The sequence below is a fragment of the Cyprinodon tularosa genome, unplaced genomic scaffold (genome assembly GCF_016077235.1).
Source record: "Cyprinodon tularosa strain WSP-4 unplaced genomic scaffold, ASM1607723v1 ctg45, whole genome shotgun sequence".
NCBI classification, from domain to species: domain Eukaryota; kingdom Metazoa; phylum Chordata; class Actinopteri; order Cyprinodontiformes; family Cyprinodontidae; genus Cyprinodon; species Cyprinodon tularosa.
The window spans coordinates 369,248-512,656 of record NW_024039174.1 but is presented as its reverse complement, the minus strand read 5'-3'; the positions used below and the strand labels follow the sequence as shown (position 1 = coordinate 512,656).

Sequence of the window (143,409 nt, the reverse complement as noted above, 5' to 3'; positions counted from 1 at the left end):
ACTAGATCTCCGTTGTGTTCATTTTCAATCATCTCGTCGTCCATACTACTATGCTAACGCCACCGCCACCAAGATGCAATGATTTGCCGCCAATGAATACCGCCGAATCTGTCAATTCGTCTTGTAGTGGTGCGTCAAATGCAACGTAGATTCCCATCCAATTAGATTGAATTTGGCATTGATGACGTGAAAAATAATAATGGTAACTCCATTGAAATGATTCAAAACTAAAGTAACGAGCCAATTTTTTAAAATGTAAGGAGTAGAAAGTACAGATATTTGTGTAAAAATGTAAGGAGTAGAAGTAAAAAGTCGCCATAAAAATAAGTAGTAAAGTAAAGTAAAAATATCAGAAAAATCTACTTGAGTACAGTAACGAAGTATTTGTACTTCGTTACTTCCCATCTCTGACAATTTGTCTGAGGCATTGTATGAGTTGCTGTACTTCTGAACCTTCTCGATTAACCTTTCGTCGTAGTTGTCCATTGTAGTTGTTCCTCGGTTTCTAAAAATGGTACGCTCCGATACCGAATCGAGAAGGACGACCACACAGACAGCCGGAAAGGCATATCAAGGAGCAATCACGACTGGATTTTTTTTATGTGTGCAGCGGCAGTTGCAGAACCTCTGCATGGGGGGTGTGGTCACACAGAGATAGATTTGACGTTTGCAGAGGCTATGTATCAGAAGAATAAATTGGCCTTTAGGATCAGTTTACAATCTATGCACAAAGAAACAGACTAGCTGAAACTAAGACAATGAGGGTCTGCGTTTTTGGAAAATTAATGCCATACATTACAATGAAGATCTTACGGGGGATCACTAGCAGAAGAACAGATGCTCCTTGTGGTCAAATAGACCAATATATATTAATAACTCTATTCATCAACAACTGCATTACCCCTCTAGATAACATATGTGCTCATATCTGTTAAACTCAATAAAAATAAATGACTTAAGAACTGAATTAAACAAAAAAACATTTTTTTTAGAACCATCTATTGAATCAATTTCAGCAGAATGTCATTTAGTTTCTTCTCTATCAGCTTTCTTCATCTAGCATCTGAAATACTTTCTATCCTCATGCAAATTAGCTCAAACTTAGAATGGATAGGGACTTGTGAACACCAGTTTTCAACTCTTGCCACAGATTTGCGGATGTATTTGGGTACAGACTGACTGGGGTGTTCTAACACATGAAACTGCTTTGACATAAACCATCCAATTGTATCTCTGGTTGTTGCAAAAGAGTAAAAAAAAAAAAAAAAACATCCCAGTCTCAAGACTAACAGGCTTCTTCTGTAAATGAGAACTCACGTTTTAGTGAAACTATCTGTGTAAATATAGGTTTTAATTAAAAAGAACAACAAAAACAAATACTTTGCTGCATCCAAAATGATTAACTTGTGTTTAGACATATTTTCATCAACTATGTCCAAAGAAATCCATCCCTACAATAAAGATCCTGCTACTAGCACATTGCACACTAAAGGAGATGTGTACTACAGTCAGGTCCATAAATAATGGGACATCAACACAATTCTAATCTTTTTGGCTCTATACACCACCATAATGGATTTGAAATAAAACAAACAAGATTTTCTTTATCTGCAGACTTTCAACTTTAATTTGAGGGTATTTACATCCAAATCAGATGAACGGTGTAGGTATTACAACAGTGTGTATATGTGCCTGCCACTTTTTAAGGGACCAAAAGTAATGGGACAGATTAATAATCATAAATTAAACTTTCACTTTTTAATACTTGGTTGCAAATCCTTTGCAGTCAATTGCAGCCTGAGGTCTGGAAGGCATAGACATCACCAGACGCTGGGTTTCATCCCTGGTGATGCTCTGCCAGGCCTCTACTGCAACGGTCTTCAGTTCCTGCTTGTTCTTGGGGCATTTTCCCTTCAGTTTTGTCTTCAGCAAGTGAAATGCATGCTCAATCCGATTCAGGTCAGGTGATTGACTTGGCCATTGCATAACATTCCACTTCTTTCCCTTACAGAACTCTTTGGTTGCTTTCGCAGTATGCTTTGGGTCATTGTCCATATGCACTGTGAAGCGCCGTCCAATGAGTTCTGAAGCATTTGGCTGAATATGAGCGGATAATATTGCCCAAAACACTTCAGAATTCATCCTGCTGCTTTTGTCAGCAGTCACATCATCAATAAATACAATAGAACCAGTTCCACTGGCAGCCATATATGCCCACGCCATGACACTAACATCACAATGCTTCACTGATGAGGTGGTATGCTTTGGATCATGAGCAGTTCCTTTCCTTCGCCACACTCTTCTCTTTCCATCACTCTGGTACAAGTTGATCTTGGTCTCATCCGTCCAAAGGATGTTGTTCCACAACTGTGAAGGCTTTTTTTAATGTTGTTTGGCAAACTCTAACCCGGTTTTTGAGGCTCACCAATGGTTTACATCTTGTGGTGAACCCTCTGTATTCACTCTGGTGAAGTCTTCTCTTGATTGTTGACTTTGACACACATACACCTACCTCCTGGAGAGTGTTCTGGATCTGGCCAATTGTTGTGAAGGGTGTTTTCTTCACCAGGGAAAGAATTCTTCGGTCATCCACCACAGTGGTTTTCTGTGGTCTTCCGGGTCTTTTGGTGTTGCTGAGCTCACCGGTGCGTTCTTTCTTCTTAAGAATGTTCCAAAGACTTTATTTGGCCACACCTAATGTTTTAGCTATCTCTCTGATGGGTTTGTTTTGATTTTTCAGCCTAATGATTGCTTGCTTCACTGATAGCGACAGCTCTTTAGATCTCATATTGAGAGTTGACAGCAACAGATTCCAAATGCAAATAGCAGACTTGAAATGAACTCTGGACCTTTTATCTGCTCCTTGTAAATGGGATAATGAGGGAATAACACACACCTGGCCATGGAACAGCTGAGCAGCAGATTGTCCCATTACTTTTGGTCCCTTAAAAAGTGGCAGGCACATATACACACTGTTGTAATTCCTACACCGTTCATCTGATTTGGATGTAAATACCCTTAAATTAAAGCTGAAAGTCTGCAGATAAAGCACATTTTGTTTGTTTCATTTCAAATCTATTGTGGTGGTGTATAGAGCCAAAAAGATTAGAATTGTGTTGATGTCCCAATATTTATGGACCTGACTGTAGCTTTTTTACTTTTCCTCCATACATATTATTTTCTACAATTTTCTCACCTTTCAGATGTTTCTCCTAACTTTATGTTCACTCTGCTTTTTCTCATCATTGTAGATTCACCTGGTCTCGGCTTGTTTTGCTGTAGCACCGTCTTGGAGGGATGCAGCTAGGCTGCTGCCATCAACATCTTCAATTACAGATGATATAGTTGGGTCTATTTTTTAGTGTTTAGTTCTGTTTTTCTCCTAGACATAGTTATAGGCTCAACTTTTACTGTGACTCACTGTATGTTCTCTCTTTCATCCCTTATGGCATAAAAAATGGCTTAGAGTTTGTCTGCTTATATGTTTCTTTCCCAGACACTTTTTAGGATACTGGGGGACATAGAGGCCACTTTCTGCCTCATTCTATTTTATTCTCCTAAGCTGTAGTATTTGTTAAGTTTCACTCATAATTTTATGTTCTCGGCTGTGACACCATCCTAGATTGAAGTGTCAGCTGTGCTGATGTTGGAGCTTGGCCTGTTTTTCAGTGTAGTCCTGTTTCTTTTGCAGTGACTAACTGTATGTGCACTTTTTGATCCTCTGACAAGAGAATCGGTTTGGAGCTCATCTGCCTGGCTGTGTGTTCCCTGGAAAGGGCCACCTGTGGAGCTAGTTGACAGCAACCTTTTGTGTCTGCTTCTATCTCATTGAACTCCAGTCGACCTTGAAAGAAAGCCGACTGGCACTGAGGCTGTTCTGTTGGATGTTTCTTTCTCTTAAAGGGGAGTTTTCCTCTCCACTTTCTCTACATGCATGCTCTGTGTTGGGGATTGGTGCAGAGTCAACAACCAAATGCAAGTGAAAATCATTGCAGCGAGCTCATCCAGAAGGAGCATGTCCTGCAAATCAGTGACTGGATGCACTCAGCTTGTTTTCCTTTAACCAATCTGACTGTATTGTCTCTTTAAAGTGCCTTAAGAGGACATCTGCTGTGAACTAACGCTATATAAATACACATAAGTAAAACTTAGATGAATTGAGTTTGCTTGACTTCTGGCAGGTTTCTTTCCCTTTTGACATTTTTATTGACAGTCTTGCATAAAATCCAGATTTTGGGAAGTGGTTGTCCTGTCATCAGATTATCTCACCTAAGGTGCAGATCTCTCCTGCTCCTTCACAGCAACCATTGGACACTAAGAAATGCGGTGCTTGCCTGTCATGAATGAATAAATTGTAAAAAGGTGTAATTTAACTTACATTTCCTAGTAATGTATTTTTTGTGTCTATACAGAGAATTCAAAGTTTGAGGGATATAATTAGTTTCCAAGGCTGTGCTTGCTAGTTGGTTTCATATTAAACACACAAATGCATTCTGCTCTTTTTTCTGTAGTGAAACCGATGCCTGCTGTAGAAAAGCAACATGTTTGTGTTTCTGTTTGTGTGCTGACATGCTGGACCTGCAGCAATGATCCTTTTGATTTGTATATTCTCACTCAGTGCAGAAATTCAAGCCAAAATTCTTGGTTCTTGCGGTTACTGTAAACATCTAATAGAGTCCCATGAGTCAGAGGCTAAATGAGGTGGGAGATAGATTCATGTCTCTTATTTACACCTCAGGTGGTGACAGATTTCAGATCAGTTATCTTTATACATTTCTTTAAAGGGCTTAAATGATATAAAATAAAAGTCAGTATGTGTGGCTGATAAACAGAATTTCACCATACTGTGTATTTCACCATTTTCAATGTCGTTTTATATTTATGATGTATGGCAGTTACTCCAGCAGACCACTAGGAGGTGTTGTTTAACCTACAGTGATGTTAAACACCTGTTGCTATGACTCAGTAGCCATGGATGGCTTCTTAAAACTTGAAGAACATTCCAGAGATGCAAAGAGGATACTTTAAACATGTCACCCTCAAAGGTCAGCATGTTTTCAGATTTGGCCCTGAAACACAGACATATAGAATGAATAACGGTTGGACCCTTCTGGCTTTATACTGGAAACAGGTGTCAGAATCCAGAGTCCTGCTCTGCTTGTCCAGCTTATAATGTAAATGATCACTCCTGATGTAGAATTAATTTTTTTCTGTAATCAGCCATAATTTAATTCAGATAAATGAACGTGCTACACTTGCAGAGAAAAACTAAAAGTGTTTTATGATAGACTGCCCCCTCTGTGTTTTTTGTTTTACCACTTATTCAAATATATTAAATATATTAAATACAAATATAATTCAATTCAGTATATTTATATAGTGCCAATTCACAACAAACGCCATCTCAAGGCACTTTGCAATTCACCAGATCATACAGTCAAGTTGATTCAAAGTTTTCTATCAAAGGAAAACCAGTTGATTGCATTGACTTACTCATTGACTTGAAGGCAATCCCTCACACTAAGCATGTAGCGACAGTGGAGAGGAAAAACTCCCTTTTAACAGTAAGAAACCTCCAGCAGAACCAGCCTTGGTGTGAGCGGCCATCTGCCGAGGCCGACTGAGGTTCAAGGAGAAAGAAGCAGAGATACAGGCCGCAATGTTTCCCTTTTATTTGTGTCAAAGTGAACTGAACATGACTGACAGATGTCTCCACACTATCTAAGATATAGAATAAATCTTATTACAGAAAGAAGTTTTACATATGACCAGTTAAGAGAATTTCTTTATCTCCTGCAAGAAACAAATTTGGGTTGGGTCACTGACTTGTGAAAACAACTACTAAATTTATCATGTGATAACTTATCTTTTTTTTCATCTTTATTGATAATAAAAGGGTTTACAAAGCAGAAAGATTAATAACACAAGTAAGTAACAGACAAGACAATAATGCCAGGGCATTATATAGCAAGCACAAACAAATCTAAAAGCAAATAAATAAATAAATAAAGGTATTAAAGTGAGAGCACATATGCATTGTCTTAATGGCTTTCTATTTTTTGAATACTGGATAGATTTAACATACTGTTTGAATTCCTCTTTAAGGGTTGAAAAGCGAGATTGCTGATTTGAGAATTTAGACTGTATATGATATTTGGGGGAAAAAACTAAAAAAAACCTTTGGAATTTTAATTGATGACTCCCTCAACTTGAAACATTTTATTGATAAACTTGTGAAGAAAAATTAAAAGTTAAACTTGGCTTCTTCTTTCTTAATAAGACATGTTTTTCTATTGGAGTAAAAAAAAAAGCGCCTTGTCTCTGCCACGTTTTTATCAGTCTTTGATTATGGTGACCTTTTTTTATAAGAATGCTACAGTACTTCTTCATATCTTCAAATGTTCAACTCCGTTTACCATGCTTCATTAAGGTTCATCACAAACTGTAGAGCCATGACACATCACTGTGACCGGTACTCTCAGGTGGGATCTACCAGAAGACAGTGTCATTGGTGCGCTTTTATTTCCAAGATCCTTCTTGGATTACTGCCCTCTTACATTTGTACCTTACACAAAAAAGCATGGCTTCTTATGCCCTGAGATCCTGAAAAAAATGCAACCATTTTTTTTTGCATTTACTTAATTATATTTGGTTACTTTAACAGAATTGTTTCATGTTAGCAGGGTAGGACATTAAACAATTGTGTTGAAGTAACTACATATGATTAAGTAAATGCCAAAAAAGGTCGCAGAATTTTTTTCAGTGCTGTTGCTCACTGTACCTTTTGCCCACATAGAACTAGGGAAGAAATCCTTTAGCTACACAGCTCCTTGTGGGTGGATTTTTTTTTTTTTTTTTTTTTTTTTTACAAAGAAACTGGAAGTTGACTGAGTTTTATCTTTAAACGCTTTTAACTTGAAAGTGAAAGAATTTGAAGCAGCCTGAATGATCTGTAATTGTTTTACTTGATATGTTATTTTTATGTACCTTTCATTTAATTTAATGTATCTCTGTTTATTATGAAACTTTGGTGCCTCTTGGCCAGGACTCCCTTGAAAAAGAGTTTTTAAATCTCAATGGGATTTTTTTTTTACTGGTTAAATAAAGAAAATAAATAAATAAAAACAATTAGATTGTTTTATATGAAAAATGTTTTGTTCTATTAATGCGATAAGATAATTAAGAGGATTAGGGCAAAAGTTGGGAAAAAAGTCAGAATTCTTCTGACTTTTTTCTCAGAATTCTGACTTTAATCTCAGAATTCTGACTCTAATCTCAGAATTCTGACTCTAATTTCAGAATTCTGTCTTTAATCTCAGAATTCTGACTCTAATCTCAGAATTCAGACCTTAATCTTAGAATTCTGACTCTAATCTCAGAATTCTGACTTTAATCTCAGTATTCTGACTCTAATCTCAGAATTCTGACTTTAATCTCAGAATTTTAACAGCTAACAAACATGTTAGCATCAAGCCATGTCTGTGAAGCTGAGTGCTATCACATCTCTTCCTTCATGGTGCCCATCTACATTACGATCCAAAATTCCAAGATTAAGTCAGAATTCTCAGATTAAGTCAGAATTCTGAGATTAATCTCAGAATCTCAGACTTTTTCCCATATTAAATTGAAATAATATTTAAAAATCAGTTCTTTTTTTTAATTTTCTCTGTGGCCCTAATCCTCTTCCGTAGAGAAGAATCCAAAGAACACGTTTATATAAATAATCGAAAAGTCATCCAGATTTTGCCAGAAAACACATAAGAAATTGCATGACCAGAATAAATGACAGTGATCTTCTTGATAGTGTTGGCAGAAGGAACAGTTCATGTCAATGTCTTTTTTATCCTTGAAGGAAAATCTTGCAGGGATAAAAACGATGGATTATCGATTAAACTTCTTTAATCTTCTTAATAATCAAATATTTAGACGGAAGACATGTGGTTGCTCATCTGCTAAATGGAGCCGGAAATGTGAAGTCACCTTTTAGGAAGTAAATCTAATTCTGCTAAAAAATATTAAATTAGATAAAAAAAATATATATATATATTCTTTTATCATATTTAAAGTAAGAATATAAGTCTGTATGTATGTGCATATACACACATACTAATTTATATGTCAGTTTCTATACTGATTGATAATATGCAGATATGTGTATACCATTGAGGTATGTATAAATAACTTCCCTCTGACCTCATTGATAACCACACTCCTGTCTGCTAGGAAGCATTAAATGCACGTTAAGTTGGTTGCCTTTCGCCAATAAAAAAAAATAAAAAAACATAAGAAGAAGAAGAAGACTTTTAGACTTTTAACAACACTTTATTTACATAATTCAAAATTATAAATAATTGACGTAAAACAAGTGTCAGTTAAAAATCCCTATTAGGGTAAAAACAAATGTCAGTTAAAATTATTAAATGAACAGCTTGTTAAAATGTAGTTCTCCATTGATACAATACATAAAATGTTGTTACAGTTTTTCTCGATTGTTTACACACAAATATTGGTACTTGAAACACAATGACCACAAAATGTAACTCATGCACCAACCCCCTGAACCAATTCTGCTAAACTACAAGCACAATTCCTGCTTTACACTCAAATTGCAGTTCTAAAACACACTTTTTCCAAAACTCTACACACAATTGTCATGAAGAAAATCTTTTGTTTTCACAAGGAACACACTGTTATTCAAAACTCTAAAGTTAATTTCCCTACTATGCACACTGACTCCTCACATGGGCAAACACCTAACACACATGTTTCCACTCAGCAATCAGAGCTTTAGCATAGAAGGGCAACAGGTGAGCTCTTCTGTTTTGGAGCAATGGAGGCCAATGTTGTAAACAGAGGCAGAGCCAGAGCCAGAGGAGTGAGAGTAAGAGTAAGAGGAGGACGATGGGGAGGACGAGGACGAGGAAGGCCAAGGACAATCATTTCTGATGAGATCCGAGCAACTTTGGTTGACCATGTGGTCAACCATGGCCTAACAATGAGGGAGGCTGGGCAAAGAGTACAGCCAAATTTGAGCAGGTACACTGTAGCATCCATCATCCGGACTTTCCGCAATGAGAATAGGTAAGAAATCTACTCTCACTACAAAACTGCAGTACTGCATATCAATACAGTACTCAATGAGTACAGTAGTACAGTATTACCTGTGGACTGTTCTGTAGGACATTGTGTTTCGAGTATTTGGGAAATGTATTCCTACACAGTATTTACAGTATTGCACTCTTTGTATTGCAGAACTGAAAGATTACCAACAAGAGGTGGACGGGGCCGTCTTCTGTCTCCTGAACAGGAAACAGAGATCATGAACATGGTTCTTGAAAATAATGCCATTACCTTACGGCAAATACAAAGAAAAATAATAGAAAACAATGAGATATTTCAAAATATTGATAGGGTAAGTTTATCAACGCTGGACCGTGTCTTGCACAGAAATAAACTGAGGATGAAGCAGGTCTACAGGGTGCCATTTGAGCGCAATTCAGAAAGGGTCAAAGAATTGCGATATAACTATGTGCAAGTACGTCCTATACAGTACATTCCCACCTTTGATGCATACTGTCAACATTGTATAAATCATACATATTTCTTTCTATTATATTGTAATCATAATGATTGTGCTTCACAATAGAGACCGCTCCATGTCTACTTCTGATATTGTCATGTGTGTTTCAGAGAGTCCTTGAGCTGGAGGTGGATGCAGTGGAGCACCAGTTCTTCTTCATTGATGAGGTTGGATTCAACCTCACAAAAAGACGAAGGAGGGGAAGGAATATAATCGGCCAGCGTGCCATTGTTGAAGTCCCTGGCCAGCGCGGAGGGAACATCACAATGTGTGCAGCGATGACCGACCATGGCATCATCCATCACCATGCTACCCTTGGCCCCTACAACACTGCCCATCTGATCACATTCCTGGACACCCTACACAACACACTCATTCCACCAGATCAGATAGACGGCCCAGAGCAGCTCAGGTACGTTGTCATTTGGGACAACGTAAGCTTCCACCGGGCTGCTTTGGTTCATAACTGGTTCACTGACCACCCACGCTTTTCAGTTGTTTATCTCCCTCCATATTCTCCATTCCTCAATCCTATTGAGGAATTTTTTTCTGCCTGGAGATGGAAAGTGTACGACCTAAATTCAGAAACGCGTATACCCCTTTTCCAAGCTATGGAAGACGCATGTGGAGATATAGCAGTTGATGCTTTTCATGGCTGGATTCGCCATGCTAGGCGATATTTCCCCCGCTGCTTGGCCAGGGAAAACATTGCTTGTGATGTAGATGAGGTGCTGTGGCCAGACCGAAACAGAAGAGAGGATGCAGCATAGTTTATTTTGTTTTGTTTTTTTATTATTACTGTAACTGTATACAGTAAAATCTTCTGCACTGTATGTGCAACTTTGTGTCAGTTGGGATGTACACTGTGTACATTGTTTTGTGGGAAAAATAAAACATGTTTGTTACAGTATATTTGTGTGTTCTGAGTATAAAAACAATATTCTAAAATATTTTACAACGCACTTATGTATTTAATGTCTGTAGTAAGTGTAACACTGAACAAAAAGTCATTATGATGAATGGAGAATGGTGTTTTACACTGAGCACATCAGTGTTTAAATGCTTTTTTTAATTGTCTGTTCATATGATAGTTTGTGTGTGTCATCTGAACACAAAATGGCCTTTTGTGAAGAGATAAAACAGTTTTGAATGTAAAGTTTCATTTTGCAGGAGAATTGAAGGGTTTTGCCCATTGTGTGTGTGTTTGTTGGATTTGTGTGTAGAGTTCTGAGAATACGAGGCATGTTTTCAGAAATGTGTGTAAACAATCCAGAAAAACTGTAAAAGACTGAAGAAGTAGAAGAAGAAGGGGCGGGGTTATATGAACTCGTTCCGGTATGGGCGGAGCTAATGGGGTAACTTTCATAACATACTCCAGGACGCTACGAACTAATACACTGAAGAATTGGGACAATCAACGGACGTTTTCACCCTCTAAATAGGAGGCTAAGGTCAGACTTTAAATTCTCAGCCCCTGTTTAAGTATTTGAGTCACATATTTATCTAATTTTAACGGCTCTTCAGTTAAGTCTGAAGGGAATTTTCGCTATTTAATTCTGGTGTTTTGACCCATAACTATCTTTCTGCTTAATATTTATTTTTTATAATGTTGAAACCTCATGATGAACAGATTAACCATTTCTTTCCCGTTAATTCGGTAATACCATCGCATAATAAATGATAAGGAATCCTTCTTTTGACAGATGGCCTCAGCTGTGGCCAACAGAGCCATAGGAGCTATTGTTGGATCAGCTGTTGCAGATGCTGCAGGTAAAAGTTAACCTGCAATATTAAATTGCTTCACCATCCTTCTACATCCTAAGAAATTATTCAGTAGGAGTTTTTTTTTTTTTTTTGATAATATATTTTCTAATTGTAATTGGATTTACATTGACTGCATCTCTATATTATTTGGGATGCTGTGAATTTGACATGCATTTCCATCAGATCCAATTAGAAATTGTATATAATTTATTTTTCTTAGCCCAGCCGCTCCACTGGGTGTATGATCTCCAGAAACTAAAGGGGATCTTGGCTGAGGATCCACACCCGGAGTTCCGCTCTGAGTCTGCCAATCCGTTCTATAGGAGGAAGACGGGCCAGCAGAGCTGCTATGGAGACCAGGCTTATGTCCTGCTTGAGTCCCTTTCAGAATGTGGAGGTCTAATAGATTTTCCTTTTTTATCTTGGAAATAAGTTGCATTAACCACTCATAATAATGATTTGAAACACAATTAAATCCTCTTCATAGAGAGAAGTTAAAGATTAAGACGTATCCCTTTTTAATACACCTATGTGACATTTGTTGTTTTCTGTTTCTTTCAAGGACTAAATGTTGACGATCTGAAGCAGCGCACACTGAAATTCTTCGGGCCAGGTTCGGAGTATGACACTCCCGTCAATGATCCTTACCGAGATCGTGGTGGTAAGAAATCTGTCCAATCAGTATGGATGAAGGGTTTTAACGAATTGTTTTTTTTTCTTTTTTTAGAAAGCTATTTCTGAATGTTCACAAATGTGATGTTGATTAATCTTATCATTTGTTTATTTTTTTTCCAGGCCCAAGACCTCAGCTGCCTATTGAAGGACCATGGAGACATGCAAGCTTGAAGGGCTTCATAAAGAACATTGATGCCGGCAAAGAGGAGACAGGTAAAAAAGGTTATTCATTGGAAATGACCTTAACAAGCAGGATGAGTCTAAGCAGCAGGTTGTGTTTGTTGCAGGCTGTGAGACGGACTGTCAGATTGATGGCATCACCAAGCTGGCTCCTATCGTGGCTTTTTATGCAGGAAAACCTGACATGTTGGAAAAGGTTGAACAGGCAATCAGAGTCACCCAGAACAACGATGAATGCGTTACTGAAACTCTGGCAGCAGCAAGGTGAGTACATCTGGAAGTAACACTTGATTACCTTACAACTGTGCATCTTCCATATTTCATAAAACTACAAACTTCAGTGTATTTTTATTTGATGTGACAAACACAAAGTTGATTATTATGGGGATTGAATAAGGGACATTTTATGACTTTTGAACATATTTTCCAAATATAAACACCTTAATATAATGGAAGAATAAACAGATTAGTGCAACCACCTGCCTCCAGAAGCTACCTAACAGATGTCCATCTGTGTATAATATTTACCTTCTAACAGTATAAGATTTTTTACAGAAGAAGAACTAAGGTGGAAAGAACTACAGTTAAAAGCAGGAATGTAAACAGCTTATCGAGCCTGTTGAGAGCAGTGATGATTATAAGAGAGACAGCAAGCGCGATTTGTGGCACTGGCAGGTCGCTCTTGAACTTCCGGTGGCAGGTCGGACTGCCACGGCGTATTACTGGCAGCTGCCAGTAGTTGTGGCAGCTGCCACTAGGCTGCCACAACTACTGGCAGCTGCCACAACTACGGAGACTGGCTGCCAGACCGGTTTAAACCGTTTCGGGGGCTGCCGGCGCCGTTTTTCGGCAAAAAACTTAGTTAACGTGACTCTATAGGTGGATTTTTTTTTTTTTTTATTACGATCTTAGTTAACGTGACTCTATAGGTGGATTTTTTTTTTTTTTAATTACGATCTTATTGTTTAATAAAATGTGTGAAGCCTTTCATAAAGTCCTAGAGGTAATTCGTCTGAAAATAAGTGGGAATTTACAGCTGTCACATCAGGGTGACAGTCTTCACTGACACCTGCCAGTAGTTGTGGCAGCTGCCACAACTACGGAGACTGGCTTCCAGCTGCCACAACTACGGAGACTGGCTTCCAGACCGGTTTAAACCGTTTCGGGGGCTGCCGGCGCCGTTTTTTCGGCAAAAAACTTAGTTAACGTGACTCTATAGGTGGATTTTTTTTTTTTTTATTACGATCTTAGTTAACGTGACTCTATAGGTGGATTTTTTTTTTTTTTTTTACGATCTTATTGTTTAATAAAATGTGTGAAGCCTTTCATAAAGTCCTAGAGGTAATTCGTCTGAAAATAAGTGGGAATTTACAGCTGTCACATCAGGGTGACAGTCTTCACTGACACCTGCCACCTGTTTTTCGGCAAAAGACTTAGTTAACGTGACTCTATAGGTGGATTTTTTTTTTTTTTAATTACGATCTTATTGTTGAATAAAATGTGTCAAGCCTTTCATAAAGTCCTAGAGGTAATTCGTCTGAAAATAAGTGGAAATTGACAGCTGCCACTGGAACCTGACACTAGGTGTCCCTGGCCACTTGTCTGTGAAATACTCTTTTAAAACCATGATATTGCTTATTAATATGTGTAAAACCTTTAATGGTGTGGCTGCATTTACTTTGGAAGCCATAGCGTAAATAGTGCTATCTATGTATTTAATGTGCTGTAAGGAAAGAGGCATTCCACACACTGCTGATGTGTTACACAGAATAGTTAGTATGACATACATAGCCATACTGAAAGCACCTGGCCATGAGGGTGTCAGAGAACACTGGGAGTTGACATCGTTCCACATAATACTGGAGGATGAAAATGAGGTTAGGTCGTAGTAATTGTAATTCTATGGTGATGATTAGTATGTGTCTCTCCTTAAATCTATCTAAAATCCAGATAGGCTGCAGCAATAAAGATATATGGTTACTTGTAAAAGTCTTTATTTACAGAAGTTATTCAAATCTTGCAAAAACTTTTAGTTTTTTTACATCCACAATGTACAAACAGAACTTTTCATAATCCTCCTTCTTTTCAAAAACAAAAGTAAAATGCTCTGCTGGAGAATATTCATGATAGTCTTCATCCCATGTCTTGAGGGCCTCGAGAGCTTCTGCTTGTTCTAGCTTGTCCATATCCAGAACAACAGGAAGTGTTATTCTTCCACTAAATTTTTGTTCTCTGCACCAGTCAGCTGCAGCCTGACTATCGACAATGAACGGGCTTCCCTGCAGAAAATGATAGGAGATTAGTTACAGATTGGATCTAGATATTTACCTGAGAGAGCACCTGCTAACTAACCAAGAAATTAATGAGAACGTGTGGCAGCATAATTGTCAAAAAAGCAGTTTTTCATATTTAGGCCCGAACATTAAACAGAATCAAGAGTAGATGACGAGACGAACAGCCATGGTAATGTTACAGTACGAACTTTGGTGGATGATGAAGATTTGCAGGCATGCATCACAAGACTAGAGGAAGCCGCAGCCGATTTCTCCACCCTCCCGACCGGGCCAGTTTGGAGGCTGTCTCGAGTCAAGCATGCAGGCCATATAACCTTGCTGTTACGTTCATAAAGCACTCAAAATCTCTCTCTCTCTCTCTCTCTCTCTCTCTCTCTCTCTCTCTCTCTCTCTCTCTTATATACAATATATACATATATATATTATACATATATATACAACGACTGGCAACTACTACCAGGCTGCCAGCATAAACTGGCAGGACAGCCAAACTTTCACCCTGTCGTGGCAGCTGTCAATTTCCACTTATTTTAAGACGAATTACGTCGTTCCATCAAATAAATATGACTTTATGAAAGGCTTGACACAGTTTATTAAACAATAACATCATAATTTCAAAACAAAAATCCACCTTGAGTCATGCTAACTAAGCTTTTTTGCCGAAAACCGGCACTGGCAGCCCCCAAAACGGTTTAAACCGGTCTGGAAGCCAGTCTCCGTAGTTGTGGCAGCTGCCAGTAGTTGTGGCAGCTGCCACAACTACTGGCAGGTGTCAGTGAAGACTGTCACCCTGATGTGACAGCTGTAAATTCCCACTTATTTTCAGACGAATTACCTCTAGGACTTTATGAAAGGCTTGACACATTTTATTAAACAATAAGATCGTAATAAAAAAAAAAAATCCACCTATAGAGTCACGTTAACTAAGTTTTTTGCCGAAAAACGGCGCCGGCAGCCCCCGAAACGGTTTAAACCGGTCTGGCAGCCAGTCTCCGTAGTTGTGGCAGCCTAGTGGCAGCTGCCACAACTACTGGCAGCTGCCAGTAATACGCCGTGGCAGTCCGACCTGCCACCGGAAGTTCCAGAGCGACCTGCCAGTGCCACAAATCGCGCTCGGAGTCTGACAGCTGCTAGGAAGAAGGGTCTGCAGTCATGCTCCTTCGTACACCTACAGTGCAGCAGGCTGATTGATTATTTAGCCAAGAGGCCTCTGATAACTGAAAACTAGTGAGGGGAAAATCTTTTGAGAGGACAACTGTTAGTTTTTACGCTCCACAAATCCGGACTTTGTTAAAGAGTGGTAAGAAGAAAGACCTGAGAAAATCAGTTTACACAAAAACCAGACAGGAAACAGCAATAATATAAACAGGGACTGTTAAAAAAAAGAAAAAAAAAAGAAACTGTTAACCCTAGACTGAAGTCATCATGTTTAATTGAAAACACTGCATATCACCCTGAAAACATCATCCCCTCATTGGAAAAAAACAGGAAGCTGGTCAGAGGAGCTGGGAAGGTTCCATCCCTCATACAGACAAAACTACAAGGAAATGAGGCAGAGTGGTCCAGTCAACATCCAGACCTACTTTTATCTGTTGTATTCCATCCAGGTTGACTGAACTTGAGCTATCTTGTAATGAAAATTAGTTAAAAAGTCTGGTCTAGAAGTGCAACGCTGGTAGAGATGGATCCCATTAGACCTGCTGTTGTAATCAGAATCAGAATCAGGTTTATTGCCATTGTTAGTGAAGGAGTTCACAAACTAGGATTTTTTTTATGGTACAATCGTGCAACATGAAACATATAATATGGAATAGGTAAATAAAATAATAAAAATATCTAAAACACTGTGGGTATAAGGCATGCAATAAAATAGACTAATATATACACTTAAGATAAAAAATATGGATATAAAATATAGAAATGCGTGCAAAAGGTAGTTCTTCATTGTAGACTCCTTCAGGGGGATAAATACACATGCACACAACATTTCTATTCATTTGCTTGATGTAAAATAATATTAAAAAATCTAATCTGACTATTATTTTTGTTATGCCTGAGTCTACTCCCCCTAAAATCCTCTGTTAGTTTATACTAATATGACCATATGAAAATGTCTGAGCATCATGAAATCTTTTGCTAAGATAACAAACCACATTTTTGTCTTAGGATTCTGGAGCATTTCATCCTGACTGGTCCGGATCCTAAAGCTTTAGATGTGGTGCTAAATCAGCTCAATGACCCCAACAGAAAGCAGCCCCAGGACTTGGACAAAGCAGTGATCAGTAAGCCAGATCTGCGGCATTGTTGCTTCCTTCCTCAAGTCATGAGACTGAATCATGGGGTCAAAGCCAAGATGCTTCCTTATACTAAGTAGAGATTATGAAGTATCTGTATCAATGTTAGACCTCCTAATTTAAAGATAAAAAGCTTTTTTTTTAACACTCTTATTGATTAGTAATAATCGAAAAACAAGCTCTTTTTTAAAATTCCTCCCAATCTGCTGCTTTCAGGTCACATTCATCAAGTGAAGGAGACTCTATCAAAGTCTCCACAGGAGCTGATCCCCACTGTTTTCCCCAACACCTGAGGTATATTTAACCAAGTTCCACTAAAGCAAAAGCTAAACTTGATTATCATCCAACCTGAATATGATCCGATGGTTAATAGGGTGTGTTGCTTGTTCCAGGTTTGCCAGGTGCATTCCAGGCAGCTTTGCATGGAGTTCTGACAGCCAAACAGTTTGAGACAGCCATCAGAGACACCATGAGCTGTGGGGGGTGCACCTGCAGCAGAGCCTCCTTTATTGGAGCATGCATTGGAGCCCAGGTGGGACTATCACTTAATTTAACATGCTTTTTCTCACACTCACATTTATGTCTGATCATGTTTTTTATTTATTTAATTCTTTTTTTTTTTTTTCCAGATCGGGCTTGAAGGAATCCCGGTATCTTGGATGAGCAAAACCTCACGATGCAACTCTGTGGTGGCGTACGCCAAGAATATTACCAAACACCTGTAATGCTGTAGTTCACAGTCTGAGGTGGCCGAGAGCATCATGATAAACTGTTTGGCTCTGGCAGAGCTGTTAGTGAAGGCTTCTGTCTAAACTTAGGTGCGGCAGGAGCCTGAAGGTTCTGTCTCTGGTAGAGTTTAACAGGTTGGTTCAGATGTTCTGGAAATATAGGTTCTCTTTTTGTTTTTTTTGTTTTTTTTCATAAGTAATTTGAAAATGAATTGAAGTCTCGATCAGAAGCAGCATGTATTTTCACCAAGGCCAACTTTAATGTAGACTAAAATTCTGTTTCATTAAGCCTTGATTTAGGCACATGGAGCCACATTGATCAAATAAAGCCATCTTTCTTTACTAAACAAATAAAACACTTGAAGGGGCCAATCAATTAACATCCATCAGCTTCCTGTTTTTATCAAATGTGTAATTTTGATATTTTTACCTTCAAAAACATTATTAGTCTAACTGGATCAACAGGAAAAATGTATACTCTGCACTTATACAGTATGAACATATGTACACCTACCTTGATCGATAGAAAGCCCTTTGATGGTCTTAATTGTTGAAGTGGGTTTCAGTCCTCTTTTAAGGGAGTTTCAAAATAAACATTTGATAACCAGGTTCTTTGCTAATAAAGTCAACCATGCTTTTAAAATCTCAAATCTCTCTTTCTCTTTGCCTTCTATTGACAAATGAGAAACTCTAGGGTTTAATTTTCTTGTACCCAAAAGACTGCAAGGTAAACTTTTTTTTTTATAGCTCTATAAGATATAAAACAAAAATAGTAATTAGGTAATTAAGGTCGGTAAAACATTTTGATTAATTAAAGATGCATTTGTTTGACTTAACCATTAAAGCAATTTGCATAAAGCTAGATGCTATAAAGCAGCCTGTTATTCTAACATAAACTTTCTATTTAAATTCAGTATGATGCATTATTTATGGGGTTCTTTAAATAAAATTTTAACGAATGGATAATGCAAAAAATATATATATAGACTGGATAATGATTACATTATTAAAGACACATAAAAAAGTCATGGAAAATGACAGTCTAAAGCATAAATAAATATATCATCCATTAAGGAGAATGAGGAGCAGTGGAATAATTATAGTGTTTATTATCAAAATCTGACAGATGCTGCATTGTCTATTTACCTCTGAAAACACAGTGAACCAACACGAGGAGATGAGCATTCATCACTGACTGATTGAAACTTTGGACACCCGGCTTGGATGCTTTGCTTCTCCATTCCTTCTCCAAACTCCAGGACCGCAATTAACATTATGCAAAGTTTAGTTTAACTTAAAAGGAAAAAGAAATCCAGACCGAGCATCGGTCAACTCCAATTTCTATCTAATTAAATAGTTCTACATAAGATATTTCTGACCTATGAAGCATCGAAGGTTGAATGCCAGGACTGCTATAGACCTTGTCCAGTTTGTGATGTAAAGCCTGTTACAATCAGCATATTCTAAGTTTCTGATAAGTGTCAAAAGAAGGCAGTTGTTTATTCTTCACACATTTTCCTTTTATTGAACTTCATTAACATAGTTTGATCCTGCATATTAAGAACAGTTTATCTTCATTTCAAGAATATTTGGTTAATCCCCCACCAGAATACAGTAGTGACTTTGTGCTGCATATTTGTTAGAACAAATAACGAAAAATAAAACGATTAAATGCTTGAAATGTTTCCCTCTTTGTACACGGAATGTATTCTATAGGCATTTTTTATTGCTCAACTTATTCATTAAGATGCACCTATATGTCCTGAATGCAGACTTGTATTTTTACAGTTAATTCAATCTCTTCCTACTAGTGTTAATTTGTTTAAAACTAATTTCTGCGGAAGAGGATTAGGGCCACTGAAAAAATAATAAAAGTTAACTGATTTTTAAAAATTATTTCAGTTTAATATGGGGGGGGGGGGGGGGGGGGGGGGGATCAGAATTCTGACTGAATTCAGACAGCTAACAAACATGTTATCATCAAGCCGTAGCCATGTCTGTTTTAGAGACCAGCTCTATTGTTTTAATGACCTTCTGCTCCTCTATTAATGAAATAGCATCACCAGGGACCCCTTGGGTACATAAAAAGTTGCCTAATTCCATCATTTTCCACCAATGTGTTACTGGCCCTCCCAAACAACTCACATCTTTGTCAGTGAAGCTGTGTGCTCTCACATCTCTTCCTTCATGGTGCCCATCTACATTAAGATCCAAATTTCTAAGATTAAGTCAGAATTCTTAAATTAAAGTCAGAATTCTAACTTAATCTCACAATTATAAGATTAAAGTCAGAATTCTAAGATTAAGTCCGAATTCTTAAATTAAAGTCAAAATTCTAACTTAATCTCAGAATTCTGAGATTAAAGTCAGAATTTTTAAATTAAAGTCAGAATTCTGAGATTAAGTCAGAATTCTGAATTCTTAGATTAAATTTAGAATTCTAAGATTAAGACCGAATTTTTTAATTAAAGTCAGAATTCTAACTTAATCTCAGAATTCTGAGATTAAAGTCAGAATTCTGAGATTAAGTCAGAATTCTGAATTGTGACATTAAAGTCTGAATTCTAAGATTAAGTCAGAATTCTTAAATTAAAGTCAGAATTCTACCTTAATCTCAGAATTCTGAGATTAAAGTAAGAATTCTAAAATTAAGTCTGAATTCTTAAATTAAAGTTAGAATTCTAATTTAATCTCAGAATTCTGAGATTAAATTCAGAATTCTGAGATTAAACTCAGAATTTTGACTTCTCATATTAGCCTATACTAAAATAATATCTAAAATCTTTTTTTTTTTATTAGCCCTACTCCTCTTCTGTAAATCTAAACACTACTTGACTGATTACTGTATTATTTCGTGGTTACACCTGCGGCAACAAATGCAGAAGTGTCCCTTCTCCGCCACCGTAGTTGTTTCTGATGACATAGCTGTTTTCCTAGGAGTTAAACATGGCAAGTAAAGGGGGGAAACAGAGCCGCTCAAGTTCTGGGTTATCTGGGAGGAAAGGAGCCGGGGAGCAGGAGGAGGAGCAGCAGCCGCTGCAGGCCGTTTTAGTTGCTGACAGCTTTAACCGGAGGTTTTTCCCGGTGACCAAAGACCAGCCGCGGGTAAGTTAGCTAACCATGCTAACCGAGGCTAACTGGAGGATGTCCATGCTGGGAGCAGAGATGCAACTCTCTGCCTCGTGTTTACAACACACACTTTTACTTTATTCGGCTTTTTCTGATATTTCACCAAGTAAAAGTAGTTTTCTTTACAAAACTCATCTGTTCTAACTTCTTACTGTAATTTATTCTGATTCCAGGCTTTGCTGCCCCTCTGTAACGCTGCTATGATAGACTACACCTTGGAGTTCCTCACCTCCACTGGTGTCCAGGAAACATTCGTCTTCTGCTGCTGGATGGCCAGTAAAATCAAAGACCACTTGTTGTGAGTGTTGTTTCTGTGTTGTGTTGTGTGACGTGTGCAAATGAACAGGCTAAAGAGATGAAGCTGTCTCTGTCTGACAGGAAGTCAAAGTGGTGCAGACCCTCCTCTCCAAACACAGTTCACATCATCACCTCAGAGCTGTACAGATCTCTTGGAGATGTGCTCAGGGATGTTGATGCTAAGTCTCTGGTGCGCTCTGACTTTGTGTTGGTTTGTGGAGATGTGGTGTCCAACATTGACATCAGTCAGGCCCTGCAGGAGCACAGGTATGAGGTCTTCATCAGCGCTCACCTGATGATACAAGGAAGCGATTCATCATGGAGAAATTTTAATTTTAGATGTTCTCTAATTATGGTATTGATTTTTCACCTCAGGCACCGGCGAAAGACGGAGAAAAACATCTCAGTCATGACTATGATCTTTAAGGAGTCCTCACCAGGTCACAGGTCCCGCTGTGAAGAGGATGATGTTGTCGTGGCAACGGACAGCAAGAGTCAGCAGATCTTACACTATCAGAAGACACAAGGGCTGAAGAAGCTACATTTTCCAATGGTAAATTATTTTTATTTGATAGAGATGAAAATCGAGAAACTTTTATGCTGTTTGAACAGTTTGATATTTTGTCACCTAAAAGCCTCATACCACACAAATCAAAGAAAAACGTATCACTCAAATATGAAGAACAAAAAAAGGGATTAAATGTAAAATATCTGGAAGTTTTAGCCTTTGTTTGTATTTGAATCACCAAAAAAAAAATCACTATTTGCTCGACACTCTGTCATTGTTTGTATAGCTGCATATATATTAAGTTATGTCTTTAGCATTTTTGAACGTCTGAAATGAACGCTCATTATACTTTGTACGGCAAAGCTCAATCAGACTAAATAGCTGATGTTGACAAAGTTTGTTGTTTTAATGTTGACCTCATATTACCAGGGCTACGGAATCCTGTTGTTTCCTCCACTTTAACAAACAAAGCAAACTTATTTCTCATAAGTATCAGACAGTATCTAATTATTATGACTAAGCTATCTCCTAATTATGACTAAGCTGGCATATAACATTTTTTTCATCAGAGAGTTGCTGATGGAAATAAGTTGTGGTTCTATTATGACAAAATAGCGAAATGTTAAGGGCAACCAACATTTCTGCAGGGTGCCATAGATTTGGACAAACTAACACCAGCTGATATTTTGCAGAATATTTTCCACAGTGGGAGTGATGAGTTTGAAATCAGGCATGACCTCCTGGACTCTCACATCAGCATCTGCTCTCCACAGGTCAGTTTGAATTCAGGTAAACATTTATTCAGCTCTTTGTGATCTGCTGCAGTGAAATGTTTCTTGGTCTCTTCCAGGTCGCCGAGCTCTTTACGGATAACTTTGATTATCAAACCAGGGATGATTTTGTCCGAGGGATACTGGTCAACGAGGAGGTGCTGAGCAGGACTTTGAAAATGTGTTATTCCACATATGCTTTGTGTCATACCGTGGTTCCAACCTTTCGTCTTTGACTAGATTCTCGGCAATCAGATCCACATGCACGTCACCAAGGACGGCTACGGTGTCCGCGTGTCCAACTTGCTCATGTACGATTCCGTGTCGTCAGACTTTGTGCGTCGCTGGTTCTACCCCCTAACACCTGAGTCCAACTTCACGGACCAGGAGGGACGCAGCTGTACTTACTCTCGCCACAATGTCTACCGGGGATCAGGGGTCAGCCTGGGCCACGGCAGCCAGATGGAACAAAATGTTCTCATTGGCTGCGACACCAGCATAGGTGCCAACTGCTTCATCTCTAACAGCGTCATTGGTGACAACTGCATCATAGGTGAGCTTAAAACTATAACTTTTAAATGATATGAGGGAGGGTTTGTACAGGTTTCAGAACATTATTTATTTTCTCTTATTCAGGTGACAATGTAACGCTGGACCACGCCTACATCTGGAATAATGTTCACATCGCCAGTAATGTGGTGATCAGACAGTCTGTGGTTTGCGACAAGGCCGAGGTCAAGGAGAGGGTGACCCTTAATAAGCAGTGTGTCCTGTCATATGATGTAAGCAGAATAACGTTTCTATTTAGGTACCCGGCCCATACAGGCTTTATGACATTATTCACATTTGAGAAGTAGCCATGCATCAACAATATGATAGAATAAAGCGCCATTTATCTAACCATCTATGCTCCCTGCATAATTTCTAGCAATGGAAATATCTCTTTCTCCAGAAAGTCAAATATAACTTTCAGAAAAGCAAGACAAATCAAGATTTTTTACACCAAATCCTTTCAAACATAAACAGTCTCTGTTCTTTTTATAATGGACAATAACATGAGAACTGAAATGATGTCATCAGCAAATTTAAATTAGACATAGACTAATTCATGGCTAATGTTTTTGGTCTATAGCGCTATTTCCCTGTATCGTGTCGGCTGATATTTGCATTCGATTGCTGATTCATTAGTGCATTCAGCAGCCATGCCTGGAGATCCAGAAGCTTCGCACAGTGCCGCCAACTTTAATTGCTATTCAGTGTTAAGATTTTCTTTATTTATACATTTTTCTTTGTGTTCAAGTTGAGACCTAACAAAAATGTATAATTTTTATCATGTAAATAGGGAATGAGTAGGCAACATGGGCCTAAAGAATCGTCCCTCCCAAAAACTCGGAAGCACATATCAGTGATTCATTAGACTGATTTTGGAATATTCTGTATTGGCCTTGAATAACTTTAATAACTCATTAAACAAACGTTGCTTTTCTATCAGCCCTTTTTAAGGCTTCTTATGTAACACTTTGGTAAAAATAAAGGGTTCAGTTGCAATATTGCAATCATATTGGAGATAAAAACAATTGTATCAGGACATCCCTAGTCTTTATATGTCTGTTATAAAGTCTCATTGTACGTTTTGGAATTATTATTAAACTATTTATTAATTTGAAATGTTGCTAGACAAATATTTTCTGGTGAGCCTGTCTTCAGGTAAACACACAATAGATGGCAGCTTTGTGTTGGCTCTAGTTTATCACAAGTGGTTCCTTGAATAAGTTTGAAGAAGACTGATTTGTTTTCGCTCTTGATTTTGTTGGACCAGTTCAAATAACTAGAAAAGTTTTATGTATTTATTTATTTTTTTATCCAAATTTTTAGGCAATCAGAATATTTAATTTATTAAAACCCCAAACTTCTGCTTTTGAATGTGTTTCTCTGCATATACAGGAAACATTTGATCCTAGCCTTACTGTAAAGAGAGACCTAGCCAAAAGTAAATAATTCACGTTTTCTGTACTTTTTTTGAGTTCTTCACCTGTAATTCTGACCTATTAAGAAAACTTTATTTACGCAGCGCTGGTCAAATGTGGTAATGGCTTTAAAGCTTTGATCAGAGCTTCTAAATGAAAACATTTGCGATTTCCAGGTGGTGATTGGACCAGACGTGTCTTTGCCAGAAGGAACTGTTGTTTCCATGCACCATCCGGATGAGGAAGAAGAGGAGGATGCTGATGAGTTCCTCAGTGATGATGCTGAGGTTGGGCAGAGTAAAGACAAAACCAAACAGAAAGGTGTGCATCATCTCCCTGGAATATCCATGCTTTCTAAAAGCGTTTACAGTTTGCAGTACAAACTGTCATCATGCGTTTTGCAGTTTTTAACCCGGCAGAGGTTGGAAGCCAAGGGAAAGGTTACATCTGGAAGGCCAGCAGTCTGGATGAGACGGAGGAAGAGGAGCTGTCTCAGTGTCTCTGGGGTAGGTGAGCCGCTCTCATCACGTCATCCTTGAAGCGGGTGGATGTTGTGGTTTATTTGGTGATGTTTGGGTTGATGTCGACTAGGTTTGGTGTTGAACCCGGATCCTGAGAGCGACAGCGAAGACGGCGAACCAGACGGCCCCGATGACCTCATGATCCCCTCCCCTGAGATGGATGATGTTAAAGGTGAGAGCTCAGCTGTACAGACAGCCGCATGACTGCCCCCTACTGTCCAAACAGAAAATTAACAGCCATAACAACAGTTTATCAACATGTTTTTTTTTTATCAAATCTTCCTTCCTTCCTTCCTTCCTTCCTTCCTTCCTTCCTTCCTTCCTTCCTTCCTTCCTTCCTTCCTTCCTTCCTTCCTTCCTTCCTTCCTTCCTTCCTTCCTTCCTTCCTTCCTTCCTTCCTTCCTTCCTTCCTTCCTTCCTCGGTGTAATTTTTTGGAAATCTGCAGCCATTCAGCGTTGTACTTTTCTTTATAGTTTTCCAGATGGAGGTGCTCGGGACTCTGCAGAGAGGTTTAGAGGAGAACATTGGCTGTGATAACCTGGTGCTGGAGATCAACTCACTAAAGTGAGCTCTTAACCTCTGAGCCTTCCTCTGCTGTTCCCTTCAGGCCTGATCACTGTTCAAGCTCACTGTCTTTTTCCAGGTACGCCTACAACATCAGTCTAAAGGAGGTGATGCAGATTCTAACTAACGTGGTGCTGGAGTACCCCTTCCAGCAGCAGGGACCAAACCTCACCCCTGCACAATACGTAGCCCTGCTTCTGCCGGTAAATATTTTAGTTCAATTTCCATTTGGCATTAATAAAGTCATTTTTAATTTTTAGAAATGTCACATCAGATCCTTTTATCTGCACTAAGCAAATGGTTTTATCTCTTCTTCTTCTTGTTTAGCTGTTGAAGCAATGGGCACCAGTCTTTAAGAACTATGTGAAGAGAGCACAGGACCACCTGGACTGTCTAGCTGCCTTTGAGGAGCATTTTCTAGAGCAGGAGAGTCACTGGGCTGCTATAGGGAAGGTAAGGATCAAACAGCAGTGATGAACATTTAGGAGAGCAATTTTAATGCCATTTATTCTGTATGTGTTCCTGTATCCTGTTTCTACCCTAGGTCCTTATGAACATGTACGAGCTGGAGATCTTGGAGGAGGAGATGATACTGCGCTGGTTCTCTCAGGGAGCCACGACGGATCAAAGCAGACAGCTGCGCAAGAATCCGGGGGTGAGTTACCAAAGTCAGGAATAGGCTGGTTTAAAAAAAAAAAAAACAGATTAAGTTTTTACACTACAGTCGCTATCATCTGTTGTCATAGAGCACTATCATTCAAAGTGTACTTAAAAGTTTCTGAAAATGGCTAAGCTTTAATAGTGTTGGCATGGTGGTTAAAGCAGAGTGCTTGTGTCCAGTTGCAAGGACCCGGTTCAATCCCTGCAGCCAGCATTATGGGTATCTGAGGAAGACCTTTAACCCCACACTGCTCCCCGGATGCTGCACGGTGGCCACCCACTGCTCCCCAAAGGGATGGGATAACCCTTTTATAGGACAAGTTACCATTTTTGATCACTTGCATACCCCTTACAAATGGAGTCCCCCTTCCCTCAGCGAGGTCTAGAAGCACAAGATCTATATCCAGCCATTCAGCAAAGATGCTGCTACATGGCTGTACATCTTATTTTGGTGTTTGACCAATTAGATGAGCCCTTGAATGATATATTAACTACTGTAAATTAAGTTTAGTTAACAAGTCAAGATAAAAAGGTAAAAAGCTAATTGAAAAGTTAAAAAGTTAATAAGGCTAGTTAACAATTACTTTTGAATTTATAAACTAAAAAATGTAAGTATCAGGATCAGCATTAATGCATGTTGTACCAAAAAAAAAAGTGTTTCTTTTACTCTGTGTTTTTCATTAATTGCTTATAGAAGCACTTTTGTTATTTTTCTTAATATATTCGGGCAGTTGGTGTTTCTTGTTATTACATTGACATTTTTGCCATCAAAATATCCATATTTTTTAAATGTAAGGTAGGTAAAGGTAATACAGTCTTGTCCTGGATTCTGATAACACTATTGGCTTACTGAGTGCCCTATAAAGAGTTAAATTCAGGTTCAAATCTGTAGCTTTTAAACATAATCTCTGTTTCAGATGCTTTTCATTAATACGTTAATTGATTTCAGTTTAAATAATGTTTGAGGACATCATCTGAAGCACTTTTGTTTGCCTTACAGCCCGAGTTTTACCTAATAGTCTGTAGTAAATCAAACCATAAATCCTACCATTCATTTGTGGATGATGTGATGTTTAGTGCGGCTGATAGAAAAACATTTACACGTCATTTAATAATGGCAGTATTTTGATTGTTTTATTATGCAAATTGACTTTTTAGCATTCATTTATAATTTTTCTGATTTCATTTTGCAGCTTCAGAAATTCATCCAATGGTTGGAGGAGGCTGAAGAATCTTCAGAAGATGAAGAATAACAACAATCACTTCCTTACAGTTTAATTTATTAACTCTTTAGCATAAGCTGCTGTGTGACTGAAGGGAAATAAGGTTTTTGCCCTCTTCTCCATGCAGCAGGCTTACTAACCAGCAGAAGTGGCTCAGTGCATTTAAAGCAAACATCCATTTTTTGCTCTGAATGTTTCTAAAATAAAGAACAGACTATCATCCTGCCCAGACAGGTCTCAGCTTTCGTCCTTTGCATGAACACACTTGCTGTAGTGAAATAACCTTTAAATAAAAGTGGCCATTTGACTTCAAACACCACAAACTGCGATCTAACTCACCCGCCAGGCCATCATGATGAATGGTTTCAACAAGTAAAAATCTGTAAAAAGGCAGCATGCATTTTAGTGAGTTAACATTAACGTGGAACCTCATTTCGGTGCAAATCTTTAGTACCTGGTCTTCACAATTATAGATTTTTTTATCATTTTAATGTTTGCATTGTTTTATTATAGAGAGAAATATTCAGATTATTCTCATTTTCCCTGTTCTATGTTCATTAGTCCTTATATTACTCGTTTAATAAATCCTTAAATCCATCATAAAACAGAGATGGATACCAAACACAAAGGTGGACTGAGAGCAGTTTGTTTATATAGTGGCATCAGAGTAAAGGGGGCTGAATAGACCTTCCAGGTTTTTCTTTTTATTAAAAAGAAAAATAAAACCGCAAAAGATTCACATTATATGTCTGGGATGCAATAAGGAGAAACTTCAGAAGAAACAACCCTGGAGGTAGATTCATTATTTCATGTTATCACATCTATCCAGTCTCAGCAACATGACTGGAAACATGTTCCACTGATAGAATAAGGTTTCTATAGAAATACTGTAATGATAAGTTTACACTTAAACAGTAAAATCTGCAGAAGGAATGTCCCCAAAACTGATCAGAAGGGAAAAAAAAAAAAAATGTCATTAATTTATTAACATTAGATCACCTGGTGAGTTAAGAAGCATTCTTTACGTTGAGGAATCAGAGATTGGGTTATGAAGCAGGTCCAAAGCTTTTAACTGACACATTAGCGAAGATCTCTAAAAAGAAGAACCTTCAGGAAAGGAGGATTAGTAGGAAATGTGTTCATTGTTTTGTCATTTTGGTTTTTTAATAGGTTTCCCCAGTTCTTCATGTTTACAGTCTCAAGTACGCTTGATGACAAAGTAGTAACTGGATGCAGGGGATCAAACCCATAAAGGCATCGCTTCTAACCCACAGTGTTCAGCCTATCTTGATCTGTCGCTCTGTTTTCCAAAGAATTTATACACAATGCCAGCTAGCAGTGTGGCCCCTGTGAGGCCGGTCACAGCCGTCAACGCCTGCCACATGTTGGCTGAAGCCTCATGTCTGTCCATGAAGCTCCTGTAGTCACTGGGCACCAAGATGTACCCACGTCCGTCCTGCGGGGCCTGTAGCCTGACCGCCTGGCCCCCCTCCAGCACCACCTCTCCAAACCCGGTCAGGTTGCTCCCCACGCGCAGCATCTCTTCGCTCTCCACCATCGCCACCGGTTTTTCACCACTCAGACCCTGCACCACCACGTCCACCAGACCCTCCTGAGCACGTCGCACTTTGGAGTGAACCCTCTCCATGTAGCACCCGGAGGCCTCCAGGGGGCTCTGCACCTTCACATAAACTTCAGAGATGTAAGAACCAGGCCGAACTAAACTGAATGGGACGGAGTTTTTGGTCTCTTTCTTGTTGATTGTCCGGGAGTTCCTGAAACAAGAGATGCATTAAAAGACTTGATATTTTCAGAAGTAGATTAACTAGAAACCTCTATTGCATATTCAGTGTGATGGATGCACGCAAGTAGTGAATAACTAAAGTGAAAGGAAAATGAGATTTTTAGCACATATTAAAATAACAAAATAGTTGAAAACAGATCATACTTGTATCTCTGTCTAAATCCACAGATTCAAATTTAAAGTAAATGCTCCACACACAAAATTTCCTGTTTTTTCTTCCCCAAATATCTGCATGATGTATTCAATAAAACACCAGCCTTGACAATCATGTGTTGTGAATTGGCACTATAGAAATAAACTGAATTTCTGGCATTTACTTGATCATATTTAGTTACTTTAACACAATTGTTTTATGTCCTACCCTGCTAATAGAAACAATTGTGTTAAAGTAACTAAATATGATTAAGTAAATGCCAAAAACGACAGTATTTTTTTTTTCAGTGCAAATAGAGGGAGCAGCAATGTATTTGATTTGCTGGTAAATGCCCCCCAAATTTTTGTGCTGGACCCCCACCAACCCTTTTCCCTGCCCCATCATTCAAACAAAGAAAGTCAAATGAAATGTTGCATAAAAATAAACTACAATCTACTTTAAATGGCTAAAACTACCACCTTTAAAGTACAATTATTTTAAGTTTAGCTGTTTATTCTCATGTGCAAATGACTTTAACAAATTTATCAATAAAGAAATTAATAAAAATAAACAATCAAATTTACCACCTCTCCTTCAATTACCCTGTTCCACTGTTTGGGAGCCACTCCACTAATAATTTGTCTAATGTATGCATATGTCTACCAATACAAGAAGAATATCGGGCAGAAATATGGGCCGATCGGTGTATTAGTTTATCGCTAATTGGAATTACCAAGTCCTGGTGACATAGTTCCAGTATTTCCAGTGCTCCTCCTCAACAACCTTCTGGATCACACCATGACATCGAGAGACAAACTTGCTTGGCAGGGGCTCCCCGTCAGCCTGAACAACACCTTCACACAGACAGAAAGACAGCTGAAAGCCTTCCATCTAACTTTAAATAAGAAAACAGACATCATATAGTAAAGCTTCTACCTTCAACAGCAACATACTGAAGTCGCTTGTACGGGGAAGCTTTCAGCACTTTGATTAAATAATCATCAGGTTGGAAAACTGGGATTTCCTGAGACAAATGGAAAAAACAGCATTAATCAACATAAAGCAAATAACTGATGTGTTTGAGATTCATAACATTGCTTAACTTGCCTTGAGCTTTTTCAACTCCTTCTTTTTTTCCTGATATAGATGATAAAATACACCGGAGCAGGCAAAACTGGAGCCCACACCGAGCCAAACCAGAGGGTTTACAGAGAAATCACCCATAGCTGAAAGCTGAAAAACAGAACAGTTTACAACAAACTGCAAAATAAAGGACAGACAGAACTGCCTGTGTTAAAAGTCTGGTTTCAAATTGTTGTATTAAATAATATAACATAACATACAACAAAAAAGAAATAAAGAAAAACCCTTATCTAATAACAAAGAATAAAGAAGTCACATATACCTGCTTTAAACAGAAAACGAAACAAAGGCGGTCAGGTTCATTTCCGTGTTTGGTTGGTTACGTCACGTAACCAATAGCCAATAGACGTAAAGCTTTACATTTCACCAGCAGGTGGCAGCAAAAATTCGTCAATTAAGTTTCTCCTCTCTATGAAGGTTTGTTTTGGAAGTTTTTCTTTAGCTAAATTCAGATTAAAACACAAAATAAAAAGATAATTAGCAGGATATGAGTGTGTAAAAAAATATCTTAAAATGTACTCGGCTGACGCTTAAGCAGAGCTTTGAAGTGTGTGTTGAGTAAATAAATTAGGCTAAAAAACTGAATCCCACTGATGTATATAGATAGTATTGGCATTGTTTTTACGAAGAAAAACCCTTCTTAGTTTAGTGATGATTGATGTGAATTGTAAAAACTTTGATTTATAAATTAAATAAAGTGAATAATTATATTTAGGACTTGTAATGCACTTTATATTTAAACAAATCCCAAAGTGCTACATAGTAAAAAAGGTAGGTGCTAAATAAAAATACATGCAGAGCATGAGAAATAAAAATGAAAAGAAAAGATAAAATAATCAAAAAATAAGCTTGACCCTAAACCTACAGCAGCTGCATCTACAATATTTTAACAACAGAGTCAGTTGTCCTGCAGCCAGGGGCGCCACCAGGAATTTGGTGGCCCATGAAACACATTGATATTGCACCTCCCTCTCCAAATAAAAATGTATGCAAGATTTAAAACTGCTATAAAATGCACTAATTTCAATTTAACATTTATTTTAAAATTTCTACGAAAAAAAATATTACAACTTGAAAAAGTTAAATTTACCTATTAGGTTTCACTATAACTTTATTAAAGGACAGGTTATTTTTTATGCTAGCCCTGAGAACTGAGAATTGTTTGATGACAAAACATGTATAACTGGTGCGGCTGCTACAGGCTGCTCATGACAATTATCAAGATTTATAGATGTCTTTTAATGGTATAGAATTTTATAATATCACATATAATATAATGTATTTATGGTATAATATATATCTTAACAGTATAAAAAGGTATTCTAGATTCAATATATTCATGCTTTGTTTCACTCTTTACAGCTAAAAATGATGGAGAACATGAAGATTATTTATTTTACTGCTGGATTTTCTTTCTATATTTTAAAAATATACCAGTGCTAATCTTTTTTTTTCTTTTGGGGCTCCCCTCAGTCAAGGGCCCTTAGAATCTGCCTAACCTTTCCCCCCATACGGCGCCCCTGAATGCAGCAGCACCAGCAGAGACTGTCTCCAGAGTGACCAGGACCTCTGAGGGAACAACTGTGTTTAGAAGACTGAACAATCATATATACAGAACTGCAGAAAAAGTATTTTGCCTTGGATGCAGACACTTCCTGTGTTCAGAGAGGTCTATCTGGGCAGAGTGAGAACAAAAAACAGAAAAAATCAGAACATTGAAGGTTCCTATCTGTGTTATATATTCAATGTAAATTCGACCAGAATCTCAAAGCCTTTCATACCCATTAGATTCAGTATCTTGTATCCAATATTGATCGGAGAGTGTTGAGGTTAATCAGGGCTATCAAGTTTATACTGTACGACTAAATCCATTACATTAAAATATAAAGGAAAACTTCAGATGGCTTGGGAAGAAATCAAGGAGGGGGAAAGATGTCTGTGGTCTTATTGAGTAGTACCTTGCTGATGTGTGAAATATGGGGCTGACGTTGCTGGCAGGTTGGAGGATGGACAGGCTTTGGCTGGTAGCTTAGACGGTTCTGTTGAGCTTGGCTTCTTGAGGGTTGGACAGTGAGGGGCTTAGAAAGAAGGGAACCACAGTTTAATCCAGAGTTCAACAGAAACTGTAGGTGTACATGAATGTATAAGCACCACAAACATCACTGATGAATTCATTAAATGGTTCAGACAACAAAACCATAGTGCCATTATAATCCCACTGCACGTTTTACATTTATTGTCCACTTGATGACATAATAGAGCAAATGAAGCACCTTGAAGCATCAGCACATGAGCAAACCAATCGGATGGGACGCTTCAGTGCTCCATGAAGCTTTTTCTCGCCATCACTAGATGAGTTTTAATTCCGACTCCGACTGCAGTCGGAGTCGGAATTGGCCTGTCTACCACTCAGTGAGCAATATTCCACTGGCACCACAGCCCCCTTATGTATCCAGCAGCCAATCGAGTTACAGGTTGATCCAATTACCTTTCAAGGTAGGAGCAGGCCACACAGATGCATACCAACACAAAAGGAAGAAGAAAAAAAAACAGCAGAACTAACAGTTATAATGGTGTCTGTCTGTCTGTCCATATGTCTGTCTTTGCATGTTCCGGAAGTATATAAGTTGATATAACAGCTTTACTCATAGCTTAATTAAATGACAGAAAATACGCCCTCTTGACTGTTTGCTTCAGGACAAAATGAAAGAAGTGTTAGAAGAAAAAAAAAAAATAAGAATTATTGCTCACCTGCATGTTCAGATGATTCATTGTTAAAAAGGAAAGAAATCACCTTGATGTGGGCTGAACTGAACTCCACATTTCCACTTACTCTAATATTTTCAAAAAATATATAGAGCCTTGGGATGATAACAATACTCCCTTAATTAAAAAAAAAAATCTTCATAGAAGTAGGATCATTACAGACCCCTCATTATGTTTTTTTTTTTTTTTTACTATTATGAGCAATGTCTAATATGTTTAAGGTTTTATTTTCAATAAATATATTATTAGTAGAGACCCAATATCTATCTTGATTAACAATTATTTAAACCCTTTTTAGTCATTTATTTAGGGAATCTATGCATGTTTTGCCAACATTCTCCCAAATGTCAACACAGTTTGCAATGTTTGACATTTAGCTTGATTGATTAACTTCTGTCTTCGTGTTTCTTGGCAAATCCCTGCTGATTCCATCCAATTTGTTTTCACCTCAATTGCATGATTAAAATCCTGCTGTTTACCATACATGCATTACAAAAGCACTGTGAGGCCATACAGTATCTTATTTTAGTTTTATTTTAATAAAAAAGTTAAAGATGTTAAAACTTTAATTTTACAATTTTACTTTAAATATAAAGAAACCTTTAGAGTGTGCACCATTCAGATGACGTTGGTTGACTTTAAATACTAGATAACATGTTGATTTAATAACCTCTAGCTGTGTCTCACATCACTATGATAATTTTTAATAATTTCAGAACACTTTGGGGCTTTGATTCTTGACAGGTCCCGAAATCAGATGCTGTTTGCTCTAAAGCTGCTAATCGTCTGATTGCTTTTAATTCAGGCACACTAGCAGTGACCAGTGCAGTGTCATTGTTAATCAAGGAGGGAAGTAGCTGTCTTCTCCCTGTTTTGTGCTTCTCTTTGTTTGCTGAGCAGAAGTCTGTGTCTATCTTTGCAAATGCATCATCTGGCTCTAACCGCACATCTGTTTTACCCAAATATCAGAAGCCCATTAAATGTTCAGCTCTGAAAAAACAAAACAAAAAAACCCCACAAAACAGCAATAATTGATTCTGCTTTAGTAATTAAACATAATAAACTAAGAGTAACAGTTGTTTAAAGTTAGTATTTGAAAATAAGTTCTAAAACCTTACTGCCTAAAGGCTTGTGTTACCCTGTTTGGCCAAAATAACAAAAAAATGAAATGCTTTTCTTCCCGTCTTATACATTAATCTTAATGCTGATCAGTCTTTTATGCTCAGCCAGTTTCAAGTTGACCCGGACAGGTTTTTAGAGGACCCAAAATGCAGAGTCGAAGAGGCAGGGATGACTGCATGCAAAGTTTATTAATGAAAAAGTAAAAATACATAAGTCCAGAACTGATAGACACAAAACCCAAGAACCAAAAAGCTGGGAGACATTAGGGGGGAATTAAACAAAAGAATGATGAGGATCTAGCAAGGAGTAACTGAATAAGAGGTATATATATTGGAGACCAAAACAATGCAGGTGCAGGTGTACACAGAAGTAACTAGAAGGAGCAAAGGGAAAGGACACCAGCATAAGGGGGCGACAGAGTAACTTAAAAAATAAAACACTGCTTAAATATAACACAAAATGTAAAAGAAACCAATGATCAAGAAAACGCAGAATAACATAAATCAAAGTGATACTGAAACTTAAAAGAAACTTCAACAGAAGTCCACAAAGAGCAGGACCAGGACAGCAGCATCTTGATAAGATTCAGATCTGGTCGTTGTTATGTCGTGGGGTCCAGTTCTGCTTGAGCTTAAAATTATTCAGAAATGGCTCTCGGATTTTTCTCCTAAGCAGTGGAGGCCATGATTGCTCGGCCACACTAGAGCAAAGCTTCCCCAAAACATCATGCTTTCACTTTCATGCTTCACAGCTGGTATTTCTGTGTATGAAAAGCTCTTAAAATCGTTTCCAGGAGTTATAAGCAGCTACAGAAAGATTTAAATAGGTGATGGTATTATAAGCATCTCAATTTAAAAAAGGTTTGAAAGGGATTTTCCAGTTTTAATTAGATATATGATTTTCTTTTAGCATTGTTAGCATTGATATTAGACCAGTTAATTCAAATATGTTTAGAGACTACACAAATATCCCAATTTTTGAGTATCTTTCTAGCTCATCTGTATGCAACCATGTTTTCACATCTGTTTAAAGAAAAAAAAAGTCACTGAGGCTGATAAAGGAACAGAATGTTGTGTTTTTAGTTATCAGGTCCATGGAAATAGGAGCATATCTTTATGGATATCTTTGATTTCACAAATTTTCATAATGTCCAGAGGAACTAAAGAAAGAAACCTCTTATCATTAACTAGTTTTATCTTGTGCAAAGCTTCCTTTGTTATTTCATAACTTCTTTCTGCGATTCAGGTGTTCCTTTATCTTCGTAACATCTGTCCTTGACAGCTCACTGAATGGCATTTAAATCAATGACGTCAGCTTGCCCATTGTTGGAGGGCTTTTCAATAAGGAATGTGCAAGTTTACTGCTGCAAGACTGCATCAAACAGAGAGAAAAAAAATTATGGCGGCAGACAAGCCAGCAAGTTATCTGATTGAAAAACAGCTGTGAAATATAATATGTAGGAATGCATTGGATTTACAGAAGAATTCTGACTAGACTGGGCAAAATATTGGGGCCAAATGCAGATTAAAAAATGATGAATGATGAAAAAAGCTTCTAATTTCTAAACCAAAACAGCCCCAGAAGACTTAATGCAGAAAGTCATAACCCTAAATTCTCCACTAAATTAATGAATTTCTCTGCTTAGAAGCAGATATTTGAAAACTGAAATATGTCATGCTTGCATTGGTCTGCTTCCTCTTTGTTCTTTTAATTTTTTGCATCAGACAATGGATGAGAGAAACAAATAATATTGACTTTCATCCAGCAGAAAAAACCAAAAAAAGAGTCTTCACAAGATAAACACAGAATAATCCAAAAACATTCCAACCCCTTGAATCTTTTCACAATTTATCAAATTATAAACACCTAATGGACTGAAAACCCTGAAGGTTTTGTTACTTATTGGTATTTGCTCCCATTTTTTCTCAACTATTTATAGGAGCACTTCCAGCTTAAATAACGTTCCCTTTCAGTCCATGGGGCGAGCTTTACACGTCTACAGTTGGAATTATCATTCTACCTTTCAAACCAGCTCAAACTGTTTTTTATTTTTGATTTATGTGCAGACTTTGACTGAGGCATTGCAAATGTGCTTTAACATGAACGATTATCTTGTAGTTTTAGTTTCGTCCTGCAGGAGGTGAACCTCCACCCTGGACGGCCTGTTTTTCAGGATTGCCCTCTATTTAGCCTCATCCCTCTTCCATCAACTATGACTAATTTTCCCCCTCATCAACAAATTAATACACCCTTGGAGCTTATTATTGCACTTTAATCAATGTGCCCCCTTGTATGGATTTTTCCACATTCAAAAATGGCTTTTAATTTATATTTATTTACCCCACCTCTACAGAGAACAGATTTGATCATTTTAGATGGATGGTTGTTCTCTCAGATTATGGAATAAACATGAATGTTGAAAGCTAGTATATATATATATATATATATATATATATATATATATATATATATATATATATATATATATATATATATATATATATATATTTTTTTTTTTTTTTTTTTTTTTTTTTTTTTTTTTTTTAACCTAACAACTTCTCTCTTTTTTAGTCCTTATGATCCTGTTTGTTTTCTGATGTTTTCCAACAGAGTACTAAAGCTTTCACCAAATTGCTGGAATTATACTGACATTATGTTACACTCTATTAGCTCTATCGACCATTAAAGTAACCTCTCAAGGAAATTGGTCATGCATTCTGTTATTTGGGGGCCTCAGAAAGAATAAAAAACACATTATGTTTCATTTTAACATCTAAACATAAAATCCCAGAAAAATATATTAACATTTAGTGCTTATAAGGTAACAAAATGTGAACAAATATTAACTATAATCCTTTGTGATGCACATAAACAAAAAGGTGGGTCTTTCTAGAACATTTTTTTTATTTTGGACATTTCCTGTAATAGGACTATGCTCTTCATTGTGTTTTGACTTTTAGGGGTGTGGGAGAAGATTTATGGCTCCACTTAGCAGAAATTATGAGCAAACACTTCCCAGTTAGGTTTACTTTTGGTTTTCCTGCTGTGAATGTGATTTACTCCCTGCTTGTAGCCCCAGCTTGATGAGTCTGATGCATCTTCATAATTACCCTTAGAGAGGTTGCAGCTTGCAGGTCAGCTTCTCCTTTTTGAATGAGCTTCTTTGTGTCTCCAATGGGCGTTTAGACCAGCAGTTTACAAAGCAATTAGCTCCAATAAGTAATCCCTTTATTAATTCTGAGCTTTTCTGAGTCATCTCTATCTGATTAGTAAGATGTTTTTTATGATCTCTGCCAAGGAGGTTATGTTTTTAGGAGAGTTTATGTGTTTTTGTGATTGTCTGTATGTCTATGTCCAGGATAACTTAAATGGATTTTAATAATTTTTTTTACGAAAGGCACAAATGTCCAAGGAATTTCCATTAAATTTTTCTAAAGGTCAGGATCACCATCTGCATCCAGGAATATTTAAATAAGGTATTAACAATAGGTGGAAGTTACTGTTATGATCGTGCATTCTGGACCTTTTGTTGCTGTTTAAGTTTTTATGTTTGGATTTTCAAGTATGCTTTTTTCTGTGTTGTTGTAGATGTTGTAGATTTTGATCTTTTTTTTGTATTCTTAGTTTGCTCTGTTCCTGGTTATCTCTTTCCTACATTATTGGTTTGTTTGTTCCCTGGTCTAGTATCAGTTAGTTATAGTTGGTTTTGGATATTTCCAGTCTCTCATCTTATCTTGTACTTTTCCCCTCTGGTCATTCCTCATGTTTTACTCATCGCTCTATTCTCTCCTCTAGCCTCATGTGAGTTCTTTCTAGTTAACTTTAGATCATGCTGTTTCCCCTGGTTACTATTTGTTGCCCCCTTGGTGTGCTTACCTTAGGCTTAGCTCCTAGTTGCTTCTATCTACAGTACACCTCCTCCCTATTGCTAATTAGGCCTCCAGTTGTTTCTGTCTCCCATATATACACCTCCTGATCAGTTACTCTTTGCTGTAAGTCATTCCTTAGGATTATTCCTCCCTATCATCTCCTAGTTTTTTCTTCCTGAGATTCTTGTCGATCGGTTCTGGATTATGGATTCTGTATTTTTACTTTGTCGTTAAATCCTCTCTACCTCTTTAGCTCTGCATTTGGGTCCTCCACCAAACTACACAGACCTTGACAGTAACAATATGTTGGGGGAAATGAGCCAATGGGCGGTGGTTAGCCTTCTCTGAGTGCTTTTCTAGTTATTTGTTATTTTTGTGGTGCAAAGTTACCAGGTGTCAAGTCTTTTTTTTCCAGAAGGAGATAATAATAAAAGATCACATTTGAAATATAAAAAAAGCTATCACTGGATATAAAATGACACTATACAGTTGTCAACAGCAGGCTGAAATTTAAACACAACTATGATTAAAAAGACAAATGTAAACCCAATTCCTTTCAGTCAAGCCAGCTAAACTATCAAAGTATTTTACTGTCATCCATACATTTTCTGTTATCAGTTCATTTTGTTCAGGGTCTCCTAAGGAATGAAAAATTAAAGACGTGACTCATTGCTTACCTTGGACAGGTTGGCTTTCCATCACAACAGCAACATTTCGGTGCATTTGGGAAAAAAAATGGCAACAACCTAGAATAAAAAACAACTTTTATTGAGTAAATTGTGAAGAAGGAAAATTAAAAATGAACAATTATATAGAGTAACTCTGATTTTAAGGACTCAGCAAACAGCAGATTTTTATAAGAGTCTTTTCTCCTTGATGAAGCCGATGATGGAGGAAAAGTTCCTTTGATGCTCGACTTTAAACTTTAACAGAAAGTCAAAAGGAGATGGTTTATTTGTACTGTGAGTTTGGTGGCACTACAGTGGGTAATAAAGTAGTTATTGGGCAATTTATTACTTATTTATTTTTTTAAAATCCCCTACAATTATATTTGTGCGTATTTCTCAATGTAATTGTAAATTGATCAGGAGGAGATAGTTTTTTTTGTACTGTGAGTTTTGTGGCACTAGAGTGTGAAACAGAAAAATTTATGGCCATTTAATGAATTATTTATTGATTAAGATCCCCCAAAATTACATTTTAACACTTTTTCCCAAATAAAGAGTTGTATGAAAAAAGATTTATATTTGCTGTTATTTCGAAGGGACTGCAACATGCAATCAAATAAGCAATCGCTCCATTACTTTAGGCTTAGTTAAAATCCTTAATTTATTTAAAAATATTATCTTTCTGCACTGTTACAGAGAAGCAGGCTGTGCATAGAACACAATGCCGTTCCTCTACCAAAAAGCACAGCCCTTTTTTTTTTTTTTTTTTTTTTAGAAAAATAAGATTGTAGCTCACAGTTTACCTTGCTGTGATTGCAGTGAGGAGCTGGTTTTGTAGAAATTCTAATCATGGAGACCCATATCCATGCTGTTGCTTTGCTTATGATGACGCATATTTTCCTCACATCAGTCTCCTTAACTAGTGTATGCATCAGAGAGGGTGACGCTGGCAGAGAAGAAAACAAACCTTTTTTCTTTTTTTTTTTAGAAAGGCTGATTTTTACCACTTGCCAAAGGGGGTTCATCACTGGCAGTGTTTAGGCAATGACAGTCTAGGGTTCCATTTATGCTCTTTTTCCTGGATGGGGCCGCCTTTTACAGTTGCTTTTTGTATCTCTGCTTCTGTCTCCTTGAATCCCAGTCGGCCTTAGCAGATGGTCACTCACACTGAGCCTGGTTCTGCTGGAGGTTTCTTCCTGTTAAAAGGGAGTTTTTCCTCTCCACTGTCGCTACAAGCATGCTTAGTGTGAGGGATTGCCTAGATAGAAAACCTTTAAATAATTTGACTGTATGATCCAGTGAACAGTAAAGTGTCTTGAGATTACATGTGCTGTGAATTGGCGCTTTAGAAAAAAACTGATGTGAATTGAATTAAAGACCCAGTGTACAAAAAACCCAAAGATACCCAAAAAACTAGGATCCACTTAAATCCAAAATAGTACTTTATTGCCTTTATTGTAATCTAAGTATTTTAACACTATGTATCTTCTTTTAAAAAAGACGTGACACGTCTGTCTTTAAATTTGTTTCTAGTTATTTTTTCTATTTTTTGCGCACCGTTATTAATTGATGATCTAGGCTGACTGAGGACCGATGAAGGTAAAGCCTGGGTGGGGGGATAGTAGGAGGAGGAAAGGAGGTGTGGGAGGAGGAGGACTTCTGGCGCGGAGCTGCTCTCTCCATCCGGAGCGCAGGGCGCACAGAGTCAGCGCAGCAGACCTGCCTGAGATCATCGCTGCTTTCTGAAGACCTCTTTTCACATCAGTTTTTTAAACATCCTAACCCTTAATCCCCCTGTTGATTTAGAGGATTATGTTCTCCAGAGGTATTTGCCTATTTTTGCCCTGCATGTTGCTGGAACCTGTGAGTATTTGCCTCCCTGAGTTTTCTCATGGCAACTTTTCGCTGGTTTTATTGTTTTAAAGTGCGCTTCCATTGGCTGGCTAATTTGGGCGATGTCAGCCTGACCTTGTAAATGTTGTAGTTGTAAATCCTAACTAATCAGCTGTCTGAGATGCTCTCCAAAGTGTGGTTGGAGGCAGGACGCACCAAACTGCTCCCGGGATCATCTGAATTTACGCACTGATCCACGTGTATCCGAGAAATGACGAATTTACCATATTTTATCATCTGTTTATAGGATAAAATATTTTATATTTTATCTTAGTACATCTATTTTTACTTCTAATTTGTCACAAAGTGCTCTATTTTCAGTGGATTTTGGCAACAAGCTTTAGGGAGGTGTGTATTTAAGTTTTTGTTTTATCACCAGCGATGGTGACAGAGAAAAATCACCAAGCCGGACACCATGGTTACAGCCTTCTTTGTCTCTCTCCTCTGATCTTTCATGCCTTCCATCCACTGAGCTGTGTGTTTTACAAGTTTTATGAATCATGCTGGAATTCATTTGGGGGTCTTGTCTCTGTGAGTAACAGATTTGTGCGCAAAAAGAGTGTTTCATCTCCTTGGATATAAATAAATTAAAGCAGGGTATTTTTAAAGGTGAGATCCTCCTCCTCTTCCTCCTCACAACTTGCACAACTAAAAGGGAGCTCTGATCCATCACCTTTCAGCATGCTCTATTACCAAATTATATCTCTAGGAAATACAAGAAAAGAAACTCCTTTACCCCAGGAGGAAGGAAAATGTGTAACTGTCACCTAAGGCAGTGAGTCACCTTATGCACCAGTCTGAATAAAACACAAAGACAAAAAAAAAAAAAAAAAAAACTCATCCAGCAAGGTAGGAGTAATACATCTTTGGGATCATGTAAAATACTTATATGGAGCAAAGTATGCACACTCTTTGAAACCTTTACAATAATAATCTGTTTTGTGCATTTGAATTAAATCCCCCTGAACACTGAAACCCCAAAATAGAGAGAAGCCCTATAGGGAAATCAGCTCATTCATGTCTTTGAGTACGTACAGCCCTTACATCTTTAAAATAAAAATATGAAAAATCTGGCATTGATTTGTATGCAGCTCTTTTTACCCTAACAGCCTTAAATACATTGTTTTGCAACAAGCTGCCCTGCAAAAAAACAAAATTCAGACCTTGAATGTTTTTCTTCACAATTTGGAAAAAGAATGTGGCACGCATATGTATGCAGCTGGCTTTTACTCTGTCACTACTCTGTTTAAAAAAAATACTTAAAGTTACTTATTTCGTCTCTTCATATATCAATATGTGGACAATGACATGCAAAGCTGAAGCGAAAATCTTATTTTTTAGAAATGATTGTAAATATCCCATATTTTCACTGATCCAGCTGTATTTGATGCTAAAACAATCAATCATTGTATCATTGAGTAACCCAGAAAAATGACAGGTTTGCTTTTTAGAAAAAATAATTATACTCTACGGACACAAACCAGCCCAGCTCACCAACTGGGTCAAATTGTGTTGGTCTTATGTAATAAAAGACACATGCAAATATTTCTCCTTGTCAAGAAAAAAAAGCCAGTGGGGTTTTCCTTATCTATGGAAATTATGTCGTGGAAAACTTCCTTAAATTCCTGTAATCCTGCTATTAAACAAAGCAACCAGTCAGTATCTTGCGTTTTTATCAAGTAACTGGACTATTGCTTTCTCTTTTGAAAAGATTTTACAATTTGTCAACTTCAGAGATTGCGTCTAATCATCAAACTTACAAAAGCCTTGCGAAAAGCAATCATACCCCTTAAATTCTTTTACAATTTTGTCACACTTCATTGAATTTTATCAGGATGAACTAAAATTAATCTTTCTCTGCAAAAATCTGAAAATGTTGAAATACACTTAGTACACTTTCATTTCTAAATGCAAAAGTCAATGTGCACTAAAAAAATAGTATATATATATATGAGGGCCCATAAACCATACGCCATAAATATGGTGAAACATGGTGTTAGCGGCGTTATGCTGCAGGGCTGTTTTTCATTTACAGAGATGGGGGTGTAGATAGAGCTAATTATGTAAATTATGAATTAGGGTTTTGCAAATCAATTGAAGATATCTTGCTGCCTTAAATTGTATAGTACTGAGCAGAAAATGCAAAATGATGTGATATGTTGTGTCCCCAGGTGTATTCAGCACAGAGTCCGATGTGTGACCTAATTCTGGAAATAGAGAAGGAGCAAGCCTTGTGCCACACTCAGATCGAGAACAATACGACAGGTATGTGGGCTTTGTGCGTAATTTGATGTGCATCACATTATTTTGGTGGTTGCCACCATTTCTTCTCATTATGCTTTGTGCATCACAAAACTGGGTTATTATTGACACAAAAAGCACAAAAGAAGCTGTTCAAACGCCCCCTGGCTTTACATTATAACCTGCGTGGTTGAACACAGTTGTTCCTCCTCATTTTAGACTCTAATCATGCATGCACAATCACAACTACCTTTTACTTTTAGAAGCCTCCCACAAGTATTCATAGCTCTTGAGATTTTAAGCTTTTGGTCCCTTTGAAACTCTAAATTTTATGTATTTTATGTGGCACAAAGTAACACCCCAAAACATTCCATTTTTTTTTCTTATATATTCTCTCCACTTTCCATTACTGAGATAAAGGATGATTAGTTTTCACAATCATTCACGATAACCTGCTAATTTACTCTATACACAAAGTTATAAATCGGAAGCCTAAATAGCAAATACAGTGCACATCAGAGGTTTTCAGTGGAAAAACAGCATTGTAAAGACCAATAAACACTTCATGTAGGTCAGGGAGAAAGATAAAGCGTGGTTAGACTATAAAACAATTTCTCAGCCTATGAAGATCTTATGATCTCAAACCTTCACTTGATCATCCAGAAAAGGAGTCAACTAATCAGCAAAGCATCTAAAACTATAGGTTAGGTAGGTAACTCTGGAGCAGCCGTAGGGATCCACAGGAGGACAGGTTATCTTCCAGCAGACCTGTGATCCTTAACATACAGCCAGAACCACAATAATGAGTTTAGGAATTTGAGGATGATAAAACTGACTAGTTTAAATAGTTAATCTTCAGTCTTTCTTGAAGGTTTTATGCAACAGGACAACACTGATGTTCCATCTTTCCATTGCTTACCAGTCTCATTCAGTGTCTGATCAATCTATATCGGTGGTTGAACAACAGCCCGTTCTACCTTTAAAGCTGCAGTCTGTAACATTGAGGAGAGAGCAGACTTCGACTGAAAATTTGAAGAAAAACAGGTTTCACTCCACTCCCCCACCCTCTCTGCTTCACTCATGCCCTACCTCCAAGCTCCACCCCTCTCACAGCATCTGCGCGGCTACCGCATGCGACCAGAAGGGGGGTGGGGGGATTCTGCGTGTGTGAGCTGTGATTGACACTCCATCAGACGCTCCTCTGGCTGTGATTGGTTGTTTTGACTCGTCCCGAATTATTCTTTCCAGATTGAAATACAGGCAGTAGGCGGTACCAATTGAAGCAGTTTTTTTCACAGGTTACATATCACATGTACTGCTGTCTGGGCATAGGGACAGTTTTAGCCAATATGACAAAAAAGTGATTTTTAAAAACTTACAGACTTCAGCTTTAAAGCTGTGCGATTTTTTTAATTGTTGCACACAGCTACAGCTCACACTGTACGACAAAACCCTCTGATGCGATCTACCTGCTCACACTGTATGTTTAAAAACCAAATCGGTTTCAGCTCCACAGTGAGATGGTGCTACTTAGACTCGTCTATCCTGGAAGCCAAACGAGTAGAAGAAGAATGTGAAGCTCACCAGAGTGAAACACGCTGTCTTGGCAATTTGTGCTATTTTCTGTGCTGAAAGCCCTGTAAAGAAAAGGCGATGACGTATTTGGACAAAGACATGGCCGAGCAAACTTGGCTACTACAGTCTGTCAATTGATGTCACGATTCCTGATCGGGGGGGTTGTGAGAGGCGAATCGCCCCTCGTCACCCCCGTATACTACACGATGCATGATCAGGCTGAAAGTCGAGACGATCGAAAAGTGTTTGGACGACTGGAAAGTCGGCTGAAAAGGGCAAAAAAATTGCACAGTGTAAGCCCGGCTTAAAAGGACACCAGTCCACAAAAAGAGCAACTCAAAGACATACAGACACACACATTTGACCAACATTTCTGATTTTTATCTGTGGGAGGAAGCCAGGGAACATTAAAACTCCATGTTGAAAGGCCCCAGCTGGGATTGAAGGACCTTCTCGCTTCAACTGCGGCAAAAATTATACCAGCATGCAGACTCAGTTATATTAGTCGTGTTTTTTTTTTTCCTATTTCCATCAATAGGAAGTAAGAAAAAAAGCAGGATTCTCTATCTGAAATGTTTTATTTGTCGTTGCATTTATCCCTAGACTTTTGTTTTTCACCCAAGACCTAACCACATACATAAATTGCAGTTCTTTAAAAAGAACAAGCAAATATTTTTGAATCTCTTTTAAGGAAAATGTGATCATATCTCAAATTTCCATGCAGCTTTGGTGGCCACAGTGAATTTTAATCCAGGAGGACAGAGCAAAAGTGTTCACTTTCCCCCTGGTTAGCTGACAGTACATGCATGTGTTAAAATGGCCTAGTCAAAGTCCAGGTCTAACTAACTCCAGCTAAATTCTGTCAGAAGAGTGATATTTAAAACGCTCTCTATCCTGTCATGACATAACCTGAGCTGCTTTGGAAAGAATGACCTGAATGTTTGAGGTGGTAAAGAAATCCCTTGAAAATCTGCAGCTTAAACAACAACAACTAGTTTTGTAAAACACAGAGTCGTGGCCTGAAGATGAAATTACACTAAACCCATCAAAGTTTGTGTTAGTGTCAAAATGTTGAAAAGTGAAAGGGAATAGGTTTCTAGACCCAAGGGTGGGTGGTAACTAGTTACATTTACTTGAGGAACTTAAAAAAAATAACTTTAAGGAGTAGTTTTAAAGCATTGTACTTATTACTTTTACTTGAGTAAAAAAATTGGCTAAAATATCTGGCTACTCTTGTTTACTGTTGTAAACAAGAATGCACCATCGAGAGACACAGTTTTTTCTTTTTTGTACCCATTCTTAAAAGTAAAACGTTATTTTGCATCTGCTGAGTCCGCCGTGTCATTTGGAGGTTAAGTAAAAAATACAGTAAACTGTAATTCAACCTATTCTTACTTACTCTTGCTATTGATATCAAACATTTTAACTCAAAAAGTGCATTTTGTTTAGTTTTAATTCCACATGAATATATAATTATGTTATTACGGTACTTATTCTATCACTTAAAGGTATAGTGGAGGATTTTGTTTTTCTGGGTGGATCATCAAAATTAGTGGTCCTCCTAACTGTCAATCATTCTTGTGATATGTTTACATAAGGTCGTCCTACGTGCTCCTCCCCATTTTCACTGACCGGTGGTGAGTCTGACATAGTGGAAAAATGCAAATCTTCTTTTGGAAAGTAAACTTGTATGAGGGATGCACACAACAGCTTTTAAACAGCGTGCACCAGGAGAAATGGGCTCGTCCACACTCTCACATACATTTTTTTAAATGGAGAGTGCGGGTGTTTTATAAAATTCATGAAAATCCTCCACAATGCCTTTAAATATTTGGTTCAGTTTGCCACCGTTTTGTAAAATATAATACTGTAAGTAGATTAGTCATTCAGTGCTTGAGTAGAATAATTTTATACTCTTTCTTGAGTAATTTCTTTAAATGCTACCTTTTAGATTTAGTATAGTAAAAATTTGAAAAAAAGTATCCTTGTTGAATACTCTACCTGCCTCTGTCTGGAAATCAACATGCAGTACAATTCCCTCTCACTGTGAGCGAAGAAAGCCCTCCTTTGAAAGCAAAACAAATCGATCAGGACCAGCACATACATTTACATAATCTAATAAAAGAAGAAAGTAATCAATGATAAATGTGCAAGAATAAACCTTACTTTGGTTATCTGCTGTTTTGTTCTTGATTGGTTCTTAATTAAATGTGCTGAAGTATGGCACTCTGTACCTGAAGCACACAGCCCGGCATTTTATTTTACTCATTTATGATTTTGCTCCAAGTCATTGCTTTTTCTTGGCGGCAGAAATATTACAGAGATGTTATGTTTTTTTTTTTCACACCCTGCAATGGTCATTTAACTCCCATTACAGTTTTAAATTAGCTATCATTTGCTGCGTATAAGTTCCATTAGGTCGGAGCGTGGCTGGTTCCTGTGAGCTTTTGTTTTGATAGATTATTGAGCAGGTGTGGATGTGGATGGTGCTGTGACCTGATTCTGCATCCACACTGTGGAAAGTTAGAGTCATGTGTTGAATTCAAACAGCAGTGAGTGATGAAAGCCGTGAATCTGTTTGAATAGTCATGGTGGCAGCCTGTTACCTTGGGTTATGGACCCAGGTTTGTAGTGATCGCTGACAGGAGGTTACGCTTTCTGACTGCCATGGAAACACAATCTAGAGCTTCATCAGGCTGCTGTTTGTCACAGAGGAGATTTAAATGTAAAGTTCTGCTTCATCTTGCAAAGACTGATTTGGATTTACAGTTTTTTCATCTTTTGATTGTGCATCACCTTTATTACTTTATCTCTTAATTCAATTCAATTCAATTCAGTTTATTTATATAGCGCCAAATTCACAACACATGTCATCTCAAGGCACTTTACAGTTCAACCAGATCATACAGTCAAATTGATACAAAGTTTTCTATCTAAGGAAAACCAGTTGATTGCATCGACTCAAATACAATCCCTCACACTAAGCATGCTTGTAGCGACAGTGGAGAGGAAAAACTCCCTTTTAACAGGAAGAAACCTCCAGCAGAACCAGGCTCAGTGTGAGCGGCCATCTGCCGAGGCCGACTGGGGTTCAAGGAGACAGAAGCAGAGATACAAAAAGCAGCTGTAAAAGGCGGCCCCGTCCAGGAAACACACAGCCAGGCAGACAAGCTCCAAGGCAGCTCCCATGCCAGAGGACGAAGAGAGCACATCCAGCCAGTCACGGTCAGAGAAACAGGACCACACTGGAAAACAGGCCGATCTCCAACATCTATAAACAAGGGTGTTGATGGAAGCAGCACAGCTGATGTTTCTTTCCAGGATGACGTCACAGCCAAACAGGAACAGACGAGGCAAAGCTACTCTGAGGAAAAGCAGAGAGAGCAGAAGGTTAGAGATTGAACTAACAGATTCTGCAGTTAGGAGAACAGAGAGAGAATGAAGCAGAATGATGAAATGGGGGTCCCTATGTCCTCCAAAAGTCTAAGCCTATAGCAGCATAACTATAGAGATAGCTCAGGATAACCTGAGCCACTCTAACTATAAGCGTTATCAAAAAGGAAAGTTTTAAGTCTAGCCTTAAAAGTAGACAGGGTGTCTGCCTCACGGACTAAAACTGGTAGTTGGTTCCAAAGGAGAGGAGCCTGATAACTAAAAGACCTGCCTCCCATTCTACTTTTAGAAATTCTAGGAACCACTAGTAAACCTGCAGATTGAGAGCGAAGTGCTCTGTTAGGAACATAAGGAACAATCAGATCTCTGATATAAGATGGAGCTTGGCCATTTAAGGCTTTATATGTGAGAAGGAGGATTTTAAATTCTATTCTTGATTTAACAGGAAGCCAATGAAGAGAAGCCAGGATAGGCGAGATATGATCTCTCTTTTTAATTTTCATTAGAACTCTGGCTGCAGCATTTTGGATCAGCTGAAGGCTTTTAACTACAGTTTGTGGACTACCTGATAGTAAAGAATTACAATAGTCCAGCCTTGAAGTAACAAATATATGGACTAGTTTCTCAGCATCACCCCTGGACAGGATATTTCTAATTTTTGCAATGTTCCTCAGATGAAAGAAGGAAATTCTAGAAACCTCTTTGATATGGGATTTAAATGACAGGTCCTGATCAAAAATAACACCAAGATTTTTTACTTTATTATCTGAAATCAGTTTAATCCTATCCAAATGAAGTGACTGGCTAATCAGTTTCTTTTTCAGAGACTCTGGTCCAAAGACTATAACTTCTGTTTTATCTGCATTCAGAAGCAGAAAGTTAAGAGTCATCCAGGTTTTTATGTCTTCAAGACATGCCTGTAATCTATGTAATGGGTTAGCTTCATCTGGATTTATAGCCAGATATAGCTGGGTATCATCAGCATAACAGTGGAAATTAATCCCATGCTGTCTAATAACTCTACCAATTGGGAGCATGTATAAAGTAAAGAGAATTGGTCCTAGCACTGATCCCTGTGGTACTCCACAGGTAACCTTTGAGCGTGTTGAAGATCTATCATTAACATGAACAAACTGAATTCGATCAGATAGATAAGATTTAAACCAGTCTAGTGCTGTTCCTTTAATTCCAACAAAATATTCAAGTCTTTCTAAAAGAATATTATGGTCAACTGTATCAAATGCAGCACTAAGATCCAACAGGAAGAGCACAGATACAAGTCCATTATCTGAGGCCATGAGAATATCATTAGTGACTTTCACCAGAGCTGTTTCAGTGCTATGATGAGCTCTAAAGCCAGACTGAAACTCTTCAAAAAGTTCATTATGGTGTAAGTGATCGCAAACTTGTTTGGCAACTACTTTCTCAAGAATTTTGGATAAGAAAGGAAGATTGGATATAGGTCTATAATTGACCAAGTCATCTGGGACAAGAGACGGTTTCTTAAGCAGAGGTTTAATTACAGCAACCTTAAAAGCTTTAGGTACATATCCCTGTAACAGAGATAGATTAATCACATCTAAAATGGAGGAGGAGATCAAAGGGAATACCTCCTTAAATAACCTGGTTGGAACTGGATCTAACATACAAGTTGAAGGCTTAGATGAAGACAATAATTTTGCTAATTCAGAAAGTTCAACTGGATCAAAGCAGTCTAAACCCGGTTCAGATTCCATGACTACCTCAGGTACAATCGCGGATAGAGGAGTGCTTATGATTTTATTTTTAATAAGATCAATCTTATTTATAAAGAATCCCATAAAATCATTGCTGCTAAGAGCAGGTGGAATGGACGGTTCAACAGAGCTATGGCTCTGGGTGAGTTTGGCAACTGTATTAAAAAGAAATCTAGGATTATTCTTAATCTTCTCTATTAATGAGGAGAAGTATGCTGCTCTTGCTTTACAAAGGGTCCTCTTATACAGCATTAAACCATTTTTCCAGACTAGGAAGGACTCCCGCAGGCCTGTGGAGCGATATTTTCTCTCCAGTTTCCTAGCATTTTGCTTCAAAGTACGCAGCTCTGCATTAAACCAAGGAGCAAGCTTTCTATTTTTAACGGTTTTCATTTTCAAAGGAGCTGCGTTGTCTAAGGCAATACGCAGAGAACTAGCAACCCCATCAACAAAATCATCAACCTGTGAAGGGGAATAAGCTATGCTTTTGCACTCTGCAGCACTGCTCAGCGACACAGAGGAGAGAGAAAGTGAAGCAGATTCTTTAAAATTTATAACTGCACTATCTGATAAAGATCTACTAAAATTGAACCTTCTTTTGGGGGAGGAGAACTCTGTTAAAGTAATCCTAAAGGTTATTAGAAAGTGGTCAGAGAGGACAGGGTTGTGAGGAAATACTGTTATTTCTTCACATTCTATGCCGTATGTCAGCACAAGATCCAAAGTATGAAAATGAGAATGTGTGGGACTATTCACATTTTGAACAAAGCCAATAGTGTCTAAGATAGCATTAAAGGCTGCTCTTAAGCTATCGCCTTCAATGTCAGCATGGATGTTAAAATCTCCCACTATGATGACCCTGTCAGTATTTAATACCAAATCAGAAAGGAACTCTGAAAACTCATCTAAAAATTCAGAGTAAGGACCTGGTGGACGATACAAAGTTACAAAAAGAAGAGGTTTTCTTGCCTTGAAATTTGGATCAGGGAAATTAAGGGTTAAATGTTCAAAAGAGTTGTAGGTATTAACTGTTTTGGGAGTAATCAGTAAGTCAGACTGGAAGATTGTTGCTACTCCTCCTCCTCGCCCAGAACTTCTGGGTATGTGAAAATTTAAATAGCTTGAAGGAGTTGCCTCATTTATGCTCACATAATCCTCTTGCTGCAGCCAGGTTTCTGTAAGGCAAAACAAGTCAATGTGATTATCACAAATCAAGTCATTAACTAGTAGACTTTTAGAGGAAAGCAATCTTATGTTAAACAGACCGCATTTAATTGTTTTAACTTTTTCCCCAATTGGAGTTATTTTGATTTTAATTAGATTATAATGATTTACTCCTTTGGGAATCTTTGCTAATTTATTAGATTTTGGTCGTGGACAAGACACTGTCTGGATGGAGTAAAGAGTGGGTAACAGTAGAGAAGCTGCAGAGATGTGTGTTAAACTACAACTCTGCTATCCCTCTTTTTTCTGGTTAGGCTGCAATATCACTTGGGACAAGATCACATGCTGGCCCGCCGCTGACGTCGGAGAGGTGGTTACCATCCCATGCCCCAAGTATCTCTTCTACTTCACCAGCAATGCTCTTCCTCGTAAGTCTCCAGTTTATAAATGACATTTCTTTTGTTGGAGTGTCCTGATATCTTCATGATTTCTATAAAGATTTCTAAGCAGTTTTCTATTGTTTTAGATGCACACTACCAAACCTGGGAACTGCTTTTTATAACTCTATATCTCTTTACAAGTCAACTTATTTCTGCAAATTAAAACTTTTTTTTTTTAAAGTCTATCAATTCAGACTAAATGCAGTGTGTGAATTCAGCGATAATATGTGGTTATTAATTCACATTCTCTGCCTTCTTTCTATAAAACATGTATATAAATGTATTCTTTATCAGACCATATTGTCCCGAAAGTTAGAACATTTCTATTTTAAAAAAAATCCTGTCTTAAAATCTGTGTTTGTTTTTTTTCATTATCTTATGCAGGCCAGTTAATTATACGTCAGCTTGTACACCTAAATTCGGCCAATCATACATCAATGGTCATCTGTTAATCAATTTCTTTTTCGGTCATTGCATAGTTATTTACGGGCAGAAACATGACGCAACTGTAATAATGAATGTAGTCTTTTGGCCAACTTTTATTAATGTATTAGATTTCAGAAATATGATTTTGTTGTACCTTGTTGTCATAATCTTTTATTTTTCTAAACAAGGTAAGCCTAGCTAGGGAGCCATATTATGTCTAGCTGAGACTTGTCACTTCTTAGTTCCAGGTGTACTAACAGTTCTCTACAAGAATGCATCTTATTCTTAATTACTTCAAGGTTAAGGTTTTGCAGCACAGCAATGTCTTTTTGGTATTTTGGTGGCTTAAAAAGATTATTTATATTTGACTCTAAATGCACAAAACAAAAATGGAGAAAAAAATACAAATTGAAATGCAAACTGTAACATTTTGTATTTTCTCAAATAGCTTGCAGGAGGGTGTCTGCCTCTCCTTTTATACTGCATCTTTGCCAATGTCTGACTAACTGGCTTTTGTAGTTGATAACATTGTACATTTGATTATACCTTGTTTCATGCTTTAGGTTTCTTTTCAACATTAAAAAAATGTATGAATATTCCCTTTATGAAGCTTTAAGACTTGGTTGCCTGATGATTGTTCTTTTTCTCATGGTGCTAGGAATTTAAACCTTTCATTGTCAGCCAGGATCCTTAAATATTTAAAAGGCTAAGGTTTTTGACAGTTTGCCCTTGTTAAAGATTATATAGGCTTGTTTGATTGGACACTAAACATTTTCAAATATTGGCTTAACTTCTTTTTTTGTCCAAGCCTTATCAGTGCACCTTTGTTTGCTCTGATGCAGAATGTGTCAGTGCATAAAGGATCTTTTGATCTACTGCTGTCCACTGGCATTTCACACATAAAAAAATAAAAAACAGTTTTGTGAAAAAACAAAATTGTCTATACCTAAAACACTTAAAACTGAATAAATTTAGGTCCGTAGAGTTCACAGTTAAGGATCGACCTGCATTCTGAACTAAAGTTAGCATTCTAAAAAAGAACAATTCATGTCCATCATCAATACGGTAATTACTAATGTTATGTAAGCCTCCTATCTTTTCCTGTTTATTTGACAACTTTGCAGTTTTAACACAAATTATATTTTATTGGAAATCTCCAATAAAGCTGTTCTTATATTCTCCTGTTTCTAATGTCAGGAAACAATATAGATCTAAAACTTTGACAATAAAGGTTTGCAATCCGAAGTTTTTGTATTTAATAGCAATAATTGAACTTTAATGATCTCACAATGGAGAAATGTGCCTCTGTATTTATAATAATAATAATAATACATTTTATTTAAAAAGGCGCCTTTCTGGACACTCAAGGTCACCGTACAAAACATAAAAAGTGTCAGAAAAAATAAAAATTATAATTATAAAAACATTTAAAAACATTTAAAAATACAGAGGCTGTGACAGTGAAATTGATATTTTTAAAGAGAATAAGCAATCTTGAACAGATGGGTTTTGAGTTGTATTTTAAAATGGAGAATTGAGTCCGTATTTCGAAGTTGGGGTGGTAGAGAGTTCCAGAGGCGGGGGGCAGAGCGGCTGAATGCTCTGCTCCCCATGGTGGTGAGACGGGCGGAGGGGACAGACAGGTGCAAAGCAGATGAGGATCTAAGAGCACGGGAGGGGGTGGGAACATGCAGGAGGTCTGACAGATATGGGGGGGCAATGGGATTTAACCCATCCTCATGGGGAGCAGTAGGCTGCCATTGTGTGAGTAGTGAGGGGTTAAGGGTATTGCTCAGAGACCTAGAGTGGAAGTCTGTGGGAGTGGGGCTCGAACTCAGAACCTCAGGATTCCAAGATCTATGCCTTAACCACTAGGCCACCACTCCCAAAAAAGCCACAACAGGATTGATTTTTAATTTTATTTAGGTTTCTAATTCTGTTTCAGCATATACGTTGATTAAGTCATCACTTAAGAACACCCATCTGAACCTTTCTCAGAGAGAAAAGATACATGTAATGAAATATGCCAATGTGCTTTGTTTTCTTTCTGATCACTCAATGGTCAGTGAGTCTAATATAATTTACCCATTTAAATGGCTAAGGCCTTCAATGTATATAGTCCAGTTTAAATACAACTAAACATACATAGCTTACCAACTACAAGTAAATACAAAGATAGATATATGTATAACGGTATGTATCTACAGTATGACAATCCAGTCACCAAGTTTTTTTCTTTATGGGGAAGTGTTGCTTTTTTGAAGCTAAAATGGACTCATATTTTATAATTTTTATGCACAGCTTTGGCTTAAATCTGCATTTCTTTCTGTAGTCGACAGAAATATGCATAGTTTTCATTGAAATTATCAAGCTCTATACTGTATGTGAAACGAAAACTGGAAATATGGAGTGCAGAGATTGTCTCACTGGTCTTATGATGTAAATTGGCTCCACGATCACACACTGTTATCTCAATATATGGCACAACTGAGCGACAGGAGATAAACAATTCTCAAAGCACCATCAGAGACATGCTGTTTGTTTGTCTTTCTTTAATGTATGAGAGTCTTGCAGTGATGCAATGCTAATTATGTAGGAACTAAACCAGTGTGTGAGGAAAGTTACTGGCTGAATTGTAAGATGATTGGATTGTACTTCCTAAAGCGATTCTCACAGGAGATCCCAGCATCTCTCAGTGTGTACCTAATTGTCACACCAAGTCTTTTTGGTTTAATTATGCTGTAAGACTTAAAGGACCCATTTGTATTCAGTATTCAGTTAAACCTCAATGTTATGTTAAAAAAAACAACATTGAGGTTTAACTGAATACTGAAAAACTCTGCCTTTTATAAAGGCTGCCCATATGTTTTAGTTATTTTAAAAAAAAAACAAATTTTTTTAAGGTTTTATTTTTTTTTTCTACAACAGCTACCACTGCTTTCTAAATCTATAAAAAGAGTTGTGCTATTAGTAAAAGGATAATTTACCAGCCTGAACTCTACACTGCACTTTGGCTTTGATACCTTGATGTTTTCACAGCTATTTCTAAGAATTTATGCATGTCTCTACCTTTATAAATAATGTTTCTTTCAAACCTAACAATAACACTTTTTTTGCATTTTCTGGTGTTATAAATAAAAGCTTGTATCTACTTTTTTAATATTTTACTAAAGAGACTAACAAAAAAAGGTTGCTCATAACTGAGAAAAGTAAAGGAAATATAGATTAAAATATGAGGAGGATGGTATGATATTTAAATACTTGTTCAGCAGATCCACCATTCTCTGAAGTTAGAATTCATTTATCATCCCAGTCTTGATTATAAAGCAAGTTAAAGAATCAGTGACCTTATTGCAAAAACTAGTTGCCTTAGATTTCATTCAGGGATGTTTATGAGTAAAAGGATCTGCATGCAAATATATGTCATACTCCCAAACTCTTTTATTGGTAAAAACATCCATAAAACTTACATTAACTTACACAAGCTGCACTGCTTTTTTATGATGAGTTGTATTAAACTTCATTAATATTGATTAATAATGTGACAAAATGTACACAACTGTGCACGAATGTGTGTCTATTGCCGAGCGTTATGTATCTCTCTATTGTCCAAGGTTCGACTAAAATGATTAAAAGACGGATTGATATATTCAACCTTGAGCCAGAGGAACCATCTGTCTGGTGCTTTGATCCAATACAGTGTTTTGTACGTCAGGTTTCGGGGGTTGAGATGGGGTTAGACCCAAGATTTACGATGAGCTTATAAAGAGTTCAGTTCCGCGAAGCAGGCTTCTGTGGGAAGCTTTGCTTTGACCCAGATGGGAGCTGGTGTGACCTAGGCCAACGCAGCACTCCAGGGAAAAGATGGAAGGAAAGATTCAAAAGCATCAGTTTCTTGAGACTGTTAAAAGGAAATATATGTTTACTAGACATGTCGAAGAATCAGAGGATCAACTAGGCCCTGATGGCGTTAGGACAGGAGGAAGAGCAAGGGGTCTCAACAGAGAGAAGCATTACTATAGATGACCTTTTGTTGCAGATGATGTCTGTAAATCACCTAATTAGTGCAGGTCTGTTGGCTAAACATGCTCTGCTCCCAGGTTATAAAAGGAAGTCACAAGTAGGGGACGATGAATAATCTTAGATTGTGTACATTGTGAACTATTTTTGAAGCTCTATAAATCAGTATTGGAGGAGCAAAGAAATTTCATATTCTTATTCCACCATTGTGCGTTTGTTCTTATTTACCTTGAGAGTTTACAGGAACATAATGAATGCCTGCGCATGCTTTATTTTTGTAGATATTATTGAAAAACTGGATAAAGGTCAGTTCAGTTTCACTGTTGGGAAAAGTTGGGAAAGACTGAAGCTATTGACACATCCTGAGCCCTTCTTTTTATAAGGCTCACGCAGTAAAAACAAGCATTACGAAACACGGCGCCACAGAGATTGAGGGGCCAAGTCATAAATTTAGCTAAGACAGCTTGCCATTCTCATGAACTCTTTACCTAGTAGGTTGAACGCAAATACGCAGTCATTCATCTCTTTAATGACAAGGGAGTCTAATCTACTCTCCAGGCTCACAGTGACAAAGTACCTGGATGTCAATGCTTTTACCTGCTTGCCGTAAAGCTGCTGAGGATAATATTATTCCCCTAACATCCATCTTTCCTCCAGAAGTAACCAGTGCCTATGGTGTATTTGGGCAGATAACAATGACAGAACTGGTGTAGAAATAGATAGGTTAAAAAACAAACAACTACTTTGAACTAATTTGGGCTCCATTGTCGCGTATGGAGCTGAAAATCCTCTGCGTCTGTTTTTCAGGAATGATGAAAACATTCTTCTGGACGTCCCTCAAACACACCAAATCCAGTGGTAGCATTGGCTGAAACAGCAGGGGCTTATCTCCCTCTTTATGTCTTGTCATATTGTTTGAAGTAGCTAAACCTCATTCTCCTCTGCAGTGTGCCGCTCAGGTATTTGTGAGCTGACCAATGTCAATGCCGAAAATCTTTCTTAGACTCTGAACCGTTTCCCAACATGGCTTCGATTCAATAGAGGCAGCGTAAAGTGATATGGTTGGGAAATGTTAGAGAAGTCCAACATTTTGATGTGCAGAGCAACGTGAAGCAATCAGATTAATGTCACCAGCGTTCCTTATCATCCCAAAATGAGATGAGGAAACTTCACAGATAGCCGACTGAATTCTTCATTTCAGTTTTTATTTAAAAGTGAAAATTTCCATATTAGAAAGAACAGCAACAGAAACTGCAGAGCATTCACTCATTAGTTCTGGAAAGATTTTGCAGGGGCCTGGAGCAAATCACTGATAATAGGCTGATGAGAAAAACAGCTAGATACTTTAAGCTTCCCTGTCCAGACGGACTTGACAAATTCTATCTTCACAATAACAACCAACAAATCAAACAGGGGCAGTAAGGAGCACATGGACCATGTATCTCATTACCAGTGATCCTTGGAGGGATATCTTCTCTGAACTTTATCATGTCTGTCTTTTATTTCTAATCTGTCTCTAAATGAAGCACATATACACTTCTGCTTTAATTCTCCTTCTGTGCCATTCCCAAAGAAAATCTGCCTTATCTGCGTAAAAGATTCTAGCGACATACACTTACCCTAGTTTGGATGTCTGGCTTTAAGAAGACAGTTCCAAACTGCAATAAGGAGCAAAGTACAGCAAGGACAGAGCTAATTTGATCCCCAATGTTTATGTACTACTAGAATCGGGCCACTGGTGCTCAGAGAATGCACATACTTAGAGGATAGGAACATCAGCATAGCAGGACTATTTTTAACATGCATAATTTGAGAAACTATTTGTCGTTTTTTAAGTTCAAGCTTATGACACTAGGATAAGTGTAAACCCATCCCATTAATTGTATGCACAGAGGTTCATCATTGTATGTTATCACACTGAAGTGACGATGACGCTTATTGAGATATTTATACGTAAAAAAAAAAGAAAAAAATCAACTCTGACTTTTTAAATTGACTGTTAAATGGAGTTGAATGTGTTGGTCAAACCATGCGATTGTGAATTGCTATAAATTTGAAATTTTACCAAAAAGTTAGTTTATTATAGTTTATTTAATACTTAAATTTAGTAATTTAAATAGGAAAGAGGGAAGTTCGTTTATTGATTGATTACACAGAGATTTAGTGTTTTTTTTAAAGCAAATGATATTCGCAAAGTTTCAGTTTATTTATAAAAACGGTATCAGACCAAAATAAAGATGTTTTAGAAGCATAAGTATCAGCCTACTTAAAACGATGTCACCCAGATATTTTAGTTATGACTCCTTTTCCATGAAGTTCTGCATCCTGGCTTAGATTTTCTGTTAAGTTTATCTTAGGCTAGATTTTTGTCCTGGCTATTTCAATCCAGGGAAATTCAAAAGTATTTTATTAATCCCAAAGGGTAATTTCATGTTGTAGTAACTGATAGGGTTTTTTTTTTTCTTTCATTGAGGTGTTGAAGGTGTTGATAGCTGTAGGCAGGAACGATCTTTTATATCTGAAGGATTCATCTTTGTGAAATAATATCCAGAGGTTCTAGAGGAGTTCCTAGAACAGAAACAACCCCCTTTATTAGCTCGTTGAGCTTTTTTAAGTCATTTGATCTGATGATATTACCCCAGCAGATAAAGGAGGAAGAGATCATACTCTCCACAATTGGCTTATAGAAGATAATGTATGTAGCTTCTTGCAGCAAACACCAAGGGACCTAAGCTTCCTTAGGAAGTACAGTCTGCTTGGTCCCTTCTAGTTTGACGTACAGGTGAACACCAAGGTATTTATAATCCTCCACTTCTTCTCCTATGATATTAACAGGATTTAACCTGTTCTTCTTCTGAACTTTTCAACAATCTCCCTGTGATCAGTCAGACTGTGATTTGATTTCTCAAGAGGAGGTCTTACTTGATAGATGAGTCCTTGACATTTGCATAAAACAAGTCCAAAGTTTGTTTTCTCTGGTGCAGCAGTTGGTAAACTGTTGGAACATTGGCTGTGCAGTATAGAGTGAGGCATGCTTTAAATCACCAGTTATTGCCACAAATACATTTGGCTGTGTGCCAACGGATTACTGTACCACACATGCAGTGTTGGCAACGGCAGAAGGTGGAATGTAAAAGGTTACTAGCAGATCACTAGTAAACTCTCTGGACAAATGATATGGTTCGGAAACCAATTGCCAACAGTTTTATATTTTGGCTTCAGGCAAAAATCTTCATAGTATGAGTCCTGGATTAAGTAGTTATCAGTTTATTTGGCAATGTGGGCTGAAAATTAATTCAACATCTCCTTAAAGCTCACTGGCAAAATGAAGCACCAAATTTTCTGACTTTTTCTGTTTGATGACTAAGCTGACACAGGAAACTACATAGCAGCTGCCCCAGTGAGTAGTAAGCTCAGAAACATCTCCCCGTTTGTTCTCACACTGTACGACTAAACCCTGCGGTTAATCGTAAAGTGTGAGCACCAGCTGGGTGCAACGATTGAAAAAAATCGCACAGTGTATGCCCGGCTTTAAAACCCACAAACTCTATATGAATGTATAAACCAGGGGTCACCAACCTTTTTAAGGCTTAGAGCTACTTCACAGGTACTGAGTCATAGGATGTGCTACCTGTCAAGGTGGGGGTGGGAGGTTGACAGGACCCAAATGCAGACACAAAAGCTTGAGGTGGTTTCTTGAAGGCTTAATATAGAATGATGTTCAACATAAGCAAAAGTCCAAAACCATAAATCCACAAAAAAATAAAAATAAAATGCTGAAAACCAGTAATACACACAACAAGAAGGGGGCAAAGTAATGATGACAAACCAGCAAAGAGTTACTGAACAGAGGGACAATAAATGGGAGAGAAAAACAGACCAGGCTAATTAACAGATTGAGAGCAGGTGTGAACAGAGACAGGAAGGAAGCTAAAGAAAATGAGACTGACACAAGAGGGCAAACAGGAAATATCTAAGAACTCAATCAAAAATAGCTAGAACACAAGAATGGAAATAAGACCAATGAAAACTCAGATAAAACATGAACTGAACCAAAACCATGACACTACCAATACTGACCAATGAACTGGAGGAATTAGCATTCACCTAAACTATTTTTATTGTGTGTTTTTAATTTCTAATTTTCTTTTTTATATTCCCATAGATGATTAAAAATGTTTAAAAAGAATAGCAACAGAATAAACTAGAATTTTAAACTCAGCCTACTGGTGAATTGTTCTGTTTTACGAAGTTGCTGGAGGCACCCCATGTGGTCCTCAAAGGCCCCTCGGTGCCCGCAGGCACCACACTGGTGACCCCTGGTATAGACCATAACAGCAATGTTAGAAGATTTTTCAAACAATATAATAATCTTGTATTTATGTAATTAACGTATGAGTTAAACTATCCATCCATCCATCCATCCATCCATCCATCCATCCATCCATCCATCCATCCATCCATCCATCCATCCATCCATCCATCCATCCATCCATCCATCCATCCATCCATCCATCCATCCATCCATCCATCCATCCATCCATTATCTGACACACTTGAGTTAAACTAAGTAACAGTTAATTAAATTTTAACTGAATTATAAAAACAACATGCATCATGCAACATTTTTATGATATTTTTATCTATTTTGCTGGTTTGGAGGTCCTAATTAATGGTTTGGCAGGAAACTTGTATAACCGTTGCAGAGCCTTAAAGAGCAACACTTCTATTAATATGTTTTCAGATAATACCACAGTCTTAGTTATATTTGAATGAATTAAGAATGCATAAAAAAAATTAAGACGATTGCCCCTTTTTATGTATTTTTATGTTAAATTTGCTGTGTATCTTTCTGTTCAGTTACAGATTTCTTTTTTCATATTTGAGTTTCCTTTCCTTTGTTTTCATATACTTTTGCTCTGTCCTTTCCAGTATGCCTCATTTTTGAATCTCTCCAGTGAGCTTAAATCTCCTTTCTGCTGCTCTCCTTTCTGTCCTTAATATTTTCCAACTTGCAGAAATCTTTAGGGCTCCTCTTATCTCCCCTGTTCTCCTAAGCTCATTTTCTATTCCTTTTCTTCTCTTCCCCAGTATTTCAGACCACAGATCTTAACTGTAAAGGTGTAATATGTTCATTAAGGAACAACATTCTGTCTTTAAGCTATTTCTCTTCAAAATTGTCACCTCTAACCCTCAAGGAAAACACCACTGCCTGACCTCTTGATGTTTGTGTGTTTGTTTAACATACGGATGGAGGCAAATACACATGGGAACTCTCTCTGTATCTCAGAGCTAGTTGGAAATTGATCCCATTCAGCCGGTTTTTCCTTTTCCTTTTAGTGTTTAGGAGTATTCCACAGAGACATATTTATTTCACAGTGGCACAATAAGGAGTGAGTTAATGGGATATTTGTTTATTTCCTTTTCGGGAATCCTGGTTCCTGCTTTACTTTTAAATGAAAAATGTAAAACACATTATTTGCATGAAATGATAACCCTTCAATCCTTATCTATCTATGCCTTAGGTAATCTGTCAAAGACCTGCACTGTGCATGGCTGGCCCCCAAGCAGCCTGGACTCCTATATAATGGACTGCGGCTACAATCCCAACAGCACTGTGGAAGGACATTTGGTCAGTTTGGCGCTTGCATAATGTGGTGAACCAATGTTTAAAGATCTCTGAAAGACTGGCCTGAGTCTGATGTGATGGATGATGTTTTTACAGGGAGAGTTTTACAGTACCATCAAGGTGGGCTACACAATCGGTCACAGCGTTTCCCTTATTTCTCTGATGGCTGCAATCCTCATACTGTGTCTCTTTCGGTAAGGATTATTGTCAAAAAATTCCTTCACACAGTGTTTGGCTTTGTTCAGTCTTTAAAATATTAAAGGTACTGCCCAACTATAGCCTAAAACAAAAATGATTAAGAGGCACCGTTTGTGTTTTTTATTTTTTTTTTTCTACAATATTTTATTAAAGAAATTTCATAAAGCAACACAGCAGAACTTTTTCCTGTTGTTGCTTTTTGTCAAATAAAAAGGAAAGAAGAAAAAAACAATTGAAAACGCTGAGATTTAATTATCCATTTGTTTTTTTATTTTTTTACTTTAAAGTTGTTGTTTTTTGTCGTAGATCCACTACTTGCAGTTGTAAGATAGCTTCCTCTGTTTGAAATGTAAACATTTAAAAAGATTTTGCAAAAATCTGTTTTGATGTGCATGAGTATGTGCCTAAGCATTGTTTATCCGATAAATACACTTTATGCATTTTTTTTCTTATAGAAATTGTAGGGTTTCCGTAGTTGCTTCGGGGCAAAACTGTGCAGTTAGGTCACTTTAGTGCAACGTGCAAATAAATGTAGTACTGTAGAAATTAATAATTGTCTAACTTATATATATTGTTGCAATAATATCGATTATTACCCATGGGAAAAAATATTTTATAGTTTTAAGAAACAGGGTTGAGCAGTTAGGGTGCACACAGCCAGGGCGGAGGAGGTATAACACCTACTCTAGACTTAGACTTAGACAAACTTTATTGTCATTTTGTATACACAGAGTGTATACAAAACAGGATTTGGTTTTGTATACACTCTGTATATACAAAATGTTCTTTCTAAAAAAAGTAGTTTTACAGCAACCAAATTTCTATAAAACCTAGGGGCATCTTGTGTTGATGTTGAAATAAACTGAATATCTGATTTCATTATAGAGAAACTTGGCCGGGTCTACTTTTGGGACCGACAGATTTCGTCTCTGCTTTTAATAGCTGAGAGGATTCTGATGGGTCCCTCAGAGGCTGAAGATCAGTTCGACCATGGTGCTTGGATGGAAAAAAAGGGGCCTGCTCTCTCCAGGGTGGAAGTTCCTGCCCTAAGTGAAAGAGCTCAGTTATCTGGGGATGTTAATCATTAGTTAATGGAGGATGCAGAAGGATGTGTGCAGCCACCGGTATAATGTAGACGCTTTACATTGTGGTGAGAGAGCATAGCTGGTCTACATTTCTACCCTCACTTATGGTCTTAAAATTTTGGTCATGAACAAAACTGAATATTTCCTCTTAACGCTGCAACACTATCAGTGACTATAAACCACAAGCTACAGCCTAAAGTCAAACCTAGAGGGTTGGATGATGTTTTCACCATGACCTGCACAGTGACCCTCTGTCTGGACTTCCATTTAAACAATGTGACACTGATAGGTTTAATGGTTGAGATCCTGGGTTTTTTAACAAGCAGCTCATTCCTCTCAGTTTGCATTTGTGCTGTTTGCACATGATGGGCTAAACAACAAGGCCAGTGTTTACTCCATGGGGTTATGAAATGCCAATAGCTTGCACTCTGGAGTAGAAACACAGGATGTCAAGAGCCTTGGCTGTTTATATTCAGCCTTAGATGAAGAGCCTAGGCGGCCAGCTGAGGCGGTGCGGCGTTTCATCCCACCTGCTCAGATGATTCGCCTGATGGGTTTGCACAAATCAACGAAAGTAGTCTGCCTAATGAGAGGTCATCTGTTTGGAAACACTTAGAGAGGAGGATTTATGTTAGTGGCACGGCACTGGAGAGGTTCTTAGAAGTTTGTCTTCTTTATATTTCTGCTGATTCAGATGATCTTACATTTATTCATGGCTTATAAATATAAGAAAAACAAAAACAAATGCTTCTAACCAATAATCTATTTCTGGATTTCTAGTCTAAACTAATGCAGGTCAATGACAAAAAATTTGAACATTCAGTTTTTTTGTGTGTTTTTCCACAGGAAGCTCCACTGCACAAGAAACTACATCCACATGCATCTGTTTGTGTCCCTCATCCTCAAAGCCATCACTGTTTTTATAAAGGATGTGGTTCTGTACGATGAGATGGAGAACTGCCAGTCATTAGTGAGTACTGATCCCCTTTCAACGCCGCTTGTCACTACCCGATCTGTCTCTGAAGCATGATCCGACCTGCGCATGCGCAAACAGAATAATACGATTCGGGTCGCCGAAAATTATGTAATAACGTTACCGAAAATACTTATTTATATACTTAAAACATTAAAGAATGCTAAACTACATCGTATAGAAAATACTGAAGACTTTTCTGGAAGAAATGGATAAGTTTTACATTGTCTCCATTGTATTGCGTGATGTCATCGTCGGGACATGCTCAGAGCAGTCAGTAACGTTCGAAGGGCTATTTAAGTGTTTTTTTATGTATTGCTTTTTTATTTTTGTTTTTAGAATATCCAATATTTAAGCAAATACAAAAATATTGAAAAGGAACCCCCTGCCCGAAAAGAGACAAAAGAATAAAATGGTTAAAAAATAAACAATGTATTGCCAACACGGAGGTTATTCTGTTCGAGCATGCGTTGGACAAACTGTGCTTCAGCGATGGATCGGGTAATGGAAACTCTGTGCTTATACTGCAGAAGTGTAAATTTTAAGAAAGCCTCATAACATTACCAAACATTAGAGCTCAGATTATAGAAAAGAAGTAAAGAAAATAACCATCATGCTTCAGACCAAATAAATGCCATTAGACCCAAACATCCGTGCCGTTGGAGGACACAAATCAGACCAAACACTGAGATTTCAGTTCACTTTTTTATGAAATTGTTGTTGTTTTTCTCTAACTTGATGCAACTGTTCCTCCAGACTTTGCTGCCCTAAATGCACAGCCTCATAGTGTACCTACCGTTTTGGGTGTAACAGTGTTTGCAGAGTCCTTTTTGCTCCTGAAACGTTGTCCTATTCTTCTGTAAAGCAGGATGTTGTGAGAGTTCCTGTTTGTTTAACATTGAACCTGGACTGCACACATCGTTGCCTATAAATCGCATTCCCAGCTGGGATCTCTGGTTTGAAGCAAATAACTGTGATAACACTATTAACATAAGTGTTAATGTAACAATAGGAGTCAGATAAAATCCTGGTGCTGTTTCGTGTAACACAGCTGTTTCATTTTTATGTGAATATCAAGTGTTTCTTTTTTTTCCTCCCAAATCTCACTTCCTCTGATTCATCTGCGTTATCTCTACAGAGAATTACATCATTAGACTGTAAATAACCTGCTGCTCTGAAGGATGATTTTTATTGGCTGACTTTAGGTATTTTGTCTATTAGATTCAAAGATTCACGCGCTCCAAACACAGCTGCTACGTTTCTAAGACATTTCTTAACTTGATAAGAAAAAACACCCAAATGTGTTGGGAATGGAATGTGGTTTAGGTGGTTTAAGAGGGTTTTTTATGCTTAAGGCCATTTAAATTTTTTATCAGCGCTATCTGCACTGTCTCAGTATGTGATTCACAAAACTAGAAGCTCTAAAAATAAAGGGAAACCCATCAAGTTTAGCTGATATGAGTAATTTAAACTTCTTGTGAGTCTGGCCAAGGTAGCCTTTGACTCATTGTCTGAATAAGAGAAACAAAGGATCTGCATTGTTTTAAATGTCCCACAATCATCCATAAATAATGGACTGATTATTAGGATACATTTAAAAACTAAGATACAAATAATTTTATATAATATATGAAATTTTTGCATGTTATCTGAACAAACCAAACCTACTGGACAGAGTTAAAAAGATTAAGCTGTTTTAACTCTGATTTCATCCTGTTATTTTTACTTGATGAATGAGGAAAATGTTCATCTCATTCCAAAGGGTTGTTTTTGTACTGTATAAGAAAAGCAAAAAATATTTCATCTGTAGACTATAGGATGTTTAACATAGGGAGCACATCACAAGAAGGGAGGATAAGTTTTTCCATTTTAGATAATTTCAGCTTTTTGCTCCAGGTTGTTCTTGTCTTTTATACCAGCAGGTTTCACACAGCTGCAATTATCTCACAGTAACTGTGGTGCTGTCCTTTGAAGATATGGCACTTTTTGTTTTCTCTGCAGCTTGTTAGCGTGCATAAATTGATTTGTTTTTCATCTTAATGCATGCATACTGCCTCATTTAATTGAAAAATAAATGCTTCAGAGCAGCGTTAGTGAACAGCTTAGGTTAACTGAAGTAGGATACTCTATTGTTTTCAGATCAATCACTTATGGAATTAATGTTTTTTAAAAACAAGTTTTATTCTACTGAGATCAACAATGTGGCTTTAAAGCAAACTAAAATTAAAATTAAAGTTGTGAATTTACGTGGTTTGCTTCTGTGACATAATAAGCAGCCTGGGTTGATTGTCGTTTCAAGGGGAAAATATTTAAAGGACTGGCCTGGAGTTTAACTCATCCCAGCCAGTAGGTGGCGCAGTTGGAATCATTTGTGCTTTTTCCAACATTTAATGGTACTTTTTGCTGGGTTGCCACGACTGCTAACACTATGGCTGAATCCCAAACCGGCCCCTAAACACTAACCCTAAGCACTAACACTCTGTTTGCGCAACCCAGCAGAGGGTCCGCCGCATTAAGGGCCATCCCAAAGCCCGTAATGAGGGAGTGGACCATTCAGCCCTTAAATAGCAAGTCTGTGGCTGAAGTTAAAAGTTCTCTTTTCTGTTGCTGTTGTTCAATGAAATTACGTTTTAAGATCATTTGAGGCGAGAATATTATACTTTAAAGCGTTACTATATTGTCCATTTACCAATTTAATGCGTCGTTTAAAAAAAAGAGGTTGAGAGGAATGCGCAACCAGCGGACCTCCAAGGCTAACGGCTAACCACAGCCCGTCTGCAACAGCCCTCTCTCGGCATAGCCGTGTGTGAAGGACCACTGGCTATGATGGCGATTTTTTTTGTTTAATTTGGCAAAATGTTCATTTGATTTGTGTTTATCTGTCTCTGTTAATTATTATTCCCCACTAAATGAAAAAAGTACTAATTTATTATTATCTAAAGACTATTAATAACAGGAGGTGATTGCAGCTCCACAGGAGCCGGGCATGTGGTGATATCACAATTACGCTTCTGTTCCTACTGACCCGTATTTATGCTGCGTGCTCCCGTTCTCACCATGTCCATACTTTTCTGTGTTCTTTTAAAGAACATACTTGGCGAGGATACGAGTCCGTACTCACGTTCTTGTGAATTGAGAAATGGACCCTATGAGCCTGCACTGCTGCAGTCTCACTATTTAAGGACTGAATGGTCCACTCGCCCTACCCATTATGTGGTTTGGGATGGCCCTTAATATGGCGCACCCTTCGTGTGAATGTGCAAACTGAGGGTTAGTACTTAGGGTTAGTAAACTAGTTACAGAGGAAACACATGCACTCAATTGTAAGTTCCGGCAGTTTACTGCATCTTCGTCACACTGACAGAAAATCACAAGTTAGGAAAAAGAAAAAACACGTCATTAATCCCAAATTGGAAGGTACTGTTTGAAATAATTTTATTTGAATGGATAGATTTATTTTTAAGAAAATGCCAACGTTAACCTGTGCCTCGGAGCTTCTGTGTCCCTGTGTTGCCATAGCAATTGCTGTTTTCCCTTTCCATTGAAGGGAAGTGGCCGTCCCATTCACGTATAAACCCCCATGTACAATCCAGCCACCACTTACAGATATGAATATGACTTTATTGTGAGGGACACTTGAAAGTTAAAGTCATAGGGAAGTCATATTTAAATGTCAAATCATTCTGGCTTAAACATAAATGTACTCTTTATCAGAACATAATGTCCCATAATTTAGAAAATTTCTATTTAAAAAAAAAACAACCCTTTCTTAAATTCTGTGTTTTATTTATTTTACGCAGGCCAGTTAGTTATACAGCAGCTTCTACACCTAAATTCGGCCAATCATATATCAACGGTCATCTGCCAATCAAAGTTTTTCAGTCATAGCGTCTTGAGTCATATGTCGCAGCTAATATACGCAATGGTTTAAATAAGAAATTAGAATAATTTATTTAACCATTGAGTTAACACGGGGATGGGACGTCTGTGTCTTCAGCAGGCGTAGAGCTAACAGAAGTGGCAGCCTTGCGAGGCAAGGGCCAAACATGTACGGCTGTAAGCCTTCTACACCAAACAAAGCTTCTGCCACCCTGGCGTCCTCTTCAACAAAACATATTAGTCCCCACTTTCCTCCTCTAAATAAAAAATGTATGATCGAGGAGACTCATCCACGACCTACGACACAAAACTCTCCTCCTCTTGCGTGTTTCCATGATTCCTGTCCATAGCGTTCCTTGACAGTCGTTTCTAAGTCACCAATTTAGTGCTACTTGGTCCCAATGTAATTTCCCATTGGGAACCTACTAGCACTAAGTTGCTAACTGGTTACTAATACGCTTCCGAGAGGCTTCTGCCATATTCACAGCAAGAGAAAATATTTGTGACTTCTTAGAGGTCACAGAAACATGTTCATAAGCACACTGACAGGGATTTTAGATTGAAAGGTTATCAAACCAGATTACTGTCATAAACATTTACCTCATATTTACAGGGAATACAGTGATTCACAGACAGGTGCATGTGTTGCAGGTGGGCTGCAGGGCAGTAGTGGTCCTCTTCCAGTTTGGAGCCACGGCGAGTTACTTTTGGCTGCTGGTGGAGGGCCTCTACCTTCACGCTCTATTGGCAGTCTCCTTCTTCTCTGAGAGGAAGTACTTTTGGTGGTACATTTTGATTGGCTGGGGTAAGTGTTCATTTAGCTGTCTCATTCATGGGTGATCTGACCATAGCCTGAGCCCCTTTATCTGGTCTTTTGTAAAAATCTACAGTTTTTTAGTTTTTTTTGTTTTTGCCTGTTTGTCCCTGTTAGGTGTGTCAGAGCATCAAACTAGTTTACATATTTGTCAAAGACAACAACAGTAAACTCAAAATATTTTTTTTTAAATAAAGGCTTGTATTTTTAAAGGAGGACAAAAATCTAAACCCCCTAAAAAATTTTTATGGGAATTTACGGTAAATTACTGGTTACTAATTGCATTATTTTGATGGTAATTTCACAGTATTCCACTGGGAAAAATACTACAACAACCTTGTTTTCACCAAACTAATGACGGTGCTTGGATATGCAGCTTAAACCTGAGCGATCAGAAAAATGTAACACTGAATGTAGCACTCCCAAAAATCTGTAAAGCAGGCAAAAAGTCAAGCAACAAATGTTAAGAAGTTAAGAGAGTAAGGTGTGTTATAAGCAAGTGGTTGAAGGAGCAGTACAATGGGCTTTATGCACAATTTGACCACTTCCTGACCTTCAGCAGTTCTTTTGTTTCCTCTCTTTCATAACTGGATTGACTGATTGACCCATGGTGTTAGGGTAACTGAGGTCAGAGACACTTGTATTAATCAGGCTGTCCAGCAATGAAAGACAGAACCTGCTGAAGTTAAGGAAGTAGTGTAGTTGAGCATGTGTCCCATCCAATGGTTAGTATTGGTTAAGTATGGCAATACCTTTGCAAAGTGCAGGTGAAGGATACTGCTGATTTAAGTTGTATTAGGCCGGGCATACACTGTGCGATTTTTTGGAAAGTGTATGCTTCTATTGTAAAGGTGACATGCTGTAAATTAGTAGAATTTCCCCACAGCATGGATCGCTTCAGCTTTCCTTCAGTTTTCAAAACACTAAAAATTAAATAACATCCTTTGTTTGGCAAATGGAAATTAGCAGCTACTAAAGAACATAGCTGATGTACAGCCCAGATTGTGAAGTTAAAAATACACTTTGCTGAAATATGATATTGTATGTCTCGATATAAATGTTTAACTGAAGATAACACCAAATACTGGTACTACTGTTTAGTTTGATTAAGATAGCCAAGCTAAAATAATGAAAAAAAAAACACAGATTGAAAAGCTGCTTAAATTTATTTCTAACCTTGTGGTATATGTCTTCAAGCCAGACGTATTAATATGGAATCAAAATGTTTGTTCAGAATGTATATACTGATATTCTATGACCAAGGTTACCAACTAGCATTTGAGCCAGCATGTTGATTTTATTCCCGCTGTTTGAACGGAACCTTCAGAAAAAGATGAAGAAGAAAATAAGTTCAGGCTCAGATTATTGTTGTAAAGTGATGGCTCAACCTCTACTTGGTAACCATGGTAACAGAACATCCATAAGCACATTAACATAACTTATTTCACAGTTTATTTTTCACAATGGCTAGACAGTAATCAAAACATTTTTTACGGCTGGTATTTACACGAGTCACGGCCTTTGGAGTTTTTCAAGCCGCAAACGTGCGACAAAAGTTGCAGTTTGTAGCCTGGAGTTTACAGTCTTTTTATGCTTTTCTCTCGGTTCAGTTACCAGTCTGGGTGCCAAAGCTCAACTTTAAAGTCATGTTGCATCGCTGCTACTGGGTTACTTCACATTTGCCCTCATTTCCAGTTAATTCCCTGCATTTTCTCTGTCAAATAATTTTGACCATCCCTCCTATTGACATGCACCATAAAAAATAAATAATTTATTAATGTGCAAACTCACACACCTAGTAATAGAAAAAACAGCTTGATGTTTTTAAATAATGACCCCCTTACTTCCTTTTTATCTTCCTCTGCCGTTGAGTGCCAAGTAATGGACTAGTTCAATGCTGCTCTGTCTTGGTCTCACAATACGCCACGTTTCAAGCACAATTCAAATCTTAATGTAATGGGCTGTGTCTTCACAAAGGATGTTGTTAGTACAGTATTTTACTGGACAAAATTACCGTTAAAAGTTGTAAAATTGGTCAAAAGCTATCTCCATAGTCATTTATAGTGCAAACATCAATTTGACAGTAGAATACTAAATTATAGTACTTTTGTGCCAAAATTAGAATAAAAACTCTTCCATCCATTTATTTTCTCCTGCTTATTCCGTCAGGGTTGTGGTGGGCCCGGGAGTCTGGGCAAGCGCCTGGGTACACCCTGGACAGGTCAACACTCTGTCAAAGGGCAATACAAAGACACACAACCAAGCATACACACTCAAGCCTAAAGACAATTTAGACATGCCAATGAACCTAATAGTCATGTTTTTGGACTGTGGGAGGCAGGATTTGTGGCAGGATGTTTTTCTGTTGGTATGATTTTCTTGTCTGAGATGCAGTGTTACTTTTACACCAGATATAATTGGACACACACCTTCCAAAAAGTTCAACATTTGTCTATTCATTCCACAGAATATTTTACTAGATGTGTTACGGACGTTTTGAGACGAACCTTAATGTACTTTTCTTTAGCAGCGGTTTTCATATTTGACCAAGGGCTATTTTTGCCCAGTATCTTTCTTATGGTGGATAAATGAACACTAACCTTAAAGATATGAGATATGAGAAAACGACCCATTCATCGGTTACCATTGCATGTTTCCAAGCAATACAAGGCCTTGTCCATATAAGACTCAAACTCACTGCGGATCCAGACATTTGAATTGAGAAAGCTTCCAGGAGAGGTGGCGAAACATCTTCAAATCTTGAAAACCAAGTCCAGTGGATATTTTTTGAATTTTTTTGAATTTTTACGGAATAAAGATATGAGAATGTGAAAATGTAGGGAACAAACTTCCAAACTCTTCTTAAATAAGTGCATTTATAAGACAATCCTACCTGCTCTTCCACTGTCTCGTGAAATAATCTTTCTTCTGAGTTTTTCGTCTTCCTTCTGTAAACTTTTCAGTTTGCTTCTTATGACTCAGACATTTTCAAGGCATGTGGTAAGAGCTGTAGAGTTACAATGAATAGCTGAAGCCGGAGCTCAATGGATAAGTAAATACAAAAAAAGTTAATACGCTGCAAGGGGAAATTAGTACGTCACAAAGGTTCAGCATTTGAAACAACGATAAGATAAGCTGATTCCCTCAAAACCTGAAGCCTGAAGATCGCACACTATACCTTTAAATGAGGAAGGTTGAACAGGTACGTAAGATGTTATGGGGTCTTCTGTGACTTTTCAATGAGTGGGTTGGTTTTGGTCAGCCGAACACTCCTGGGCAGGTTTACGGCTATTACAAGTTTTTGACCATCACTGTGATCTGTAGGAGTGTCCACAGCTTTAGAAATAGCTTCTTAGCCATTTCCAGATTGACAAATCCCAAATAAGTCTTTGTTTTTTTTGTTCCTGAACTTTTTGGGAACTGCACATCATATCTAGCTTTATAGGATATTTTGTCAGGCAGATCCTACCTATCTTGCCTTGTGTGGCTTTAGAAAATGAACTTAGGAGTAATAAAAAGTGGAGGATGTTTTTAAAGGAGGTCAACCATTTTTTCTCACAGGGGCATGTCGTTATGGATATTCTCCTGCCCCGATAATAAAAATACTTCATTTAAAAGTTTAAAATCTTGACTAATATTTCAAATGGTTTGATGTTCTGGGACACTTAGATGTGACAAACATGCAAAACAAATCAGAAATCAGGAAGGGGGAAAAAATGTTTCATATTATCATTTAGTATAATTTTCTTAAGTGATTTGCATGTTTATCTTTAACATGCAGATGCACAATCCGAACTCTGCACCTATTGCACATTATCGGGCATCAAATGCTGCTGAACTTTTAACTTTTAGCCCTTTAAATTGTTCATCTCATTGTATTTTTCAATAACGCATTTTTTGCACAAATGCCATTTTGCACTGAACCACTGCAACTTGCACACTGTCTCTTATCCTCTGCACTGTTCACACTTTGACCACTGCTGCACTTTTTGTATTTTTCTATAACTCGTGCCATTTGAAATATCAATGCAACGTTCATAAGCTGTATGTAACGCAATTTCGTTCTGTATGCACCCTGTGCATACAAAATGACAAATAAAGAAGTCTAAGTCTAAGTCCCTGGAAATTGCTGACCTGTTTGTTAGATGCAGCATCCAAAAAATTATCAACAACCATGTTTTATTTCCCCCAACACACCAATAAATGAACTATAAATAGGCTTAAAATGCCATCTCCCAGCAGGGAAATGGAGAGAAGCCTGTGACTTTTTACAGAGTCCCTAGATGAACCAATATTGGCTCTTATGAATCCTGTAAAAAATGATAAGTACACCCAAAATGCGTAATTGCTTTGGCTATGTAGTAATTCGGTCAGGGATCACTCACTTATTTAGCCATCTTGAATTTGTGCTCCGTTTGTTTAGATCACTGTGGCCATAACTGATAACTCCTTTTTAAGTCAAAGAACATTTTAAAATTGATGATACAACTAATTCTCTCTGCTGTTTGTTTACAGGGGCTCCAACCATCTTCATCTCTGCATGGGTGGTTACCAAAGCTTATTTTAAACACCCTGGGTGAGTTGAAAGTTATTTTTATAATACATTAAAATATCATATTGCATTACACAACAATTCTGCATGCATGGCTGCTAGCTTCACTGTTGATAATCGGAGATCCCTTGGGATTTAATGAGTGATTTAAATGAAGACTGTCCCTAAAGCTGGTGCAAATAAAACACATTGACAATTAAACTAAAAAGAGGTGGAATTTTGTCAAATATAATTAAGACATTTAACTGAAACAGACTTTAGTTAGGGTTGGAAAGGCTTTTATGTTCAAGTTAAAAGAAGCTGTAGATTCTGAAATTCATAAGGAAAGATTTAAACTTTCTATCATTATTTTCTTGTTGATTTTTCTTTTTTAAGTGATAGTAACACCTTATTTATATAATTTAAGTTGAGGATTAAACATTCTTACAACAAAGCAGCACAACCTCTAAATCTAAACATTGTCCATTGGTGCTATAAGATAAAGAAGTTTGCAAAGCATTTTTTCCCTCAAAACTATAAAAGCCAGTACTTATATTTGAATTTCAGTTCAGATATAGGAGGAATTTATGCAATAATCGAACATATTATGTAATGTGATCATGAATTGGAACGAAAATTATATACTGCAAAAAAAGGGAAACTCTAAACCAATACAAAAAGAACCTCTGCAAGGTAAGGAGCACTAAATTGAAAGCAGTAATTAAGCATTTTATGCACGCAAAGCACTAAGATGTGCAAATTGATCCAGTTCCAACCATATAAATGAATAAATTACATGTGATAACTGCAGTGAGGAACCAAATGCAAAAGGAAGGTCAATGTCTGCCATGGAGTTAGAGAACATAATGTTTATTTTTTTTAGAAAAGAAGGAAATCATTATTATTGACAAATCATTTAGAGCATACTTTATATAAATATATACGAACAAATCTAAAATTTATAAGATAAAAGTGACAAAAGCAAACTTTAGAAAACTATACTAAAACCTTGAAAAGATGTAAGATGTACAGCAGCAAAATGAACCCTAAACAGCTGGATTTACCTCCACCAACTCATCATACCAGCTTGACCCAAGCTATTGCTCAATAATTTAGGTGATTATACTTTAATGTAATTGCATTGTATGGAGTCCATAAAAGAACACTGAAAAACCTTCTTTCCTCAAGATAGAGATGCACACTTTGGGCTGGTACACCTGTGGGATGTTATATAGTTGCTGTTGGTATTCATTGTTTTTTATACATTTTTCTAAACGTGACTCCATATTTATGTTAAATTTTGATTTTTTTTCTTTTTTGGGGTTTAGTTGCATATTGAATTGCTTCCTGTTGCATTGATACCCCGCTTATAGGCACATCATTTATCTCCATAACTGTCATTGTATCAATACCTTCTTTGTGGTGACAATTAATGCTGTCAATATTGAGTTTTCACTTAATTTTGAAATGTGTTTAAGGATAAAAAATATGATACTGCAATCTCTTTGATGTTCAAAAAATCTATCTTTTACTGATAAAAGTGACCTTTGTATATCCCCCACCCAATATTTTTCATGGTTTGTTGATATGAAATATAATTGCATATAAAAAGTTTGAATCCGATGTTTGGCCCAAACATTTCCCACAGTTCAGCTGTCTTTTTAACTGCAGCTCCTATTTTTTTCTCCTCTGTATCTCTTTAGCAGGGCTTTAAAAAAAAAATACTTGTACAAGCATCAAAAATTAAGCAGCAGACTCGTTTTTTCTGTTCCTGCTGCGTTTGGTGTGAACGCAGCTAAAATCACAGAACATAGAAGATTGACTCCTGACCAGATTAAATTAAAAAAGACATTTAATCATTTATGTTCACACAAATGTTTGTTTTCTAGACTCATTTATGAATATCCAAACTCTACTGCACATTTAGACACTCACTGGTGGGCTGGTTGTTTTTCACAGGACAGCTAAAGTTACATCTTTCCATTTTAGTTCTGGTTGCAGTTGTACTTAACAATCTTACTTTTCTGGTGTATTTGCTTGTTTATCCACTCTATAGGATGTAATTTTTCCCACTGTTATTGATCTATATATTTATTTTGCTTCTCTATGTCAGATGTTGGGAAACAATAGATGACCCCTCATGGTGGATCATCAAAACGCCAATTTTAGTCGCTATACTAGTGAGTTACATCAACTGTACGCTCTTAAAATTTCACATAAAGCTCCGCATAATACAGCATTAACCATTGTCCCGCTTCTGTTGCAGATTAACTTCTTCGTCTTCATTTGCATAATCCGGATCCTGCGGCAGAAAATGAATTGTCCTAACATCGGAAGGAAGGAATCCAACCAGTACTCGTAGGTTTTCATTGCTAAATGTCAAGAAGTCTTTTGAAGCAAAGGTTACTGCCAGGGCTGATCCCCTGGCATTGTAGGACTTTCCTGCTGTACAGATTTGGGTTTAAGAAGTCATTCTTTATTAAAGGTATAATAGATGATGTTCTTTTTCTGGATGATTCATCAAAATAAATTGTCCTCCTAATTGTCAATCATTCTGGTGATATGTTTACGTAACGCTGTCTTACGTGCTTGTCCCCATTTTCACTGAGTCTGACATTGTGGAAAAATTGCAAATCTTCTTTTGGAAAGTAAGCTTGTATGAGCGATGCAAGCAGCAACTTTTAAACAGAGCGTGCATGAGGAGAAATGGGCTTGTGCACGTTCTTGCATGCATTTAATAGGTGTTCCCTCTTGGGAGTGTGTACAGTGTTGTGCATGTGCACTTTTTTTTTTTTTTTAAGTTGAGAGGGCGGGTCTTTTAAAAAATTCACTATACCTCACTATATACTTAACCAAGCTATGCAATTGAATGCAAAGATATATCCTAAAATTAACTTTCCTACTTCTCATGATTAAAAAAAAAACGTTTATTTAAGTTTTCTGTACATAGAAAAAGCAAAGCTAAAGTTAAAGGAAAATTATCCATGATTTTCACATTTTTTTTAATAAAATGAAACATAGTGTGTATTTGTTATTATATGTTGTGAAAATTGAATTAAATTTTATGATCTTTTCTGCTCTTTTTCTTCTGTTTTAGGAGACTGGCTAAATCCACATTGTTGTTGATACCTCTTTTTGGAATAAACTACATAATATTTGCCTTTATTCCTGAACACATTCACCCACAGCTCAGGATGGCATTTGATCTTGTTCTGGGATCATTTCAGGTAAGAAAACAAATCATCTTGTGCAGATTGTTACAAAGCCTGTTGGCCATTTATTAAGGCAAATCTGGAGAAATACTTTTACAATAAGAAAATAGTGTAATAGTGAAAGTAGATGTTGCAAGTAAAAAGGTTTGCAAAAATGGAAACTTTGTGGTGGAAAGTCCTCTCAATTTATTACCATTTTGGCTCAGAAAGATATCTACTGGGAACATATCCCAGACATTGACATGATGAACCTCCTGTCTAAGCCTGAAGTTGGTCTTAATCTTACCACCATTATTCATGCTTAAATATTTGGAGCATTTCCCGCAGTTCAGCTACCTTTTTAACTGCAGCTCCTCTTTTTTTCTCCACTGTATCTCTTTAACAGGGCTTTGTTGTTGCTGTCCTGTACTGCTTCCTGAATGGAGAGGTGAGTAAATTCAAACAAAGCAAGGCTCTTCAAGGTGTTTACTCCCCCCACCTCTTTTTTTGTAAATGTCAACAAGTCTGTTATTCTTTAACCTGGTGTGTTTCCAGCCCACTTTAACACCACTCCTCATACTATTTGTCCACCTCCTTGGCCTCCTCTGCAGGTGCAGTCTGAGGTTAAGCGTAAATGGCGCAGGTGGATGCTGCAGAGGTTTCTTGGCGCTGACACTAAGTACCAGCAGCCATCCATTGGGAGCAATGGGAACAATTTCAGCACCCAGATCACCTTGTTGACCAAATGCAGCCCCACCACACGACGGGCTTCAACCTGCCAGGAGCACCTTTCTGCAATCTGAAACCCACTAAATGCTGACTCCCCTTGGTTTCTATTATCATTTAATGAATGTGTGACTCACATGTACTGTTGCCATACACTGGGTGTACTGAGGCCACGATAATCCTAAAGTGGATTTTTTTGTTGTTGTAATCTTATATGCTAGCTATAAAAAGAAACAGGTGCTCTGTGTTTTTCTCGCCAAAGCACAAAGTCATCTGACACCTCGGACAACACTTTCTTATTAATTTAGATCTTTTCAATGAAGAAAAGCTCCTATTTTTGAAGATTATATCAAAGCAGCTATGACCAGAAAGAGACTTTACCGTAGCATGGAAAGTATTTTCACTGGATTGTCTGCATTTCAGTAAATCAAATAGGGAAAATAATAACTGGGATGTGCTTTTCTTCCGAAATGACTTAAAAATTGGGAACATCCTTGTTATCTAATGGTACAAGAGGTCCAAGGAGAGACAGTAGAAAGCAAGTTTAATTCTAAAGGAAGAGTGCTGACAAAAATAAATGAGTTTTAAGTAGATTGTTCTCCCCCTTAAGTAAACATTATGCTTGAAAGGCAACTTTATGTAGATCTTATTTATTCAATCATAAGGACTATTAAATGAGAAATAAACTCTGACAGAGAGAGACCAACAGCTCAAAGAGTTTAAAGCTTTAATGCTTGAGCTGGCATATGACCGATAAACCAGAAACTATGATGGATGCTAGCATTGGAAGCAGTGGCTGAAACAAGAGGTGACAAGCATAATGGTCATCTACAGGCCTTGAACTGGTACAAATTTATTTATGTTCATTTATTATGTCTTTCATTACATTGATTTCAGTGCGTTTTCAGCACTAATTATTTTTGTCTGCTTCACAGCTGATGTAGAAATGACATACAAATCCACTACTATATACTTTAAACACACTCAAAACGCATGAAAAGACTCAAGGACAATTTTTTTTTTGTTACTTTTACAAAACTGTATTTTAATTTCAACTCATTTAGATGTGAAAATGCACTTCAGTTTTTGTTTTTGTTTTAACTAATTACCAACCTTGGACCATGTTTAATTTGCAGCCACACATTGGGGCAGCTGGTTGCATTGCGCCCATTATAAGTCTGTCTCCCTGGCAGTCATTCCTATCAGTCATGCAGCAGTTTTTCAGGTCTCGGCACATACTTTTCAAGGCCCCTAAAAAAATCAGGTCTCTTTATAATTTGCTTCCATTTCTTTTCTCTCTTTTTTCCAATAAGAAACCTATTGTCGTGCAATAACAAGCTTGATTTCACAAGGAATTACTATTAATAAATACCAAAGGCAATTATTAGCAAAGTTAGTAGTTTGAAGCTAAACGACCAAGTCAGAGCACCAACTGATTATCAGGAAGTAATAGCCAAACAGATATCAGTCTCTTTTGGTTATTCTTTAAGCTGAGGTGTGGTATAATATATAACAACAGATGAAGGAGGGAATTTGCGCACCTGCATTCTTAAACAGCAAACACTGCATAAATACAGAATAAACACTTCTCTTCAAATAGAAGAATTTATAAATGGAATACTTAAAATAGCTTAGCCAATCTATCATTTAATTTAAAGAAAAACATTTAAATAAGCCGTCAAGTAAAAATTAAAGATTAATATTAAAACATTAACTACAGGAAACAAAGAACAAGAAAAAACCTAAACCAATGAAATGATATCATAACCACTTAATACACAGCTTTATATGTGTTAAAGAGCTATTTTTTATTGTAAGAAATTGAAATTAAAGTAAAGTTAGCTTGGAAAATACAATAAAAATAGAAACAACAAATACAGTTATCTTTAAAAAAATGATTTGCTTAATTGCAAATTAATATAATTTAAGATCATATTTTCCTATTATTGTGTAAAAAAATAAGCTAACACAAATACTGAATGGAGTGAAAAATGTATATGATTCCCAATTTTGTTTGTTTTCTGTGCAAAATTAGAGGCTTAGCTAAACAGCAGAGAGTGCAAATACCACTACCTTCAAATATTAATGTGTATGGGCTCATATTGTAAACACAGCAGAACTAATGATGCCTACCCTCTTAAAATTAGCAGAGCTTTATCATTATTAGCTCAAATAAGAAGAACACAATTACAGGACATACTTTAAGCAGAAGAAAATTGACTGTTTCTAGCCATCAACTTTGGAAATGCTAAAAAACAAATGTGTTGCGTTAGGCTCGGTTGCCTATACTGAAGCATTTAAGCACAAACAAAGAAAAACAACAAAAAGGAGAATTGTTTTACTTCTTTTTCTTTCATCATTAATACATTTTTTCGAGCCCAGACAAAACCTTTTATCATAAAATGAGTCTTGGTTATAGGGGCCACAATGATAGATGGTTGGCTCATGGAGCCATGGCCCTAGTACCATCTTCTCTTTTTCAATGGAGGGAGACTATTTCTGTTGTTGTAATGAGAGAACCCTGTCTCTTCTTAAGGAATCTATAATCTTCCATTTTTTTTGTGTGCAGGAGCTCAAACAGCCGGTTTTAGAGGACAAGCCAAATATTTAACCATACTAGAGTCACCAGTTAAACAGTAGATTGTATTAATTGTGGATCAAACCTTTTGCTGAAGATGTAGTCTTGTACTTCGCCATCAAAATCAAGACATGCATGCTGATGAAGTCAAAGATTCAGAAACTTACACTGCTCATGCTTTAATTGCTTTTTGAAAACAGCAACTCAAACTGTAGCTCCTCCTTCATGGTAGCTGTCATGAAAATACATTAATACAATACGATGCATTCGAGGAATTAGTTTTTAATTGTTTCTTTTGTTCTCTGTTAGTAATTCAGTCCTTGTTCCATCCAATGCCATGACCCCACAAGTATTTTCAGCACATGGTTCAGGTTGCATGACTGTGACTAAGTTTCCATTTTTGTTTGACCAGCTCATTTATTATCTCTTACTAATATTAAAGGCTGATACAACAATAGAAAGGACTTTTTACCCCAATAAAACAATAATAATATGTATTGTTATAAACACCTAGCAATAGAATATACGTCCAATAGATTTTATATCATTTCAATATATTCTGATTCAGAACGCACAGCATTCTGGGGGATGTAGGCAGAGGAAAGTGTTTAGCCTCTCACACTTTTCTTAACTGTAAAAAAAAAGTGGTTAAGATAACAATTTAATATTTCCATTTTTCTGCCTGTCCTTATTTCAAATAGGTAAAACCAAAAACTAATCAGTAATTATTGAGATAGACTGATATTAAATCTTTGATCTGGGAATATTTTTCAGCCATATATCACACTGCATTAAAAGAAATATAAATTTCTTATTAAATTAATATCATGATATCTAATAATCTCGAATTATCAATGTCCCTGTGAAAAATAAAAGCAAATATACAGTATACAGAGATATGCAGATATAGGAGCCACAATGGGAATGTTTTTAGCTGTTGGTTCTTGTATGATCAAAATGTCCAGCTTGCTGTTCAGACCATGAAAGACTTATTTTGCTCTCAGATAATGTGGGTTGGATCAAATTACTGTAAAGTAGGCTGTGATAAATCCAAAACAAGTGTACGTACACTAAAACTCTGCACATTGGCAATTTTAAAAAATTACCTTTCCAAATGACAGCTTAATGAATTTTACTAATAAATGTATTAGCAATGCTGATAGTATTGTTCGTAAAAGCCGAGGTCTATGGTACATGCAGGGTACTGGATGTGGCTGTCCTGTCTGTGACAGTTTTATTCGGGTCGTACACTCAGCTGAATTACTGCAGGATAACATTCCAGAGGAAAAATGGAAGCTCTGGCTAATAAAGCTTTTGTCAGATCACAGATGTTTTTAGTTTTCTATAAGTACACGATCTTAGACAGACGAAGCAGATGTATTAGATCAGTTCTCGGTACAGTGTATAAATATGCTAAAGCTATCTTCTGTTGTCTAGATTGCATGGATAAATGAATTGATTGAGTCTTTTGCTTACTTTATTCACTGTTACCATAAGTAGGTAAATCATTTATGTATCTTTGTACTCAGATGGTAAGTTTTCATATTTTAGTTTGTGGTTTCCTGGTGATAAATCGTTTTAGATAAACATAAGTCTTTTCAGTTTCATTTTGGTTCCATTGTGAATACTTTATTCATTTTACAATAATGTAGATAAAGTCCTATTTTTAGACTGTCCAAGTTGTTCAATGTTACAGCCACAATATTTGATTAACTTTACTGGAATTCTACTGGAAAAGCAGATTTTTATTTATTTTTTCTTTATTTTGTGCCCATTCTAATTTGCAAATACCTCAAGAAAGGTTAGACTGAATAGTTTTTTTAAGTCTTGACCCAAAGTCTCAAATTTGTAAAGGATTTAGTTTGGGATTTTAACAGTCCGAGTTGAGTCTGGGATCTCTGTAGCTCCTCCAAAGTGACGTAGTGCTTCCTTTGCTGCTTTTTTTATAAATGTTTTCCCATCCTTTTAGATGGCTAGTACTGTATGTGGTTGTAGCCTGCTTTTCCAACATTGTTAACCAATGTTATTTGCTTTAAGAAACTAATTATCTTTACTGAATCCAAAAACTCATAGATTTATACTGAAATTAAATCACACAGAGTTGGACTCACATTTTTATTTCCTAAAATTTAAATATAAAATTCCTTCTCTTTCATATTTAGCGTACTACTTCCAGATGATTAGTTCAAAATTCCTATAAATATTGATATATGTGGTTGTAACATGACATACAAAACTTTCAAGGAAGGAGACTTCAGTCCTTTTTTGCAAAGGACTGAAGTTTCGACTCTCCTGTTTCTCTCTGAATGTAATTTAACAACTTTATCACTGACATCAGCATGCTAGCACACGCGTTTGTGGTGCAGTAGCACACAGGTCCCTGTACACTCTTTCTTTGTTAAAGTAATCTAGCAACAAAACATCAGAACTGTTCAAATACAGCACAGTTTGATCCAAACTGTGTATAAATGTCATAGTAGGAGGCATGTGCCCGTTTTTGTACCTGTTGTGACATTGTATGTTAAACAAAAAATACAGCGTGTGAACCTAGTGTCCCAAAGAGCTCTCATTGTATATAAAGTCAAGCTGTAAATATGCATAAAGAATTGTTTTACGATTCATTTTATGATGATATGCTTAGTACTCAGGTGTCAACTAGAAATCTATGTTTACATTTAAAACTTTCCCACTCATTGTATTTATGTAATGTCTCTGTAAGGATTACAAAGTGTCTTTAACTAGTTACTGTAAGCCTTTGAAGGAAGTCTCTTTTTTTTTAACCCTCGGCATGTTGTGTAGAATTTAAGGTTGAACAAATACGGATGAATATAACATTTGCACTCTGATCTGGCTTCAGTGTCTTTCTTTTGCCTCATCCATGACAGAAACTTATTCAGCCATCTTACTTTTATTTAAATGCAACATTGAATGTAGTAAACACATTTATTGGAATATCCACCAAAAGGAAAGATGAGATTAAGGTCTAGCATTTTTGTCATTTTTGGTGCAATTTATTTGTCCTTCTCCTTTAGCTTTAATCAGTAGGCATGCGTCTGTCTCCCCCTGCAGTAAAAGATGTGATAAAACTTTACACTGATCTCATAGCTCATTTTTTACTTTTTCAAGGTTCCCCTGTATAATTCTCTACTCCAAACTGTTGTCCATTGTCCACATGGAGAAATGACATTGACTTCAGGATGCAACATGAAGCAGTTCAGTTTGATTATAACTTGGTGAGGCGAAGAGTGTTGAGACGCACTGGGAGAATGGTGGATCCCTCTGCATAGCAGATCTCTCGCAAAATCCCAGTCCAGCATTTCTCTGATTCATCATATCTGCAATAGAGGTAAACATCTTAGTATTGGTTTTTCAAATGGGATCCTAATGTGGTGTAAAGTAGGAATTTGATTTCAGTATTTCAATTGTAGCCCTTTGAGGAATATAATTTTTTTCACTGAATAAAATAGAAATGACTTGTTTTGTCCCAGGGACTCTCTCCACAGTGTGATTTTGGTCCTACTCTTTGATTAATATAATCTGTTGAGGGATGCTGATATTAGTCTGCCTTGCTTTCTTGTCTTCTCCGTAAAAACAAATATAGCAGCACGATTCATATCAACAATGGAGTCATGATGAATTAATCCTAAAGGTGAACGTATTTCCTGATGTGTCCTTATAGCCTTTGCACAGAGACCTTTACTTTCACCCTGAACCGTAATCTATGAATAATGACAGCAGTGAGAAATTAGGTGTGTTAAAACTGAACCATATGTCATGCCAAAATGAACTTTACCTTAAATATCCACATGGAAACGTAACATTTATCTTTTTTTCAATAATCATGATTTTAGGAAATCTGGGCCTTATCTGTTTTGACTGACAACATATGGACCCAAATGGGAATAGTTTAAAATGGCTTTGCTAAGAGTGCATTAGTGTAAAAACCATATCATCGTCTTAAAGCTGTTTCACATTTTATCTCTGACAAACCTCTTTTTATCTCTTGTATATTATTTATATTACATATACATTTACAGGTCTATCAATAAAAAAAAACATAAATTATCTGATGAAGTTTCATATAATTTGTCAAAGTGAAACTCATATATTACAAAAAATGTGAATATTTGCATTGTTAGTTCTGGAGTATTTAGTCTTCCTCTGAAGAGTTCATTGAATCAGCTTTTGGTATCTTTGGCAGTGCATGAATATCCAAGTCCTGCTGTGAAATTAAATCAGCATCTCCATTACCTGTTAAGATGGGGGGGGGGGGGGGTCATCTTGACTACATACACTGCCATTTACAGCTAGGGATGTATTTTTTAAGTGTCAGTAAAAACATCATGTTTTTATTCTATCAGGCAGTGATGGGAGTGTCACCAGGTTTGGGATGAAGGCGTGGTTCGGCAATAAGTCTACACAGTCAAAATCAAAGTTGCAGCGTCTGGTACAGACCGCTATGAAGGTGATAGGGAGGACTGAAAAGCTCTCCCTTCAGTCCATCAATGAGCAGTCTCTACTGAGGCGGGTGTGGAGACTACTGCTGAACCCCCCCCCCCCCCAAAAAAAAATCTCCCCCCCCCTCCTGTATATACAGCTCTATCAAAATTTTGGATAAAAATTTTAAATAGATCTGTAAGGGGATAAATGGAAAGTATGCAAAATTTGGTGTTCTGCTTTTTTTTGGTATTGTATGTTATTTTTATTTATTTTATTTTAATTCTTATGAATGTGTATGTAGCCTATACCAGCATCAATCAAGAATATTCTATTCTAATATTCTATTAGATATCTCCGTAATAATAAGAAATTCATAATTTCATATTTCAAAAGTCAGCAGTTTATTTTTAATTCTTGACAAACATTAGAGCAATTGTGTAAAGTGGTCTCTCACCTCCAGATATCAGTCATCTCAGTTGGTGCTGTTTCTTCACTAGTTTCACTGGGCATCATGGCGTAACCTCCAATAGCATACAGATAACCCCCTGTTGAGATGAGACTAAGAGAGCTGCGCTCCTGAGGGAACTCTGTAAACTCAGACCACCTAGAATGTTACAAACAAACAACAGGGATATAACACTATAAAAAATCTGATATTTGACTGTGATATTGACACAAACATAACAAAAGACAAAAGACTACAGCTTCTGAGTTATAGTAGTAGCAGTAGTTTACTAATTTTGACCTCATGCACTAAAAAAACCCTTCTTAGATGGTATTAGTTTAGACATTGTTCGAAACATTTCAAGTAAACTCACCCCAATGTAACAGCGAAACCCCTCCCCAGATAGGAGGACTTACTATTGGAGTCTGACTGAATGGTTTAGGTATCAGTTGGGCTGCTGCCATCAACAACTTGCATTACATATTGATAAAGTTGGGACTATTTTCAGTGCTTAGTGCTGTTTCTCTCTTTCAAGGTATCATAGCAATAGACTCAGCTTTCACAGTGACTATATGTATGTGCTCTGTTTCATCCTTTCTTAAATAAAAACCACCACACGACTCATCTGCTTGAATTTTTCTTATCCAGACACAGCCACCTTTGGAGCTAGTGTACCGTAAACGATTTCTAAGAAGGACAATATTTAGAGGCTAGTATGTATAAATGGACTGAGTTACACTGTAAATTTTGATTTATACATTGTACCAAAAATGACTGATGTTTGTCCCTTATCTAATAAAAGCTGTTGTAAAATGTGTTTGAGTTTCTGTAATCTGTAATGAAGCAATGTTTAATAAAATCAACTTATCTGCGGTTGTTTAATGTCTGATTCTGCACTCTAAAGAAATTATATGCCATATTTACTGGTAAGAAAAAAAGTTTTCCTCACTTGTTGGTGGTAATGTCATAGACTTCAACAGAGCTGGTAAGGCCTGAGTCAGTCACCCCTGTGGCCACATAGATCTGGTCATTATGGATGGTGATGCCGAAGAGAGACCTGGCAGTTGTCAGAGGAGCCAAGTCCTTCCACTCAAACTTAGTGGGGTTGTAGACGCAGACTCTTCTCATGCATTTCCTGAGTAAAATAATTTAATACAACATGCTGAAACAGCTTATCTTATACATGATGTACCACAAATTGGTAAGATCAACTGAACTATGTATGTTTGATGTCTTACTTTTAAACAAAACTCACTCAAAGACACTAAATGTATAACATTTAAATATAATATAATGTACTAGGTGTAGAAAAGCTATTTAGCTATTTTTATATTAGTATCTACGTAAGAACTGAAGGGTTGACAAATTTGAACACATGATCAAAAATAAATAACTGGTTAATTATGCTATTTTTTAAAAGAAGGTATTCGAGTATTTAATATTTACCATAAGAAAAAGTGCATAAAATGCAACTTATATTTTTCGAGGAAAAAAAAAAGAAAAACTGTTTTTTCATTCGGATAAAAAAATCATACTGTACTTAATCATTTATTAAGTACAGCCTTATGACATGCCTTTTGAAAACTCAGAAACTGGGTTGTCTTGATAAAGGAAGATGTTAGCCCTAACAGTACTGTATTCAAGATTCACCCATCAGAAAAATATTTAGCCAAGAAGTTTCAAATTAATTAATCAGGTTATTAAAGCCTTGGACAGTGTAAATAGCTATCAATCTTTAAGAAGTTTTGCATAAACTACTGTAGGAGAAAATTAACTCAATAAGTACAAAATATAACTGAGGTTGTGCTACAGATTGGTAGCAGATTTAACCCTTTACCTATCAAGGCCAAAAATGGTGATTTGGAGATATTTAGGTTTTACAGTATAACTATAAAATGATCAGGAACTGCCTCAAATCTGAAAGCTTTATTCCTTTTTCCCAGGAATACTTGAGCTTGACTTTTAAACATTTGCTATTGCACTTTTGTAATGATTTGTCAGTAGTTTAAAAGAACTAAAATACAAAAACGGATTTGATTGTTCAAGTTTCTCAACAACCTGGGCTCCAACTCTGGTTTGGCTGCTTTTTGCACACAATTAGACATAGTGGAGCTGCAGGTATACTGATGTATTATTATAAAACCGCATCCTTTAACCAAAAATGAGGTACCAATGGAAACAGTTTTTCTTCAGATCTTCCTTTTATTTTAGAAAAAAGAAATAAGATGTAGAAAGACCTGAAGCTACTGCTGTTTGAAGATGCTTTCACTATGTATACATGCCTTCACATGGCTACTTGAAAGACTACAGATTCTTTAACTTAAAGTATACACAAAAACAAAAACATGTCCTTGCTTCTATACTTCTTGCTAATGTTTTTAATACGCAATCATGAGAATTAATGGTATTTTTTTGCCGTATGTGTGCAGCAATATTCTAAACTGGATGAATTGGATGCTATATATGTGTTGGTACAGCACATACTGCCAATAATATATCAGTTGTATAACTATAGAGCACTTTGTAAGTTCAGTGCTATGATGACACAAGCTTAAATGCAAAACAATAAATGGGAAATATAGCACAAATCAGCTAATTTCTTGATGTATTATAATTTTTAAAAATGCCTGACTGATAGAAGTAGAAAAATATTGGCAATAAACGTATTTTGTTTGGTAATCACCGTGTGTGATGTTGAGTGTTTCTCAAAACACTTACTTGCTCTCAGACTTTCCTCCAATAACATAGACAAGACCCTTGTGTGCAACAGTCCCATGGCCATACACCTCATAAGGCAGAGGGTCTGACTCTCCCCATTTGAATGACCTGAGTGCAAAAAAGACAATGTATTATTATGTTGAGCTCATATCAGTTTTACGTGTGAAAGTGAAAATAAATTGTAATTTGAAAGCAGAAAAGAAGGGAAATTCAAAAAGAGAAGCACATATTTCTAGGTATTGCTATTCTGGATTTCTTCAGATAATTTTAAAAAAATATGGTAAATCAGAAGTTCCTAAAATCAAGTAAAACTTACTGTCTGTCATAGATCATGACTGAACTCAGGGCATGTTCTCCCTCCTTCAGCTGTTTCCCACCAACAACAAAGATAGAGTTTTCAACTTCAGCCAAGCCGAACAGACACCGAGGATTGGGCTGTGAAGGCATTCCCAACCATTCCGAACTTACTGGATCAAACTGTGGATAACAGCAGACATTTGGAGAGACATTTTTACAATAGGATTTTCAAAGGGCAAATATTTGTAATATAAGATGTTAAAGCAAGAGAGTGTGGAAAATCCTGAAAACATAAAATTGTCAAAATAATTTGTTTTTTAAAATAAACTTTTAAAATGAACAAATAAATATGTCAAATGGATGTCTAGAGACTCCTTAACTATCTGGTATAGAAAGGAAAGAGCAGTCCTGCTTTCCCCAGTGATGAAGATGATTTCATGAAGGTAAACAGAGTAGAGGGTGGACCTGTCCTTGCTTAGCAATAATTCTCACCATACCAATATTGCTCTGATGACACCACTCAATTTGAGGTTTTAAGTGAAGGAAAAAGAGAACAATACATAGTTCATGCTGAACCAACACAGTCTGAGGGAGCTGGCAGACAGTCCATCACATTGGTTGATTGTTAGCATTTTTTGTCTAAAATCCTGGTAACATCCATGTGTTTAATATATGAATAGCATTAAAATTAATGACTGTCTTGTCACCTTCAAGAGCATACTTAAGACCTATGTATTTGTACAAGTTTCTAATAACCTACCTTTTGGGATGCTATAATTCCCTATTGTCTATATCCCTATATTGTGTATGTTCTGATGTTTTTAAACTGTGTTGTGAAGCACTTTGTGGCTTTGGTCTGTGAAAGGTACTGCATAAATAAAGCTTATTTACTATCAAACTCTAACTCGCTTGTTAGAGTCAAGTACACGAAAAAATAACCTATCAGTGTTTTAACTTACCTTAAAACAGCCATATGTGTAGTATTAGCTTGAGGTGACCCTCTGGGGCACGGGTCAGCAATGTTTTTAAGGCTCAGAGCTACTTCATGAGTACTGAATCATAGGAAGTAATACTGATCTATGAACTGCAGAGTTCACCTAAACTTCATTCTTAATAAATATATTTTAATTAATTAATTAATTATTTTAATTTCAAATTTTCTTTTAGATATTTTTATTTAGAAATATCTATAGATGCCTAAATGCTATATGTGATTAATATGATTAAATGCTCTTTAAATTATTGAAAAAGAAGAGCAACAAAATCATATAAAGTTAAAAACTTAGCCCATTGGTGATTTGTTCAGTTTTCAGAAGATGCCGAGGGCACCCCATGTGGTCCTTGAGGGCCCTTTGGTGCCCATGGGCACCGCGTTGATGACCCCTGCTCTAGGGTCACCTCAACTGACGAAAACACCCCAATACTGTCTTTATTGAGAGCAAAGTGTTACCAAAGCCATTCAACCTGGAGTCTGGCGAGATGACTTTGTTCTACATTTATGTTTAATTGCCTATGCTAAGGCTATGTACTATCTAATCTAATGTTTAGAAACTCTCGAATATCTTGTCCTTGATTTCTTTTTTAATGCATTTTTAATCTTTGAGCATGACAACAAATGTAAATATCTGAGACCGACCACAAGTAATAAATAAAAACTTGTGAAATGATGCCATATGCCCTTTAAAATTCTTAGTTTTTAGCAGAAAACAAAGCAAAACAAAACTGTTTCATTTTGACATGATTAGCACACTACCTGTAGGAAGTAAGACAGGAACGGTTCGTCTTTGTCCTCCTCATTATAGAGAAGTCCTCCAACCACAAATATCTGGTTCTGCTTTGTCACCAGGCTTGAGTGGTTCTTGGGAATCTCTGTAGATTCTGAAACCACAAAGCACTCATTTCCTGCCGGGTCATAGGCCACAGTCCCTGTGTTGTTGATCAAGAGTATAAGGTCCATCTCAAACATCCCAAAGCGAGGGTTGTTGTTCAGGATTCCAGGCAGGTATCCCTCCTCATCCTCCTCGTCCGTCTCCTCCCCTCCCTTTGCTCCTTCAATCTTCTTCGGCTTGGGGAGACGGCCTTGGTAAGCATCTGCGATGAGATCCAGCTCCTTCTTGATGTCTTGGTTAAATCGTATGTACTGATGACGCTGAACCTTTTCTTTGAAGTAGTCAATTGGAATGAGCCTGAATCGGACACAGTGTAACAACTCAGGGAGTTCCTTTAACCGTGTTGGCTCATCATGTTTGATCCAGCCCATCAGGGATTCAAAAACCTGCTCTTCCCTGTCAACATTTAGGGCGTCTGAAGAGATGATGATGGCTAATTCACTTGGGCTGAGCTGGAAAAAGTCCTGGTCCCTGACAACAACTTGGTAGCGTTCACAGATGAATTCTCTAGCTCCGAGAGCGAGCCTCGGACAATCCAGAAGAAGACCCAATTTAAAGATGGCAAGGCAGTTTCCCAGCACCATCTTCTCTTGAAGGTATGATAGACATACAGAGAAGATGGAAGGGATCTGGTACATGTTAGCAATCATGAAGATATCCTGAACATTCTGCTCTGTGAGATTAATGTCAGATGTGTATAAGTAGCGCAGGATCATCCCCATAACACTTGGGTCCACATCTTTAAGGACTATCTCCCGCTTCTTACTCTCCTCTAGTTCAGACAGGAACATGGCCTTGAAGAAGGGACTGCTGGCAGCCAAAACCAAGCGGTGACAGGGAAACTCCTTGTCCTGGATTTTCAGGACACAGTCCACAAACTTGTCATTCTCTAGAAGGTCACATAGTCCATCCTGCAGCAGGGACTGTTGGTACATCCGAGGCTGTTGCACCGGGTCTATCGTCAAAGCAGCCATTTTGATGGTGGGCTCCCCTCTCTGCCACGACAGAGCGACACTGTCGGTGCTCACTGGCCTGCTCAGATTGCCACGAATAGCCTCAAAGGATTGGTGAGCCGATGGTTGCAGCTGTCTATGACTGTCACTGAGTGTGGAAGTCCTTAGTATTTATAGACTGGATCCCCACAAAGCAAAACCAGGGACCGAGACAGCCCATGGAGAACAGCTGAATGTTACTCATCAGGCAGCTATTCTTGACATTGTAACACACTTTTCTTTTTTTAGTGTACATATTATAAGCATTGTATAGCAGCTGGAATAAATAAAACTTTGGATACAATGTGAAGACAAAATTGACTGAAAACGTCTTTATATGTCAATTAATGTTTCTTAAAAGTAAAAATAAATGCTGATCCTCAAACAAAAAATCCCTCCATTTATTCTGACCATTACATTCTCCAAGTTACAATCAGAGAAACTGACATACTTCTCTATTAATATGTTTTTACCTCATCCACTGAGTCACACGCAATAAAGATACTCCACATTTGTTTTGTGGTTAAAGAAAGAGTAGATTCTACATTAATTTATAGATATTCAAACGCATATGTGACTCAGAAAAGTAAAATGATTAAGTCAAATACTGTAAACTTCAAACTCTCTCTCTTCTGCCTTTACATTAATAAAAAAACAGTGTAATTATCTTTAACATACCTATCCAATGTGCACATCCACACAACACACATGATATGTTAACACTGACATCACTTTGCTGAGTATGTTCCCTTTATGTGACAATAATTTTTTTTATAGTTTGAAAATTTAATTCTTTCTTTCTTTCTTTCTTTCTTTCTTTCTTTCTTTCTTTCTTTTGCCTTTTGATGTTTTTTTTTTTTTTTTTTTTTTTTTAACTCTTATCTATGCTTTTGGGACATAAAGTGTACTCTAAAGTCACATGTTTCGCTTAGGTTGGTTACATAGGTTGTGCAACAGTGACACCTAGTGGTTAAAAACGACACCTTCCTATATTAAAAAAGAACAGCTGTTTTTCTGTCATTTATATGTGAACAAATCCTTGTGTTTTAGGTATTAAAATTGTCCTTTTATTAGGACCACGTGAAAATAACTTCATAACTATTAGAATTGGACGCTGTAGGTTAAAAGAGAGAAATACATAAATGATTTCAGATAGCAGAGGATAATGTATAGCAGTCTTAATTTTTTTTTCTTTTAATATTTATTAGTAGAAGTGATCTAAACTCAAATTCAATGTATGAAATTCATTGTGTTAAAACAGACTCGTCCCTGCGGCTCCTGGGGGCACCGGCATTGCAGCGGCTGGGGGATTTTTCCTCGGCTCTCTCCTCTTCCCTTGGAGTGGGGGGCAGATATCCTGGGTTGGCCCCTCCTGGGTGCCTTTGCTCTAGGGATCCCTTTGGGCATCTGTTTTTTTTGGGGCTCTTCACAACCCCTATTGAGCATTTTTCCTTTGGATAAACTTTACATGCACAAGTACACCCTCACAAACAACTACCAATGCTTGGTTCCAGGTACTAACAGATTCACATCCATACAGAAAGACCATATTCTTATCTTCAGCTACCACAGTATACATGTCAGATTAAATAATACTACTTATACTTCAGCGATAGCGTTAAGGTGCTACTTTTGTGTATCTCTTATACTATATCCGTTGGTTGTGTTGTTCTTAGATCTCTTTGCAGGTGATGAAGCAGACTGAAGATCTTTTATCATTTTCTCCCTTTTATCTCTTCTTTCTTTCATCATTTATCCTGTTCTTTTCTTTTTTGCTTGTCCTGTTCTACTTATAATGCAATGTCCATATAATCTGTAAAACTCCTTTAATGAATTATAATAAAGCAATTTACATGCATAACTAAAATGGAACACTATGGCGATAGCCGTACTGCTCCACTTGTGAAAGCTAAATCTGTTGGGCCCTTTTTCGGCATCAAGCCAATTATTCTTATTGCCACATTGTCAGACAGGACACTGTAAAAAAAAAAAATAATTTTTCTTTCTTTCCACATAAAAAAAAAAATCAAACTTATCCTTAAAACGTTTAATAAAATTACCCAAAATGGCTATGTTCTTACTTTTTGATCAACTTCAATTCAATAATAATTTCAATAGCAAAACACCTTAAAAAAATTTCACGTCACATGTATTTCAAATTCCTCAATCTAGAATCATCCCCTGAATGCATAGGGAAAATTTAGGATAGCTGCAAAAGTTTTTATTTGACTCTGTTACTCAGTGATCTGTTTGAATTAGATCAACTAAATGTTTATGTTATAAATGCATATCTGCCTGTTAATAGTAAAAAACAATTTGCATCTAAATGGAAAGAGTCGGATGTTACAACCAACCCTGGAGCTGGGGAAAGTTGCAACACTCTTTGGGGATGGGATTGTTGCAATATATAAATAAAATTCAGATTGAATTTTATTGCATAGTTTTTCATTAGCTTTGGTCAGATGCCAATTATATAGTGAGTTTTATGCAGATGTAGGAATTCAGTGACATAGGAAAAATGGAACAACTTATGAGTCCGTTACCTTTTATTTATTCAGTTACCAGTGTGTGCATGCATTATGTAACATTTACATTTGAGGAAAATGTTTTTAAAAACAATTCTATAAAACCACAGCTGAGGAAAATTTAACTATATTACATAACTTACTACCTGTCATTAAGACCCCATTATCTGCTTAGGTATATGGCAACTAGATAATTGTATCTAGCAGTATAATAGCATTGTTGAGATTAAAATATATGTATATTTTAATAGAATTTGACTATTCACTGGATCCTCTTCAGCTTTAAAACACAGTTGAGGAAGGTCATGCACTCAGACACATGTGCACATGCAAACACATTCATAAACCTCCTGCCCAAGCTTTAACCTCATAAGATGTATTATACTAAAGTAAAAACTAATGAGTGAGTGTTAAAAATACTGTTTTTTTGTATTATTGGGGACAATGCAGGAGCTTCTGCAATGGATGTGGGGACATCCAATGTTCAGCAGGAGTGTCTTCACTCTAGCTAGTTTCTGATTGAAGAAAAATTGTATGTTTCTTCCATCCTGTTACAAATGTCCATCCATCCTGTTACAAATCTTCCCCTAATCATCACCTAAAAGGTCTGAGTAGGTAAACTGTAATTAACCCCCACACCCTGTTATTAAATATTCTTTAAACTCCTAAAACTCATTTTATAGAAAAAAAAAAAAAACAACAACCTTTATAATTCCCTGAAGCACTATATATAAGTCACAGTTCTTTCTGCAGTGGACAAAAAAATGAGCCGGCCTCAGAGCAGGGTGAAATATATCTTTATTTTAAGACAGATAAATAAACAGCCATTTGCATGAAAAACCTGAATGATAAAATACATACTAATCTTTTTAAAGTTACCCCTGTTCCCTTTCCACACCAAAGACATGCTGCAGGGTTTTGTTGACAGGCACTAAAAGACTGACCCTTTGCACTGTACGGTCTGTTGTGTACCTTGCAAATAGAGGATCTGAAGTGTGTAAGATGGGCTGGAGGAATATAAACTGATATTCATCAGCAATTTCTTATTAAAATAAAAAAAAAAAACGGGATGTTAAACAAGGCATTGACCCTCTGAATACTGTATAGGGACAAGTTACATTCAGATAACCAACACATGGCCACTATCAAAAACAATATTCTCTACTATAACTTTGCTTTTCCTATAGGGCAGTGGAGATTAGACATGGTACAATCAACTGAAAACTTTGTGGAAGATCTCCACAGCACCCTTTGAGTTTTTCCATATTGCCATTTACTTTCAAGTCTTTTTCCCTTAAGTGAGATTAAGGGTTGTGATAATAGGCCTGAGAAATGGACTATACTGCAGACAACAAGAATGTTCAAATATGAAAGTAATTCAAATGGTAGTGTTCAAACAGAGCAAAGTAGCTGCTCATTTAAATATGGATCTTTGTCTATCCTTCTATTAATTGTTTTGTTTTTAAAACCTGTAATCCACATAATAAACATTTGTTTAGATAAGATTTAGATACAAAATATGTAATTGTGGGATTTATTGCCAAAGTATGTGCCGATTATCTACTGGAAGTGCACTTGAGGATGGTCAACAATGCTCGCTTCTGACAAGCAAAAGCTTTGCCTTGTTGAACTTTAAAGTTGCCGAATGGCTTTAACAGCCTGGTTCTGTTACAGCTGGCGAGGCTGACGATGAAAGCATATCCTGGTTTTCTGTTTGATTATTCAGCTTTCTCTTTGCCACCATCCACTGGCTTCACTGGGTCTGGATCCTCCAGCAGGGCCTGCTGACGTTCTCTTTCCTTCACCAGCTGAACACCACAGTAGGTCACCAGCAGCACGGACAGAGTGGACAGAGGGAAACCTGAGGAATGGGGATGGAAAAATACAACAGGGGAAAGTGAAAATGAGAATTACATTAAAAAATATGATTTCCATCTCTTTTTTTTTACGGTGGTTAATTAAATTAAACAAAAATAATACAACCTTGTCCCTTTAACACGTATTAGGACTCACAGTAAAAATGTGTAAAAAAAAAACAAAAAAACTTGACATTACTTTATATTTTAATGCATTAACATGGTTTCACAACGATGCTCCAAACTTTGCTGTCTTCCAAGTTTAAGATGCAGCTCTGCTCCAATAAAACTATTGTAGCTTCCCAACTGGTCTCATGACACAAAGCAATTCAGCAATTTTCTTTAAATGTCCTGTAATGCCTTGAGATGATGTGTTGTGAATTGGTACTATATTGTGGGGAGTGGTGGCCTATTGGTCAGGGCATAGAGCTTGGAATCCTGAGGTTCTGGGTTCGAGCCCCACACCCACAGACTGCCACTCTGGGTATCTGAGCAAGACCCTTAACCTCAATCTGCTCCCTGGGCGCCCCACGATGGTAGCCCATCACTCCCTAAGGGAATGGGTTAAATGCAGAGGTAAATTTCTCCTATTATACAGGTGCTGGTCATAAAATTAGAATATCATGAAAAAGTAGATTGATTTCAGTAATTCCATTTAAAAAGTGAAACTTGTATATTATATTCATACATTACATACAAACTCATATATTTCAGATGTTTATTTTGTTTAATTTTGATGATTACAAATGACAACAAATGAAAATCTCAAATTCATCATATCAGAAAATTAGAATATTGTGAAAAGGTTCAAAATTGATGGCCCCTGGTGCCACACTCTAATCAGCTAATTAACTCAAACCACCTGCAAAAGCCTTTAAATGGTCTTTCAGTCTAGTTCTATAGGCTACACAATCATGGGGAAGACTGCTGACTTGACAGTTGTCCAAAAGACGACCATCGACACCTTGCACAAGGAGGGCAAGACACAAAAGGTCATCGCTAAAGAGGCTGGCTGTTCACAGAGCTCAGTGTCCAAGCACATTAATAGAGAGGCGAAGGGAAGGAAAAGATGTGGTCGAAAAAAGTGTACAAGCAAGAGAGATAACCGCACCCTGGAGAGGATTGTGAAACAAAACCCCTTCAAAAATGTGGGGGAGATTCACAAAGAGTGGACTGCAGCTGGAGTGAGTGCTTCATGAACCACCACACACAGACGTATGAAAGACATGGGTTTCTGCTGTCGCATTCCTTGTGTCAAGCCACTCTTGAACCACAGACAGCGTCAGAAGCGTCTTGCCTGGGCTAAAGAGAAACAGGACTGGACTGCTGGTGAGTGGTCCAAAGTCATGTTCTCTGATGAAAGTAAATTTTGCATTTCCTTTGGAAATCAAGGTCCCAGAGTCTGGAGGAAAAGAAGAGAGGCACTTCATCCACGTTGCTTGAAGTCCAGTGTAAAGTTTCCACAGTCAGTGATGGTTTGGGGTGCCATGTCATCTGCTGGTGTTGGTCCATTGTGTTTTCTGAGGTCCAGGGTCAACGCAGCCACATACCAGGAAGTTTTAGAGCACTTCATGCTTCCTGCAGCTGACCAACTTTTTGGAGATGCAGATTTCATTTTCCAACAGGACTTGGCACCTGCACACAGTGCCAAAGCTACCAGTACCTGGTTGAAGGACCATGGTATCCCTGTTCTTAATTGGCCAGCAAACTCTCCTGACCTTAACCCCATAGAAAATCTATGGGGTATTGTGAAGAAGAAGATGCAATACACCAGACCCAACAATTCAGAAGAGCTAAAAGCCACTATTAGAGCAACCTGGGCTATCATAACACCTGAGCAGTGCCACAGACTGATCGACTCCATGCCACGCCGCATTGCTGCAGTAATACAGGCCAAAGGAGGCCCAACTAAATACTGAGTGCTGTACATGCTCATACTTTTCATGTTCATACTTTTCAGTTGGCCAACATTTCTATAAATCCTTTGTTTTTATTGGTCTTCAGTAATATTCTAATTTTCTGATATGATGAATTTGAGATTTTCATTTGTTGTCATTTGTAATCATCAAAATTAAACAAAATAAACATCTGAAATATATGAGTTTGTATGTAATGTATGAATATAATATACAAGTTTCACTTTTTAAATGGAATTACTGAAATCAATCTACTTTTTCATGATATTCTAATTTTATGACCAGCACCTGTATATAATATTATATATTCTCCTATTATATATAATATAATCCTATTATATTATTACAACAAATAGCATTTAATTGAACTGAAATTTTTGCTTAACCCTTGGGAAATGTTATAGAAATGGAATACATTTAGTACTTGTCAGAAGGGGGGTTGTGTAACATATCTACACGCCAGGTTAAAATAATTCTGTTTGGATGATTACATTTATATGCTATAATTCTTGCATTAAATGGATGCAGTCAAATCAAAAGTCAGATTTTCTAATTTCTAGGTTGTCAGATTTTGGGTAAAGCAGTTTGAGGATCTCTTGATTCTTGTCATAACATGGAAGAACATGGAAGGGTCCTACCCTTTAGAAACAGGATCCAGGTAGCTTATATCTAGCGTATATCACAGTATCAAATTTCTTAGTGTCTCAGAGAAACCTTTGTGGAGTATTGAATGATTCATGGGAGTCAGTTGTCCGGTCAACATGTGTTTGTGGAATTTTACCTGAATATGTCCATATTACCCCAAGAATTATGAGGGGGAATGCTGCATGTTTTTTCAGGGATATCTGTAAAGGTTATGTGGTCATTTAACCCAAAGGCAGAGCTGTGCGTATCTTTTAAGTACACAATTAAATTGTTCCCAGAGTGGAATGGTCTCTACCAGGGCTGCCCCTTGTGTCTGATCCTGACTGTGGTCTTAGGATCTCAGGGTTTAGTTATGGAAATGAAGGTCTACAGACTAGTGACTCTTTGCTTCCTACTAATGGATGATGCAGTTCTATACTTTAAAACCCTAACCTTCAGCATACACTGTGAAAATGTCTGCAATTTATAGCCAAATACAAAGTTGTCATGATGTGAGTCAGCTCCTTTAAGTCTGTAGCCATTTTTCTTAAACAAATCATTGTTAATTATTCCCTCTAGGCAAGGTAACAGCCTCAAGCAAATAATTAATGTATTTGTGGTAGGTGGCAGAGGGTGACAGTGGCATTGGATGTAAGAGTTTGCCCTGAAATCGAAGGGTTGACGGTTCAAGCCCAGACTCCGAATTTCAGTGTCGTTGTGTCCTTGGGCAAGACACTTCACCTGCATTGTCTACTGATGGTGGTCAGAGGGCCTGGTGGTGCCAGTGTACGGCCCCTCTTCTGTCAGTGAGCCCCAGGGCAGCTGGCTACAATGTAGCTTGCCACTATCAGTGTGTGTGTGCATGGGTGAATGAATGTAGTGTAAAGTGCTTTGGTCAAGTCTCCTAACTTGAATAAAGGTGCTACCGGTATATTAGTACATGCCATTTACCAAGGTGCTCTGTTTTTTTGTTTTGTTTAAAGAGCTGGACCAAAAGCAAGCTCTTAGTTTATAGTTCAGACCCTTACCTTTAGTCATTTGGTGAAAATTATGACCAAAGTGAGGGCGAACCCAGATACAAGTAGGTTTAGAGAGCCTTCTATTGCAGGATGACTGGCCTTTGCTTTACAAATATTTTGGGGAGCTTGCAATAGAGCTTGTTCCCAAGGGTCTTCAAGCACCTGGGTAAGAGAAGACTGCGGGATAGACCTGAATAACGAGAAATGCACTTGGCATTTTGCCTAGGAAAGCCAAGGGATAACCTTGAACAAGCTAGATAATGCATATGTTATTTCCCCTCTGGACCCATTACCTCACTGAAAAGCGTAAGACAATAGATGTATGAATTTCAGTGAGAGAATTTAAAGGCTTTTAACATTATTTTGCGCATATTTTAACCCACCTTTGAAAATAATCCTTCTGCCCACCAATTTGGCAAACTCCAAACTGTTCAGGGAGAGAACATTGTAGAGTACAATAGCCCAGAAGTTGGCAGCGTTGAAGACACCCCTGATCCTGCGAGACATAGCTTCACCCATAGCATTCTAAATACAAGAAGAAGTACACACCTTTATTCTTCAATGATTTCCCTAAATCTTACTCAAACATAGTCATATGGCTAAAGGACTAATGCACTTAAACATTTTCAAAAGGTTATAATTACAGTGATGTGCAAATCGGTGGTGAACATTACTTAATATAAAGGGGTTATCTTTTATTGCTTCTTACCTCCATCATAGAAAACGGTGGAATGGAGAACAACTTTGCCACCCAAAGCTCAAAGTTGAGGCCAAAGCAGTTGAAAAATGACCAGATGTAAACCAGCTCACATGGGCCCAGCCACAAGGTGGTGACGGCAAAAGTACACACGGTTGCAAGAAGTTCTTTAAAGATCTTGTCATGATTCTCACCAATGTAGTCATAGACATACCTGAAAGGACGTCACATCAGCTCAAACCAAAATCACATTGTATCACCACCATCATTAGTCTGAACGAAAAACACTCACTTGCAAAGCCAGTCGTTGATGCCTCTGTCAAAGTGGCTGCAAAAACAAAACAAAGCAATTTATTTAAATTTCTTTGGTGCAAAACTATGCAGTGTCTGACTGATTTCAAGATTTAACAGTACATCATTTCACAGAGATTGTGGAAAGAGGGAGTTCCACGTACGTCTCAGCAAAGACATAGAGCATGGTGATACATTTGGGAGGCTGAGGCGGGTCCAGGTGGTCCAGTGCAGCCACGGTGTTGATAACACCAAACATTAAAGCTGCTTTTATCCAGTCATACACCAGGTTGGAATAGGCCAGGCCCGCTACAATGAAAACAGTTTAGATAATCTGTCAAAACATTTTTATTTGCAAGTGTTCAGCTTGATGCATGCCAAAATACTTTTCTGTGCAATGCTAAAGTTGTCCTATACCTTAAAGATTGCTCAAAGTGCTCTTTATTCAACTGTTTAAATGCCAATAAAGCCTCTCTGGCCCTTAACGTTTTTAATTTTAATGAGAAGTAAACTGACTCCACCACTCTAGATCTAGGACCCCTGACAGAATATTTTAAACCGACCGTCATGAATTTGGGTTTGAAGGTAGATAGTGATTTAAAAATGAGAAAGCAAATTGGAGCTTACAACTAGATCATCCCACAGCATCTGATGGGTAAACTGGTACAGCTGGACTTAAATACACCCCTTTGCAATCGGCTGCTAACTTTCTCACAAACAGACTCCGGTCAGTCCATGTCGGACAGAACACCTCTGATGTCATCACACTGAGTACAGGCTGCCCACAGCACTGCGTCCCGAACCCCCTGCTGTTTACACTGATGACACATGATTGCGTCCCCAGGTTCATCACCAATCACATCGTGAAGTTTGCAGACGACACCACGATGATGGGCTTCATCAGAGACGAAAATGTCCAGGACTACAAAGAGGAGGTGGAACAGCTGGTGGACTTGTGCAGAGACAACAACCTGATCCTGAATGTGGAGAAGATGAAGGAGATAATCTTGGACTTCAGGATGAACCGGCCTAACTACGCTACACTGGTTATCAACACCTCAGCTGTAGAGGTGGTCAGCAGCACCAAATTCCTGGGGGTGTACATCACAGACAAGCTCACCAGGACTGTAAACACCACGTCACTGGTCAAAAGGGCACGAAAGCACATGTACTTCTTGCAAAGGATGAGGAGAGCCCACCTGCCCTCACCCATCCTCACCACCTACTACAGAAGCACCATAGAGAGCGTTCTGACCAGCTGTCTCACTGTGTGGTGTGGAGGCTGCAGCGCCTCAGACTGGAAGAAAGTGAGAGGAGTGGTGAAAACAGCAGAGAGGATCATCGGGGCTCCTCTTCCCTCCATTAAAGAAATGTCCTCCCAGCGCTGCGTGTCCCAAGCCCGTAACATTACAGAACCCCTCACGCCCCCACCATGGACTGTTCTCCCTGCTGCCCTCTGGGAAGAGGCTTTGCAGCATTCAATGAAGGTCCAGCAGATTCTGCAGATTTCCAGCACACTTTTCTTCCCCACTGCCATCAGACTGCTGAACTGTTGAAAATCATGTTACAGACTCTGCGTCACACTGATAAGACCAAACCCAAAATACTGCATTATTGCACCATTTATATTAATGTTCTGAACTTCCATACCAATGTGTTTTTATCAACCATGTTTTTTTTTCTCCCATATTGTTTACATTTGATCCCTGCTGCACTTTTTGAAATGGAAATGTTCGTTTCAGTACTAAGCTACTGATCATTCACTGTCTGAAAGCTGTCCAAAATTAAATTTCATTTTGTATACACTCTGTGTATACAAAAAGACAATAAAAGTTTGGGGACTTGTTTTAATTTCAAAAAGTAAGGTTTCTATGTCAGTGATATTTAATATGCTCACCAAGACACCAGTCAGATAGCTTGTTGACCAAGTTCATGTCACTGGGTATTGTCAAGATATACAGGTAATGGAAGAAGACGTCCACCACCAGTATAATTCCCAGGTGTACCAAGGCTTTGGTGGTGATGTTCCACATCTCCCTCTCCTTGCGGGTAAGCTGAGTGTTATTAGCCTGCAGAGGAAAAAATCATCAGCAATTCCTTGGAGTTTAAAAGTATACTATTTGAATTATATTTCTTAATATCCCAGGATCTAAATAAATCACATCATAAATACGTACACTATATTGCCAAAAGTATTTGCTCACCCATCCAAATTATTGGAATCAGGTGTTCCAATCACTTCCATGGCCACAGGTGTATAAATTCAAGCACCTAGGCATGCAGACTGTTTTTACAAACATTTGTGAAAGAATGGGTCGCTCTCAGGAGCTCAGTGAATTCCAGCGTGGAACTGTGATAGGATGCCACCTGTGCAACAAATCCAGTCGTGAAATTTCCTCGCTCCTAAATATTCCACAGTCAACTGTCAGCTGTATTATAAGAAAATGGAAGTGTTTGGGAACGACAGCAACTCAGCCACGAAGAGGTAGGCCACGTAAACTGACGGAGCGGGGTCAGCGGATGCTGACGCGCATAGTGCGAAGAGCTCGCCAACTTTCTGCAGAGTCAATCACTACAGACCTCCAAACTTCATGTGGCCTTCAGATTAGCTCAAGAACAGTGCGCAGAGAGCTTCATGGAATGGGTTTCCATGGTCGAGCAGCTGCATCCAAGCCATACATCACCAAGTGCAATGCAAAGCGTCGGATGCGGTGGTGTAAAGCACGCCGCCACTGGACTCTAGAGCAGTGGAGACGCGTTCTCTGGAGTGACGAATCGCGCTTCTCCATCTGGCAATCTGATGGACGGGTCTGGGTTTGGCGGTTGCCAGGAGAACGGTACTTGTCTGACTGCATTGTGCCAAGTGTAAAGTTTGGTGGAGGGGGGATTATGGTGTGAGGTTGTTTTTCAGGAGCTGGGCTTGGCCCCTTAGTTCCAGTGAAAGGAACTCTGAATGCTTCAGCATACCAAGACATTTTGGACAATTCCATGCTCCCAACTTTGTGGGAACAGTTTGGAGCTGGCCCCTTCCTCTTCCAACATGACTGTGCACCAGTGCACAAAGCAAGGTCCATAAAGACATGGATGACAGAGTCTGGTGTGGATGAACTTGACTGGCCTGCACAGAGTCCTGACCTCAACCCGATAGAACACCTTTGGGATGAATTAGAGCGGAGACTGAGAGCCAGGCCTTCTCGTCCAACATCAGTGTGCGACCTCACAAATGCGCTTCTGGAAGAATGGTCAAAAATTCCCATAAACACACTCCTAAACCTTGTGGACAGCCTTCCCAGAAGAGTTGAAGCTGTTCTAGCTGCAAAGGGTGGACCGACGTCATATTGAACCCTATGGATTAGGAACGGGATGTCACTTAAGCTCATATGTGAGTCAAGGCAGGTGAGCAAATACTTTTGGCAATATAGTGTATCTGGTGTGTGTATCTGCAGCCTCACCTGGGCATGAAAACGGTCGAAAGTCATAATAGGTCCAAAAAAGAAGAACGGGAGGTAGAAGTTGTATTTCAGGAGGTCAGAGAAGGAAAAGTTTCCCTCTTTCCTGTCACAGTTCTCCAAAGCGAAGCTCATGCAGCGCATGATGCTGAAGCCACAGCCTCCGTAGAACAGGACATCTTGCAGGTCAAAAGATCCAGTCACTAAAGCCTCCTACAGGGGGAAACAATGGTCTGTAAGCTCAAAGTGCAAAAACTGTATTTGTGCAAGACATATGTTTGAGTGCAAAGATGTTAAGAGTATTGTTTCCCATTTTTCTGATATTTGATGAACATGTTGATATGACAGTTTTATTTCAGTACAAAACCATCATGAGTTCTCTTATGCACTGCACAGAAGTTTCCAGACCTACTTGCATATTTCTGTAATGATCTTGATTAATACTTCTTTGGACAATGACTGCTTAACTATTGTTAAAGACAATTTCAAGGTTTTTCTGAAAGCTATGCTCCTTGGAAGCAATGTGTGGGGTTGTAAAGTCTTCAACAGCGTTTGATGTACTGCAAAGTAAATATTATGTTTGACAATATGTAAACTCTCTGCCATGAAACTGACACAGCCAGTTGTCTGTGTTTGTGTTTCAAGGAGGGAACCAACCATTCACCTGCCAGGAGTTATACGGCTCCAGCTTGATGGAGGCCAGCGTGCTCAGACCTACAGCAAAGCACATCCATTTCTTCTTAACAAGGGCGACGCTGTAGAGTATGATGCAGTGGGACACAACCAGAGCCATGAAGGTCCAGCCCATGGTGACCAGGACGGCGAGACCTCCGTACACGGCAAAGGTCAAGGATCTGTGCTGTAGGAAAAAAACAAAAGAAGCCAATATCAGTGTTAATGCATCTAAACCGCATGCCTAATTAAATGCCACAATGCAAACAATGTTAGCTAAATAACATAATGGAACTATTCACTCATTATAGGTTAGGAAATCTACATTCCTATGGGCAATTCAAATAAGACGTGACAAGTGTGAATACATTCACAACTTTATTAAAGTTACCATACATCCATCAGTACCAATCTTAAGGTAAACATGTAACAAGACACAAAACATTTAAAAAACAACATTTTTTAAAACATAAAAAAGAACAAAAGTGTTTAAAACCAGGTAAATAAACTCCTGACCGCAAAGCGTAGTTCAATTTCATGCATCACCGCAGTCATATATCAGAGCTTAGGTCATAATCTTTCAAAAGTCTATCTACCCCGATAACTGTCTGCATATCTTTTACATTACAATCACAAAGTTTAATGCAAAGTATGGAAATTCTATGTGATAAACTAACACAGTCACTGAATAACTGGGAAGTAGAAGAAACTTTTCAGGGGTTTCTGTATATGATAATCTAAAAAGAGTATTAGATTCAATACAATACAATGAAAAATAACCTTTTTTCTTAAGTTTGTTTTTTTTTCAGGCAGTTTCTATTAGCTTCAAGTAACAGGAGACTATGATTCCACTTATTCTTCATTGTGAAATAGCTTGTTCAGATTAGATGGAGGGAACATTTATTATCACTAGTATTGCACCGATACCGATACCAGTATCGGGCAGGACCCTGATCCAGCACTAAAATGGTGGTATTGGTACTGGATTCGCTTTGTATTAGTCATTTTCCTGCTTAACAAAGGTAGGCAGCAGCTTGAAAAAGCCATTATTTTACATCCAAGTACTATGCAGTTCTTCATATATGCACACGCACATTAATTTTAAACAGATGGTATCAATATGGCATCGGTATCGGCCGATACTGCACAGCCAGGTATCGGTGCAGAACTAATTACTACCTGCCCCTTTAGATTTTTCTTGACATAAATAAGGCCATTCTAACTCATGGCCTCCTCTCTGTGCCACTGCAATGTAACTCTGGCTGGATGTTTAGTGCTGCTGTCCCTCTAGAAGGTGAAGCCCAGTCCCCATCTTTAACTTCATCTTCCATGTTTTCTAGTATGTTTAACTCCATCCTGCTTCCAACTTACTCTGCTATGCTTCCGTATCCCTGCAGGAGAAAATCCTCACTGAGACTGAGCTTAGTGTGACATGCAATATCTGTTCCTTGGTATACAAGGTGTATTGCAAGTAACCAAGGAAGTTAACCCATGTTTTCTATGTTCCCTTCTGATGATGTTCTTGCAAATATGGCTTTCTTTCCAAATTTGTGGCTCAAAAGCAACCATCTGACGTTCTCCAGATCCTGCTGTAATACTTGGCCTTTATAATGCTGCTTGTTTAATATATATATATTGTTATAAATATTTATAAAAATAAATACAAAATATTTGGAGGTATCCAGGTAAAGGGGGTTCAGTAGAAAAACATACTAAGCACACTCTTTGCACTTCTGAATTAGGTACTACTTTAATTTGCTCTGTCAAATAAGATCATTTAAAGATGTAATATTGCGTTGTGATAAATATTAAAGTTACGCTGCATGTGCTTTTGCAGTGCAGCATATTAGTAACAACACACATGTTTGATAACTATTGAAATATCCAATTTTGACTTGCTGAATTTAAGGCATTACTTAACACAACGTCTGTTAATCACATCACTACGATGCAGCTTTGTATACGCAGTAACACTACATACCCAATCAAATCTGATGGATGGCCTTGATTGCGTGCATTCACAAGAGCAGTACATACTGTGTATACAGATCATATGTGACATATGCATTTTTCAGGCTACATACAAAACAAAAAATACACACAGACAAACTGATGTGCCATCTCAAAGATTTTCACAGCATTTCCTCGGCTCTAGAGTACACACCCACACACCTTTGGAGCTAGCAGGGTAAATATCTTTGCAAAGATCACATGACCGGTGAGAGCAAAAAGGATATGATTGCGGAATGTAGAGAACCACATCACCCACTCGAAGTCCGCCACATCCTGTAACCAAAACAAAGGCGTCAAAAGTAACTGCTGATGATACCTACTCATCTGCCTGTTTGTTGTCTTAGGATCTTGTATGATATACTCACCATTTTCCTGCCAAAGTAATGCCATCCTGGTTTCACGCTTGCTTTAAACGCCTTTCTGTTCACATTGTCTGGATAAAAGAAAAAAAAACAAATGTATCCTAAAGGTGGATATTTGAAAAGCTTTAGTCTAAAAAACATGGATTACCAGCAGTGTAAATGTACTATCTGACAGCCTGCTTGGTCCCTTACATGATAATGAATATTACATAACCCACTCGGTACTGAGCTTTCTATTTTTGAGACAGAACAATTCTAATCATGCAATAATCTTGTTGGAGGAGATTCATTTTCTGAGAAGCCTGATAATAAATCACAACATTAATGTGCATGCATTGAAAAAAAGCACTATAATGTTTAAAACTGGCAGATCAAGCAGAGTGTGGTAGAGACTCTGTATAGCAGGAGCTCCCACTGCTTTTCTTGATTACCCTAATGGCTGTGAAAAAGAGGCTAATGATGTGAGGGTAGGTAAGGGAAAGCCTCTTATAGCGAGCAGCAGCCTTCTATTACCAGTTAGAAGTGATGCTGTAGCATCAACACATGGACTGCAGAGATAAGACTGCCAGCAAAACATTAAGAAGAAAGTAGGGGAAGATGACTGACAGCAGGACGAAGCCTGGACCCATTTGACAGCACAGACTGTGACAATCAGTACCAGGCACCGGATCACAGCCTGTCTATTCAGACCCATATATGCAGAAGGATTTCTTCATCATATAGGAGCCTGAATATTTTTACATTTTACAGAATCTGTAAGGAATACACTAAAAGTGAAATTAAGGCAGCAAGGAAAACTTATAAAACGTATAAAATACAACTCTCCATAAATTGTCACCAAATTAGGAACACAGGAGTTCCTTTGGGGAAAATTGTCTCTTTTTAATCTGCTTTATGAACCTCGATCTACTTTTGAATTAAAATGGGAAAGCTAATAGGTGAAGACCTAATTTTTGAAGATTTTTTTTTTCACTTGTGTAAATCCTTCTATATAATCAGCTGCAAATATGTGTGTTCACTGAAAAGCTGTCTTATTAAAACTGCTTCTACTAAATTGCCTACAGACAGACCAAATTCACACCCATGAAATTGTTCCATATTTTTTTACACTTCTACAACAAACTTTAATGTATGGTAATTCATGTTTAAAGATAAATGAATACAAGTGAGTAAGTAACTATTACTTGGATAGAAAGTGATTATCTGACACTTTTTACCAGTGTGGTATGCATCGATATACAGCCACACTCTGCTGTGAAGTACCAGTTTGCCAAGATATAAAAAAGTAAGGGTGTAACGTAATTTCCCAGGTTTTGGACATTCCTTAAACCCCCTGAAGAGATTGGCACAAATGCAAAAAAAAAACAAAAACCTGTCAGCAGAAGAAGAGACAATATTCAAAGAGGTAGCCTAGAATTAGCCCTAGGGAGACAAGCTGCAGAGATCTGCAGCTCCGGATGCAAAACATATTGATAGGGCAGCTATCAATCCTGCTTTCAAAAAGTCTGGCCTTTGTCAAAAGGTGGCAAGAAGATAACAAGCTGTTCTTCTTCTTTCTGTTTGAGTTTGCAAACATTTGAATGAAGTTTCTCTTGCTAGATGAAGGCAAAGTTTAACTTTTGGTTTGATACATGATGGTGGCTACATCATGCCGTGGGGATGTTTTTCTTGAATATGAATATGTTCTGAGTTAATGGGGAAAATCTGGAGCAAACGAATGTAGAAATCCCAAGGTTTGCATAATAACTTGAGACTGGGGCTGAGGTTACTTTCCTTAAACATGCAGCACTATGTGATATAATGGCCTAGTCCAGAGTTAACCAATTAAAAATCAGCGGGGTCAGAATAAAGAAAATCATCAACAGTAAAGGAACTGAGACATTTGAAAATAATAATCTGTTAGTTTAAACACAATTTAACACTGAACTAAAACTAGGTTTTTATGCATCCATTTTATACATATACGTTCTTGGGAGTTTGCCCAACCAGTCCACATGTGTTTTGTGGACTTGGAGAAGGCATTCAACTGTGTCCCTCGTGCTGCCCTGTGGGGGGCGCTCCAGGAGTATGGAGTCGGGGGCCCTTTATTAGGGGCCATCCGTTCTCTGTACAAGCGGAGCAGGAGCCTGGTTCGCATTGCCGGCATTAAGTCGGACCTGTTCCCGGTGCATGTTGGACTCCGACAGGGCTGCCCTCTGTCACCGGTCCTGTTCATAACTTTTATGGACAGGATTTCTAGGCGCAGCCAAGGACCGGAGGGGGTCTGGTTCGGGGACCAGCGGATCTCGTCCCTGCTTTTTGCGGATGATGTAGTTCTGCTGGCTCCCTCCTGCCAAGACCTACAGTGTGCGCTGGGGCGGTTCGCAGCCGAGTGTGAAGCGGCCGGGATGAGAATCAGCTCCTCCAAGTCCGAGGCCATGGTTCTCGACCGGAAAAAGGTGGCTTGTCCCCTTCAGGTTGGAGGAGAGTCCCTGCCTCAAGTGGAGGAGTTCAAGTATGTTGGGGTCCTGTTCACGAGTGAGGGAAGAACGGAGCGGGAGATCGATAGACAGATCGGTGCGGCTGCTGCAATAATGCGGACGCTGTACCGGTCTGTCGTGGTGAAGAGAGAGCTGAGCGAAAAGGCAAAGCTCTCAATTTACCGTTCGGTCTACGTTCCTACCCTCACCTATGGTCATGAAATTTGGATCATGACCGAAAGAACGAGATCCCGGATACAAGCGGCTGAAATGAGCTTCCTCCGCAGGGTGGCTGGGCTCTCCCTTAGAGATAGGGTGAGGAGCTCGGTCATTCGAGAGAGGCTCAGTGTAGAGCCGGTTCTCCTCCACATCGAGAGGAGTCAGTTGAGGTGGCTCGGACATCTTCTTCGGATGCCCCCTGGACGCCTTCCTCGGGAGGTGTTCCAGGCACGTCCCACTGGGAGGAGGCCCAGGGGACGACCCAGAACACGCTGGAGAGACTATGTCTCTCGGCTGGCCTGGGAGCGCCTAGGGCTTCCCCCAGCAGAGCTGGGGGAGGTGTCTGCGGAGAGGGAAGTCTGGGAGTCTCTGCTTAGTCTGCTGCCCTCGCGACCCGGTTCCGGATAAAGCGGGAGACGACGAGTACGAGTACAAGTACGAAGAGTATATTTCCATTTTAAAATCTAATGTGTTTTTTTAAAGTAGAGAACAACAATCATTCAGTTTGGTAAATAGACAGTTTCCTGATTCACATATTTTATAAAACACCTGAACTGACTATTAATTGTTTTTTCTTTTCTTTTTTATGGCTTATTTAGAGCAGTGGGCTTTACGCTGCCCTGCAAGGCTTTTAAACCTGGGTTTTATTGGCGACAAAGCCATTCTCAAGCACCTATCAAGTTGCTCAATCGTGAGCCTGGATCGATATTTATTTTTGATTATGTTCATAGTGTAGAATACTGCTTCACAGCAGTGGGTTGAGCCAAACATATCTAACTGTGCAGGGTCCTCTTTAAGCACGCCATTTCACTTTTCTGTCACCACTTCACAGCGCTTCTTCCAGCAGTCCATACTCTCTCTGCTCTCTTTTCCTCTTCTTCTCCTTCTTTCCCATTGCCTGGCTTGCCACAGGTTTGCCTGCTGTGACTAAAAGTGACTAGCAGCAATGACCCAGACTGACACAGCTAATTGGCTAATTTGTATCACATGTAGCTTGGTTGCAGACTCTCCGAAGGGCTTTACCATACTAACAGGAGAAGAGGCGCAAGTGAAGTTAGACACTGTAGTTGGAAAACATGCAGTAATTTATAAATGTTTTAAATCAGGTTGGATCCGGATAATCCAGATCCAGACCAAGGTTCGCCAATCCGTGAACTCTGGCCTGGTCAAAGTACAGACCTAAATCAGGTTTAGAATCTTTTACCAATATTTCACACAAATAATTCCAGTAAAATTAATAGAAGTTTGTTGTTATGATGTTGCGTTGCATCGTGGCACAGTTTGTAGCCTTGCAGCAGGAGTTTACGGGTTCGATTCCTAGCCCAGGGTCTTTCTACATGAAGTATGCAGGTTCTCCTTGTCCATGCTTGGTTTCTCTTTAGTTACTCCAGCTTCCTCCCACAGTCCAAAAACATGACTGTTTGGTTAATTGGTGTCTCTAACTTGTCCTTAGGTGTGCGTGTATGTGCATGGTTGTATATCACTCTGTGTCTCTGTGTTGCCCTGCAACAGACTGGCAGCCTGTCCAGGGTGTACCCCGCCTTTTGCCCAGAGAATGCCAGAGATAATCACTGGCCCCATAGTGACCCTGACGGAATAAGCGGGAGAACATGGATGGATGGGTGCTGTAAAGTTACAAAACACTTAACAGTTCAATATTGTGAGTACTTTGAGAGCTCTTTGTGACAACAACTAAGAAATAAAAGCTAATAAAGCCAATGGAGCCAGCGTTTTCAATTCCTCCTGAGGGGTTATGCACTCACCACTTGAGGCTTCAAATATCCAACTGCCAGCCCATATCAGTGCGCCTGCGAGTACAGCAGAGTAGAGATACAGCTCATATCTGGGGAGAGCAGCCTTGAACCCCATGGTGAATCTGTGCACTGGAAGCCGAAAGGGGGAGAATCAGTTACAACCAACAATGGTTGGATATACCTGAAAGATGGTAAGCTTTGTTCCACAAACAGCTTCAGACATGAAATATATATATATATATCAGTGGCGGCCGGCCCATAGGGGGCGCTGGGGCACCGCCCTCCCTGATAAGAAGAGAGAAACGTAAAATATATTTTTAGAAATTTTTTTTTTTTTTATAATGTTTTTATTCATGTGACAAGGTCAAGTACAAACAATGAAAATAATGAAAGGATTTTTTTTTTTCCATTTTTACAAAAACAACAACCCCTCATTCCCTTCCCTTCCCCAGCCCTCCCCAATCCTACAAGATTATGCTATAAATCAGTAATAACCCACATCCTTCCTTCTTACCGTACAAGAACATGTGAATAAAAAAAAAAAAAAAAAAGGGAGAGCAGCAAGTACAACACAAATAAACAGAAAACACCACAAAACAAAACTGAGAAGTAAAAATGTTTCAATGGGCCGAGATGAAGCCTGGAGGAAAAGAAAAAAGCAATTAAAAGTCAGGTTTCAAAAGTGGACGCTTCACCCGTCCTGCAGTGTCTTCATTCTAGCTATGTAGCTAATCATGCAGCCCCAAACTGAATCAAATTTTCCAGGTGCCACCCTCAGATCATATTTAATTTTCTCCAGGTCTATGTGCAACATGAGATCTTTAAGCCACAGTGAAGCTTTTGGGGCCCCTGGTGCCTTCCATTCCAACAAAATTCTTCTCCGCGCTAATAGAGAAGCAAAAGCAATACTATCCTTGAACTTTTTCTTAATTTTTTTATGGTCTATTAATCCAAAAATAGCCAATTCAGGACAAGGTGTCAATTTCACATTTAGTGCTTCTCCAAGATGTTTTAAAACAGCCGTCCAGTAATCTTGCAGACGGGGACAGGACCAGAACATGTGAGTCATGTTTGCTGGTGACATGTGACACCTATTGCATACGTCTGCGACCTCGGGATAAATTTTGGAAAGTTTAGAATTGGTAAAATAAATACGATGGACAACCTTAAATTGTATGAGATTAAGCCTGGAGCAAGATGAACTATTATTTACACGAGTTAATGCTGAGTCCCAGACGCCGTCATCAATACCCCTACCAAGTTCTTGTTCCCAGTCTTTCTTGATTTTATCAAGAGATGTCTCTTTGAGATGGGATATTAAGGTGTATATTTTGGAGATAAGGCCTTTCTGATTTGTGGGAATGTCCAAAATTAAGTCAATTACTGAGTTAGGTGGGGCATTAGGAAAATAGCTGCTATTGGATTTAACAAAGTTACGAATCTGGAAGTATCGGAATAGATGAGATTTTGGGAGGTTGAATTTTCCACATAATTCGTTGAAGCTAGCAAAGACATTGTTAATATATAGATCACTTAGCCTAACAAGGCCAGATCTCTGCCATAGAGAAAAGGCATTATCAATGCTAGGAGGGAGGAAGAGATGGTTGTTATGTATGGGGCTGTAATTGGACAGTCCTATGAGTCCAAAAGTACGTCTGAATTGGAGCCAAATTTTAAGGGTGGAGACGACAATTGGGTTACATGTATATTGGGATGGTCGAAAGGGCAATATTTGTGTAAGTAAAGCTAGAAGTGACGTAGAACAGGATTTAGCTTCTAGTTTACACCAGATTAATTCAGGTTCGCGAATCCAGAGAGTCATTTTGTTTATGTTGGCTGCCCAATAGTAGAGTCTTAGATCAGGGAGTGACAAACCACCAACCGACTTATGCCTTTGTAAAAGCTCTCTCCTTATTCTGGCAGTCTTGCCTTTCCATATAAAAGATTAAATTAGCCTATTGATAGCACGAAAAAAGGAATTGGGTAAAAAGATCGGCAAGCATTGGAAAAGATAGAGAAAACGTGGAAGCACGTTCATTTTGATGCAGTTTACCCTTCCCGCTATAGTTATGTGCAAGTTACACCATCTTTCCAGATCTGATTTAAGCTTTTCAATTAGGGGTTGAAAATTGGTCTTGTAGAGATCTGACATCGTGCGGCAAATATGCACTCCTAAATATTTAAAGCTGCTTTTAGACACTTTAAATGGAAAACACACATCAGGGATCCCGAGGGCTAAGTTATTTACAGGAAAACATTCGCTTTTTGAGAAGTTCAACTTATAGCCGGAAAATGCTCCAAAACGGTTTAGCAATTCAGTTATTTTGGGGATGGTGGTTACTGGATCAGAAATAAACAATAGTAAATCGTCTGCATACAAGGAAAGTGTATGTTCCAAACCACATCTGTAGATTCCTTTATTAAAACTGGCCGATTTATGTACAATAGATAAAGGTTCGATTGCCACAGCAAACAACAGTGGACTCAGAGGGCACCCTTGGCGGGTTCCTCGGTTAAGTGTGAAATATTGGGATTTCATCCCATTAGTGCTTACAGATGCTTTAGGGGAAGAGTATAAGAGTGAAATCCAAGATGTATACCTAGACCCAATGCAAAACCTCTTTAAGACCTCTAATAAATAACTCCACTCCACCCTATCAAAAGCCTTTTCTGCATCCAGGGAGATCACCACTTCTGGCATCTCCCCGGATGCGGGAGAGAAAAGAAGGTCGAGGAGGCGGCGGACGTTGGAAAAAGAGTGTCTGTTTTTCATAAACCCGGTTTGTTCGGGTGAGATTATGCTCGGCATGACTGATTCAAGACGTAAGGCCAGTGCCTTAGCTAGAATCTTATAATCAGCATTTAAAAGGGAGATAGGACGGTAAGAGCTACACTCGGAATCTTCTTTACCCGGCTTTAGTAATAAGGTTATTGATGCCTCTGTGAGAGTTTGGGGCAGAGCTCCCCGGTCCAGAGAGTCATTGAACATGTCTAAGAGAAGAGGAGTTAATTTGTCAGCAAATTTTTTATAAAACTCTATAGGGTAACCATCAGGGCCAGGGGCCTTGCCACTCTGCATTAGTTTAATTGAGTTTGCTATTTCACGAGATTCTAAGGGTCGATCCATTTCACTCTTCTGGATAGCAGAAATGGGTGGAAAATTTAGGTTATCCAGAAAGCTCATCATGTTTGTTTTGTCAGGTGGGGATTGTGACGTGTATAGTTCAGAGTAAAATGTTTTAAAGGTTTCATTTATGACAGATGGCGCTACTGTAAGTTCACCTGAAGGGGTTCTTATCTGTTTAATTTGCTGGGATACAGATTGGTTTTTTATTAGGCGTGACAGATGGCGTCCTGCCTTCTCACCATGTTCGTAGAGAAATCCACGCGATCGTAACATTAATTTTTCAGTTTCTTGTGTTGACAGCAAGTTATATTCCATTTGAAGGGTTTGCCTTCTCTTTATCTAATTCAGGGGATGGAGATGTTGATAATTTTCTGTCCAATTCTGTTATGCTTTTCATGAGTTGTTCCTGTTTTTGTTTTTTGAGTTTATTTACTCTTGCAGAATAAGAAATAATCTCTCCTCGGACTACCACCTTTAATGTCTCCCACAGTAGAGATGGGGATATGAGATCAGACTTGTTGTAGATAAGAAAGTCATCGATTACTTTGGGTATTGTTTGGCAAAAGTCCTCATTATTAAGCAATGTGCAATTCAGCCTCCATGGGGGGCGTGTTTTTTGTAAAAGTGTAAACGAAAGGTCGAGTAGCACTGGAGCATGATCAGATACCACTATCGTAGAATATTCTATGTTCTCAACGACAGGAAGAAAATAATTATCAATGTAAAAGTAATCAATTCTTGAGAATGTTTTGTGGACCTGAGAGTAAAAAGAAAATTGTTTTTTATCAGGATAGATAAAGCGCCATGGATCCAAACCTCCTACTTGATCCATAAACGTTGAAATTGCTTTAGCAACTTTAGAAGGGGAATCCTGTCGTGGGGAGGATTTGTCTAGCAAAGGATTTATAGTACAGTTAAGGTCGCCTCCTAAGATAAAGTGGTGGGAAGTTAAGTCTGGTAAAAGTGAGGTTATTTTCTTAATAAATGCCTCATCGTCCCAATTTGGTCCATAGAGATTAACAAGAACAACAGGTACATTAATGAGGGAGCCTGAGACTATAACAAACCGGCCTTGATGGTCAGCTATAACGTTTGTTGGGTAGAACTGTATTTTTTTATGTATTAAAATCGCTGTACCCCTTGCTTTGCTACTAAAATTGGAATGGAAACTTTGGCCAACCCATGAAGCCTTTAACCTATGGTGATCCTTAGCGATCAAATGCGTCTCCTGTAAAAAAGCAATTTCGTTTTAAGATGTTTCAAATGGGAAAAAACTCTACCCCTTTTTACTGGACCATTGATCCCTTTAACATTCCAAGAGACAAATCTGAGAGAGGATATCCCTTTTTTTGTAGTATTAGCCATAGACTAATATGTAAGTATATGGTAGGAAAAACCACTGCATGGTAGAAGAACGTGGTGTTACAAAAGCACAGACAAAAATAGAGACAGAAGCAAATCTGTAGGATCTACCACCCCAATACCCCAAAACAAAAACCCTTAGAACAGGGAACAAATAAACATACCTAAACCTCCCTAAGCAGGTCCTAAGAACGAGAACTAGCAGCGGGACTCCATAGACTCTGTTACTTCCGTGTGACATAAACTTATGAACTTAACACTCACCGAGCAGACGGGGCTCCTAAATCTGCAAATGTGTCTACAATGTATAATAGGTGCAAAATAAACAGAAATATCAGGGGGCAGTAATACTCCCATATCAGCATTCAGATTAGAGAAAAATAAGTTAAAAAAATAAATAAATAAATAAATAAAAAATAAAAAAAATTAAATAATAATAAAAACAATAATAATAATAATAATAATGATGATAATAATAATAATAATAAAATATAACATAAAAAAAAAAATAATAATAATAATAAAAAAAAAAATAATAATAATAATAAAAAAAAAAAAAAAAAAAAAACAACTTAAGTAGCCCTTTGGAATTACATCTTGATCGTTATAAACGTCCAAACGTTACCGTGCACAGGGTCCAGATAAAGCCGGCATCCTCAATAAATCCACTAACCGGTGGGAGCGATGCGCTCGTTGTAAAAAACCTGGGCTTTTTCTGGAGAGTCAAAATAGAAGTTCTCATTTCGGAACGAGACCTGGAGACAGGCAGGGTGCAGCAGGCGGAATTTTATTCCTTTCAGGTAGAGAAAGTTTTTGATGGTATTGAATGCAGCCCGTTTTTTGGCCAGAGCAGCGCTGATGTCCGGATAAACTCTCAGCTCGGAGCCGCGGTAATCCATCTTGTGTTGTCTGGCCCATCGGAGGACTTTTTCCTTCTCTTGGAGGCGGAGGAATTTAATGATGAAGGCTGTCGGTTTCCCGGCGCTGGCATCACCTGGTCTGGGGCCGAGGGAGCGGTGAGCTTGCTCTATCTCGGGAGGACTGTCGAAAACGTCCGGCCCCATCACCGCCATGAGCAGGTTGGAAGCAAACTTGGTCGGGTCCTGGTCTCTCTCGCTCCCCTCAGGTATGTTGATAATCCGCAGGTTGGGGCGCCTGGACCGGTTCTCGAGGTCGTCTACTCGTTCCAGGAGAACCGTGGCTTGGGATTGTAAGGTCTTAACAACAGCTTCCATCTCTGTGATTTTTTCGAAGTTTTCACTCACCACGACTTCAGTATTAGTAAGACGGTTATTAAATGACGTCACCTGCTGACCCAGTGAGTCCACTGACTGCTTCAGAGATTCAGTTGACTGTTGGATCAGGATAGCCATGTCAGCTTTGAAGCTATCACGTTGTTTAGTGAAAAGAGCCTCAAGGTCGGTCCTGGTGACTGGGTCGGAGTGGCCTCCGCTGTCGGCGCTTCTGCCCCCCCGGTGTGGGAGTTCAGGTGCGGCTGCGGTGGCCATGCTGGCTAGCTTAGCTGAGACGCTAGCTGCCCGAGTTGTTACTGCCGGCTGAGGGTTAGAGTTTGAGGAGCTCATAACGTCGCAATGTACCTTCTTACATAAGATTGAGTAATGCACGAGTCAGTCCAAGGAAAAGCACAGTTAAACTGGTAGACTTGAAAGGTAAATGAAAAGTTCGGCTGGAGCTCCCTGCTCTCACGTCTGCTCTCTACGTCATCAAACCGGAAACCCTGGTCAATATATTTTTTAGAAATTAACTCATAAATGTCAGTTTTACTCTCTAGACTGTGTACCTATAAGCAAAACAAATTATATAAACTACATTTCCCTATCTACTGTCATTAATTTGTGGATTTCCACAGACAGACTCCTACCGTCTCTGTTCTGGGGGCTGTGATCAGACAGCCCCACATTTGCAGAGAATCTGTCAATCATGTACTATTGCTAGGTGAATTTAATGGCCAATCAGCGTCTCGGAACTTTATGGTCTTGGGGCGCTGAAAATACTGCGCTTTAACAGGCTTCTGAACCCAAGCGCAGGTGCAGACAATTAGAGGGAAGATGGCGAACGTAACGAACGAGATGCAGCTTCCACCAAATTCGGTGAGATCCTTATTTATCTACCCGTTTGCCAGAAGAACATCCCTGTTGTAGCATATGAACATTTCATGTCATGGTTATTGTGACTGTGACGAATCCACCTCGTCGCTTAAAAAAACCTCTCTAACTTTGCGCGCCACACACACATTCCTGTGATACTGTGTTTGTGAGGACCAATACACTCGCGCTGAGACCAGTCCATTAACTTAAAACACACAAGCTGTTCCTGGTTACCTGCTGGCATATTGAGGGTGCACACTTAATATTTCAGTGGGGTTAGCCTTGTGTGTGGGTGTGTACGTGTTTATGCTATGGGGACTTGTCATCTTCAGTCTGGCTGCGTCTTTGCTGGGTTCAAACCCAGTTTGGTGTAATTGAATAAGTCAATGAATCTGTGTTAAAGAATTAAGTTGTAAAAATTATTTGTTTTTGTACATCAATTGTTTGTGGAGGTAATATATGGACAAAACTGATTAATGAGAAGAAATCAGAAAAAAGAGAGCAGAGGGTAGGGGCTTAAACTATTTAATGAGGGCTGTGGGAAGAAAAGCGGCAATTTTTGTTTTCTGTTTCTTTGTTACATTGCTGGTAACTGGAGGGAGGCTGAGGCCCAGAGGATCTTGTATATGTTTAGTTTCTTTTGCACCCTGTTTTGAGTTTTTGAGCACAATAAATCACCAACACCGGTAACCCGACTGAGCCTGGATTCTTGGAGGCCAAAGAACCCCGTCACAGTGACCCAAATCATCACTGTTACTGTTATTATATAGTAAATTAAATCATTACTGTTAAATTGTATGTATTGTCCAATTGTTTATTTGAATTCTTATTCCGGATTAGTTGGAGACATACACTAGGCTATATCAGCCCCACCAAAAATATTTTTCACCAGCCGCCACTGATATATATATATATATATATATATATATATATATATATATATATATATATATATATATATATATATATATATATATATATATATATATATATATATATATATATATATATATATATATATATATATATAAAGCCTTTATGATAGAGAGACCATAGACTTAAATGGGGCTGCAGGAGGTCTGACTCCTCGGAATCAGCACCGTCAGCTGCGCAACCCTACCCCTCCTTCCTATTTTAGCTCTTGCAGTTGGTCTGCTGTGCAGCAGGGCAGCTGCTTTGCTATGTGATCTGAGCTTTGCTGGTGATTCACTTCACAGAATAATTAGCTCTGACTGGAATAACCAAGAATGGAGTCCCGGGAGTAAGAAAACTGGGTCCAGCTACTTCCCAGTGCAGGACAGCGCACTTGCGCACCGGCGCGTGTTTTGGTGTGAGTGAAGCGCGCTCTAAAAGGAGTTGGGCTAAAAACTCCTGCATGCTCATGCCAACATGTAACCATGGTGTTGCAGGACCCCAGCAAAGTGTTCCGCATACAAATGAAGGTTTTTGTTTTGTTTTACTGCACAATAAATAAAGAGAAATAACAGATTTACTGACTGCATTATTTGGGATCTCTAACAATACAAATCTAAGTGTTACCAACCTTGTTTTCGCTTTGCACAATCAGTGTTGCTTCCGGTGTCGGCAGTAGAGGAAAGAAATTAGAAATCAAACGGATGACGGGTTATGCAGGTTCACCGGTTCATCCGTCCCTGTGCGGGCTGGGCGCTCCTTGCGATCAGCGGCCAGGGCCAGTCAGGATGATGCGGGCTCAACCAAAGGAGGAGGAGGAGGATATATTTATGCTTCACTATCTACAGCACTGCAGTAAGGGGTGGTCCACGACGAGCCCATCAGCAGTACAGCAGAAAAAACACATTGAGACTGTGGTTGGACAGATGAACGATATGCATGGCATCAATCATCCGCAGCAGATTGAATGGAAACTAATATCTGATCAAAATGCAAAGTAAGGCTATTAGACTTCAATAACCACTGAAATAAAAAAACAATTAATCAAATATATAAAGCCATTTACTTGCAGATTTGTTTTATTCGACTCATTTAGAGGAATTTCTGCTATTTGCAACTGTTTTGCATCACAGGATCATTACATAACTACAAAACTGTAATTTTTTTTCTTTCTACTATTAAGATGATGAAACAAATCGACAATAAATATCTTACAAAACAATTAGAAGAACAATTAGAAGTAATAGAATATTTTAACAAATGACAGCCTGATTAATATGTCATGCATTTTTGTTAGGCTTACCAGAGTCACTACTCTGTGGGTTCATTTTTACTGCAATGAGAGCTCCAAGCCCTTTGGGATGTCTACAAGGGCTTTGTATCTTTATTTACAAAATAGCTTAAGAATTTGGGGCAGAACATCCGAGAATACATTTTATCATTCCTGATTGGATTTAGGTCTGGACTTTGACTAGGCCATTTTAACATATTTGATCTAAACCATACAAAAGCAGCTTGGGGTCTAAATTCAGAGTCTACTTCATGTTTTTACCTGAATGTCCGCCCCAGTTTAAATAGTTAAAAGTTTCAAAAAGTTTATTCCACCATCCACAAACATTCCCTTCAGCTCCCATCTTCCCAACTCACCTGAGGGAAAACATCCTCACAATAAGATGCTGCCACCTATTTTTATCACCATAGGAATGTTGCATTCAGGATGATAGGCAGTTTTAGTCTTCTACTACATAAATATGGCATTTTTCACACCAGATTGCATTCTTACATAAAGATACAATTTACAGCTTGTAACAAGCTGCACATTTCTTATTGTTTTACAGTAATTTCTTCCATCATTGTGTTCATCTTGCAACTCTTCTATAAAGCTGCATGACTACTTTTACACAAAAGCTATGAGTCTGCAGCTTCTTCTGTGTTTATTATCACACTATTCTCTGACTATTGGTCTTTTTTTCAACCCTGTCAGTTTAGGTGAAAGGGCATATCTTGTAATTGGTATCTACTTTACTCTTTAGATTTTCAACTGATCTATCATTGAATGCTGTTAAATGCTTGTCACATTAGTTGAGATATAGAAACTGCTTTAAAAGATAATCCTGTGTTGTTTTTCCATGATCCCGTTTTACAAAATGTTCTCTAAAAAAATTCCAAGCTATCATATATTTGCTTTACTATGCTAAATTATAGAAGTGGATGCCTTTTTCCTAATTTGGTGATAGAAAGGTATGTATGGGTATGAGATGAATGAATGCCAAATATCCTAAATGCAATTTTCCAGATTTAAGCTCTAGATGGCGCTCTGATTCAAAACCAGCACCAAATGTTACAGAACTAAACAAAATCCTTTGTGTGTGTGAAAAATGTAGATTTTGACTACAGCATAGAGTGTCTGCTTTATGTAATTAGTTTTTACTTATGAATTTTTCCAGCCCTTCGTTTTTCATCAGTTTCACTCATCCCTGAAGGCTTACTGAAAACGTTGTTTTTGGGTGTATTGGATTGTATGTAAACAGACATTGCACCAAAGGAAAGGCCAGAATCTCATCTTTCAATCAAAAAAAAATAATATATTTTTTATGTCTTTTTTAATCTAAAGTATGAAAATTGAATATTGGTCGGTTTCATGTAACAGTTTTAACAAATTCAGACATTAAAAGTGGAATCAATAGATTGAAAAAAGTGGAATACATCTATCTTATATGTTGCTCTTCTTCAATCTCATATAATTGGTATGAACAAAAAACTCTAAGAATGATATTTATGTTTGTAAAGCAAAGATTTATATTTAAAACATGAAAAAAAAATGGATGTCACGGATGTCATGGATGTCACAATCTTTTAAGGCTAAAAACTCCACAAAGAGATCGTCTTATTTCTCTGTTCAGATTATGGACAGCTAGCTTTTCTTTCAGAAAATTTAAATATAGTTTCAGGTCATTTTTGCAACATACCAAGATAAACACACAAATTGAAAATGCAGCTTAATCTACATGCCCCACTTTAACCTTAACCTTACAGTATGTTTATTTTAAAAGAAAAGTTTAACAGACAAAAGGAAACTTGTGTGCTGCAGTTCCCATAACAAATGGCAAATAGATGACATCAGGAGTCCCGACAGGGATTATTACAGAAAATCAATTATTACATCTATAAGTTGCTTTAAGTTAGATTTTTGTCCAGATTCAATTAAAGAGTTGCATTTTAAACCGTACTTTGGCGCTTGGTAGAGGCCAGTAAAGACATTATGCTATCAACTAACCAGTTGCTGAAGGAAGTAAATACATTTATTTTTAGCGTTTAGTTACCTGGACGATTAGCTGGTCCTTCATCAGGGCAGAGTGGTGCTACATGTCTTGTGGAGCAAAATTTTAAAAATCTAAACTCTGGGTTGATATGCTTTTAAATTCATAAAGGGTATTTTGGGCAAAAGCCTAAAGAAAATGAAAAACAAAAAAAATGATTTCAGGAGGGCACTTTTTCTTTAGAGGAGAAAAGGGCAGGTGCTCTAGCATCACCTAGTGTCTATCTGGGCACGTCCCTGATTGATCGCAACTTACATAAAGGTGACATCAAATCTGGAGAAAACAGAGACTATATTAATAGAAAAAAAGTATGTCTATTAACTGGAGGACATAGGACATATTTTTTAGACCAGAGTGGTATATATGTCAACTGATTCAAATTAAAATATTGAAAAGTCCAAGCTACATTTTTCATTGTGTATGCATTACCTATAAAACCCAGTGAAGGCTGGCTTGATAGACGTTTTCGAGGTGGATACTGTCCTGACTACAGTCGAGGTGCCGTTCAAATTTCAGCAAATCGCACAATTTGCTGAACTATATCTGTCACCTTCGCCTCCCTCCAGATCTGCCCTCTACTTCCAGCTTTTTTGTCAAGAAAGCTTAGAAAGCATAACTTTAAGAACCTAATAAACATGTTAATACTTTTCCATGCTCATTCAGCCACTAGCAGCAAGTTATATAATACATTTAGACCAATTGTTCAGTTTCAGTCTTAGAAACACATTTTTTTTTAAGTTGGTAATAGTTATAAAAACCCATTAGAATTTAGGAGCAGTAAAGATGTTACTCACTGCTGTAAATTAAATAGTTGTCTGTAAACACAGATTTTGTTTTTTCTCTTTTAATTACTCTTGTTAGTTTAACCGGAAATGTCTTATGTGATAACAAAGTTCTGAATTGAAATAAAACTACCACTTAAGGATTTTGCAATGAAGGAGTAAAAAGGATCATTTTCAGAGATCCTTCTTCTAACTAAACAGAAGGTTTTACATCTCTACTGTTAGTTGCACAGTTTTCTTAAGTTCCTTATCAACAGTCAGCTGTGTTTTTTTTTTCAGTACAATTCTTACACATTTAATGCCTCTTTACTCCTTATCCAGACTTTGTATCTTATGCAACCTTTTCTCCCACTCTTTGTTCTTCCACTGAACTTTCCATGAAGCTCTCTGTGAGGACTGGTCTTTTGCAGCTCACCCTCTTTGTGTAAGTTAAGGGCGACCGTCTGCTGGAATGCGGTAACCATTATTCCTCATGACCATGTCAGCCATGCCAGAACATTTTGTCATGTAGAGTCTAAGTTTAAGTGCATAATATTGCATACTGCGCATATGTGACGCAGCTTTGAGTTCTATGCACGCAGCGCGTGATGTACATCAGTCAGTGAAGCAGTCTGTACGTGCTACGTCATCAGTCGGTCGTGTCTGTGTTCAATAAACTATTTTCGCTAGAAAATACTGTCGTCCAGCGAGTGTTACTTGAGACGTAAACGCCACATGGTGTCAGAAGACAACTGGATTGGAGCCGTGTAACGTCGGACGTGAAAAAAAAAAAAAAAACGAAGTGTGTATCGCCATGGCAAAGTTTAACCCACCGGAGCAGTTCGACTTCTCTAAGCCCGAAGCGTGGCCTGACTGGAAGCTACGATTCAGCAGGTACCGCATAGCTTCACTGCTTGCGGAGGAAGAGGAAAATGTGCAGGTAAATGCATTGATCTATTCCATGGGAGCGGAGGCAGAGCACATATTCAAGGCTTTCACGTTTACTAATGCAGCAGATGCTGACGTGTACGACGTTGTAATGGCTAAATTCGACGAACATTTCTTCCCGAAACGAAACGTGATTTATGAACGCGCCAAGTTCCACTCAAGAGCTCAACAACCAGGCGAGAGCGTGGAAGCATTCGTAAGGCAACTGTATGAGCTAGCTGAAAACTGTGACTTTGGAGCACTGAAAGAGGAACAAATGCGGGACCGCATAGTGATTGGAATTCGGGATAAACAAGTGTCACAAAGACTGCAAATGAAAAGTGATTTAACACTGAAGACTGCCATTGAAACAGCCAGGCATTGTGAGTTGATTAAGTTACAGAATACAGACAGGGGGCACGGTGCAGAGCACGTGGACAATGTAAAATCCGTGAGGAAAACCGAATATAAGAAATTCCACAACATGCCGAAGGGAAACAAAAAGACAAAGCGAGGAGCATGCACGAGATGCGGGCGTAATCATACGGAGGCCGAGCAGTGCAGTGCAAAAGGCAAAAAGTGCGTGAAGTGTAACAAAATTGGGCACTTTGCAGCTGTGTGTTACTCAAAAACTGTACAAGAGGTTACCGAAGCTGGTGATGATGAGACAGTGTTCCTGGGCTCAGTGGAGCTAAAACAAACGGATGCACCACTAGCAGAGGATGAGCCACCATGGCGCACCACTCTAGATGTAGCAGATACGCCAGTGTCATTTAAAATTGATTCCGGAGCGGACACCTCAATTATGTCTGAAGCCACATACGAAACACTACGGAGCAAGCCCAAGCTCAGTGAAGTGAAGAACACCCTCCAGAGCCACACGGGGCCAGTTTCTAGCTAAATTAAAGGCTAATATCAGCGGGCAACTGCGAAATTGCTGCTTCAGAGTAATTGTAGTCAAAACAAATGGCGACAATCTCCTGAGCAGAACTGTGGCAACCAGACTGGGCCTAATTAAGAGCATATATGAGATCAGCACATTCAGTGGCTTAGGGACACTGAAAGGAGCGCCAGTGAAAATCACGCTTAAAGAAGGCGCAGAGCCATACAGCATTGCCACGCCACGGCGAGTACCAATTCCACTACTCCCCAGAGTCGAAGAGGAGTTAAAAAGAATGGAATCTATGGGCATAATAGAAAAGGTTACTGATCCGACTGAATGGTGCGCGCCTATGGTACCTGTCATGAAAAAGAACGGAAAAATAAGAATTTGCGTAGACCTGAAAAAGCTTAATGAAAATGTGAAACGTGAAAAGTTTATTTTACCTACCTTGGATGACATCATGCCCAAGCTAGCAAAGAGTACAGTGTTCTCCAGCTTAGACGCCGAGAGCGGGTTCTGGCAAATCCCTCTGGAGGAGGACAGTGCATGTCTAACCACCTTCATCACGCCCCTAGGCAGATACTGCTTTAAGCGGCTACCGTTTGGGATTACATCGGCGCCCGAGATCTTTCAGCGAAAGATGTCGGAACTACTGCAAGGGCATGAAGGGACAGTCGTGTACATGGACGACATTTTGGTCTGCGGAGAAACACAGGAAATTCACAACCAGAGGCTAAAGCGAGTAATGGAGACCATCACCGCTGCAGGTCTACGTCTAAACAAGGACAAATTCAGGCTTAGCCGACCGGAGCTGAACTTCCTGGGACAAGTCGTGACCAAGGATGGCATAGCCCCTAACCAAGAGAGGGTCAAAGCCATAACATCCATGGAACCACCTCAGAACGTGAGTGAGCTGAGACGGCTACTTGGTATGGTGAACTACTTAGGCCGTTACCTACCAAACCTCTCCACAGTGTTACAGCCGCTCAACGAGCTACTCAAGACTGAGCGGGATTGGTGCTTGGGCCCCCAGCAAGACAGAGCGTTCACCGAAGTGAAACGGCTGATCTCAACAGCACCAGTCTTGGAGTTCTCTGATCCGGCAAAGCCAACCGTCGTCAGTGCAGACGCAAGCAGTTATGGGCTCGGAGGAGTCCTCCTACAGAGCCATGATGGGGCCCTGAAACCTGTTGCATTCTGTTCGCGTACGTTGACTGATGCCGAGAAGAGATACGCTCAGATAGAAAAGGAGTGTCTCGCAGGAGTGTGGGCCTCTGAGCGTTTCTATCAGTATCTTTGCGGCTTAGAAAGATACAAGCTACTTACAGACCACAAGCCACTGGTGACTCTAATCAACTCGAAAGACCTCGACACCACACCAATTCGCTGTCAGCGCCTGCTTATCAGGTTAATGAAGTTTTACCCAGTCGCAGAATATGTTCCAGGCAAACACCTAGTCGTCGCAGACGCCCTATCTAGGCAGCCAATGGCGGAGACCGACCTAGGTGACCTAGAAGCGGAGGTGAAAGCGTACGTGGACTCGGTGGAAGATGACCTAAGGGTGAGGAAGCCGATCATCCAGCAGATAAAGGACCAGACAAGAACGGATGCCGAGCTCCAGTGGGTCCTTAAGTATGTCCAAAAGGGGTGGCCGGAACACTCGAAGAGCGTAGCTGTCAGAGCAAGCGCCTACTTCAAAGACCGGGGCTCACTTAGTGAGGCCAATGGATTGCTGCGACGTGGTAAGCAGATTGTGATCCCTTGCAGTATGAGAGACTTTATGTTGCAGAGGATTCATGAGGGCCACCAAGGCCTTACCAAGTGCCGAGAATGGTACAACGGCGCTGTGTGGTGGCCGGGCATCGCCAGTGACGTGAAGAAGCTTGTGATGTCATGTAAGCATTGCAACATCAACAGACCGAGCCAAAGTAGAGAACCGTTGATCTCCACACCATTGCCAGACCTACCATGGCAGAAGCTCGCAGCAGACCTGTGCGAGTTCAAAGGTCGTCACTACTTGATCGTGATAGACTATTTTTCCAGATGGCTTGAGATCCTAGACTTACCAAAGACAAACTCAGAAACCGTCATACAAAAGCTGAAAAGCATCTTCACACGCTACGGGATACCAGAGGAGCTTATGACAGATAACGGTCCTCAGTTCTCAGCCGAGCTGTTCAGAAACTTTACAGCTGAGTACGACTTCCAGCACGTTACTTCAAGCCCTCACTTCCCACAATCCAACGGCATGGCCGAACGAGCTGTGAAGACGGCGAAGTGGATTCTCAAACAAGATAACCCTCACCTAGCTCTCCTGAGTTATCGCTCAACACCAACAGAGCCGACTAGGCAAAGTCCAGCCAAGTTGCTAATGGGCCGAGAAATCCGCACAACGCTCCCCGTACTCAAAGAGAGCCTGCAGCCAATGTGGCCTAATCTAGAGACTGTCAAGGAAAATGACGCAAAAGCGAAACAGTCCTATGAGAAGTACTACAACTGCAGGTACTCCGCCAAGCCTCTACCACCACTCTCCATCGGCGATAAAGTCAGATTGAAGATCGACGGAGAAAAGGCTTGGACAACGGCAGCGACCATGCAGCGGCAGGAGGCTGCGCCGCGTTCCTTCACACTGGAGATGGAGAGAGGCGACACCCCACGATGGAACCGGCGCCACATCAGGCCGATCAACCAGGAGCTGTCATCACCACGACAGATGGATGTTCATCAGCCGACGGATCAAGATGGACAGCGTGAGCCAGCAGAGCAGGGCTTGACCACCGCCGACGCTCCTGCTGACATCCCTGGTTCTCCTGAACACCCTACGCCAGTCGTCACCAGGTTTGGTCGGATCGTTAAACCAAACCCCAGGTATGCCACTTAGTTGAGATAATGAACAAAAGGGCAGAATAAATCCCTTCTCATCTCAAGGGACTGTGGTAAGTCCCCCCACACCCTTAGTTACTGTTCTGAAAAAAAAAGACAAAGACAAGAAAAAAAAAAAAAAACAAAAAAAAAAAAACAGAAGAAACCTTATAAGAATGTGTTTTTTTTTTTTTTTGTTGGGCCTGTGGAAGGTTTTGTTTATTATATAATGGCTAAGGTGAAGTGGGTGTACAAGATTAAGCATACAGTTTAAAGTTCGGCTAACAGTTTATGTTTGTATAGTGATGTCATGTAGAGTCTAAGTTTAAGTGCATAATATTGCATACTGCGCATATGTGACGCAGCTTTGAGTTCTATGCACACAGCGCGTGATGTACATCAGTCAGTGAAGCAGTCTGTACGTGCTACGTCATCAGTCGGTCGTGTCTGTGTTCAATAAACTATTTTCGCTAGAAAATACTGTCGTCCAACGAGCGTTACTTGAGACGTAAACGCCACACATTTCTCTCTTAAATATTCCTCCTTATTAGGCTTATGAGATACATTAATTCAATGAGTGACCAATTCATTCAAAGTAAGATCTACTCATAAAAATTAACAGTATGAAAGATTTAAAATCTATCAGTCTGTGTGAAACTGATCTGTGTGACATCTGAATATTAAAGAAATTAAGGAACTTTTCATACAGTACTAATTTTTAAAACATACATTTTAAAATTAGTCTGGAATAACATCCGCAGTCAAGAAAATACAAAAATAAAGCTTTTATTGTGAAAGGAGTAACTTTGTTGTGTAAACAGTTTGAAAACAGAGCTGAACATGAGCACCACTAATTATATAAGATACATTTCATAGAAATATGTTTTACTGCAAACAAAACAAAAACAAGGATGGAGAAGAATCCAAAGTTTCCATAAAATCATGAATTATGAAATTTATGAAATCAGATTGTGAATCAGCCGATTAGTGACCCGTCCAGTTTGTCATCACTGATAATTACGACAGATGGTATTTTAAATATCACTTTAAATTAACAGAAAATCACAAAGATCTTTAGTCAATAAAACAAACAATATAATAAATTGAAGGATCTAAGGCACAAGTACATCTTAAAAAGGGGAACTAATAAAAAAATAAAGCAAAATATAAAAGATATAATTGAAAACATGGTTTCTTTCTAAATTATTATTTATGCTCTTACCAAATGTGGTTCTGGCCTGGATTCAAGCTTCAGTGAGGTTTTCTTTTCCCAAACTCTTTCTGTAATTTCTTTGTCCAGCTCCCGGTTGGATTAAGGCAGATCCGTCTTTCACTCACAGTGGTGACTCTGCAAGTAAACAACATGCAGAAAGTACAGAAAACACAGCTTCTAATTTAGAACACAACATGAGCCTCAAGGTCTGAGTCCATCAGCACCAGATAGAACAGAGTCCTCTGGTGTTTATATAGAAAGATGAAAAGATGCTTGAAAACTGTAGGGAGTGCATGTGGACCATGGAGGACCATGGCACCCTGTTCTAACAGGCACTGCAGTCTGCATGAACTCACATGATGGAACTGATTTTGCAGTGGTTTGGAGACATCTCCAGGTCCTTCACCTTCCCTTTTGGAATCGTCATATTGCTGTTATGTGAACAGCAGGGACCGTTGAACCCACCCACCTCTAGAGCCACTGGACCTGAGGAAGCAAACACAACGTTAGATACCGACCCGGTTCAGACCCACCCAGCAGACAGGAGACTCAGGCAAAGTTCTTTACCTGCAGAGCTGGACCGCAGGAAGTAGAGGAAAGTCAGGAGGCAGAGAGTCAGAAGGATCTTCATGGTTCCTGGACTGAAGTTCTGTTCTCTGTATGGAGGTGTAGAAGTCTGTGAATGACCGATCTGATCTGCAGGGTTTATATTCAGCTGATATTTCCACCCCCTGTTATTAAACAGTTGTGTTCTCAGAAAGCAACATGTTTCCTTCCTCCTCTGCTTCTGCTTCTTCTTTCTCACTCAGCATGTTTTCCATTAAAAGACTTCAGAGAACCTGCAGGGATTTCCATCCTTCTTAAAGCTGCTGGAATCTGTCTCCGATATTATATTTCTCTTTATTTGCTATAAAACTCCAACATCTGCAGAGTTTCAGCACCATCTGTCCTAAACCTGGGAGTAGCTTCAGAAGGACTACGTCCTTACCTGGTCTACTGTCATCACTTCAACATTCATTCCATTGTTGCTCCGGAGAGTCTGCTCTCTTCTGATATTCTGCTCCTGTTGTTGTCCCTCCTTTTGTCTCCATTCATGTCTCCTGACACACTGAGAGGCAGTGGAGCATGTTAACAACATCGAGGGTCCTGCTTCTCCACATCTCCTCTGACCTTTCCTGGACATCTAGCACATCAGTCCTGGAGAAGAAGGGCTCGACAGAGGCTCTTCTTCCACAGAAAGCTGAAACAGAATGACCTGCCCCCCAGAGTGCTCTAAGCATTTATTAAAACACCACAGAGGACATCCTATGTCTCTCAATGCAACACCTTGGTTCTACAGCTGCCAGTACAGCAAAAGATTGGACTCAGCCCACATGGCCAACAAAGAGCAGAGAATTGTGAGATGCCCCCTTCCTGATCTAGATTCCAAAAACACCAGACCAGTTCAGATCACCAGTATTGATTTCTCATCGAATAATAGGGAGGATAAACCTTCCTATAAAACAATTATTGCTAAAACATGTTATGACAAATTTCATAAATGTGGTCATTAATCTGCATCAAATATATGTTAATATGAGCCTGATTTCATGAGTATGTTGCGCATTAATCAGCTGCTGAGCCCGCCCTTAGATGCAATCTCCCCTCAGCTCTGGAGCAGCAGGAAACTGCCAGTCAGCCTCTATGAGAAATTCCTGCTGAGGTTTGAGCCTCGGCCTATTGAGATAAGCAGCGAGGAAGTAGAGCCCTGATCGGATAACATAACAAAATATTTCTATTCTAGTGAAGTTAAACCTCTTAGGGGGTCAATGGAGCAGTGGCGGGTCATGAAGCTGGCTACTCTAGGGAAAAGTGATCATGCAGTCAGAACAGTCGTCTTGTGCTTAATTCTTGCCGTCGTTTCTGGAGTTTATTATTTCACCAGTTATAGTAATACTTTTTATGTGTTTTAACATTTTCTTAATGCAATTTGTGACTTTTGGATTTAATCAACAACACTAAACCTTCCCTGTTTCAGAGAGCAGCAGCCGCCACTGCTCATTAGTGACCCCTCTTCCCTGCAGACCCCCTGTTTAAACCGCTGCATTCAAAGACACTTTGCAGAACCATCACAGACTGACAGACTGGAGATACTTCATTACCTGCAGCCGTCTAAGCCATCTTTCCCGTCCAGAGTCCAACTTACTCTTTCTTCTGGAACTTATTCATCAGCTCTACAATCACGTTTTATCCCATGTTCCGTCTTTTGTTTTCAGTTTTTGTGCAATGAAATATGTGATCACCCAAATGAAATGCAGTTATGCATGCTCTCCTGTTAATGCTAATAATATGATACATGATAATGAAGAATATTATGGTTCTTTTTCATTTTCTTCTGGTTCTGTTTGATCAGGGTAACTGAGTCTGCCTGGACTGAATCCTGACCTAGAAATGGCTTCTCTGTCCGATACTTAGAAAAACTAAATACACAGAACGGTACCAGAGGAAAAACGAGGAAGTGAAAGTGGATAAGAAAAGAGCTGACACACACAAAGGAAGTGTTAACCCAACTTCAACCAAATACACAGAAATACCAGGATAAAATATCCTACTACAGAGTAATAAATAGAAAATGTCCTTATTATACAGTTCATTCAGAACATATCTACAATGTTATTCTAAATGGAATTCAATAAATCTTTGTAATCTAAACCCTACACACACCTCATTATACAGTGTTTGTTATATAGCAAATATATTTAAAATTGAAATCAAAAAAAAAAAAATCCCATTTAAGAAATTATCCACAGCTGTTGCTCAAAAGTTTCTGATCTTTAGCAGCAATTCCACACTTCAGTCTTTTTGGACCTAATGGACCGTCAGCTTAGTTCCAATATCTTTTGGCCATTCTTCTTTGCAGAACATGTTAAGGCAAGGCAAGGCAAGGCAAATTTATTTGTATAGCACAATTCAGTACAAGGACAATGCAAAGTGCTTTACATGACTAAAATATAGGAAAATAAAACAGAATCAGGATAAAAAAATAAAAGAAAATATCAAAGATATAATTGAAAACATGGTTTCTTAACAAATGTGGTTCTGGCCTGGATTCAAGCTTCAGTGGAGTATTCTTTTCTCAAACTCTTTAAGTAATTTCTTCGTCCAGCTCCCGGTTGGATCAAGGCAGAACCGTCTTTCACTCACAGTGGTGACTCTGCAGGAAAACAACATGCAGAAGGCTCAGAAAACACAGCTTCTGGGTCAGAACACAACATGAATAAAATCAATGGACTGAGATGAAACTCTGGCGGAGAAATCTAGGAGGGCTGAAGATCTGAATCAATCAGCAGCCAAAAACAAAGTTTCAGCACCAGATACAGAGTCCTCTGGTGTTTATATAGAAAGATGAAAAGATGCTTGAAAACTGTAGGGAGTGCATGTGGACCATGGAGGACCATGGCACCCTGTTCTAACAGGTACTGCAGTCTGCATGAACTCACATGACGGATCTGATTTGGCAGTGGTTTGGAGACATCTCCAGGTCCTTCACCTTTCCTCTTAGAATCGTCATATTACTGTTATGTAAACAGCAGGAACCGTTGATCCCACCCAACTCTGGAGCCACTGGACCTGAGGAAGCAAACACAACTTTAGATTCCGACGCGGTTCAGACCCACCCAGCAGACAGGAGACTCAGGTAAATTTATTTACCTGCAGAGCTGGACCGCAGGAAGTAGAGGAAAGTCAGGAGGCAGAGAGTCAGAAGGATCTTCATGGTTCCTGGACTGATGTTCTGTTTTCTGGGTGGAGGTGTAGAAGTCTTTGAATGACCGATCTGATCTGCAGGGCTTATATTCAGCTGATATTTCCACCCCCTGTCATTAAACAGTTGTGTTCTCAGAAAGCAGCATTTTTCCTTCCTCCTCTGCTTCTGCTTCTTCTTTCTCACTCAGGATGCTTTCCACTAAAATACTTCAGAGAACCTGCAGGGATTTCCATCCTGCTTAAAGCTGCAGGAATTTGTCTCAGATATTATATTTCTCTTTATTTGCTATAAAACTCCAACATCTGCAGAGTTTCAGCACCATCTGTCCTAAACCTGGTAGTAGCTTCAGAAGGATGACGTCCTTATCTGGTCTTCTGTCATCACTTCAACATTCATTCCATTGTTGCTCCGGAGAGCCTGCTCTCTTCTAATATTCTGCTCCTGTTCTTATCCCTCCTTTTGTCCCCATTCATGTCTCCTGACACACTGAGAGGCAATGGAGCATGTTCACAACATCAAGGGTCCTGCTTCTCCACATCTCCTCTGACCTTTTCTGGACATCTAGCACATCAGTCCTGGTGAAGTACCTGTTATAACAGATATATTAATTCAATGGGTGACCAATTCATTCAATGTAAGATCTACTCATATAAATTAACAATATGAAAGATTTAAAATCTATCAGTCTGTGTGAAACTGATCTGTGTGACATCTGGAAATTAAAAAAAATTAAGGAACTTTTGATATAATTTTTATTTTGTTAAAAGTAACTTTTAAAATCAGTCTGAAATAAAATACACATGACAACAAATACAAAAATAAAGCTTTTATTGGGAAATGAGGAACTTTGTTGTGTAAACAGCTTGAAAACAGAGCTGAACATGAGCACCACTTATTATCTAAGATACATTTTACAGAAACATGTTTGACTGCAAACAAAACTAAAACAAGGATGAAGAAGAATCCAAAGTTTCCAAAAAATCATGAATTATGAAATCAGACTGTGAATCAGCCGATTAGTGACCGGTCCAGTTTGTCATCACTGATAATTATGACAGATGGTATTTTAAATATCACTTTAAATTCAGAGAAATCACAAAGGCTTTTAGTCAATAAAACAAACAATATAATAAATTCAAGGTTCTAAGGCACAAGTACATATTAAAAAGGGGAATTAATAAAAAAAATAAAAGCAAAATATCAAAGATATAATTGAAAACATTATACATATTATTTATGCTCTTAACAAATATGGTTCTGGCCTGGATTCAAGCTTCAGTGAGGTTTTCTTTTCCCAAACTGTTCCAGTAATTTCTTCGTCCAGCTCCAGGTTGGATTTAGGCAGATCCGCTTTTCACTCACAGTGGTGACTCTGCAGGAAAACAACATGCAGAAGTTTCAGAACACACAGCTTCTAAGTCAGAACACAACATGAGCCTCAAGGTCTGAATCCATCAGCAGCCAGAAACAAAGTTTCAGCACCAGATACTGAGTCCTCTGGTGTTTATATCGAAAGATGAAAAGATACTTGAAAACTGTAGGGAGTGCATGTGGACCATGGAGGACCATGGCACCCTGTTCTAACAGGTACTGCAGTCTGCATGAACTCACATGATGGATCTGATTTTGCAGTGGTTTGGAGACATCTCCAGGTCCTTCACCTTTCCTCTTGGAATCGTCATATTGCTGTTAAGTAAACAGCAGGAACCCTTGATCCCACTGAACTCTGGAGCCAGTGGACCTGAGGAAGCAAAAGCAACTTTAGATACCGACCCGGTTCAGACCCATCCCAGCAGACAGGAGACTCAGGCAAAGTTCTTTACCTGCAGAGCTGGACCGCAGCAAGTAGAGGAAAGTCAGGAGGCAGAGAGTCAGAAGGATCTTCATGGTTCCTAGACCGATGTTCTGTTCTCTGTATGGAGGTGTAGAAGTCTGTGAATGACCGATCTGATCTGCAGGGTTTATATTCAGCTGATATTTCCACCCCCTGTCATTAAACAGTTGTGTTCTCAGAAAGCAGCATGTGTCCTTCCTCCTCTGCTTCTGCTTCTTCTTTCTCACTCAGGATGTTTTCCACTAAAAAGTTCACAGAACCTGCAGGGATTTCCATACTGCTTAAAGCTGCAGGAATTTGTCTCAGATATTATATTTCTCTTTATTTGCTATAAAACTCCAACATCTGCAGAGTTTCAGCACCATCTGTCCTAAACCTGGTAGTAGCTTCAGAAGGATGACATCCTTATCTGGTCTACTGTCATCACTTCAACATTCATTCCATTGTTGCTCCGGAAACCCTGGTCTCTTCTAATATTCTGCTCCTGTTGTTGTCCCTCCTTTTGTCTCCATTCATGTGTCCTGACACACTGAGAGGCAGTGGAGCATGTTCACAACATCAAGGGTCCTGCTTCTCCACATCTCCTCTGACCTTTCCTGGACATCTAGCACATCAGTCCTGGAGAAGAAGGGCTCAACAGAGGCTCTTCTTCCACAGAAAGCTGAAACAGAACGGCCTTTCCCCCAGAGTGCTGAGAACATTTATCAAAACACCACAGAGGACATCCTATCCTGTCTCTCAATGCAACATCTTGGTTCTACAGCTGCCAGTACAGCAAAAGATTGGACTCAGCCCACATTGCCAACACAGAGCAGGGAATTGTGAGATGCCCTCTTCCTGATCTAGATTCCCAAAAATCATGTTATGGCAAATTTCTTAAATGTAATATTAATCTGCGTCAAATATATGTTAATATTAGCCTGATTTAATGAGTATGTTGCGCATTAATCAGCTGCTGATCCCGCTCTCAGATGCAATCTCCACTCAGCTCTGGAGCAGCAGGAAACTGCCGGTCAGCCTCTATGAGAAATCCCTGTTGAGTTTTGAGCCTCGGCCTATTGAGATAAGTAGCGAGGAAGTAGAGCCCTGATCGGATAACATAACAAAATATGTCATTTCTAGTGAAGTTAAACCTTTTAGGGGAACAAAGGTGCAGTGGCGGGTCAAGAAGCTGGCTGCTCGAGAGATGTCTTGTCTTGAATTCTTGCCGTGGTTTCTGGAGTTTATTATTTCACCAGTTATAGTAATGCTTTTTATGTGTTTTAACATTTTGTTAATGCAATATGTGACTTTTGGATTTAATCAACAACACTGAACCTTCCCTGTATTAGAGAGCAGCAGCCGCCACTGCTCATTAGTGACCCCTCTTCCCTGCAGACGCCCTGTTTAAACCGCTGCATTCAAAGACACTTTGCAGAACCACCACAAACTGACAGACTGGAGACACTTCATTACCTGCAGCCGTCAAAGTCATCTTTCCCGTCTAGAGTCCAACTCATTCTTTCTTCTGGAACTTATTCATCAGCCCTACAATCAGATTTTATCCCATGATTGGTTCTTTTGTTCTCACTTTTTGTGCTGTGAAATATGTGATCGCCCAAATCAAATGCAGTTATGCATGCTCTTCTGTTAATGATACTAATATGACACATGATAATGAAGAATATTATGGATCTTTTTCTGACTTTTTGATCAGGGGAAACTGAGTCTGCTTGGACTGAATCCTGACCTAGAAATGGCTTCTCTGTCGGATGCTAAGAAAAACTACATTCACAGAACGGTACCAGAGGAAAGATGAGGAAGTGAAAGTGAAAAAGAAAAGAGCTGACAAACACAAAGGAAGTGTTAACCCAACTTAAACCAAATACACAGAAATACCCGCATAAAAACTCTTACTTTAGAGTAATAAATAGAAAATGTCCTTATTATACAGTTCATCCAGAACGTATCTGCAATGTTATTCTAAATGGAATTCAATAAACCTTTATAATCTAAACCCTACACATACCTCATTATACAGTGTTTATTATATAGCAAATTTATTTAAAATTGAAATCTAAAAAAAAATCCAATTCATGAAATTAACCACAGCTATTGCTTAAAAGTTTATGATCTTTAGCAGCCATTCCACACTCCAGTCTTTTTGGACCTGGTGAACACTCAGCTTAGTTCCAATATTTTTTGGCCACTCCTCTTTGCAGAACATCTCAGGCTACATCAGGTTTGATAGGACACAGTTGAGCAGCTTTTTTGGTTCTGATTTACTCCTTTAAGATCCTGGATGTGGTCAATGTCCCAGTCTGAGGCAAAGTATGCTCTGGAGCCAGTTTTCTTCCAGGACGTCTCTTTACATTGCTGTATGTATCACCTCCTTTATTCTTTTCCGTCTGCTGAGAAACATTCCCATAGCATGATCCTGCCACAAACATGCTTCATTGTAGGGATGGTAATGGGTCGAGGATCAGCCATACCTGGTTTCCTCCAAACATGATGCTTGATATTCACACCAGATTTGAACCAATGTAACCAAACTAAGGTCAACACTGCGGCGTTGAAGGAATGTCTGGCAGCTGCTTATGAAGGGAAGGTCTCCTGATGAGTAGATGCGTCTCAGGTGTGCTGGAGGGCTCCAGCCCAGGAGACCCACAGCGCACTCTGCTGGAGGAAGGTGGTACATCCCCAGATCCCAACACAAACATTCTTCATTGTAGGGATGGTAATGGGTCGAGGATCAGCCATACCTGGTTTCCTCCATACATGATGCCTGATATTTACACCAGAGTTGAACCAATGTAATCTCCCTCAACATCAGCTACATACTACCAATACTGCTCCTCAGCATGGCTTTTTAATTTTCTCTGCTTCCTCCCCTAATCTGACAAGTGATAACAAGTTGTTTAGCCAAGTATTATCATCTTGGTGGTGACCTGTAAATTGGCAAACTTTTGGGGAAAAGCTGGTCTGATTCAGAGCAAAGATATCCCTCACACTTTTAATAGTCCAGCTCTTTCATTTTAGGACTCTATATTTAAATTTAAATTTCTCCACTGTGAGATCAATAAAGTCAATCAATTCTGAATGAATGTATTAATTATCCAAAAGGGTTAACAAACCAGGGTCCAGAACAGGAAGTATAGTTGTAGTTTCAATTTAAAACACCTTTCTTCAGCTTCTCTACTGTTACCTTCAGATAATGTATTTATAAAGGTCAAATCAAATAAATTAGAACGGGTAGATATTAAATGGGGAAACCATAATCGATTTAAAATTAAGAAAACAATAAAAAAAATTAATAAATACTTAAATAATTAATTAATAACTTGATTTGCTAAAATCAGACTGATTTAAGCAAGATGATTATGTCAGCATAATAGAGGCAATTCCCTCTTGTCATGATGGGTGTCACAGAGAGTAAGCCCAAGATGCAGAACACACACGGAGGCACTGGTAAAAGTCCAAAGAGTTTATTTTGAAAACAAACACATGAATACTGGAACTGATTCAGTCCGGGGGGCTGGTTCACTGGGGTCTGAGCAGGGAAAGGGAGATGGAAGGTTAACAGAGTTCATGAGGGGCTAAGCCTCTAGCTGTAAGCTTAGCAAAGCTAACTTGGACCTGAGCTTCCAGCTTAACTCAGAGAACTACTGGGAAGACACGGGAAATCCACATGGGAACCTCTAGGGAAACTCCACATTGGGGTCGTCAGGTTTCAACCACGTAGGAATCTTTGGGTCTGCTCACCAGGGCAGCTTAGCAGGTTGGTTTTCCAAGAGCTTCAGGCTTGAGACTGGTTTCCTGAGATGCAGCTCTCCCAGAGCTGCAGACCAGAGACAGGTTGCCAGAGAGACAGCTCTTCCAGAGCTTCACGAAGGGACAGGAGGTTAAGCTCATCCAGAGCTTTCACGAGGAGACAGGAGGTTAAGCTCATCCAGAGCTTCCACAAAGAGACAGGAGGTTAAGCTCATCCAGAGCCTTCTCGGAGAGACAGGATTCCTGTGAGGCAAAGACAAGGAAGAGTTAGATTCTGATCTCACGCTAGAGATAATAAAGAATCTTCTGTAACAGAGGCTCAGGGAGCTAACCAACTAAGATCAACACTGCGGCGTAGGAGCAAGGTCTGATGTCAGCTTATATACTGTGGTCCTCCTGATTAGTAGATCAGCCACAGGTGTGTGGGAGGTTCAGCTCAGGAGGACCCACGGCGCACTCTGCTGGAGGCAGAGGGTAATCTCCAGAACCTTGACAGTGACTCCAGCCCTAAGGGAAAGACAAAGAGAGCAGAAGAGGATCCTCGGCGCCCTCTGGTGGGCAAGTCTGAGGATCCCAACACCTCTAATCCTTTAAATTCTAGCATGCCAAGGAATTGTACGTATCAGGCCCTTACTCTACATTTTTTACATTAGTTTTCAGACTTCCTATCTGATTTTGTTTTTTCAATACTGACACAGTAATTATAGCGAGAGATTTTTAAAAATCGTGCTAATGTCAGAGGGTTGGGTCTTGTCTCTATGCCTCCTATTAGACATTATTTTACCTGGGAGTCAGGGGGTCAAATCCCGCCTGGGCCCATTATGTACCTTACCACACTAATATGAAAGGTTAAAGCTTAAATCAAGCTTTTAAAGGTATAGTGGAGGATGTTCTTTTTCCAGGGTGATCATCAAAATAAGCAGTCCTCCTAATTGTCAATCATTCAGGTAATATTTTTAGTTAAAAGGCCCTCTTTTGTGCTTGTTACCAATTAGCTATCTTTTTTTCAGATGTATATGTGTGGTGAGCTCCAGTTTCAGACAATCATTGAAGCTTGCCTTTCTTGTTGTGGTTCTACAAAAATGGCAGAGGGTCGTAAGAGAAAAAGTGTCTACGAAATGTACCGGTATGAGAAGAAAAGAAAGGCCTCAGAGGAGGCAGATATATCCCAGAATGCTTTGTGTGGAGAGCTTTCCTCGCAAAGCTGTCACAGCAGCCTGCTGTTGCCATAGGCTCACATGACACTCCTCTCTTTAATATTCCTCCTTGTTAGGCTTATGAGATATATTAATTAGAGGAGTGACCAATTCATTCAATGTAAGATCTACTCATAAAAATTAACAGTATGAAAGATTTAAAATCTATCAGTATGTGTGAAACTGATCTGTGTGACATCTGGAAATAAAAGACATTAAGGAATTTTTGATACAAAATGTTTTATTTTGTTAAAAGTAACTTTTAAAATTAGTGTAGAAATAAAATACACAGGATAATAAATGCAAAAATAAAGCTTTCATTTGGAAATGAGTAACTTTGTTGTGTAAACAGCTTAAAAAACGAGCTAAACATGAGCACAACTTATTATCTGAGAGAAATTTTACAGAAACACGTTTGACTGCAAACAAAACTAAAACAAGGATGAAGAAGAATCCAAAATTTCCATAAAATCATGAATTATGAAATCAGATTCTTAATGAGCCGATTAGTGACCCGTCCAGTTTGCCATCACTGATAATTATGACAGATGGTATTTTGAATATCACTTCAAATTCACAGAAAAACACAAAGGCCTTTAGTTAATAAATTACACATTATAATAATTCAAGGATCTAAGGCACAACTACATCTTAAAAAGGGGAACTAATAAAAAAATAAAAGAAAATATCAAAGATATGATTGAAAACATGGTTTCTTAACAAATGTGGTTCTGGCCTGGATTCAAGCTTCAGTGAGGTTTTCTTTTCCCAAACTCTTTCAGTAATTTCTTCGTCCAGCTCCCGGTTGGATCAAGGCAGAACCGTTTTTCACTAACAGTGGTGATTCTGCAGGAAAGCAACATGCAGAAAGTTCAGAAAACACAGCTTCTGGGTCAGAACACAACATGAATAAAAAGCAATGGACTAAGATGAAACTCTGGTGTAGAAATCTAGGACAACTGAAGGTCTGAGTCCATCAGCAGCCAGAAACAATGTTTCAGCACCACATAATGAGTCCTCTGGTATTTATATGCAAATATGAAAAGATGCTTGAAAACTGTAGAGAGAGCATGGGGACCATGGAGGACCATGGCACCCTGTTCTAACAGGTACTGCAGTCTGCAGGAACTCACATGATGGATCTGATTTTGCAGTGGTCTGCAGTCATCTCCAGGTCCTTCACCTTCCCCTTTGGAATCTGGAGAGCCTGCTCTCTTCCAATGTGCTGAGAACATTTATTAAAACAGATTGATTCAAAGTTTTCTATCTAAGGAAAACCAGTTGATTGCATCGACTCATTGACTCAAAGGCAATCCCTCACACTAAGCATGCTTGTAGCGACAGTGGAGAGTAAAAACTCCCTTTTAACAGGAAGAAACCTCCAGCAGAATCAGGATCAGTGTGAGCGGCCATCTGCCGAGGCCGACTGGGGTTCAAGGAGACAGAAGCAGAGATACAAAAAGCAGCTGTAAAAGGCGGCCCCATTCAGGAAACACCCAGCCAGGCAGACAATCTTCAAGCCAGCTCCCATGTCAGAGGATGAAGAGAGAGAGTCCAGCCAGTTACGGTCAGAGAAACAGGACTACACTGGAAAACAGGCCGATCTCCAGCATCTATAAACAAGGGTGTTGATGGAAGCAGCACAGCTGATGTTTCTCTCCAGGATGGCTTCACAGCCAAACAGGAACAGACGAGGCAAAGCTACTATGACAAAAGGCAGAGAGAGCAGAACGTTAGAGATTGAACTGACAGATTCTGCAGAGTAGGAGAATAGAGAGAGAATGAAGCAGAATGATGAAATGGGGGTCCCTATGTCCTCCAGCAGTGTAAGCCTATAGCAGCATAACTATAAAGATAGCTCAGGTTAACCTGAGCCACTCTAACTATAAGCTTTATCAAAAATTGAAAGTTTTAAGCCTAGCCTTAAAAGTAGACAGGGTGTCTGCCTCACGGACTAAAACTGGTAGTTGGTTCCACAGGAGAGGAACCTGATAACTAAAAGATCTGCCTCCCATTCTACTTTTAGAAATTCTAGGAACCACTAGTAAACCAGATTGAGAACGAAATGCTCTGTTAGGAACATAAGAAACAATCAGATCTCTGATATAAGATGGAGCTTGGCCATTTAAGGCCAATGCCAATAAGGCCAATGAAGAGAAGCCAGGATAGGAGAGATATGATCTCTCTTTTTGATTTTCATCAGAACTCTGACTGCAGCATTTTGGATCAGCTGAAGGCTTTTAACTACAGTTTGTAGAATTCCGGATAGTAAAGAATTATAATAGTCCAGCCTTGATGTAACAAATGCATTGACTAGTTTCTCACCATCCCTGGACAGGATATTTCTCATTTTTGCAATATTCCTCAGATGAAATAAGGAAATTCTAGAAACTTCTTTGATATGGGATTTAAATAACAGGCCCTGATCAAAAACAAAACAACAAGATTTTTTCACTTTATTATCTGAAATCAGTTTAATCCCATCCAAATGAAGTGACTGGCTAATCAGCGTACTTTTCAAAGACTCTGGTCCAAAGACTATAACTTCTGTTTTGTCTGCATTCAGAAGGAGAAAGTTAAGAGTCATCCAGGTTTTATGTCTTCAAGACATGCCTATCTATGTAATGGGTTAGCTTCATCTGGATTTATAGACAGATATAGCTGGGTATCATCTAGCCTGACGTAGTCCGACTCAATTCTAGTCAGAATATGAGTCTGATGCTGCTCCATAGAGCTGTGATTATGGGGCGTGTTTCGAACGAACCAGGAAAGAAAATGCCTCTGCACTCAATTGGATAGATCTACAACCAATAAGAGCAACGGAGTGCGTGACGTATGTTAAGCGAGGCATAGCTGTTGTCCACAAAAATCAAAGCGTGCAGTTTCACGCCTAGAATAAGGAGATGAGACTTGATCGCGTTTCTCTGTTCCTCTTTTAAAATTATTTTGCTGTCGATATCTTCTAGAACAGACCTAATAGCAGAATCTACTCACCCAAACTCTCCAGCGGCAGCCATTATTGTTGTCACCCAAGCGCGCTTTGGTCACGTGGTTGATTACGTTACACTTGATCATCTGTCCATCATCGTATAAAGCCCGCCCTGACAATTTGATTGGATCGCCTAACAGTGGGCGATAATACTCGCGCTACTATGGAGCAGAGCCAGACCGAACTTCCCCGAACTCAAACCTTTTGGGCGGGACTAAGTTCGGACTGGCACCCAGGCTAGGTATCATCAGCATAACAGTGAAAATTATTGAGATAAGCAGCGAGGAAGTAGAGCCCTGATAACATAACAAAATATGTCAATTCCAGTGGGGCTAAACCTCTTAGGGGGTCAATGGAGCAGTGGTGGGTCATGAAGCTGGTTGCTTGAGGGAAAAGTGATCATTCAGTCAGAACAGTCGTCTTGTGCTTAATACTTGCCATGGTTTCTGGAGTTTATTATTTCGGAGCGCTTCACAAGAGCTTTATTCACCAGTTATAGTAATACTTTTTATGTGTTTTAACATTTTCTCAATGCAATATGTGACTTTTGATCAGGGGAAACTGGTTGGACTGAATCCTGACCAAGAAATGGCTTCTCTGTCGGATACTAAGAAAAACTACATTCACAGAACGGTACCAGAGGAAAGATGAGGAAGTGAAAGTAAAAAAAAAAGACCTGACACACACAAAGGAAGTGTTAATCCAACTTCAACCAAATACACAGAAATACCTGCATAAAAACTCTTACTTTAGAGTAATAAATAGAAAATGTCCTTATTATACAGTTCATCCAGAACATATCTGCAATGTTATTCTAAATGGAATTCAATAAATCGTTATAATCTAAACCCTACACATACCTCATTATACAGTGTTTATTATATAGAAAATTTATTCAATATTAAAATCTAAAAAACAAAATCCCATTTATGAAATTATCCACAGCTATTGCTTAAAAGTTTATGATCTTTAGCAGCAATTCCACACATTTTTTGGAGCTGATGGACACTCAGCTTAGTTCCAATATTTTTTGGCCATTCCTGTTTGCAGAGCATCTCAGGCTACATCAGGTTTGATAGGAAACAGTTGAGCAGCTGTTTTGGTTCTAATCCACTCCTTTAAGATCCTGGATGTGGTCAATGACCCAGTCTGAGGCAAAGTATTCTCTGGAAAAAGTTTTATTCCAGGATGTCTCTTTACATTGCTGTATTCATCATCCCCTTTATTCTGACTAGAGTGCCTTTTCCGTCTGCTGAGAAACATCCCCATAGCATGATCCTGCCACAAACATGCTTCATTGCAGGGATGGTAATGTGTCGAGGATCAGCCATACCTGGTTTCCTCCATACATGATGCCTGATATTTACACCAGAGTTGAACCAATGTAATCTCCCTCAACATCAGCTACATACTACCAATACTGCTCCTCAGCATGGCTTTTTAATTCTCTCTGCTTCCTCCCCTAATCTGACAAGCTGGTCTGATTCAGAGCAAAGATATCCCTCACACTTTTAATAGTCCAGCTCTTTCATTTTAGGACTCTATATTTAAATTTAAATTTCTCCACTGTGAGATCAATAAAGTCAATCAATTCTGAATGAATGTATTAATTATCCAAAAGGGTTAACAAACCAGGGTCCAGAACAGGAAGTATAGTTGTAGTTTCAATTTAAAACACCTTTCTTCAGCTTCTCTACTGTTACCTTCAGATAATGTATTTATAAAGGTCAAATCAAATCAATTAGAACGGGTAGACATTAAATGGGGAAACCATAATCGATTTAAAATTAAGAAAACAATTAAAAAAATGTATTTCTCCTTAATGAATTTGTCAATTAATAACTTGATTTGGTAAAATCAGACTGATTTATGTTGTCTTTCAGGAACTGTGCTGCTGCAAGATGCTTATGTCAGCATAATAGAGGCAATTCCCTCTAATCGTTTAAATTCTAGCATGCCAAGGAATTGTACGTATCAGGCCCTTACTCTACATTTTTTACATTAGTTTTCAGACTTCCTATCTGATTTTGTTTTTTCAATACTGACACAGTAATTATAGCGAGAGATTTTTAAAAATCGTGCTAATGTCAGAGGGTTGGGTCTTGTCTCTATGCCTCCTATTAGACATTATTTTACCTGTGAGTCAGGGGGTCAAATCCCGCCTGGGCCCATTATGTACCTTACCACACTAATATGAAAGGTTAAAGCTTAAATCAAGCTGTTAAAGGTATAGTGGAGGATGTTCTTTTTCCAGGGTGATCATCTAAATAAGCAGTCCTCCTAATTGTCAATCATTCAGGTGATATTTTTAGTTAAAAGGCCCTCTTTTGTGCTTGTTACCAATTAGCTATCTTTTTTTAAGCTATCTTTTTTTCAGATGTATATGTGTGGTGAGCTCCAGTTTCAGACAATCATTGAAGCTTGCCTTTCTCGTTGTGGTTCTACAAAATTGGCAGAGGGTCGTAAGAGAAAAAGTGTCTACGAAATGTTTGAGAAGAAAAGAAAGGCCTCAGAAGAGGCAGATATATCCCAGAATGCTTTGTGTGGAGAGCTTTCCTCGCAAAGCTGTCACAGCAGCCTGCTGCTGTCATAGGCTGTCGCTACACGACGAAGGTGACTAATAACAAAGAT

The 143,409-nt window shown here is 38.5% G+C and overlaps 9 protein-coding genes across 10 annotated transcripts; 4 read left to right on the top strand and 5 right to left on the bottom strand.

Annotated features, from left to right (window-relative positions):
- Window positions 1-8,830: 8,830 nt before the first annotated feature.
- On the top strand, window positions 8,831-10,350 carry LOC119793317. The gene is made up of 3 exons (XM_038300441.1): window positions 8,831-9,081; window positions 9,253-9,535; window positions 9,691-10,350. Exons 1-3 carry the CDS (start codon window positions 8,831-8,833, stop codon window positions 10,348-10,350), a joined length of 1,194 nt encoding a protein of 397 aa, XP_038156369.1.
- Window positions 10,351-10,898: 548 nt separating this feature from the next.
- LOC119793386 (crystallin J1A-like) lies at window positions 10,899-18,165 on the top strand. Its single transcript, XM_038300550.1, has 10 exons — window positions 10,899-11,031; window positions 11,284-11,350; window positions 11,565-11,741; window positions 11,907-12,005; window positions 12,140-12,232; window positions 12,307-12,463; window positions 16,660-16,775; window positions 17,004-17,081; window positions 17,180-17,319; window positions 17,417-18,165. Exons 2-10 carry the CDS (start codon window positions 11,284-11,286, stop codon window positions 17,510-17,512), a joined length of 1,023 nt encoding a protein of 340 aa, XP_038156478.1. The 5' UTR covers window positions 10,899-11,031; the 3' UTR covers window positions 17,513-18,165.
- A 2,238-nt stretch (window positions 18,166-20,403) lies between these two features.
- Window positions 20,404-27,259, top strand: eif2b5 (eukaryotic translation initiation factor 2B, subunit 5 epsilon). Its single transcript, XM_038300498.1, has 16 exons — window positions 20,404-20,620; window positions 20,818-20,942; window positions 21,023-21,208; window positions 21,317-21,494; window positions 22,142-22,222; window positions 22,300-22,377; window positions 22,460-22,772; window positions 22,856-23,001; window positions 24,363-24,507; window positions 24,591-24,692; window positions 24,778-24,879; window positions 25,182-25,272; window positions 25,352-25,475; window positions 25,600-25,725; window positions 25,817-25,927; window positions 27,126-27,259. Exons 1-16 carry the CDS (start codon window positions 20,462-20,464, stop codon window positions 27,183-27,185), a joined length of 2,127 nt encoding a protein of 708 aa, XP_038156426.1. The 5' UTR covers window positions 20,404-20,461; the 3' UTR covers window positions 27,186-27,259.
- Window positions 27,260-28,300: 1,041 nt separating this feature from the next.
- LOC119793354 (mitochondrial ubiquitin ligase activator of nfkb 1-A) lies at window positions 28,301-30,608 on the bottom strand. Its single transcript, XM_038300499.1, has 5 exons — window positions 30,498-30,608; window positions 30,200-30,325; window positions 30,029-30,116; window positions 29,826-29,946; window positions 28,301-28,930 (listed from the first exon to the last, which is right to left on the bottom strand). The coding sequence occupies exons 2-5, from the start codon at window positions 30,314-30,316 to the stop codon at window positions 28,438-28,440; spliced, it is 819 nt and encodes a 272-aa protein (XP_038156427.1). The 5' UTR covers window positions 30,317-30,325; window positions 30,498-30,608; the 3' UTR covers window positions 28,301-28,437.
- Window positions 30,609-40,351: 9,743 nt separating this feature from the next.
- LOC119793316 (vasoactive intestinal polypeptide receptor-like) lies at window positions 40,352-77,358 on the top strand. Of its 2 annotated transcripts, none has more exons than XM_038300440.1 (13): window positions 40,352-40,523; window positions 42,725-42,818; window positions 50,977-51,090; window positions 61,074-61,180; window positions 61,274-61,371; window positions 63,307-63,430; window positions 67,964-68,117; window positions 72,642-72,702; window positions 74,771-74,837; window positions 74,924-75,015; window positions 75,755-75,884; window positions 76,255-76,296; window positions 76,460-77,358. In XM_038300440.1, exons 1-13 carry the CDS (start codon window positions 40,473-40,475, stop codon window positions 76,649-76,651), a joined length of 1,326 nt encoding a protein of 441 aa, XP_038156368.1. In that variant the 5' UTR covers window positions 40,352-40,472; the 3' UTR covers window positions 76,652-77,358. The 2 variants fall into 2 exon arrangements, with proteins under 2 accessions (XP_038156368.1, XP_038156366.1); XM_038300438.1 differs by having other exon boundaries at window positions 67,961-68,117.
- Window positions 77,359-82,041: 4,683 nt separating this feature from the next.
- LOC119793370 (kelch-like protein 40a) lies at window positions 82,042-90,042 on the bottom strand. Its single transcript, XM_038300525.1, has 6 exons — window positions 88,806-90,042; window positions 87,072-87,232; window positions 86,756-86,863; window positions 84,987-85,172; window positions 84,047-84,196; window positions 82,042-82,487 (listed from the first exon to the last, which is right to left on the bottom strand). Exons 1-6 carry the CDS (start codon window positions 89,913-89,915, stop codon window positions 82,376-82,378), a joined length of 1,827 nt encoding a protein of 608 aa, XP_038156453.1. The 5' UTR covers window positions 89,916-90,042; the 3' UTR covers window positions 82,042-82,375.
- A 3,194-nt stretch (window positions 90,043-93,236) lies between these two features.
- On the bottom strand, window positions 93,237-118,127 carry LOC119793337 (protein-cysteine N-palmitoyltransferase HHAT-like protein). Its single transcript, XM_038300475.1, has 12 exons — window positions 117,930-118,127; window positions 109,799-109,918; window positions 105,361-105,428; window positions 105,155-105,268; window positions 102,975-103,169; window positions 102,314-102,523; window positions 100,759-100,930; window positions 99,026-99,170; window positions 98,863-98,898; window positions 98,583-98,784; window positions 98,257-98,398; window positions 93,237-94,319 (listed from the first exon to the last, which is right to left on the bottom strand). The coding sequence occupies exons 2-12, from the start codon at window positions 109,902-109,904 to the stop codon at window positions 94,177-94,179; spliced, it is 1,533 nt and encodes a 510-aa protein (XP_038156403.1). The 5' UTR covers window positions 109,905-109,918; window positions 117,930-118,127; the 3' UTR covers window positions 93,237-94,176.
- Window positions 118,128-127,302: 9,175 nt separating this feature from the next.
- LOC119793355 (interleukin-8-like) lies at window positions 127,303-128,010 on the bottom strand. Its single transcript, XM_038300500.1, has 3 exons — window positions 127,832-128,010; window positions 127,621-127,750; window positions 127,303-127,399 (listed from the first exon to the last, which is right to left on the bottom strand). Exons 1-3 carry the CDS (start codon window positions 127,893-127,895, stop codon window positions 127,303-127,305), a joined length of 291 nt encoding a protein of 96 aa, XP_038156428.1. The 5' UTR covers window positions 127,896-128,010.
- Window positions 128,011-130,164: 2,154 nt separating this feature from the next.
- On the bottom strand, window positions 130,165-131,502 carry LOC119793377 (C-X-C motif chemokine 9-like). Its single transcript, XM_038300536.1, has 3 exons — window positions 130,955-131,502; window positions 130,744-130,873; window positions 130,165-130,457 (listed from the first exon to the last, which is right to left on the bottom strand). The coding sequence occupies exons 1-3, from the start codon at window positions 131,016-131,018 to the stop codon at window positions 130,361-130,363; spliced, it is 291 nt and encodes a 96-aa protein (XP_038156464.1). The 5' UTR covers window positions 131,019-131,502; the 3' UTR covers window positions 130,165-130,360.
- Window positions 131,503-143,409: the final 11,907 nt, after the last annotated feature.

Excerpts from the sequence above, each read along its gene's own strand:
- LOC119793370 (XM_038300525.1), bottom strand. The coding sequence starts at position 89,915 with ATGGCTGCTTTGACGATAGACCCGGTGCAACAGCCTCGGATGTACCAA. Across the intron at positions 87,233-88,805 it reads TCCTGTCTTACTTCCTACAG|TTTGATCCAGTAAGTTCGGA; the intron begins GTAGTGTGCTAA and ends TGTTATCCACAG. Across the intron at positions 82,488-84,046 it reads GAGATGACTGATATCTGGAG|ATATGATGAATCAGAGAAAT; the intron begins GTGAGAGACCAC and ends CCTCTATTGCAG.
- LOC119793377 (XM_038300536.1), bottom strand. The coding sequence starts at position 131,018 with ATGAAGATCCTTCTGACTCTCTGCCTCCTGACTTTCCTCTACTTCCTG. Across the intron at positions 130,874-130,954 it reads CCTGCGGTCCAGCTCTGCAG|GTCCAGTGGCTCCAGAGTTG; the intron begins GTAAATAAATTT and ends TTGCTTCCTCAG. Across the intron at positions 130,458-130,743 it reads TGCCAAATCAGATCCGTCAT|AGTCACCACTGTGAGTGAAA; the intron begins GTGAGTTCATGC and ends GTTTTCCTGCAG.
- LOC119793317 (XM_038300441.1), top strand. The coding sequence starts at position 8,831 with ATGGAGGCCAATGTTGTAAACAGAGGCAGAGCCAGAGCCAGAGGAGTG. Across the intron at positions 9,082-9,252 it reads ACTTTCCGCAATGAGAATAG|AACTGAAAGATTACCAACAA; the intron begins GTAAGAAATCTA and ends TTTGTATTGCAG. Across the intron at positions 9,536-9,690 it reads TGCGATATAACTATGTGCAA|AGAGTCCTTGAGCTGGAGGT; the intron begins GTACGTCCTATA and ends TGTGTGTTTCAG.
- LOC119793316 (XM_038300438.1), top strand. The coding sequence starts at position 40,473 with ATGTTCTCCAGAGGTATTTGCCTATTTTTGCCCTGCATGTTGCTGGAA. Across the intron at positions 40,524-42,724 it reads CCTGCATGTTGCTGGAACCT|GTGTATTCAGCACAGAGTCC; the intron begins GTGAGTATTTGC and ends TTGTGTCCCCAG. Across the intron at positions 61,372-63,306 it reads CTCATACTGTGTCTCTTTCG|GAAGCTCCACTGCACAAGAA; the intron begins GTAAGGATTATT and ends GTTTTTCCACAG.
- LOC119793354 (XM_038300499.1), bottom strand. The coding sequence starts at position 30,316 with ATGGGTGATTTCTCTGTAAACCCTCTGGTTTGGCTCGGTGTGGGCTCC. Across the intron at positions 30,117-30,199 it reads AGGAGTTGAAAAAGCTCAAG|GAAATCCCAGTTTTCCAACC; the intron begins GCAAGTTAAGCA and ends CATTTGTCTCAG. Across the intron at positions 28,931-29,825 it reads AACTATGTCACCAGGACTTG|GAACTCCCGGACAATCAACA; the intron begins GTAATTCCAATT and ends CTCTTGTTTCAG.
- eif2b5 (XM_038300498.1), top strand. The coding sequence starts at position 20,462 with ATGGCAAGTAAAGGGGGGAAACAGAGCCGCTCAAGTTCTGGGTTATCT. Across the intron at positions 20,621-20,817 it reads TGACCAAAGACCAGCCGCGG|GCTTTGCTGCCCCTCTGTAA; the intron begins GTAAGTTAGCTA and ends TTCTGATTCCAG. Across the intron at positions 20,943-21,022 it reads AAAATCAAAGACCACTTGTT|GAAGTCAAAGTGGTGCAGAC; the intron begins GTGAGTGTTGTT and ends TCTGTCTGACAG.
- LOC119793355 (XM_038300500.1), bottom strand. The coding sequence starts at position 127,895 with ATGAAGATCCTTCTGACTCTCTGCCTCCTGACTTTCCTCTACTTCCTG. Across the intron at positions 127,751-127,831 it reads CCTGCGGTCCAGCTCTGCAG|GTCCAGTGGCTCTAGAGGTG; the intron begins GTAAAGAACTTT and ends TTGCTTCCTCAG. Across the intron at positions 127,400-127,620 it reads TGCAAAATCAGTTCCATCAT|AGTCACCACTGTGAGTGAAA; the intron begins GTGAGTTCATGC and ends GTTTACTTGCAG.
- LOC119793337 (XM_038300475.1), bottom strand. The coding sequence starts at position 109,904 with ATGGGGTTCAAGGCTGCTCTCCCCAGATATGAGCTGTATCTCTACTCT. Across the intron at positions 98,899-99,025 it reads CTCTATGTCTTTGCTGAGAC|CCACTTTGACAGAGGCATCA; the intron begins GTACGTGGAACT and ends TTGTTTTTGCAG. Across the intron at positions 98,399-98,582 it reads CACCGTTTTCTATGATGGAG|AATGCTATGGGTGAAGCTAT; the intron begins GTAAGAAGCAAT and ends TCTTGTATTTAG.